Source organism: Equus przewalskii, chromosome X, assembly GCF_037783145.1.
Source record: "Equus przewalskii isolate Varuska chromosome X, EquPr2, whole genome shotgun sequence".
Classification (NCBI taxonomy): domain Eukaryota; kingdom Metazoa; phylum Chordata; class Mammalia; order Perissodactyla; family Equidae; genus Equus; species Equus przewalskii.
In genome coordinates this window covers 80,680,088-80,824,266 of record NC_091863.1, presented here as the reverse complement: position 1 = coordinate 80,824,266, position 144,179 = coordinate 80,680,088, and the positions used below count along the sequence as shown (strand labels likewise).

The 144,179-nt window shown below is 41.2% G+C and overlaps 1 protein-coding gene across 1 annotated transcript; it reads left to right on the top strand.

Moving 5' to 3' along the window:
• The first annotated feature begins 31,527 nt into the window (after positions 1–31,527).
• Positions 31,528–132,008, top strand: PCDH19 (protocadherin 19). Its single transcript, XM_008529548.2, has 6 exons — positions 31,528–34,559; positions 37,337–37,477; positions 38,181–38,508; positions 85,818–85,876; positions 93,146–93,318; positions 126,199–132,008. Exons 1-6 carry the CDS (start codon positions 32,413–32,415, stop codon positions 126,795–126,797), a joined length of 3,447 nt encoding a protein of 1,148 aa, XP_008527770.2. The 5' UTR covers positions 31,528–32,412; the 3' UTR covers positions 126,798–132,008.
• Positions 132,009–144,179: the final 12,171 nt, after the last annotated feature.

Genomic DNA, 144,179 nt, shown 5'->3' with positions numbered 1-144,179 from the left:
ATTGGAAACTGGTTAAATAAGTTATGGTATAGGCATAGTATAGAAAATTATGCAGCCATTAAAAATCATGTTTTTGAAATGAGAAAGTGCTCGTAATATCATAAAATTAAAATAAGAAAGCAAGATATGAAGCTGTGTATACAGAATGTGATTCCAATTTCATAAACAAAAAGTATATTAAAAGACTAGAAGAAAATACACTTAAATGTTAACAATGATTATCTCTGGGTGGTAGGATGACAGATTATCTTTACTTTCTTCTTTTTAGGCTTTTATGTCTTTTCCAAATCTCATACAGTGAGTATGTGCTACTTTTATAATTAGAAAAAACAACAACAACACGGAAACAGTATTAAAAAAAGACATTTAAGCTTGTCTCTGAAAGCTAATCTTTGATTTAATTTTTTTCTCTTCAAATTTAAACACAGTCATTTCCTTTAGGAAATGAGGAAAACTATTTTAACTGTCTGGTGGGAGAAACTATATAAAGGCAAATTTTTTTCTGGGGTATGTGGGGAATATTCCAAAATAAAGTATTCCAGTGGAGTGTATATATTCCAGACTGACCCTTTTTTGAAAGGCTTTATGTTACTTTTTAAAACCACTTTATTGAGACATAATTCATGTACCATAAAATTCACCCATTTAAAGTGTACAACTCAATTTTTTTTTAGTATATTGACAGGATCGTATGGCCATTACCCTCTAGTTCCAAAACATTTCTATCATGCTAAAAAGAAAATTCATATTTATTAGCAGTCACTCCTCATTCTCCCTTCTCCCCACCAACTGGCAACCACTAATCTACTTTCTGTCTTAATGGATTTGCCTATTGTGGATATTTTTTATAAATGGAATCACACAATATGTGAGCTTTTGTGAGCTCCCACTTAGTATAATGTTTTCAAGGTTCATCCATGTTTTAGCATGAATCAGTACTTCGTTCCTTTTATGCTTGAATAATATTTAATTGTATGGATATATCACATTTTGTTTATCCACTCATCAGTTGATGGACATTTGAGTTGTTTCAAGTTTTTGGCTATTATGAATAATGCTGCTGTGTACATTTGTGTAAAAAAGTTTGCATAAAAATACGTGTTCATTTCTCCTGCGTATATAACTCAGAATGGAATTGCTAGGTCATATGGTAACTCTACCATTAACCTTTTGAGGAACTACCAAACTATTTTCCAAAGCAGCTGCAACATTTTACATTTGCACATTACCTTTCATCCAATAATTCTTACATGTGCCCTAAGGAATATGTACATGGATGATCATGCGTAACAGCAAAACCTAGAAACAACCAAATATCCATAAACAGGGGACCGATTAACTCAGTCAATTATGGTACATTTAGTTTTGAACCTTTTTTTTTTTGAGGAAGATTAACCCTGAGCTAACATCTGGCACCAATCCTCCTCTTTTTGCTGAAGAAGATTGGCCCTGAGCTAACATCTGTGCCCATCTTCCTCTATTTTATATGTGCGACACCTGCCACAGCATGGCTTGATAAGCAGTGCATAGGTCCATGCCCAGGCTCTGAACTGGAAAACCCCAGGCCACTGAAGCAGAGAGCCCGGACTTAACCGATACACATCCAGTCTGGCCCCATAGGGTATATTTAGATTGTGGAATACCATGCAGCTTATAAAAAGGATGAGGTACTGTAAATGTTCTTATTGGGAAAGATAGCCAAGATACATTAAGTTGACAAAGCAAGTTGTGAGCCAGCCCTGGTGGCTTAGTGGTTAAGTTCGGCACACTCTGCTTCGGCAGCCCAGGTTTGGTTTCCGGATATAGACCTACACTGCTCATCTGTCAGTGGTCAGGCTGTGGCAGCGGATCACATACAAAAAGAGGAAGATTGGCAATGGATGTTAGCTCAGGGAAAATCTTCCTCAGAAAAAAAAAAGCAAGTTGTAAATCAATATGTATGGTATTATTTATTTGTGTAAAATTCAACTGTTACACATATGTTTGTATTTGCATAGAAAATTTTCTGGAAGTGTACCTAAGAGATTTTTAAGAGTAGTTATTGTTGGAGAGTGGGACGTGTTTCTAGGCAAAATTTATGGCTTGTAAACATTTCAGTAAAAGCAGAGCCCTCAAGATTAAAGTAGGAAAGATTGGGGAGACAACATTGGATATATTTGTTGGTAATCAATTTTTGATAAATTGTATTTTTTTAAAAAAGCAGTTCAGCAGAACAGTTTGTTGTTGTATGACAGAAATTTCTAATGCCATTTCTGGGTTAGAAAAAATTACTTGAACAATGTTAGACCACGTGACTACACACAGAATTTGATCATTTAAAATGAGTCAGTTGTTGACAGAAAACACAGATTTCTGCTTTCTAAAGGATCTTGCATTAAAAGCCTTTTGATGAACTCCTGTGATGGGAAGAGGGTAGGCAACAAGGCTTGGAGTAGTTAACCTTTCCATCAATGGGAAAATGTAGGTGGCCTTAGTTCTCAAATTAAGAGAGCCACATGAGATCAACAGCTTGGTGCCGTAGGTAAATCGGGATGTAACTTGCTTGGTTAAATATCTTTACAAAGGATTGCCTCCATTAATTCCTTTCAACCTGGTTTACACATCGTTTTCAATTGGCTTATAAGAAACTCAATCAAGTGCCTACTATGTGCAAGGCAGTATGTTAATCTCTGTGGTGGATAAAATTATTAATTAAACTAGGTTTCCATCCCAAAGGAACTCATTTTTGGTCTACTTACAGCTAATTTATTAAAGTTTGCCCTTTCTATTTTAATGCATATCTTATATGACAGTACTAGTTATGTTGTTGTTGAGCTTTTAAAGGCTTAAGATGCAACTAGAACACTAATTAAGTGGTCTAATTCATCTCAGGGAAGCTGGAGAAGTCACCTGGGGGATGGTCCAATGTGAAGCTTAAGCACGTTCTGTTATACTGTAGGCAAGAGAATTTCAGGCTGCCTTCCTCTGCCTCTGGCCTTCCTTTCATAAGACATGGAATCCCCTACACTTTAGAAGAAATGTGTTTCAGCGAAGTTTTCTAAAAGTAAAGTTTTATGAAAGGAATCATATGTTGCATTGACATCTTGTAGCAAAAAAAAATGAAATAGATGCACTTTGACTGAAAAAAATTGGCCCTCATCTCTAATATAAGACTGAAATAAACCTATGCCCAGAATTAGCACTCTTCTCACACCATGTTAATGCTTCTACTAGCTTTACCTAAACTCAATTTCATTTTATAAACAGCAACAACAGCAAACCCACTGGTAGAGGTAATTCACAACCCAGAAGGACTTTAGTGCTCCTCTACCCTCCTCTGCTTCACACACTGTTCCTGCTGTGGAAGTATCAATCCCCAAAACGTTAACACATATGCTGTTTCTCACCAGCCTTGAACATCCTCAGCATTTCTAAATATATATCCAAGATGATTCCATTATTATTTCTGGTATCTTTCATATCACTTGAATTTACAGGTCTCTTTTCAGACATTTTCTGGTGACGCCTATACAGTTATTACAGTATTGTTGATGGAGAGAAACTAACAGCATCCACGGGGAAGGACTACAATGTCCCTTCCTTATTTGGCAGTGGTTACTCAGTTGCAGTTTCTGCTGAGAGAGGGTTCCACATTCTGTAACTAGTAATGTTAACTAGCTGCCATAAGAGGAGCTGCAAATGCAGCACCTCCAGGCTGTGGTTTGTTAAATGGCACAGTTCAAGAGAATAAAAGACAGATTTAGCCGTTGTACTAGGAACTTGGTTTGCTGGGGGCACATAGCCAGCCTACGTCAAAATGGAAGAATTATTCCAGGTGAGCACATTTGACTTGTAACTCTGAGAAAGTAACAGTGGCCACAATTCTTTGGATCTTGCGCATGTTACAGAGGTTATTTTGGGTTAGGAGTCTTGGCCAAAGACAACATGATCTTTGGTAATCACATCTGAATAAAGGGAAGCTGGGGTAGGGAATGGTGAATGGGAGAACAATTTTCCTGCCAAGAATTGCTTTCTCGGGCCAGTGCAGTGGCATAGTAGTCAAGTTCCTGCACTCCACTTCGGTGGCCTGGGATTTGCGGGTTTGGATCCCCGGGGCAGACCTACACACCACTCATCAAGCCATGGTGTGGCAGCATCCCACATACAAAATAGAGGAAGATTGGCACAGATATTAGCTCAGCAACAATCTTTCTCAAGCGGAAAGAAGAAGATTGGCAACAGATGTTAGCTCAGGGCCAACCTTCCTTACAAAAAAAAAGAACAACAAAAAAAAGGATTGCTTTCTCTAGGCGTGGCCCTTCCTAGGTGTGTAAACTTGGGTAAGATAGCTATCCTCTCTAAGCCTCAGTTTCCTCTTTTGTGCAGTAAGTATAATAATCCCTATCTTATAGGGTTGTTTTGAGGGCAGTATGTAAAGAAGTCTGTTATATAGTAAAGCAATTAGAGATAGAGCTTGGGGTGCAAGATGTTTATTAGGGATCAGAACCTGTGAAAAGAAGGGGTATGGAGTGGAATTAGGCAGGGGAAGTCAAATTAGATGTCATCAAATTACAATGCAGGGCAGACAAAGCTTCAGCCAACCCTGCAGGGAAATGAGGAGACAGCATTGCCCATCTGCGGGCCCCGGGATCCCCTCTTAGTCCAGATTGGTCGGGCCTTTATAACCCTGCCTTTCTCAGTCACTGGATACAGCCTGCCCCAGGAAGGGGATGATGTCAGACTAGATGTCTCTCTGAAGCTGAGATAGACCCTGAGGAAGCTGACAACTGGAGGCCGTGTGCTGACCGCACTCTCTGTAGCTGATCAGTAAGGCCTTCCCTGGAGGGGGATTTTGTTGGCACATCTTTGTGTCTACTGCAGAAAAGTAGCTGTCATTATAAACTCTCACCTGCATAAGTATTATAATTTACAGTATCACTTTCATTGATACCTGGCCAGCCTTCTCTGTGTATTTTCCCTTATAAACACTTTGTAGTAAGACACCATATTCTAACCAAGAAAAAGAGGTTTGGGGCCTTCACATTTGCTGTTCCCTTTGCCTGGAATGCCCTTCCTTCGAGCCTTCATGCCTGTGATAATAACCACGAAGAAAATAAAACATAGTGTGTTTCCCTTCTGATCCCTATTTCACATTTTAAAAAATCATTTTCATTGCTTTTCCTAGGAAAAGTCTCTTTAAATGCCAACTTCTTAACCTGCCACTCAAGGATCTCTAAGATCTGCCCACAACTTACTTCTGTACATTTCCTACTTTGGTAGCCCACTAACCTCTAGCATACTGAGCTCGCCACTGTTCCGGGGACAAGGCATATTCAGTCCTACATTCACCGTTTCCTGATGCATCCATGCTACCCTCCTGGCTGCCCTTCACTCATTCAGATGCTCCCCATTCCTCAAGGAGGAACTCAAGTACATGCCCACTTGCTGTTTTACTGATACTCGGTTCTGATACTCAGTTCTGATACTCAGACCTACTCGTATTATAAAGCCTTGTAATACCTCTTGTTTCATTGCCATGCATTGTTATTATTTTTATTATGCAGATACTTATTGAACCTCTCCTATGTTCCTGGCCCTGTTCAAGGAACTGAGGATACAAGAATGAACAAAGATAGACAAGTTGCTGCTCTCAAGGGGAGTATATTCCAGTGGGTGGAGATCGACAGATAATAAAGAAAGGGATAAATGAGATAATTTCAGGTAGTGATAAGTACCATGAAAAATAAATCAGTGAAGTAAGGGGTCTCCATGGATATTATTGCAGGCATGGGAGGCTATAGGGAAAGAGCATTTCAGGCAGACGGAACAGCAAATGCTAAGACCTCAAGCCTCTTGTTTTTGGTTAGAGTATGGGGTCTTACTACTGAAGAGTTTATAAGAAAAAACACACAGACAAGGCCGCCTAGGCACCTGGCTGTTGGAATAGCTGAACTTCACAGTGATTACTGCATATGGTTCTTCTTGTATTTGCTTTGCAAATTGCAAAATGCTATACAAACAGACTTCCAGAATATTTCACTTGATTATCACATTCACCCTTCAAGTTTGGTACGTCAGGTTTTATTATCCCCATTTTTTATGAGGAAACCGAGTGGTTAGATGTCTTGTCCACAATCGTGTACTTAACATGTGTGTTGGATGTGTCTCATTTTCCCCACCAAAATGAAAACTCCTCAATTCAAGGACCTTGAAGGGAGGGTCATGGATAGTACTCTAGAGGCAGCCAGATGAGAGTTCCAGTCCTGATTGCCTCTTACTAGCTGTGGAGTCTTGGGCAAGTTATTTTACCCCTTGTGCCTCAGTTTCCTTCTTTGTAAAATAAGAACAATAATACTTCATGGGGTTGTTGTGCAGAATGAAAAAGATAATGCATGGAAAGCCACTGGTACAGCATTTGGCACATTAATAAATGGTCCCACCTGTTATTATCATTACAATGAATATAACAACACAATATCATAAACACTGGTAAAATAATAGTGTTTCCTAAGATCACACTTCTCAGGGAGCCGTTTACCCACTGATGTTACAAGTATGGCACCAATAGTTTTGGATGGTCTTCTTCTTTGTATCTAAAACAACCTCCATACATTATTACACACGAGATCATTTGAGTTGCAGTGATTTTGTGAGAGTGATGGAAAAGAACCTATAAAAGCATTTATCACAGAGCCTGGTATATAGTAGATATTTCATTAGTGGTTGCTGTTATTATATAAGCCATTATCTCTATATTCTTAGGTTCCCAGCATTGTGCTGAATGCACAGATGTTCAGATAATAGCAAGTGAGTGAATGAATAAATGAATTTAAAACACAAAATATCCTTGTTCGGTTGCAGCTAAAACAGAGCCAAATGAATTAATACTGGATTTTGTCTCTGATTGTTTCCTTGTATCCCACTGCCATTCTAACCAACCTGAGAGGAGAAACCATGACTTACCCTTCCTTTGTGTCCCGCCCCACCCCCATTCCTATTGATCACTGTGTTTAGTTCAATTCTTTGTACAAAGTGAGCAATCAATAAATACATGTTGAATGAATTACCAGTTCACATTGTCTGGAGGCTCATTTCTAATAGATCAAATTCCACACACCTCAGTGACTCAACCTGAATTACTGTCATTGTTGGAAGGGGAAACTGAGTCTGAAGGCTCTGGAAATTTGATGATGAGACTTCATGATTCTGGTTTAAATTCAATACCTGGCATATAACAGGCACTCAATACAGAGTTGTTGAAAAAAATGAATGAATATTGAATTAACGCATCCTTCACCCTTGCCACTAGATGCTTCTCCTTGTCACCACATGTCATAGCAGGGAAGTCAACGATATTCATTTCTTTGTTTTTCAAGTGCTTAGAGCCACAGGCATTGCTTAGAGGCTCCCTTGGGCAATGGCATCCTAGTTGAATGCTATTAGGCATGTCTCTCAACAGAAGCAATTTGGCCTTTGGGTCATCTGATGCCTCATTTTCCGATGACTGTTCTGCCCAAGGCAGCAAGAAACAGAATCTGCTCAGACTTGGCTACATGGGCTTTTGTGCCTGTGAGTGCAGGCTACTAGAGATCCAGCAGGCTGGGCCACGCTTCCACCCCAAGAGACAGTAGGCCCTGTGCTGTGATTGAAATTGAGATCTTTCTTGAACTAACAGTGGAACCTGGTTAACCCCATTAGGTCTGTGGCTTGAGAACTATAAATAGAATTTGGGTCCCTTCATCTAAAAAAATAAATCCATTTGTTTTCAGCGTAACTATGTGTTAGTGGCCTGGGTGAGGAGGAGGCAATTCTGTTTAAGGATGTTAGGCATGATTTAAAGGGTTTTCTATTGCTTATAATAAGTTTTCATTTTTTGCTGATTGAATTTATTTACTTCTGTGGTTGGTGTGCAAGCTCCTGGTTGGGAGGGGGATTGTGTGTGTGACCTTTTTAACTTTGTAGCACTTTAATGCAAACGAAATTTAAGGGGTGGGGGAGCAAGCAAAACCAACGTAACGACAATGAAATCATTTTCTAAATATGTTTACAATCAAATATGTCTCTCAATAATTTGATTTGTAGGAAATGGCAGAGTGCAGCATTTTATAGAGAAGCTTTTCAATAATTCATCCTCATCTCATTGATGTGCAAGCCTTTGGCTAAGTTGGTGAGTGCAATAGGTGCTCTGGCACGGGGGAGAAATTCATTTGAACCCTGAAATCAATGTACCCTCTGTCTGACCCACCTGTCTAATGCTACTCTGTCCTTGTAAGTAGAGGCTTTTCAACTTTAACAGGCTTCTTTAGTTCCCCTTTCCAGGGTACTGGGGGCATTTGGAGATTGTGCTTTCTTCTCATTTAATTTTTGGGGGGGTTTATATTTGTACAATCCTTATTAAGCTGCCCAAGCGACTAAACTCCTCTGTAGAAACTTTTGGACAACTGACACTCCCAAATGTTAGCTTTTGGGGGAATGAGGAAGTGGAAAAGAGTGGGAAGTGGCAATTCAGGGAGGGTCTTCTACTAGTTGAAGAGATAAGCCTCTCACAGGGTCACAAGATCAAGTGAACTTGAATATACAGGGAGTAAAGAGACCAAGACGCATTTGAAACCCTCCAAGCTTGAGCCAGCTTCAAAAGTAGTCTTTTCCCTGGGAACTTACACTCTTGTGGCGGCTCCTTACAGAGCATCTGTAAGATGAGCTCTCTCTGGTTCTTGTGGGGGGTGGGGGAAATCCTTGTCAAGTTAGTTCTTATTTTTTCGTGGAGAATGGAGAAGGAGGAGGTGGGTGAGGAGAAAATGGCATAGCATACCTAGTCATCTCAATTGGAGGCCCAGAGTCTTCAGACAGTAGAGTGCTGAGGCTTTGGCACTGAGAGAAGCCAGACAGTGATTACCACCTTTGTAATAATAGACAGGAGACATGAAGTTTGCTATTGTGCTGCTGCGGCTGCTCTGAAACTTTGTGAAACCATCGATCTGACTTCAATGAACCATAATACTATTGATTTGGTGTCAGATCACCGGTAGGCACTTGAGTGACAGCCTGAGTGGATGTGATGTTACATTTAAATTGTCCTTTTGTTTGCTTTCTAGTTGTCAAAACTACTTGATAGAATGTGTGCTGCCAAGTGCCTGTATAGTCCTTATCAGAGTTCAAGTGTCAAGAGCATGTACTGCATCATTAAACAGAACGGGTTGCTCTTGGCCAAATTCTATTGGTCAAAAATGTATAATATTAAGTTAGCCTGATTTTCTCTGACTAACTCAGAGGGGCACAAGACTTTTCCCTCTTAAGCTGGAGAGGGGAGAAGCAAATCATTCTTCACATCTCTCCCATCCCCAATCTTATTGGTAGCTGGGATTCATGCCATCTCAGCCATATTCCTGGCTGTGCCAGAACTGAGAAAAGGTTTTACTAGGTATGAAAACCCAGCAGGTTAAAAAGTATCCTGGGCCATCACAAAGGAAGTGGGGAAAGAATCAGTGGAATTAGTCTAACACATTCTCCCCAGGCTGTAGTTTCAAACTAGACCTCATATGGGCACAATATGTGAAGTAGTGCTCCAGTGAGGACATGAGGTGGGAAAAATTGAGATGTGTGGACTTATGGAGAGCGTTCCTTGGTAGATTTCAATCAGCCATTATCTTTATTGAGTGATTATATATTGAGCACCTGCCAGATGCCAGGCTTGGTGCTTAGTGCTAGGGATACATTAGTGAACCAGGATGACATGGTGCCTACTCTCAAAACACAGTTTAGGAGGGGCTGGCCCCATGGCCGAGTGGTTAAGTTCGTGCACTCTGCTGCAGGCGGCCCGGTGTTTCGTCAGTTCGAATCCTGGGTGCGGACATGGCACTGCTCATCAAGCCACGCTGAGGCAGCGTCCCACATACCACAACTAGAAGGACCCACAATGAAGAATATACAACTATGTACCGAGGGGCTTTGGGGAGAAAAAGGAAAAAAATAAATCTTTAAAAAAAACAAAAAAACCCCCACAGTTTAGGAGGGAGAGAAGGACCAAACAAGTTCAATGAAGAATCTCAGATGTAATGATAGAAAAAGGAAGGCAGTGCAGTGTGGTGGAAAAGACATGGGCTTTGGAGTCTGGTAGATCTGTAATTGAATTTAAATGAGCTGTTTGTTCTGAAATAAATTACTTTTTTTCTTTGCGCCTTAGTTTCCTTGTCTGTAAAATGGTGACAATAATAATGCATATCTCAAAGGGTTGTTGCCAGAATGAAATGGGAGTATGCATATAGAGGTTTGGCCCAGGGCTTGACACTAGTAAGTACTTAATTGCAGTGGGAGGGAGGAGTGGAATATTGGTGTTGGAGGAAAGTGACAAGTATATGAAGGATCATGAACAAAGGTGAGGGTTCATGGCCAGTTAGGATACTGTTGCAGTAATGAAAAGTGAGAAATGATGATGTCCAAGACCAGAGTGGTGGCAATGGAGATGGAGAGGAAGGGACAAGTGTTTACATTACAGAGGTAGAATGGATGGAGATGGGAGTGAGGGAGATGCTAACCTCCATGTTTCTGACTGTGATAATTGGCTGGATAATGGTTTTCTTTAGGGATTAGGGAATAAGAGAAGATGAGATTTGGGGTAAATTACATATGAAATGTCTGTGGTACATCCAAGTGTGTATGAGATGTCCAGTGAGTATGTAATTGGATATATAAGTGCAGAGCTCAGTGGAGAAGTCATGCCCAGACAACCAGATTTGGAAATTATCAGCACAGAGATTGAAATTTTAGCTATCAGATATTTCATGAAGAGAGAATAGAGTGAGAAGGGAAGAGAGGTAAGGACAGATTCATGGGGCACAATTTGGCAGTCTCCTCCTCCTATACTCAATACTCTTCCCAGTTTTCCAGAGAGGGATTCATGGGATTCTTTGTGACTTTCATAAAAGTTTTGTTTTGTGTAACCGACTTATGAGTCTCCCAAGAAATGAACAGGTAGCTGGCATTTCAATTATGTCTGTATTTTTTTATTTTTAGCAGTTTGGAACACAGGAGTGTAGGAAACTATCATGAAATTGTCAAGGTCACCCAGCCAGTACCAAACTCAGGACTCCTTGTTGCCAACTTGCCCATGTCAATACCTTCTTTACAATCCTTTTTGAAATAGAGCTGTCCAGTCCTTTGAGGCTGGATATGGCATTGTAAATCACTCATGCCTTGATTTCCTCATCTATAATGACATGAATTGTTATGTAGTGTTGTTTGTGTTGGGAGGGGAGAGCAAAAGGTAGGGAATAGGAGAGCTCTATTTTTAAGCATGAATTGTCACTGTCGACAGAGGAAACAAAAAGAAATCCATGGGAGATGATGACATCGTGCAGTTGAGAAGCAAAGAAAGAGGAGTTGAAGAGAGTAGAGCTAAAAGAAGCGGACATGTTATTGGAGTAAAAAGACACTGAGGAAAATACCGTTCAAAGAACCCAGCGTGAAGTGGGAATCCCAGGAGGCAAGAGACGAAAGTAAAGGAGGTTGTGAGTACATGTGTGCACAGCAGAAGGCTTGTTTATTCCCCCTTCAGTTTATTCGGAGTTTATTAACGAAGGCCCAGCAGCAGGAGATGTGCAGTCCATTTAGGAATGACAAGGACCGCTAATCTAGGATTTACCTATGCTTGCTGGAGGTGAAAACTCCTGCTACTAAATTATTTCAAGTGAATGCACCAGCTCAAGCAGAGATCTAGTTGTCTGACTGGGCCAAGCTTTTGAGTTAATGCTTCAGTGCATGAGAGTGGAAGTAAAATCCTGAACTGGATTTCCATATTTGTCTAATATAGACTCAGGCAAGAGCCCAGGATGAGGACTGAAGCCTCTGTTTAAAAAGGCATGCAGAATTTCGAGGAGCTTTATTTTCATGATCAAGCAGGTGAAACGCGACCCCTAATCACACTGTGAGGTTGAGTGTGCTTTGTACTGGCTAGTTTCAGAGGCGGGACTTTAACCTCTTTGGCATTAGCCTATATAGAACTCATGCCTTACTGCTCCAGTACTTTTTTCTGTTATCCTCAGTGAATCAAGAAATCTCAGCTCCCAGCAACAGGAGGTTAAATACTGGTTGATGGGACTGTTTGTTTGCTTGGTTTCTCTCCTAATGTCAATGCTGGGAGCAGGTGTGTGCTTGGCAGCTCTGTAGCCCTGGACCATCTCAGAACAACCACAGTCATGAGTCTCCAACCCACAGCCTCTCCAGAGGGTCTTTCTCCTTGGCAGACCTGCTATGGCCTGGTAAACAGGGCTTACCAGCTGGCATCTGCTCTCTGGAAGCTAGTCTGAGAGTCTCCCTTCAGTCTCCCAACTAACCTGCTGCAGATAGACAGGAGGCTTCTGGTAGAATCTATGGGTAAGGGTCTTTGTTTCTAGAAAGAATCATTCAATTCCAGAAACTCCAGATTCTGGGGCTCATACCAAATTCCTCAAACGTCCTTTAACAATGCTCCTATTGTTCACATGGGAAACAATTTCTTTACCATGTCCTTCAGTCCTGGCCAGATTAACACCTAGCAGCTCTAAGTGCTAAAAAGCTTACAATTCTCCCCATATGTAATTCAAAAGTGAAAATATACTAAACTGTAAAATAAATATAGGAAGTCCTAAAATCTTCTGATTTTTGCATAATGACTATCTTACGCTCTAAATATAATATGATTTAAATTTTTGGGTAAATTTAAATAATCTGACAATGGGTCCAGGCTGACCCTAACAGAATCAGGGGAGAGGGGCTACTTCTGCAGAGAGACCACTTGAACTCTATATGCGGAGATCTCATGTTACAAAGCCCACAACCTCCTTCCCCAACTCATTTTAGAGACTGTTTTAAACAAATATCTCCCTGCAAGGCATTCCAGACTGATCCCAGTGAGCCTGTGCTATCGTTCATATTGGCTGTATTTCTCTTCTGGAAAGTACCAAAGAAACCCTAATTGCATAGACTGGTTCAAATCATCTGAGCTACCTGGTTTTCTCTTGATGCTTGATTAGAAAAATCAACCTGGTTAATCAAAGAAGAGGATCATTCTGGCAGCCTTTAAATCTTCAAATTCACATATTTCCTTGAAGGCATGGCTTGACACTCAGCTGTTGTTTGGGGGGAACTTCTCCCAGAACTTTTACTAGGCTGCCTAATTTTCATAGGAAACAATTCTCTCCTTCTTTTGAGCAAAGCTATTACTGAAGTGTAGGTGGTTTGGGCTGAAAGAGAGTATGGATTTTCTTAGTCCTGTAGTGTGGCAGAACAATCCATCATTAAGTACACAGATGGCCCAAGGGAAACTACTCAAGGATTAGCCCAAAGGGGTATTCCTTGATTTGTTCTCTGTGTCACTTTTTTTCATTTTAGTGGAGGCAAAAGTATTGCTAATGGGACGTACACCTTTTCCCACATGAGCACATGGAACACCAACAACGAGCAGAAGGAAGCTATAACCAAGAACATTTTATTTGTTCAACTTAACCTTAAAGCTCATTATTGATTAGCCCTAAATAATGATAAACTTATTGATATACTTCCACCTATGTAGGATTCAGAGAAATTGAACAGGGCTCACTCTACTGTGTATTCAGTTGCTAAACGAGTCTTGAATACACAGGGAGCTACTTCAAGTAGCCAGAGACTGATCTCTTTACCTTGGTCTTGGGTTTACGTCTATGCTACAGGGACCAAGGGAGAGTGTTTGGATGAATTTTCATTCTGGAAAAAACACTTCAGATTCTCTCTTTTACTGATTGTGGCTCAGCAGGGTTATTTCTATTTAAAGAATAGCGCATTTTATTTTTCAAAAGTGATTACCTCTGAAACATCTATTATTTATATTAAATAATGCAATGTATATGTTGGATTGGTTCACAGAATCCCAGACTGTAGTTTTGTAGCATGTAATGTTTGCTTCCTTATAACTGTCCCTCCTGTAGCAAGCAACTAACCACAAATATTATTAGTGAATTTGACTTGTATTTTGGAAGGGGTAACCAATGACTTCTCCACCTTCCAAACTGGTTCTTGAGTCACAAATGTGGATGCCTAATTCCACAGGTAGACACTGTTTCCCCAAAGGGAATATTTTATAATTGTGTGATAGACATGGCCAGAGAAATGATCGTTAATTTACTGATAAGGAAACTGAGGCACGGACAGATTAAGAGACATTCCCAGGTGTAGGGGGTTGAGTTGCGCCCCCCATCCTCTATTAATTTCCTCCTGGAAGCTGTGAATGTGACTTTATTTGGAAATAGGGTCTTTTCAGAAGTCGAGTTAATGAATTTAAGATGATGTCACGCTGGATTAGGGTGGCCCTAAATCCAATGACTGGTGTCCTTATAAGGAGAGGGAGGTTTGGAGACACAGAGACATAGAGACCAGAGGGAGGAAGGCCCTCTAATGGTTGAGGCAGAGATTGGAGTGATGCAGCTACAAGTCAAAGAACTCAGAGGATTGCCAGCAGCCACTGGAAGCTAGAAGAGAAGCATGGAACAGATTCTTCCCTAGAGCCTTCAGAGGGAGCACGGCTCTGCCAACACCTTGACTGCACACTTCTAGCCTCCTAAACTGAGAGAGAACAAATTTCTGTTGATTTAAGCCCCCAGCCTGTGGTAATTTATTACAGCAGCACTAGGAAACTAATATATCAGGGTTACATAGTGAGTAGTAGGTCCATGGGTGGGGTTTGGCTTTTCTGAAGTCTAGCGCAGGGTTTGTTTTTCCAAGACTCCTCAATGCCTCCCTGTGAGCGCCCCTTCTCCACCTACTCTCACGCTCCTCAGTAAAAATAAGTTAGGGAAATCATTATCTTTGGAATTTATGGCACTTTGTGTTTCAGGGTGTTGTAATTATGAGGAGATAGGTGACAGATTTGAGTTTTAAGAAGACAGCAGTGTAAAAATCCCATAGATGCTATCCAGAGGCAAAACTTGCTATATTGGGCGATCCATGTCGTGTGGAGAACATATTCCTCCTCTCTGGTTTCCCCCACTGAGACTATCTCCAAACACAGCTGTAATGAGCACTATCTATCTCTGCTGGTAACCTATGATACAATTATGATAATGATGATGATAAACATTTATTAAGCACCTACAGTGCAAGGTGTTACTTGTTCAAAATGCATAAAAGACCTGGTCCCCGCTGTCATAATGTTTACGATAGTATTGGCACAGTGTGAGAGTTAGCTCTTCGTGGTCAGTTAATGCTTTGAGCTGATCTATTTGGACAACAGACCACAATCCTTCACACTTCTGAATTTCTTTTGTGAGTTCTTCTGCTGTCTCAGGCCCCCACAAGTACACTGTGCTTGGAGACCATAAAAATTATGGACTCCGGAAAATTTGGAATTGCCGTAATCATCAAAATACTTTGAGCCCACTTTTCTTGTCAATTTACTGATCACCAGTTTACTGACGAGGAAATTGAGGTGTAGGCAGATTAAGCGACATTCCCAGGAGCAGCGGATTGGATAGTGCCCCTTCCCTCAAATTCGTATCTACTTCAAACCTGTGAACGTGACCTTATTTGGAAATAAAGTCTTTGCAAATGTACTCAAGTTAAGAAGAGGTCATACTAGATTAGGTGTGTTTCCATGGTGGTTGTTGTGAATTATTTCAGTTTTCATAGATTTCTCTGCTTCTAGATTTCCTTGCTATCGCTCCTTTCAGCTAGCAGCAGTCTTGTTATGGGGAAGAGCTAGTGGTGGTCTCAGAACCATATATCTTAGAGTTGGAAGGGGCCTCAAGATATCATGGTGAGCCACCTGCTTTAGGGCAACTAAGCTATCATGTTTTTCATTTTACAGATGAAATGATCGAAGAGAATTTCAGTGACCTGATAAAGATAATATATTTGGTTAGTAGCAGATAATATCCAACATTTTTGAGACTTTCTATGTGTCAGGCATTGTGCTAAGTATTCTATGTGCATAATCTCATATAATTTCCACAACAAATTTAGGAGGTAGGTACCATTATTATCTCACTTTAAAAAAGAAAAGACTGTTGGGGCTGGCCCCGTGGCCGAGTGGTTAAGTTCGCACGCTCCGCTGCAGGCGGCCCAGTGTTTCGTTGGTTTGAATCCTGGGCGCGGACATGGCACTGCTCATCAGACCACGCTGAGGCAGCGTCCCACATGCCACAACTAGAAGAACCCACAACGAAGAATACACAACTATGTACCGGGGGGGCTTTGGGGAGAAAAAGGAAAAAATAAAATCTTTAAAAAAAAAAAAAAAAGAAAAGAAAAGACTGAGACACAGAAAGATTAAGGAATTTGCCCAAGGCAGTACTGCTAGTAAGTATCAGAATCAGGTATCTGCATCTACATAGTGAAGACATCACTGCGACCCTAGAAAATCTTATTCCAGCCTAAGTATTTAATCACCACATTATATTGTTTAATGGTCAGAGTAAGAATCAAGTTCTCTTGCCTTGGTGGTTTAGTGAAGTGGTTCCCAACCATGGTGCAGGGTCTATGAATTTCTATATACTCCAAGAATTCTCTGCACACTAAAAAAAAAATAATGTGATCAACTAACATTTTAAATGAATATTGATTTTCTTCAGATAAGCTATAAATTCATTTAAAAGCATTATTGAATTGAGTGGCTTCTCGTCATGATTCATTTTATTAAATCAGTGACTACTAAAAGAACAACCCCTTTTTGTGGAAGTCTGAAATATTTTAATCTCGAAAGGATTCCTTATGTTCATGAAGAAGATTGTGAACCACAGGTATAGTAGAAAGAGAGCTCAATTTGGAGTCAGACAGACCCGAGTTTGAGTCTTGGCTTCTGTTTACTTCTTAGCCGAGTGACCTTGGGCAAATCTCTTAATTATCTTAGCTTCAGTTTCCTTATCTGTAAAATAATATTCTACAACTTATCTTACAAAGTTGATGGGTGTCTCAGATGCAACAGTGCATGTGAAAGTGTTTTATAAAAAATAGAGTTCTTTAGGAATATAGGAACATAAAGAGATCATTATTATTCCTCTGTGATACACAAGGAATAAGGTTTGGTCCTGAATACTTCCTTATGTCAATTTTGTGGTCTTTGTGTATACTTTTTTCCCCCACCTTTATCACTATTGTGATGTTAAACTGAGGAACAGGTCAATTTCCAAGAAAATAATATCCACGCCTGGCATGAGCTGTCTCCACTTTCTAGTCATGCCTGGAATAGCACATCCTTCGTAAGATGAGGATTTGGGTGGTAGAGAGGAAAAGAAGATGGCAGTCCAGCTCTTTTGTGGGTTCAACTTCACCCTACCACCTTGAGTAGGTCAAAGCCAATTCTGGAAGACCCTACACTATTTTTTCCTAGGCTGAGAATTAGGGATAGAAGAATGGAGCCCAGCCAAAGAGAGGGGGAACTTTTCCTGTCTCTCTCTCTCCCATGTCTTTCCTTTCTCAGCTTTCTAATCTCCTCTGGAGGCACCATTTATTGAAGTAGAAGTCCAAAAGAACAGACCAGATCCATCTCTGACCTTTCTGAGTGACATGAAAACATTGTTGGGCCTACTTAGTGTGGATATCATTGTGAAGTGACCAGCCAAGGTACTACTGTCAGTGAATCCAAGTGCCTTGGTGGAATTGTGTCTGGACAGGAGCAGGGACAAGCTTGAAGGAACCTCAGTTACAGCCCCACAACTGTTTTAGTCTGACTTGGTCACTGCTGTGACTTTCCTTCTCCCCTTAGATCCTAGTCATTTGTAACTGCTGAGCGACTCCAAGGCTTAGCATGGAAAGGTTAGCCTCAGCTTCTGGAGCTAGAGCTGCGCTGCCACCATCTGGACTTGAGGGGGATTTCAGCAGCAGTAGTCTCACCTCACTCCTAGCTGCTGGTCATCCACAGAACAGAATGTTGAATTTACTCTCTTGTCTGAGAAAAATCCTTTTCTCTGGAAGCCTCCTGATTCTTTGGGAGGTGCTTGATTATGGAACGGGGTTTGGTTTCTGGACTGTTGAATGAAATTTACAAGGTTGACAGGAATGAATCTTTAAGCAGGCTTCTTATACTCTTTATCAGCCACAATTATCCATTATGATTAATAAAACAGTGCATTAATAACCTAGGTCTAACCAGTGCTAGATCTTGCCTGAGGACAAATATGTATCAAGAGAGACTGAGGGCCTCCTTGTCAATTACACTAGGATCCTATAGTAAGTGCTTTATAAGACCTGGAAAGTATGGAAAAGCTGGTTGGCTGCTCTATCTTCCTTTCGTCAACCTACGCTGAGAGTCTTGCCACTTATCTCCTTGATACTATCTACACTGCTGTTTGGATGCCACCATAGTCACTCCTCATGGCAGACTTCAGTTGTGAGTCTTGGCAGAAGATAAAGATTAACTTAAGTGCTTGATCTGCTACATTCTTTGTGGTCAAGGAGAGAGTAGGGGTTACCTTTTTATAGACAAGTGAAATCTAGTACAAGGTGAGTAGGTCTTATAGAAAGGAATAGTCCTCTGAACTTTGGAGTTGGTCCACATGTCAGCCCTAAAGCAATTGTGTGAGTAGCACCAAGATAGCTGTCATTTGCTGGATCCGCTCTCAAAGTCAGGCTTGCTTTATGTTCATATGGAAGAGGTTGGTTGCTAGTGTTGGTCATCTGGCTGCTCTTAGACACATTTAATTTTTATTTTGCCAAGGCAGGGCCTAAAGAGGGATGTCACAGGCTTGGAACACACCACATTTCTGGTGCATTCATGAGATCTGACAGAGGTGAAAATTGTGGGAGTACATAGAAGATTTACAGGACCTTCCATCCACAAGAGTGTGCAAACCATAGCAATACATGGTTTTATGGATACAGTAGTCCCCCTTATTCTCAGGGGATGTGTTCCAAGACCCCCAGTGGATGCCTGAAACCACAGATAGTACTGAACTCTATATGTACTATGTTCTTTTATATACATCCATACCTATGATAAAGCTTAATTTATAAATTAGGCACAGTAAGAGATCAAAACAATAACTAATAATGAAATAGAACAATTATAACAATATACTATAATAAAAGTTATTGTAGATCATAACAACTTCAGCATAGTATTTCTTTCTCTCCTTATCAAGTTGAGAACTTTCACCTAAAGGAAACAATTTACGGCTTCCCTTTGGCAATCCAAATTGCCAGCATCACTACTCTTGCTCTTTGAGACCATTACTAAGTAAAATAAAGGTTACTTGAACACAAGCACTGCCACACTGTGATAGTCGATCTGATAACCAAGATGGGTACTAAGTGACTAACAGGCCAGTAGCGTACACAGCGTGGATACACTGGAGAAAGGGATGGTTCACATTCTGGGCAGGATGGAGCAGGTCAGTGTGAGATTTCATCATGCTGCTCAGAACTGCACAGTTTAAAACTTATGAATTGTTTATTTCTGAAATTTTCTATTTAATATTTTTGAGTTGTGGTTGACCACAGGTAATTGAAACCTCAGAAAGTGAAACCAAAGATAAGGGGGGACTACTGTTTACTGTCAGGGTTCCCAGAATTAATCATTTTCATTTATACCGCTGAGACTTATACTAACTTCTGCCTTCTGGTCTTTTCCTTACACTGTAACCTTTTGACAAAGCTCTTAGTGCTTTCACTGAAACTTTCTTGGCCTAATCGCTAGCAAATATCTTGAAGAAAATCAAGTTTGCTCAACAGGCCGTCTCTTGGCATTTAGTGAATTCTTATCAATGTAGACTGCCTTAGTTGGTCTTTAGATCTCATATTAAATGTTACTTCCTCAGAGAGTCCTTTCCTGACCATATGCTCTAAAGTTGGTTTCTCCATCCTCCTCTTTGGTACAGTAAAGAAAACATGCTTTAGAGCAAGATAAATCCATTCCCTGGCTCCGTCCACCTCTAGCTGTGTTACCCAAGGCAAGTTACTTGGCCTCTCTGCATTTCAGTTTCTTAGTAAAATAGGCATAATAATAGTACATACTTCAGAGGGTCTTTAGGAGGATTAGTTACAGTGCATAAAGCACTTAGAACTGTGCCTGGCTATATCATCATCATCTTCAACACTATGTCAGCCCATCTTTGTGTCTTTCATATCACTTATTATAACTTGAAATTGTTGTGAATGTCAGTTTGTTTGTTTGTTCAGTCTCTCCCCCACTGTCCTGAAAGTTTCATGAGGGCAGAAACCATATTTGTGTTTGTCTTGTTCATTCCCCTTTCCCCAGTGCCTAGCATGCAGTAGGAGCTCAATAAATACTTGCCAAGTGAATGAATGATAATTTAAGAAAAATTTCCTAAACAACTCAAGTATTATCTCTTTCCTCCAAGGTCCTATTACCATAAAATCTCTTTATAACAAAAATTCTCCCAGATCTCAATCCATAGAACATTTTATTTCAAGGAACATTTGCTACAAACAAAATCCCAGGGCAACACATTCCAGTCTTCCATGTTAGTCTCTTCCTTTTTACTATTGCCTTTGCTCTATCCAGCTACTTACAACTAGATCTACTCATAGGACCCACCTCTAGGTCCAGGCCCAGAGCCCAAGTCAATCATCCAAGCCATAACTAAGGCAGAGTAATTGAGGATTTAGTTTAGGGTATAAAAATTATGAAAGTGCAAACACAGTAAATAATTTAAATGTGTTATGCAAACTGTAAAGACCCCTTACCCTAGCATGAATTGTGTTAGAGATGTACCCTGGATGTCTGTGTAGCCTCCAAGTATAGATCCTACTCACTGTACTCTCTGTCACAAACAGCTAGATCTCCTGGAACCAGCACAAGACTCCATCTGTGCTTACTACCTGAATCTTCTGCTAACATAATCTGTCCTCTTCTTCCCTGAAACATTTTGGGACTTCATGAATTCCTTGGACACAATGCCTCGGATATCCAGTTCCCGTTGCTTATACCAACCTCCTCCAACTTGCAATACCTCAGGTCTCAGTGTTGCTACCCATTCTCAGCATCCCTGGCTCCTGAGCTTGCTCTAGTTATACTGCCTTGGTATATGTTATACTAAAATTTGACTTGTGTAAGACCTAATGAGTTAACCTAAAATGTGGGCAAGCTTGAGGAAGGTAGAGGAAGCCAACGTGATTTGTTATTTCCAAGTAAATCACAAATCATAAAAAAGATATTTAGTTACTACCCTATTCTAAAGCCTTTGATGACTTCACTGGCCTCCAATATAAGGTTCTGATTCTTCATCTTAGCAATCAAGGCTCTGAACAATAGCCTCTATCTACCTTTCCAACCTCAACCCCCATTACTCTTATACAAAGCTTCTGTGAGATCCTTGAGGGCAGAGACTTCTTCTTCTTTAGTAGTTGCCTGGCACTTGGAATTGTATCTGGCACATTGTGGTGCTTAGTACATATAACAGCTAAAAATCAGTGAGTTCTTTACTCTGTGTTAGGCAGGTAAAACATGAAGTGCTTTACAGATATCGCTTCACTTTACAGGCATCATCTCATATAATCCCCCAACTTTATGAAATAGATACTAGTTAATTTGCCCAAGGTCATTCAACTACAGAAATGGTAGAACCAGGACTTGAACCCAGATCTGTTTAACCCCGGAGCTTGTGCTATTAATAGCTACCCCACATCACTTCAATGGTGTTTGTAAAATAAATACTTAAGCCGAACTGTACTCTTCACTGTTTCCCTAGCACAACTAACTTACTGCAGCTTATTGTGCCTTTGCAAACACCCTTTCCCTCACCTGAAAGACTTTCCCACAGCTTCTAGGTCATCAATCACTCCTTTGGACTTAGGTTATATCAATGCTGAGTGCTGCTGCTGTGACACCTAATAAATACTTCCTTGCATTCATAGTTCTTCTTTTAAGATGCCCACAACTAGACTCTTAGCTCTTGGAGGGCAGGATCCATGTCTCACACTGCTATGTATTCTCAGTCTGAAGCATCAAGTGTAGGCACTTAGGTCCACTAAGTAATATTTCCTGATGGTGATGGCTTAAATGGGGACAAAAAATAAACTGAAGTGAGGTTCGTGATTAATTACAATCAGAAAGAGACCTATATTACATAAGGATGTATCAAAACATGAAAGTTCTTTCATGTGCAAATATTATTTACTGGGATGAGAAATTGAAGGAACAGGGAAGAAATAGATATCATCATCATAACCACCATCCTTACAAGTAAATCTGCTTCAGAGGTTGAATTATCTTGTTATGTCTGCCATCTATTTTAGACCAATCTATAGGAACTTCCCAAAATCAGAAATTAGTTGCCAAAGCTGGACATAATTATTTTGCATTTATGAGTAATTTACATTTATAAAACTGCTTTACAATAATTATAATGTTCACTGGAGATCAAACAAGGCCAAACAGGAAACCTGGGAGGGTCTTCAAAGGTTTCCTGATGACCAGGGTGTGCCTATGGTAGGAAATCTTTGGTTAAACTCTACGTAGATCTCTTTTTCTCAAGAGAGGATCAGATTTCATTGATCTCCATGTTGCAAAGCTGTTCATGAACCCTGCTGTTCTGGATGTGTGACAGCTATTTATTTCTCAGGGAAAACAGAACTAAATTAAGCATCTTTATTTTACTCTCCTTGGCTGGAAAAATCTAATGCTATATTGGAACAGGTTAATGGTCCACTAAGTAATATTCAGAGCCCGAGTTATAAAGGAATGGAGGTCCATGCGTGAATCTCCTGCAACGTATACGAAAAGATGTGAAATTCAAAGTTGTGAATTTTCTTCTCACTCTTGTAGGTGATTACCTCTGCAGGGATTTTAATCTGGTGGTTTCACAGACTGTGAGATCAAGTATGGTGCTCCATTTAAAATATATATATATAAAATGGCATTCTATTCTCTTTACATTAGGAGGAGGGGTCTGTGAAAGATGTCTTCATGTACAATGGCATTAAAGAGACACTCTCTATCTGATTTTTTTCCACATAACCCTGATCTCTGCTATGGAGCATGCAATTTGATTACCTTGCTAGTGTTCACTTATATTGCATGACTAACAAAATTATTAATAGCTGTAAAACTATTCAGGTCCTTAAAGATGCAGTCACTATGCTTCTTTCAATGGTCTCTCACAGCAGTGAATTCTACACTGATTATAAGTTGCACATTCATTTTAATTTTAAATGTATTTTCCATTAATTTAATTAAGCCTACTCTTGCTCTCCTGCGATGGCACCAAGAATCAGAAGGGCTCTGCCGTCTCTCCCACCACATCCTCCATGGATGGAAGAAATCAGACTGGGCCTTTCGCACTTCTCATCTTGAGGCTGAGTCTGTCTTTTTCACTTTACAGTTTCTTTCCGAATGACCCTGCTCTTGACCCTGGGCATGCAATCTGAGAGCTGGATAGGGGTGGAGCGTGGGGAGGATGTTCTGGAACTCAGCAGATGGATCCCAAGAGCACAATGGCTTACCAGCCCTCCTGTGATTGTTGCCAAAACGCCTTCCTGTTTTGAAAAGTGTCTCACCCCCTGCTCCTTTGTTTTGCTCTGCTGGGAGACTGCAGTTCTGATTTTGCTAGGAACCAAATCTGCTGTTTCTAGGAAATGCAGCTGCTTGCTTTGGTGGGTGGTTTGAAAGAGGGAATTTTTCTACCCTCCTTCCCCAACCTCCTTCCTACCCCACCCCCACATGAATCCACTGGCTTGTTCATCATCTCACAAAGCATTGATTTTAGAAGCTGACTATTTGCTTTTTGATTGTTTGGCTGGCGCTGCAACGAAGTCATTGATGGATCTCATTTTGAGCTATCATCCTGTCCACTCTTTTCGGTCAGCCTTCCAGAACTGATTGCCTATTCCCCCAAATGAAACTGCACAGCCAGACGGTGAAGCTTTCTCAAGTTCCACCATTTCCCAGAGCAGAGAACACACAGAGTTGCACAGGCCTCAAGCTGGGCCCGCTACCCTCTAAGACTGTTAGTTCCCTTACCAACCCATCATTAGGCTCGAGACTTAATTTGATCACTGCTGCCTAGGCTGCTATTCCTGAGTGGATATTGCCTGGTACTGATGTTGCTGCATTTTTGATCTTTGCTGAAAGAGACCAGCCACACTCAGCCCAGCTGGTGTCTCCTGTGATACAGGACACTCTCTTTCCCTACCCCTCCCAACTCTCAGCTTTTGGAAGAAAGGTCATTGGTTCTCTATGGCTATTCTGGCTCCAGCTGCAGGCAACAGATGTAAATCAATATATTTTCCCTCCTCCAGCCCAGTGTCCCAATATGCAAACTCTTGGACCCCAAACTGGGATGCTTTCCCAGCTGGCAAGCCAATGTTTTCTTCTCATTCAAGAAAGGTGCATAAATTCTCTGCTGCTAAAAGGATTTTTCTGTCATTTCTGCTCTATCTGTCCCCTTTATGGTGCTCTCTCTGCCTCCTTCTGGGATCTCCCTCTTTCAGTTTACTCTCCACTGCCCCAGGGCTTGTCAACCTGAACAGATATTGTGCGTTGTGCTGTTAGCGGCATACGTGACATGCCTTTGGTACTTACATTGCTAGCCCAGGTAATGTAACTGCAGCTGTCAAACTGGCAGTTCTTCATGTTTATTAGTTTTCTTTCCTTCCTTCTTAAGTTGACATTAACCAAATTGAAGTTTCCTAGTTCAGTGAAAAATCAGTCAGTGGAGCAGCTGGAACTCCCAGGAAGCTACATAAAGTCTCTCCTGAGTTCTGGGAGAAGATTTGGGGGGACCAGGAGCAAACCTAGGCCCAGCCTGATTACCTAGAACTAAAGGATATACAATAGGTCCATTGTCCTCACTGAGATCATCTTTTGCCCAGGATAAGTAGAGAAGCCCAGGAAATTGGCTAATCAGATTGACTTTTGTGTTCCTCTTCTCATCACTTCCCTGGCTATTATTGTCTATTTGGACTTAATGTAAAAGAGGGCTGTAGCCTGGAGTTCACATACTCATCCTAACTCCATCATCATATATCTTGAAATTTTGAAAGATCTGGTTTGATTTTTCCAGTCCTATGGACATTTTAAAAAAGAACTCAGCCTCCTATAAGACCAGGTAACAAGATAGATTTTTTTTTTTAATTTGGAAAGCTGATCTTCAAAGCCCATCCTTTGTGGCTAATATTTTGGTCAGGGGTCTTTTCAGCACCCTCAACCATTCCTTTCAGTGATATTTCTGTCTCTTTTCCTGTTCCACTTGAACCACTCCAGAAATAGCAGAGGAGACTGTGAGAAAAGTCGGGGCTGGGAGTCAAAAGCCAAGCCTCTGTCTGGAGCTCTAATCTGAGGGAGTTACACATGGTATAGGGGTCCCTAGGATCCACCTACTAGGTTACAGCACTAGAGTTTGTGCGTAGCAGTTCAGAAGAAAAATGGCTTGACCTAAAAGAAGACATCGCTAGTCTGTACATTTTTGAGTATCTCCTCTTTTTAGCATTCAGGTCGTATTTCAATTGATTTTTGAGGTCTCCTATTTGGTGATAGTTTTCTTTTTCCAAGTTGTCACAAAGGCATTTCCTCTGGGGGGGGCTGTGGAATGTCACTTTTACCCTGCTCTTTGGGATGAGAGAGGCAACAGTGGGAAGGCTGAGCATTATCTGATCAGAGTGCCTTTGAAGGGAGAGCTTTCTGTTTTCATAAGCGGTGGTGGTTGGGAACAATAACAGTTGGCGTGAGTTTGCACCTAGGAAAATAGCATTTGGGATCTGCTTGGAGAGAATTCACATGAAAAGGTTGAGGCAATAACGCTGCGAGCCCAAATGGTGCTGTCAAAACATCACAGGTAGTCACTGCAGGGTAGTACAGAGGGTGTTAGAGAGCAGTGTCATTTATTGAAATGTATCTGCTGATTTAGCCTTTGCTAATTAAATGGTCCCCATGATGTGTGTTTATTTAAGGATAGTTATGAGTTTTACAGCAGCAGGGATTTGGCCCTGTGGGAAGTGCCATTCCTAAAGAGAGGGGTAAGCATGGAGGGGGCTTAGGCATAGCTTCTTCGGGGACACTGGCCTTGTCAAAATGAGAAGACTTGGAGTGATTAATATATTTCTGTCTCTTTTTCACCACTGTCCCCTACTTCTCTTGTGTTTCTTGGAAAAGGCAGGCATCAGGGCCGTAGTGAATAGTTTTAGCACATAAGGAACATTTTCTCTACTCTTTGTTTTCCTGCTACAGCTCCCTAGCTGTCACTGTTATCCTCTGTCACAGGGTGACAACTGGGGTGGGGTTTGGGAGGAAAAAGTACAGAGGACCTCAAAGGCTTTTTCTTATTACCCTTCTCTAGTCTTCTTGGTATTTCAGAAGGGTCAGAAACAGCATCCAGGATGGTGGAAACTGCACCCCATCCCTGCCCAGCAGGTTTACATGCTTGGCTGCTGCTCTTAATGCCTTTCCTTGTGATACTTGGGACAGTGTGTGTATGTATGTGGGGGGGCACTAACTAGAAATTGGGCAATCACTTTGGGCAGAAGAGAACGGTATTTCAGGAAGCTGTTAACATGATATACCTCACCCTAGTTCCCCCTCTAGCAAAATCTATAGTACGTAGAATTACATGCGCTCTTAAATTAATCAACTGAATTTAAAACTTCACAAGGTCAAGGACTATCTTTAAAAAAATTCTCAGTCCCTAACACAATGCTGGGCACACAGCCAGCACTTGTTGATTTCACAAGGGAAGTGGCTGAGTTTTGTGTAATGAGGTCATCTTGGCATATCATTGAACTGCTCTGCGACTCCGCTTCCACATCTGCAGAGTCTCTTTACCTCCCAGGGATATCGTAAAGATTAAATAAGATGATGACTTTAATAATGACACTTTGCAGTTTTGTGCTGTTTCCTCCATTTTCATTCCTTGATTCTCTGTACTCTAGGCATTGTAACTTAAGTAAGGAGATCAGATATGCAGGCTGGAAAGGTTAGACTTTGGCTGGTTCTTTTGCATTTTATATTCTCTTTAATGAGTAAAGGATATCATACAATGATGTTGTACACAGCCTGGCTTCAGAGTGTAGTCCTCCTCCATAAGCCCTCACTGGTCTAACAGTCAGGAGACCAAAATCCAGTCACAGGGTGTTACAAGCATCTCTATCTTCGACTTCGGCTGTTTTTTAAATCAAGCTTTTCTTTCTAAGAGAACCTCATCAGGCAGCCAGTCAAATTGGTTGGGAAGAATGGGATGTCCATGAGATGCAACAAAAGCCAAGCTAGAAGATGATCCACTTTTTGCAGCAAGGGCAGAGGGATGGGATGGGAGGAGGAAGGGAGAGAAAGAGAATGGAGTTATTTGAGAGCTAATCTCTTCAAAGCTTGAAGCAAACATTTTAAAAAACACATTTCAGAAAGCTCCCTTAAACTTGCCAGTGCTACAGTTCTCATATCCTGTTTTCTTAGTTCCTAACATCAATTTTAACCTTTTTGAATAAAACCTACTACCCTATCCTTATCAATATCGGTACTGCAAGAATTATCCTCACGCACTGGATTGATTCAAATGTAAAGATTTCCCCATTTTGGTCTTCTTCTTCCATTGCCCTTCAGCATTATTTCAGTGGCGTGGCTGAAATTTTATAGATAACAAATATCTCTTTACTAATTTTTATTCTGCCCCCAGTGACCCAAATTGCTGTCTTGGCCCAGAAAGTTGGCCAGGCAGCATAGCACTGTAGTTGGTACCTAGGGCCTAATGTTTAGCAGCAAAAGTTGGATGAAAAATACTGATGATGGTCACTAGATGTCCCTCTTGTGTCTCTAAAGAGGCTGAGGAGGCGGGGCTCTCTTCAGGATTGAAGTAAAGGGAAGCTAAGTCTGAACTTTTTGTTTTTATTTCCTACACGCAGAATGGTTTTATTCAGTTAATTAATAAATTTCTGATCATAAAGGTGTTTCAGCCACTCATTTAGTCAATAGCATTGTTGGAGTATCATGATAGAGTGTGCCTATGCCTATTAGAAAAAAATACATTCTGAGAGCAAACAGTGTTAGGATTATCTGTAGAAACCGGCTGGGGGGATGGAAGAGCTCTTTTGGAGGGGAGGTGTAACTATCACTTTGAGCTTGGGGGTGATGGGAAAGAGGGAAATCAGAGGCACATGACTCTGTCTCCCTCAGCACCTGGATTGGTAAAAGCTGTTGGGTGTAGCTGCAAGTACTCGGGGTGCTCTGCTTGGAAAGGAGGGGCAGCTTCAATGTGAACAGCAAGGGAGTAGGAAGCAGGGAACCCAGTGCCATCTCCTTAGCGAAGAGCGCGTTTGTCTTTGCAAATGCAGACCATGTCTTTACAATGTGATTGCAATTACAAGGGTAACGACATTGTACATGAATTGAATTCTCCTATTTATCTTTAAAAGACAGCAGAATATAGACATTCTATTAACACTCCCCAAGGTAAGAGGTCCGCAGCCTTCTTATCTTGTTGTGTGCATCTTTTCAGATGCCACGGCAATGTTAATCATTTTACCTGAGTAATTCTTCCATTTCTCGTTACCTGGGGGATTGTTAATGGCCAAGACTACTTCTCAGACTCTTTGCTCCCGCTCAATCAAGCCGTGGAGGCGCCAGTTTACTTTTATTGATCAGTGGGTTCCTGACAGCCTTCGCCACAAGGAAGCAGCATCATCCTTTTTTAACTTAAAGGGAACAGATCGCCTTAAAGTTTACAGCTAAAAGCTTCTAAGCATAGCATACAAACATTTTAGCATGCTGCTAATTGTTCTGTTTAAATAGTCCAAGCAATATTTTAGAAAGCTGCCAAACGCCGGACTCACATCCCGTGATCAGATAGCAAACCCATTTCAAATGCCTTTTTAGGCCTTTTTAATTAGACCAAGATGCACTTCATTCCCACTCGCTGACATCAAAGGTAAATAACTGTGATAAATCAAATGGAGCCCTTCTCTTTGCGCAGCCCGCGAGGTGCGCCCGCGCTGCCTGCCATGTTGTCACTCTCCTCCACTACTTGCCCATTTCTCCAACAGGGTCTGCAGAAAACAGGGCAGGCCACGGGGCTCCCTGGAGCCACAACTCTGCTGTCCACCCGCCCCTCTAAATGACCGAAATTAAATGATACTCATTGCAGATGCTTCGATTTTCTCCCTGATGTTCTGGGCTGAATTGCATCCTAATGTGAAAGAATGAAACGACCTCCACGCGGAAAGCGGATCACGCTCCCCACACCCTCCCCCTTGGTCTCCGATGCACGTTCAGGAGGTCGCAACCTCACTCCCGAAATAATTTCTTTCTGTAGGAGGAAGCTGTCTTCTCCTTCCTCCCGCCAAGGTAAAGGCTGCTAAACTAGCTCGTCTTGGAAGGAGAAATATATTTTAAGTGCAGCTGGGTTCCTCTCTGCAAGAAGATGGCAGTTTTGAAAAAGCTATTTTGTGTCCAAATGCCTTTTTTCCTTTTCTTGTTTAATGTTTTTTTAAAGGGTAAAAGTGAGTCTCATTTTTAAGCCCATAGGCTCGGGCCAACATCGCTGGGCTAATTAATGAGTTTGCTCACCCAAGACTCCCAAATATCCCAGACGACTCCCTCAGAAGGGAGGTTTACTCTTCCAAGAATTGCGAAATCAGGAGCCGGTCCCCTCCACCCACAATCTATGATGAAAAGACCCAACTTGTTCAGCGGGGTGCTTTTGATTCTTCCCGCCGGTGACCTTAATTAAGAGCCTCAGAACGGGGCAGGGAGGAGTCCCCCTTTGTCCCCAGGGCGCCTTCAGTCCGGAAGGTAAGCCGAGTTTGATGTCAGCCCCAGCCACGCCGGCCTCCCGCTTCCCAGCACTGGCACACGCCGCCGCCGCCGCCACCACCGCCCGAGAGGTGCTGGCAGCCCACTGGGAGCGAGGCTTCGCCGGAAGGCTGGGGCGCCCCGCACACCGGCGCCGGCTCCAGCTGCCGGAGACCTACGCGGACTGCGCGCCAGCCTTGCAGATCCCGCCGGGCTCCGGGCTCTCCCAGTGTGGCTCGGCGCGGCGGCGTCCGATCCACTGGCTCTTCTCAAACGTACAGTTTATTTATAGGAAGCTAAATTCTCCAACAGGGTAGGGTGAGGGGCAACAAAATGTGTCCAGCCCTCTCCGCGGCTCAGTCCCTGCACCGCAGATTCCATTTGATTAACAAGCCACAGACAAGAGTGAACCGAACCAGGCCAGGGGCCCTGCTCCGGGGGGCGGGGGCGAGGGGGGAGTGCCGCGTCTGCCCGGGAAGGAGGAATTGGGGTGACGGTCCGGGAGGATGGCTGCTGCGGTTCTCAATTGAAGTGAAGACTCACCGGCCAAGAGCCGGATGAATGATCACCTCGGGGGCGCTTTCTCCTTCCCTTTTTTCCTTCCACTACCAGAGAAGGAGAGGAGAGGAAGACAGAAACAGACAGAGGACTCTAGGGCGAAGAGACAAAGGAGGGGAGAGAATATGAAGATTATATTCAAGATATGAATATATGTGAGGGAGACAATCACTCTAAGAGAATCAAATCCTCATCTTTCCTGCAATCTCTACAAACACGATCGGCGCGCAGTTCCCGGGGAAGCTCAGCCGCAGCACCAGCACGCACCCCTCCCCGCTCCAACTTGCCCTCTTGTCCCCGCTTGGCCTGCCCCCCTGCCCTCCCCTAACTCCCGCCCCGGCTCTGCCGGCCAGGGTATCACTTGGTCCCGCCAGTGTGTAAGTTTCCGGCTCGCCCCGCCCCACCCCGCCCCCCGAGCCTTGGCCCCGCCCCAAGCCCTAAGCCCGCTGGGCGGCGCGCTGATTGGCTAGCGCCTGGCGTAGCCGGGCTCGGCAGCTCAGGCTCTTTCCGGCTTTCTCCAGACTCCACCGCCAGTAGTTTGCGGCATCGGGAGGAGCAGCAGCAGCAGTAGCGGCGGCGGCGGCGGCGGGCGCAGGGCGCAGGGGGGAGACGGACGAGCGGGCGCAGAAGGCAGCACAGCTCCCGCGCACCATGCCGGGTTTGCCCGGAGGGCACTGGCACCCGCGTCCCTAGCCCGGCGCGGGCCCTTGGCAGGTTGCGCTCCGCGGCATTCCGGCTGAGCGGATTCATCGGAGATCCAAAACCTCCCACTCCTGCTCGCTTACACTCCACACTCACACTCCCCCACCACACACTCACACACAGCCCGAGACAGAAAGAGAGAGCGACACAGACCTCCCGAGTGCGAGAGTGCCCGGGAGGGAGTGGAGCCCAGCGCGGCGCTGCCAGCGCCTCTCCGGGAGGATGGAATCAAGACGCTCCCGCAAGTAAACTTTGGCGGCGACGTAACCGTCAACCGTGGCAGCTGCTGAGGCGGACCCCAGCGACATGCGACTGAGCTAGGAGGGTTTCCTCCCGCGGCTGCGGCGGCGGAGGCGGCGGCGGCGGCGGCCCTCGGAGCGACACCCCAGCCCAGACCGGGGGAGGAGGAGAAGCCCCCGGTACGCGCGGCGGCGGCCCCGCCTCTCCTGGCCGGTACTGTTGTCGCTTCCCCTCCCCTCCTCCCCATTCCCCGCCCCCCCCCCCCCCCCCGGGCCATTGGAAAGACCAGGACTTTGATTTTCTTGGACAAATTGCCATCGCCCCGTTTTCACAACTTGACCAGGAGGCTTGGGCTGCATTGGTAACTTTGATTTCCGACACGCAAACGCCCGCAGTCTAACTGTGCTGTTGGAAGGGGGGGACTTCGCGCCCACCTCGGATCCTGGACAGACGCGCCCGACAAGCTTTCCGAAGCCAGTCTCAGAGCGAGGGAGCGCGCTCTCTTCTCGGCAGCCTCTCTCCCCTCCCCCTTCCTCTGCCAGCCCCGGGACCGCTGTCCGGCTCAGCCAGATACTCGGGCGTTGCGGCGTTTGACAGGAACTCGAACTCCCGCCTGCGATTCCCCCTTCTCCCCAACAGGCCTCGAAAAGGTCAGCGTGGCCCCCCCGGACCCCGGAGGGAGCGTTCCAGGCGGGTCCTCTCTCCGCAGTGAGCCAGGAGTGCTGGGGGGAGGTCCTTGCGCATGCCAGGTGCACAGACAACGCGCTCGCCAGCCCCAGTGCCGGTGCGCCGCGGCGGACCGGGCAGTGCCTGAGAGGCTGCGCCCCCACTGCCCTCCCCTCTTTCGCCCCAAGTGCGGTCGGGACTCAGCCGCGTGTGGATCCGGCCGCTCAGACGCCTTCCGATCCGCAGCCCTGCGCCGCTGCGGCCAGTCGCGCCCGGCTAACTTTGAAGGGGGAAAACTGAGTAGCCGGGCTGGAGGGAGGGGGCTCGGGGCCGCGCGGCGCTCCCTTGGCCCCCCGGAGCCCCCGGGCCCCCCGCGAGCCCTCGCTGAGTCCGCCGCAACCTCAGCATTGGAGCCGGCGCGGGTGTCTCCCCCGCGCCGCCGGGCCGCCCTGGGCGGGACTCCTCCCGCGGCCTCCGGGGCCCCGGGGCGCGCGCAACAGGCGGCCCGAGCCAGCGGGAAGCTGGAGCGCCGGCGGCGTCGGCCTCGGAGGGGTGTGGAGAGGCGAGGCCAGGCAGAGCCCCGCGCAGCCATGGAGTCGCTCCTGCTGCCGGTGCTGCTGCTGTTGGCCGTACTGTGGACGCAGGCGGCCGCCCTCATTAACCTCAAGTACTCGGTGGAAGAGGAGCAGCGCGCCGGGACGGTGATCGCCAACGTGGCCAAGGACGCGCGCGAGGCGGGCTTCGCACTGGACCCACGGCAGGCCTCTGCCTTCCGTGTGGTGTCCAACTCAGCTCCGCACCTGGTGGACATCAACCCCAGCTCGGGCTTGCTGGTCACCAAGCAGAAGATTGACCGCGACCTGCTGTGCCGCCAGAGCCCCAAGTGCATCATCTCGCTCGAGGTCATGTCCAGCTCAATGGAGATCTGCGTGATTAAAGTGGAGATCAAGGATCTGAACGACAACGCGCCCAGCTTCCCGGCGGCACAGATCGAGCTGGAGATCTCGGAGGCAGCCAGCCCAGGCACGCGCATCCCGCTGGACAGCGCCTACGACCCGGACTCGGGCAGCTTTGGCGTGCAGACGTATGAGCTCACGCCGAATGAGCTGTTCGGTCTGGAGATCAAGACGCGCGGAGACGGCTCACGCTTTGCCGAACTCGTGGTGGAAAAGAGCCTGGACCGCGAGACGCAGTCGCACTACAGCTTTCGAATCACTGCACTCGACGGCGGCGATCCGCCGCACCTGGGCACTGTTGGCCTTAGCATCAAGGTGACTGACTCCAATGACAACAACCCGGTGTTTGGCGAGTCCACCTATGCGGTGAGCGTACCAGAGAACTCACCTCCCAACACGCCCGTCATCCGCCTCAACGCCAGTGACCCAGACGAGGGCACCAATGGCCAGGTGGTGTACTCATTCTACGGCTACGTCAACGACCGCACGCGTGAGCTCTTCCAAATTGACCCGCACAGCGGCCTGGTCACGGTCACCGGTGCCCTAGACTATGAAGAGGGCCACGTGTATGAATTGGACGTGCAGGCCAAGGACCTGGGGCCCAACTCCATCCCGGCACACTGCAAGGTCACAGTCAGCGTTCTGGACACCAATGACAACCCGCCGGTCATCAACCTGCTGTCGGTCAACAGCGAGCTGGTGGAGGTGAGCGAGAGCGCCCCCCCGGGCTACGTGATTGCACTGGTGCGGGTGTCTGATCGTGACTCCGGCCTCAATGGGCGCGTGCAGTGCCGTTTGCTGGGTAACGTGCCCTTTCGGCTGCAGGAGTATGAGAGCTTCTCCACTATCCTGGTGGACGGACGGCTGGACCGGGAGCAACACGACCAGTACAACCTCACGATCCAAGCGCGTGACGGCGGCGTGCCCATGCTGCAGAGTGCCAAGTCCTTTACTGTGCGCATCACCGATGAGAATGACAACCACCCGCACTTCTCTAAGCCCTACTACCAGGTCATTGTGCAGGAGAACAACACACCCGGCGCCTATTTGCTTTCTGTGTCTGCCCGAGACCCCGACCTGGGTCTCAATGGCAGTGTCTCCTACCAGATCGTGCCGTCGCAGGTGCGAGACATGCCTGTCTTCACCTATGTCTCCATCAACCCCAACTCGGGTGACATCTACGCGCTGCGATCTTTCAACCACGAGCAGACCAAGGCATTCGAATTTAAGGTGCTGGCCAAGGATGGCGGCCTGCCCTCGCTGCAGAGCAACGCCACGGTTCGAGTCATCATCCTCGACGTCAATGACAATACCCCGGTCATCACGGCCCCACCCTTGATCAACGGCACCGCCGAGGTCTACATCCCCCGCAACTCCGGCATAGGCTACCTGGTGACCGTTGTCAAAGCAGACGACTACGACGAGGGCGAGAACGGCCGGGTCACCTACGACATGACCGAGGGCGACCGCGGCTTCTTTGAAATAGACCAGGTCAATGGCGAAGTCAGAACCACTCGCACCTTCGGCGAGAGCTCCAAGGCTTCCTATGAGCTTATTGTAGTGGCCCACGACCACGGCAAGACGTCTCTCTCCGCCTCTGCGCTCGTCCTAATCTACCTGTCCCCTGCTCTGGACGCCCAAGAGTCAATGGGCTCGGTGAACTTGTCCCTGATTTTCATTATTGCCCTGGGCTCCATTGCCGGCATCCTCTTTGTCACTATGATCTTCGTGGCAATTAAGTGCAAGCGAGACAACAAAGAGATCCGGACCTACAACTGCAGGTAGAGCCAACTTTTCTTTCTTTCTTTGTCTTGGATGAATAAGGTGTTATCTGTCTCTCTGTGTGAAAATCCCAGTGCTTTCGTTTCCTACTTAAATGCATGCACCATACCTACAGCGCTTCTTTTTGGAGGGAGGAAAAGTTTGTGGCAGTACAAGTTGATCAATTCTTTTGATCTGACAATTTGCTGGAAGACAATCACTTACTGTTAGAATGGATTCTGTCACATAATGATGATGAGAAGAAAAGCAATTATCGTTTTAAAATTTGCACAGCTGTCTCTGTGAAGTTATGGCAGAAAAAAATGAGAGAGAGAGAGAGAGAGAGAGGGAGAGAGAGAGAGAGACAGAGAGAGGGAGAGAAAGGGAGGGAGATTGATTGATTTTCAGCAGAACCAGCAAGTACCACAACTTGATTTTGGGGGACAGTGTTTTGGGGGCAGGTGCTGAAAGGAGAGGGAGGGCTGGCAGCTGCCCCATCCTGTTGTAGAGAGAAACTCTGAAGATAGCCTGTGAGTGGGAATCTAAGGTAGAAAACAGAGAGTTTAGGGAAGAGAGAACAGGAATGTGTGGGGAAGCAGGTAATTAGTGTTTTTTAGTGTGTTCTTGGCTTGTTTTGTATCCAGTTCCCAAAGATCTGGCTATGTAAAGTGAAATTCTACCAGTCATCTGTGTTTTCAAATATCTGGTTGGTTGGTGGAGTGGAGACCAAACATCCCAATGAGGGACAAGACTTTGCATCCAGGTGTTTCAGTAAAAATAGCAATCTTCTGGAGTTGATAGTGCTTTCCTCTAATGTGGGTATCTGCTGTGGCATTAAGATCTAGTCCCTACCAGTGGATGTCACTATGAGCTATTGTGTTAGAATTTCCTTCTTTGAACTGTGTGCAAGATGTGTGTTTGTGTGTGTGTGTGGGGGGGGGGAATAGAAATGTGTAAACTGGAATGATGTGTAGTATTTTTTTTAAAAGATTTCCTGATAAGAACATTAGAGGGTCTTGCTGAAGCCCTTCCTTACAATTGGATAGAACAACTAATTCTAAGTATTTCTAAAATCTAATTTAGGATGATACATGTAATTTTTTTCCAGCAGTGTCTTATCGAAACGGTTGAAAAAAAGTTGTTTCTTTAGTTTGCTGAAAATGAATGATGCTGCTATTTCCAACCAAGGTGTGTGTGCTTCCAACACACCTACACATCCAGTGTGTCTTTTGAGCCATCTGTGCTTGCATGTTAATCAGTCAAAATATGTTTCTGTAGGTCCGATTTGTATTTGACACCATTTGAAATGCACACTTCTGTGAATCAGAGTCCCCTGAATATGTAACAGCCATGCAATTATTGTTTCCCTTTTACTATTCTCTGCGTTACACAAGTTAGTAGACAAATGCTAACCACACATGAATATCAATCAGGTGCCATAAAAGAGCAGCTGCAATGCCTCATAAATGCTTTAATCCTGTTACTAGTGAAATGGCCGTGACTTTTCTTTCCTTCAGCTCCGAGTCATTTCAGATGGGAGAAATGGAAATTAATATTGCTCTTACCTTTGAAACCTGTGACTGCCAGTGGCGATTTTTATAGGAGAAAAATGCGGGGTCTATAAAATTTTATTTATATGGAGATAATGATAGAGGGGACTCTTCTAAAGCATTTCCTCAGCATAAAGTAAAGGCACAAGACCCTTTCCTTGGTGAAGAAGAAATCAGTTTGAAATAAAGATATTGAAGGCTTTGCCACCTCTTGGTGATGTATGACTAGAAGCGAGAGCTCTTTCCATGAGCTTGCCAGAGAGATCATTAAAACAGGGAGCAGAGCATTTGAATTGGAAAAAAAAAAGAGGCAAATCTCAATGTTCTCTAACTTCACTCACATGTGTATTTGAAAAGAGCCCTGTTCCCTGTGATGGTTTGAGATTAATGAAGTACAGTTTAATTAAATAATTGGTCAATACAGAAAGGGTTGCGATGAATGCCTCAGCTGAATAATTGGACGGGGCATTGCCAAACTTACCCATCAAGGGTAAACAAAATGATTAGAACTTCCCATTGATTCCGTAAACAGATTAGAAAAGAAAATCAACCCTAGTCCTGGGGTCTTTGGGATTTTATCTGCTCCCAAGCCCCAGTAACATCAGCTTGCCATCGCTGCAAGTCTGCCTGAGCACAGAGAGAAAGGGTGAGGGGAACTCAACTGCTCAGCTCAGGAAGATCCCTGGGACAGAGCAAGAATTTGCCTCTGGAGATATGCAATCTCCCCGTCTGCTCAGACTTCTTAGAAACCTAAAGTTCAAGAGCTTGTCTTTCCATGTATTAGGCAGAGGTTTCTTGTTCTCAGCTTCTGCAGAGCCTCTTCCTCAAATGCATTCATTTATGAGACTTGCGAGATGATCTGCAATTGCTGCTTGAATTGGACTTCCTTTTTGTATTCAGACAATTAGCCTTGTCGAGTGAAAATACAGGCACAGTCTTTCCCTTGTAAAGATCAACCTGTATTACTTATTAACCCTGTTTTGCTGATTATTGCCTAGAAATTGAATTTCCAAACAATAAGCTGATTCATTATGTGCAAAGTAATAAATGACTGAGAATCTGGCTACATTTTAATGTATTTCTTTTGACAAGTCTCTTAATGCTTGGTGTCTTTGGTGCACGTTGCTGGGCCTGTGTCAGTGTTAATTAAATTGAGCTCTTTATGTTCCAGTTGCAGCACAGCTGCTTGTAGGTACACCTGAATGGAGAAGGATGCTGAATGCACTAACCTTTAAATTCCTTTGCAGTAATTGTTTAACCATCACTTGTCTCCTCGGCTGTTTTATAAAAGGACAAAACAGCAAGTGTCTGCATTGCATCTCGGTTTCTCCCATTAGCGAGGAGCAAGACAAAAAGGCAGAGGAGAAAGTGAGCCTAAGGGGAAAGAGGTAAAAAGGCATTTCCCCTCATTCAAATGGGTTTGGCTATCAGATTTCTCTAGGAGAGGAGGGGATGGGGTGGGGAGTAGAAGGGAGCAGGGCTAAGGCGGGGGGAAGGAGGGTGTGGAGGAGAGGACTTGAGGATATGTTGAAGGACGGGGTCTGATCTCCTACCCTAGTCCAAAACTGATCAGGTCAATCATAGAGGAAGTGATTGAGGGTGTTTGCCACATGGCAAATGCCTGGAGTAACTGGAAAGGGTTTTTTTTTTTTTTTTTTTTTTTTTAATTTCCTTCCATCTCCTCTTCTGTTAAATTAGGACTTGCTTCTTATTTCACCCAGGAGTTCCTCTGGGTTCCAGGGAAGCTCCAGATTTGAGCATTTTCATGCTTTCTCTCCCATAGGCTCAACTTTCCCTGTCCCCCCACCCTTGCTAAATGGCCACTTAGAATGAGAAATTCCAAATCCAAAGTATAGAAACTTTTTGGGGGGGGGTGGGAGTGGGAGGTTACTATGTTTAATATGAAAACTGTATGGCCCTCAGCTTGTTTTCGCATGTAAAAAGCACAGGGAGAAACCCGATGATGTAATGCGCCAGAATAAGAAGCTGGAGCAGAGATGGGGTACAACCCTTTGAGGTGCTTAATGTTTGTTAATCAATGCGTGGTTTGGGAGGGCGTTAGCGATACATGCTGCCTTTTCTGTCACATAGAATCGCTGAGTACTCCTATGGGCATCAAAAGAAATCAAGCAAGAAGAAAAAAATCAGTAAGAATGACATCCGCCTGGTACCCCGGGATGTGGAGGAGACAGACAAGATGAATGTTGTCAGTTGCTCCTCCCTGACCTCATCCCTCAACTATTTCGACTACCACCAGCAAACACTGCCCCTGGGCTGCCGCCGCTCTGAGAGCACTTTTCTGAATGTGGAGAATCAGAACACCCGCAATACCAGCGCCAACCACATCTATCATCACTCTTTCAACAGCCAGGGCCCCCAGCAGCCAGACCTGATCATCAACGGTGTGCCTCTGCCTGAGGTGAGTACAGCTAAGCGGCTCTGTGAGGTCCACCTAGACCTCTTACCCCTGCTGCTCCCTGGACCCCATAGGCCTCTATGCTGGCATGTCCCCTGGCAGGGGTGGGGAGAACTCTGCCTAAGCCTCTTTCCGTAGTCAGGGTTTGCTACCCGTGCTTCTTGGGTCAAAGGGTAACCCAACGTACGGGACCTTTGTAGGGGTGAATGTTGGGAGTGGGAGCTCAAGGGATCTAAGCCTTTGGAATCCCTGTATGGTATTCTGGCACAATATGAATTGGCTCCACCTGTGGCAGATACACGGCATGCTTGCCAGACAGTGAGACCCGTAGTACAGTTAAAGTGGCTGAGAAAGAGTCAACAAGTAGTGTTAAAGATGGATGAACCCTAGAATGTTCAGGGGCCAATGTCCCAGTGTGTGAGTGATTTAGCCTCCTGAAGCTCCCGTATGCTTTTTCTTTGGCCATATACATGCTTTGCCAAGAATATAGATGGACTGGTCAAGGGGAGGCAAACAAAACAATAAAAGAGGCACTTTGCCATTTCTTGGTAGCCCTTATGGTGACATTTGGCAAATGAAGAGGTTGAAATTGTCACTAATAATGAAAATTTCAAGAATTAACTATGTATTTGAGTTAGCTCTGTTTCCATTTACTGGAAATGAATATTTTCAAATAGAAGTATTTTTTCTTTAACACTATGTGGTCCATTGTTTTCTGGCTATTGAAATATTTCAGGGTAGTAGGATGATAATGTGGATGATGGTCATTGGGCGACTGGGTGGAAGACTATAAATGACAGTTCTTAAGTTGATTTCATTTTTCTATGAATAGCTTAAGTCCCTCTTTGGTTGGAAATTTGATGCACTGGGAGGCATATGCCCTCTTCCGGGCCACTAATGAAAGGAAGACTGCATACTTGGAGAGCACTTCCATATTTTTCGAAGCACCGTTGCAACCATTGTCTCTTTTGAGCCTCACAGTCAGGTATCTTAGTAGATTGCCCTTCAGTAGATGATGAAATGAAGGTCCAGAGATGCTAAGGGACTTGTTCAGACTCATGGAACAGGACACCGAGAGAGAGGACTAGATCTCAGGGCTCTGTAACTCTCTGGCAAGTGCTGTTTCAGTGACACCTTCCTAGCTCAGAAATAATTCAGCCTGACATACTTGGGCTGATGGATATAAAATAGTCTCGTAGTATTTGTATCAATTTCATAGGGCAAAGAGTTTTAGGACCACTTGCATTGACTGTTTCTCCTAGTTCCTGAAAAATAATTCTCATTAGAATTAATGGCACCAAACAGCAGTGCTTTTAATGAGAAACTGATGATAATCTGCCAGCAACAAAACCACCAATATTTTCAATCTATAAACCTATAAATAAGGATTTATTGAAAATCCAGTATTATGCTAGGTAGGCTCAGTTATAATTATGAATGTCAGTGAATACTACTAGGGACTAGACCATAGAATTTTTGGAGGACTACTTGTGGACCACCAAGAGTTCAGCAATGGAGAGGGAGAGGTAGAGCTATGTAGTGGAATCAGATAGGCCATGATTTTGACTCTGGGGGACACCTCTTGCTATGGAATCCCTTTGAGTCTCTGTTTCCTCATCTACAAAATGGGCACATCTACCATGCAAGGTTGGTCCAAGGAGTAATATGATATTGTGAAATGTAAAGGGTCTGACACATAGGTGCCCCCTAAATCACAGATCTCTTCACTAGACAGTAATTGGAGAATCACGGTTGTAACGACCTGCACACCTAAGTGTGACTCCCTAGACACTTATGACCAAAGAGGAATTTAGCCTGGTTCTATATAGATAAGACCTACAGAGTGGTGTGGTTAGAGTATTCATGTTGGACATTTAAACAATTGGGGTAAAAGATGCCAAGGTTGTGGGTTCAGGTGCTGACCGCTGTTGCTTGTGGACATGGACAGAAGGATTGAATCCTGAGGGCTTGATGATTATTTATGCAATCAATTCAAGGCACTAGAAAAACATGAGCCCCAGTGTCTATGAGATACTTGGAAAGAGCAGGAGACATATGAGTATGTCTGCATGGTTTACCTAAGATCTTGGTGTTCTTTCTGAGATTCTTCCTTGGGTAGAATGAAACAAAGTAATGCTTTAATTATTTAGAAAAGCCATTTGAAGTCTGAATTCTGATCCTATACCTGACTCACAAAGCCAGATGCTTTCCTTATTTAAGAAAATCACACAGATCTAGTGTCTAGGGCTAGTCAGATCCAAGACAGCATGGACTAGACACAGTGAGGTTAAGTGTGTGTTTCTAATATGCAGTCCTGGAGAGTTCAACTGACAAATCCATTCAGAAAGGGGAGAGACCTACTCACAGCCAAGCATCTGTCACAAAGTCCTTCATGGGGAAGATGACACTTCTCCTTTTCTTTTTCTCATACCAGAGGTCCCTGAACATGGACTAGGTAAAATACCTAGGTACGGTGAAACCTATGAGAGAGCAAAAATGATTGATTCATACATTCAACTAGTATTTGTTGAGTGTCTACTCTTTGTAAGGTTCTGCTCTAGGCTCTGGTGTTAGAGAAATGAAAAAGATGGTCTCCGATATCACAGAATGCACATTCTAATGGGGAAGACAGGCATACAAATAGGTTATTTGCAGTACAGAGTGATAAATGCTGCTATGGGGTACAATCGGATATTTTTCATTCCTACGATAGTAATATCTTGATATCTTTCCTATTTTTTCTTTTCATTTTCCTCATTAATTAATTAATCCATCCAAGAAACTAACATTTATTAAGCAATTATAGCACAGAGTGATACGTACTATAGTGTGATAAAGATAAGAGTCTATGGAAATTTCTGTATTAAATCTTATGATGTCACTTACATTTTTCTTTATATTATTTCATTAAACCATTCTTTATTTGTTCATTTATTCAACCCAGTAGCGTTTACTGCACACTTAGAATGTGCCAGACACTGTACTACTTGCCATGGATACAAAAATAAAACACTTGCTCCTTGACCCCAGGGAGCTTACAGAGAGACAGGCAAGTAAACAGGTCATTTCAATTCAGGGTAACATCTCTTTCCTGAGCATACGTTACATTCTTACTCTTCAGATTGGGACCAAAAGTTGCTACACATTAGGTTCCTCTGCTGGACTACCTTGTGACGAACCCACTTCATTCCTTAGCTGCGGAGTCAGATACAGGACTTACTCACAATGGTGTTATAGAGGAGTCAGAACTGCTTCCCTCCCAGCACTCCATCACACAGTGAAGTTTATCACCATGGCATTAGATCAAATCAGTAAGCATTGTTTGAGTATCCACTATGTGCTGAGCTGTGTGGGAGGTCCCCTGGGGATCCCAAATAAATATAAGCAATAGCTTCTGCCCTCAGAGAGTTCACAGTCTAGTTGAGGAGCTAAGATCACCCCTGTGATTTCCCTGCAAGCAATACAAGAGTGTTTCCAACCAGTATTAATTTGTAGGCTCCTCAGTACCCCCCTTCTCCTCCTTCCATGGCAGCCTGGCCATCGTTTATATGGAGATTTACTGTTGAGCTCTCAAGGTTTTGTGCTGATTTGAGGGTAACTTTTGCATCATTGTACAAACCTAGCCACATCTGAACACTGCTGGCTCTAGAAACCAAAGGGAAGTGACTTTAAATGTAGTTAGGCAGGCAAGGTAAAAGGAATGGAGCACTAGTCTAGAGAATTGCAACTCGGCCTTTAGTATTACAGAGATCATCGTGCCTAGAGTTGTATAGTATTCACCTGCCCTCTGATGTTGGGCAGGAAATCAGCTATGTGGATTTTGTGGTTTTGTACACAAATTTGAAGAAGGAAAGTGGATGATGACTTTCGTAGAATTTTGTAGAATTAGAGGAAGACTTTTGTAGAATTAGTGATGTCAAGTATCTCTTAACTATTTTAAATTGAAGGGTGGGATTTGCAGTCCTTGGCATCCTGGTTCACTTAGTCCATAGACTTAGTGTATGTGTAAGTGAATGTGTGTGTGTGTGTGTGTGTGTGTGTGTGTGTATGAGTGTGTCGGGGGGGAGAGTGAAGAGAGAGGAAATGAGGTTGAAAGACAAAGAATGGAGAAGAGAGAAAGTAGGTTGTCAGTTTGCTAACGTTTTAAAAAAATATTTCAATTATTTTAGGGGCTCCTTAGTATAGCAAATAATTTTTCTTCCTATCTTATGGAATGGAGGCATGCCTACTGGGTACCTCTGGATGCTGGAAAGTGTTACTTCTTTGTACATTAGCACTCCTGCATTACCTTTTCTGTCACCCAGGCAGTGGTCATTGTTGGAGGAAAACAATACAGTTCATTTCCTTTACTGGGAATGGAGACTTGGGTGGGACCTCTTCCTGCCTTCAGGAGGGGTGAAATAGCCCAAACACCCAGTCTCTTTGGTGAGGTATTTTTTAATTTTAGTTTTCTAATGTCAGATATTTCTGAGCTGACAACTCTAAGAGTGACAGATGGCAAGCGCTTCCAGAATTCTAGTCATATAGGTGCATAGGAGTTTAGGGTTCCAACTCAATCTTGAGTTCTCTCTTTCTGTTTTTCTACTTTTCACTAGCAAACTGTAATGTCTTTGATATGAGACATCCTAAGCGTATGTGTGCACTCTGCTGTGGTCACACACAGAGCAGTTGCATAAGTAGCAGTGTAGTAGCTGTGGAAGAGTTTGCAGAACAAGGATGTATGGAGCAGACCAAAATGAATGCTTCTAATTATCCTACAGAAAGTCTCAATGCGTGTTATCTTAGTGCAAATTATGAAATTAAAACATCAGTTAGGCTTTGAAGAAAAAGAAGAAGTGAGAAATAGCTCAGCATGCTTTAATCCCTAAAACAGAGTTTTAAAGTTAGGGATTTGGAGTGGTTTGAGTGAAACTCTGGGCTAAGGAACTAGAAAAGCAGCCACAAACCTATCAGATGTCACATTCAGAAATCACTCGTAAATTAATAGGTGTGATGGGGCTGGTTTGTATAGCAAGGAAATGACACAAAGCACAACCTGCAATTGAAACAAACCTACAAATCCTTCAGTGAGCATTTTTTATTTTACTTTCCTTGTTATGACAGGGTCTTGGAACCATCCAAGTCTTATCCCTAAGGGTCCAAATTAACCCTCAGGCTGCAGAAGGAAGAAATGGAAAACAGTGCAGCCCACATCTTTTCAAGCGTGCTCACTCCAGTTTTCTTAAAAAATCAAAGGCTCCACTTCTACTAGTAGACATTCTAGGGCCACCTTTGCCTATATTGTGTCTTTACTGGCCCGTTTCACATCTAGCCCAGGCAGCGAGTTTCCCAGCGGGGATCTGCTTGCAAGATGTGTTCCAGAATAAACTGTTCCTCTGTCGTCTCCATGCAACTGCCGCAGAACTGAGCTAGTTTACATTAGTATTTGCTAATTTATTATTATCATTCCTTATTGGCAATTAACTGGTTACCTTAGAGATCACCTCTCTCCCTATACACCTTCACTAAAGTTGAGCTCAGCTAGAGCGCTTGCTAATGATCCTGAGATTTCTCTCCCTAGGGGACTGGAGCCAGGATATTTTCCATAGAAGGCTCTGAGGCTTTGGAATTCTTCTTATCTGAGGACCACTTGCTTTGGGTCCCAGTAGCCCCACCTGGTTTTTCTCTGATTGTCAGTCAGTCTTATAACGCAGGAGGAGCTGCAGACTTCTCCCCCCCTAACCTTGCCCTACTCTTGCCATGGCTTTGGTATACTACGCCCAGAGGCTGAAGTTAGAGGCTTGGGGGATTGCTTGCTGGGAGTTAGAGGACTAAAAAAGGATGAAGTCACCTCCTGGCAAAGCTGAAGTCTTTCAGTTATGGCGCTGCAGTGGATTTGAGGCGTCTGCTTGGAGTTTCAGATGTTGACCCCTCTGCATGTGTATCTCAGCTTCCAGGGCTTAGGGGAGGCCAAGCTTGGCTGGATCGAGTGTCTCAGATGTGGGTAAATGAAGCCATTTGTACAAGAGGCCTGTGTGTGAGAGGTGGGAGGCTGGCTCTGGAGCGGCCATTTTCCCCCCACTGAGAGGAGGCTTGATTTCTTGATGTGTGACTGGCTGGCCTTTAATGTCAGCCTCATTTACTTCGAACAATTGAGAGGCTTGAAGTGAAAGTCCCAGAGGATCAGTTGTTTGTAGAGGGAAATGCTCTTCAAGTTACATTTCCTCTTTGGCTGTTGTGTAGTTACGAGTGGTTTTTGTGTGGGCTGCATGGTGAGGGTCACTCTGCTTCCAGTGGGTTTACCTAGGCTGCTAGCGCCTCCCTGTGTCCCCCCAAGGAATGGTGAGGAGAGTCCTGCAGCTGCGGGAACAGCTCTGCCAGCTCCAAGAACTTGGGTTCCCATGTGGAAATCTCATTTGCTGTCATTCAGCATTTTGCTTTAAAATGTTGGCTAGAACCACACGGCTCCACAGCATTCCTGGAAGACGTCTCAGAAGAGACCAGTATTTCCACTCTATAATCATGAAAATGGAGTTACAGAGAAGGCAAATGACTCGCCCAGGCACACAACATTTGGGGCCAAACTGAACTCCATTTTGCTTGACAGCAGTTCCTCTGGTGCAGCTGCGAAGTGCTTTCTTTCACATAACAGAAAACCTGCTTGGGTTCCACAGGAAGACCTGTGGAAATGCCTTTGAACGGTAGTTTTGTTCCTGAAAAGCTGTGCTGCAAGCGAGTGTTTGTTTTGTAAATTGGACCCCATATTAACCACATTAAATATGGCATTCCATATTTATAGAAACGCTGTGGTGAATTCTTTCATAAAGGAAAGAACCCTTGTATAATGTGAATAACCAATTCTTGACCAATCTCCTTTGTAAGTCTGGATTTTTCATGTCTCTCGTTTGCTTAAAGTGAGATTCCTCAGGATGGCAAGATTTATAAAACCTTTGGAAGGTGGACTAATTCATTATTCCCTTAAATTCTCACTGTTTAGTCTTCCTGGTTGAATTTCACTTAATTAAAAAATGTAATTATGCAACATTTAAAACACCTGGAGTCCAGAGGAGATAGATACATATCACCCACATTTAACAAATGTTAGCATTTCATATTTGCTCCAGATTTTAAAAAATTAAATAAAAGGTTACAGCTATTCTCTTCCCATCCTTTTCCTCTCCCTCCACTTTTCATAAGTCTATGGCTGGAAGGACAAGAAGCCCATCCAGAAGGTTTTTGGTGCTTTTTCTCTTAGCCTCTTGACCTCACTCCTAAGAGAGATGGCTCTCACTTTGCTGCCCCAGGTTCTGAAAGCTCCCCAAATCAATAAGGGTTTCCTGGATTGAGCAGAGCCTGGGAACTACTTTGGAAAATGAAAGGGCTCTCTTAGGTTTTCCTTTGAATTCAGCCTTTGGGGAGGGAGAAAATTACTTTTCAGAAAGAAAAAAACGAGAGTGAGAGCTAGACAGATTGACAGACAGACGGGTGTTAGGGGCAGCTATCTTGAGTTTCAAGCAGATTATTTGGGATTGAAGCAGGCAAGAAGCTTGGGGTAAAGTCTGTGTTCTCCTTGAGCTCAGTGTTCATGGACTAGCACCAGGGCTTCCTCATGTCAGATGCTTAAGCACTGCCTTGATGTGCGTAGTCTTCGGATGCTCCATTAAGTCTCTGAGTGCCAGGGTGGCCAGTTTTCAGCTTCCCCCACCGGGCCCCATCTGGCCGCTGTTCTGTGGCAAGCTGCTCTCTCTCACTGCCACCAGCACTGGCCTTGGCCGTCTTTGCTTTCTGGATTATTTTCACTCCTAAATTTGATTTCCAGAGCATGAAGGGCACCTCTTCTCAGATTGTGTAGTTTGCTCTTCCGAACAAAATGGATTCCCTGTGTAAGTTGGCAGGAAGATAAGTTCAATCCAAAGGCCAGACTCTCCCTTTAGGGGAATATGTGTGTGTGTGTGTGTGTGTGTGTGTGTGTGAGGAGAGAAAGAGCATTATATGCTTCTCTCAACCACTATTCTGCTGCTGTGGTGATGGAGCCTTTACGGGCTGGCCTGATTGTATACATGTCTATGAGCTTAGGTCCTCAGAGCCTCTGTCCCCACCCTTTGACACTCTGCTGGTTGCTTCCCTGAGGAAATGCTTATGAGCTTAGTCACAACAGGGTGTGATCCCCTCAAATGTGAGGCCACGGCACCCCAATTTGATATAACCCAGGGACAGATGTCCCGGGGACTATTTTTAATTGAGAGCTCTGAGTAGGAAGTAGCCACATAATCATTGCTGTGTATGCAACCCAGCTTAAGAAAACCTTATAGGGAATTTCAATTCCTTGGAAATTATTTTCTGAGGCTCAGTCTCTCTTTTTGTCTCTTTTGGGCTTAGGTCTGTTTCAAGCTTTCTTCTTCCTCTTTAATTCACTTGGCTTGAGGGAATTTGGTTTGGGCTGCCTACGTGAACAAGTACTTTGCTATAAAACCATATCTTTTCTAAGTGAGACGTATGAGTAGGGAGACTAGATCAGACTGCATTCAGAGGGACTGGCTTAACCTTTGAGCAACTTTTTTTTTTTTTTACAACCGAAGATATCTACAATCTAGCATTCATGTTTGAAACTTGACATACTTGAGGGATCCAGGGCTCTGGAAATGCAGGGCTGAGCAGAGGCATCTGGCTGTAGCTAATGGTGAATGGCTTATTGGAAGGCTGATTTCCTCCTCTGTGCTGCCAGGCACACAGGCCATGGTGAGGACACAGGCACGCCGCACTCAGAAGACTGGCATTGACTTTGATCTTGCTGTACTGGTCATTTCTTTAATTAGTGCATTTCCATTTTCTCAAGTACAGACTTTCGAGTGATGGAGTATGCTAATGGCAACATTTGTTCCTAAGAGCTTAGGGGAGAGAACATGATGGTATTAGTATTAAATAATGGCTTTTTCATAGTGGGATTTTGTCTGATTTTTTAATTGCAAAACAATTTATGATAGTTATGGTTCTTTAGAAACAAGTCTGAAATGCTACATATGAAACATCAATTTTCTATGTGGCTTGTGAGCTTGCTAATGGGATGTGTGTCCTTACACCTCTAGGTCACTCTTTCTAATTTTGCCTCTACTGGTAATTCTTTAGAAGTGGAAAAAGGCCTGTGCTTTGTTGCAGTAATAAATACAATAAGGAAATTCCTGAAATGGAAAGAAAGCTAAACTGCTTTTGCAGAAACTATACGTCGTATAGTGACCTGACAGAGCAAAACTTTATAAAACTGGTAAGCCATCAATACTATGGCACTGGGCATTGTTAGAATGACATCAAGGGGCTCAGTATTTGTACACCTGATCATCTGGCACCCTCAAGAAGAGATCATGGAAGGTGGAGAAAAATCTGGAACTGCAAAGGTTTGTGGCTGTACATGGTATCATATTTGGAGGCATGGGATCAAATAATGTGTGTGACACTTGCAATACCTTGCTCTCCTCACCCTTTGAGCCTAGCAAACTCCATCAGGACAGTTATCTTTAATGTGTGTCCCCTTGAGTCACTGTGTTCTCAAAGATGACAATCTAAAAATCTATGATTCTAGGATAGGGGAGAAGGTCACCAGCAAAACAGATGAAACAGAATTAAAAACCTCATAAAAGAGGAGCTTTAGTTCATTGAAATCTATTATTCCTAAGGAAACCAGACTCCAAGATGTTGAGAATTCTCAAAAATCCAAACAGATGCCAAACTGCATCAATTTTGAAACAATTCTGTGAGGAGATTGGGTTAGGGGCTCTCCAGGTTCTTTTGCAGCGCTGAGTGTAATTTTGTGAATTTTGCGGCTTTGGTTTGAAGGGCTTCATATGGCTGACTGCATTAAGGTTTGAGTCCATGTGATGACAATGGCTACTCTGTGGGTGGTATTGAGGGTAAGGGACTTAGCTGTGACAGGTGACACAATAGGTGCAGCCCTTTAGCTTTTAAATGAGGAGGACATATTCTGTGTCTAACGTGAGATGTGAGTGTGTATGTCAAAACTCCAAGGCCTCCCCATTCAAATAGGTTTCCCTGTCCAATGTGAGTTCTGTCTGAAGGCAGCAGTGACTATATAACCTTGCTTCTGTGCTTGTTAGGGGTGAGTAGGAGATACACTTCTCTTGTCTGGCAAACTAGACCTTTCAGAAGAACACAAATTCACTTAAATATAAATTATGTTGATTATCATGCTACCTAAAAATTCACAGAGCTGGAAGTCACCGAGATCTCCTTTTTAAGTTAGATATTCTTGGGAACTGTTTTGTATATCATGATAAATTATCTAACCTTTCATACTGTTGAAGGCCAACATTATGGAAATAAGCAGCTTTTTATTCTATTCTAAGGTCAGTCTAACCAAATTATTCAACTTCTAATGCAATTGCTTGAAGCTTCCACTTTGAAAGTTTTCTCATTTTAATACCTTGCAACAGAGATAAATATTTTAGCTACTATTCGTGCTTAACAATATATTTCACTGATTGTCATTCTCTTTGTGGCATTTGTTGGCACGAGAGGCAGTTCACCATGGCTTTGCTCATTTTGCTGTTTGCTATAGATAATCATCAAAGAACCAGAATTCAATAAAAACATGTGTTTTTGTTGTTGTTATTTTTAATTTCAGGCCATAGGCAGTTAACTGAGCCCTACAGGATCCATATATACGGGACTCTTGGGGTTTTGCTTGAGAGCCAAAAATGAGGTAGATTTTCTTTTAAAGTAGATTTGATTCCAGAATTATTAAACTCAATGCATGTTGGAGGCTAGCGGATTGCATTCAGCAGGATTTGGGGGACTGTCTGTCACAAAGCAATCTATTTCTTTCAGGGAGTAAACTGCTATTTCAGGGGAGGGGGAAGTCACTTGGGGAGCCCTTGGGAAGCTCTCTTTTACTTTTCAGCCCCCTAAAGAAGATTTTTCAAGGGCTCTTTGAAAGCAGGGCCAATTCTATGCAATTCTTTTTGTAGCGTGTCAGGTGTTATTAATTATGTTTTGTTACTGATGAGTTTATGCAGTTTCTACAGTGGTTATTGTGCCCTGACCTTAAAGAGTATTCATTTATTCTAGGTAAAGCCTGGCCCTCCAGGATGATTTGCCTCCAGACTTTAGTGAATGGACTTACTGTTTAGTAGTTGGGTTCTTTTCAAAAAATATTTGGCTTGAAAATATTCACCCATTCATCCATCCACCAGATATTTTTAGATTTTATTGACCAGCTTATATCATAGCTTATATTGTCACTGAGGAGACAAGATAAGTTAAACATAGTTTTAAAAAAAACATCAGTGGGGAAAGTAAAGATTATTCACTAAGTGGTGCCTTTTAATTGATTAGCAATTGGAAAAGATATGTTTTTATTTTCCAGTATATGACAAAATAAATTCCACATGGATTAAAGAGTTAAAACTTTAAGATGAAAACTAAAATGATAAAATTATTAGAAGAAAACATAGATAAATCTCCATCTAATCTTGAAATTGAAAAGGACTTCAGAAGCATAAAGCAATGAAAACGAACACAAAGAAAAATACAAGCAGTTCTGATTACATAAAATTTAGAAATATCTGTATATCCCAAAATATCATAAGCTAAACAACAACCACAAAATAAGCTGGGAAAATATTTTAAATTCGTAAAGTGGACAAAGAACCTATATTTATTAATTTAGGAGTGCTTACTATGTGCTAGTCACATAGTAAGAGTGTTTATAGAGTTCTTAAATGTTTATAGAGTGCTTACTATGTGCTAGTCACTATTTAAGGTGCTAGGGATACAATAGTGAACAAAACAAAGTCCCTGTCCCCATTGAGTTTATATTTCTATGGGCACAAATAAACAAATAAATATATAATATGTTGGGTGGTGATATGGAGGAAAATAAAGAAGGGTAAAGGATACATGTTCTGCTAGGAATAAGGGTTCTCCAAGAAAGTCATGGAAGATATCTTGGGTAAGGGGACATTTAAGTAATACCCTTGATATATAAAGAGCTCTTACAAATCAATAATAATATAAAAATTATGCAAATATAAATATTGTAGTATAAAAATTAGGCAAAGGACACAAATAGGTAATTCATAAAGAAGCCGTGCAAGTGGCCAGTAGATATGAAAATATTTTAATCTTGGCAACCAAATAATAGCAATGGAATGCCATTATTAACTTTTAACTACAAACACTATATATACTTATTAAAAAGTCAAGCAATACAGGAGTGTATAAAATAGAAGTTAAAGTCTCCACAGCTCTTTCCTCACCAATCCATGACCTTAAGTGAACCACGGACAATAGTTTGATGTGCAAGATGTCATTTTTTACTTATCAAATTAGGAAAGATTAAAAAAAATATATTCAACATTGACAAGTGTGTGGTTATCATACACTGCTACATGGAATATAATTGATAGAATTGAAATTGATGTAATGCTTCTTGAGGGCAATTTGTCAATACACATTAAAAGCCCTAAAATATCTAATATTTCTTCTTCTGGAAGTTATCCTAAGGAAATAATTTTAAATTTGCTTAGAAATTCATGTTTAAGGGTGTTAATCTCAGCATAATTTATAGAAATAAAATATTGGAAATATCCTAAATATCAATATGTGAATGACTACATATATTATGGTAAATACATTACTAGAATACTGTGAAGCCACTAAAATAATATTTTGAGGAATATTTAATGACACAGAAAAATGGTCATGGTATAACATACCTTAACTGAAAAAAAATCAGTAAATAAAACAGCATATATAGATTGATTTCTATTGTTTAAAAATATATATCCATATTAAAAAACTGAAGGGAAAATTACCAAAACATTGAGTTATCTGAGGTTGCGGGAAATCAGATGATTTCTAATTTTTAAATATACTTTTCTAATTTCCCAAATTTTCTACATTGAACATGTATTATTATTATTTTTTTTTTTGGTGAGGAAGATTGGCCCTGAGCTTACATGTGTTGCCAATCTTCCTCTTTTTCTTTGAGGAAGATTGTAGCTGAGCTAATATCTGTGCCAATCTTCCTCTATTTTCTATATGTGAAACCCTACCACAGCATGGCTTGATGACCAGTGCTAGGTCCGTGACTGAGATGTGAACCCGCAAACCTTAGGCTGCTGAAGCAGACGGAGCACCGAACTTAACCACTATGCCACCAGGCCGGCCCCTGAACATGTACTATTTTCCAGATCAGAAAAACAATTATGTAAAATGGTTAACCACTATACTACAGAGTAAATATTAAGGACCAAAGAGGTGTCATAGATGGGATTATGTTATCCTAAGGAGGGGCAGATCAATTATGTTCTTTATTTTCATTTTTCAATCAGATCATACCTTCTAAATTTTCCTCCTTTTTTTCCTTTTTTGGCGGTCTCTCTCAGATGATAACAGGTATGAAGGTTTATGTTTAAAAATAACCCTTTTCTTTACACTTTACCTTTTAAATGTGAGAAATAATGTTGTGAAAAATATTTTTTCCTTCGTCATTCTTCTTTCCCATATGTATACTCTTGTAAAAGTAGATTTATCTCACCAGTGTTAGACATCTGGTTCATAAATTTTATTTTTAGAATGAGAGATTTTAAAATAGTAATATTTAACTGTGATCTGTACAGATTTTTAATTCTTTACAAATGATATAGGCTTTGTCTAAGGGCCACTTTTGGCAAAATATATTTTTTCAGTGCCCTTTTCAGGACCAAATAGCCAGTTTGAGGGAGGGTCTTTTTATTTTTTATTATTTCTTAATATTTGATTTCATGTTTGGGCTTCTTGGCTCTGAGGCATACGATAGCCCCGGCAGTTTGGAACAAACAAAGGAGGGAATTAATGAATTGGCAGTTATTAAGATGCTCAAAATTTCAAATTCAGCCTTGACTAAATGCACTATTTTTTTCTTTTTTTCAATAAAGTGGAATGCATTCAATCCCTTTTAGGAAAGTCACGTTTATTTGATTGCCTCCCCGTCTAGTAGCCTAACTTGCAACAGCATAAATACAAAAACTAGCATACTTTGGGACACTTCCTTAATTGATGGCTGTATAAACTTCTCACATACTAGGTACAGCACTTAAATGCGAAATGTTTATTCAGTGACCCTGTGTAGATATCAGAACTATTTAGATATTGTAAAGAAAATTCTCATTTAAAAAAACAAACAAACAGATGCTTTACCCCCCACTCCATAGCTAATAGATGAGAATGTCATCTGTACAATGTCACCCTGATTGTAGATGAAGTGTTTGCCTGCTACGGGAAACATCTGCGGCCTAATTCTGTAGTCTGTCCCTTGGATAAATGGAGACGATGGCCTTCGGTAGAACTGTATTTCTTATATGTGCAATCAGTTAACTAGATGAATTTCAATTCGAATTATATGTTTTTCACGTTATGAGTGGAGTATTTGATAGAAATAAATATCTGTTGCTTTTGCGTGTGTGTGTATGAGCACAGGATGAGGGACTAGACATTAAGGAAAACCCCACTACCTTCTCCCCAGCCCCTCTCTTTTCTATCTCAGTTCTTTAATGTAAAAGTCCTCTTTTAAAGAAACGTTGAGAATACTTGGAACTTGATTATGAAGCAACTAAAGGAAAAATTCACGTTTTCTTTTTGCATGGCTTAAAGATGAGATTGTTCGGATTAGAAAAGAATTTCCAGGAAATTAAAATATTTAATTGAATTTAAGCCAGGATTTGAAAGAAGTTAATGTGATAGAGCAGAGTATTCTAGCTGAAAAAGTAAAATGTAATACTATGCAAATTCACATCACCACTAAAGTGAGTGTAAAACTCCAAAAAGTGATGAGAAGATTGAAAGCAAGTTCTTTTGTTTATTGAATTCTGATCCTATGGGCAGTTGCCAGTCCGTGGGGGTTTGGTATTGGCTCTGAGGAAGGCCCCGTGAAACGTGCTGCTGCATAGGATGGGTGTGAAGGTCTGATTCTGAACTTGCTTGTGGGCCCTGGATAGGCCTAAAGACCTTGGAGCTCTCCCCAACCTCCACTCTCCATGGCTGCTGTTGCCTAGGACCTAAGAACAGAATTGATTAGATGTGTGTCTAAGGTGTTCTGTTTACCAGTGCCATTATGAGTGAGATTGAGCCACCTAGGGAGATATAGATACACAAAAGCCCCCTGCGACAAATGGCAATCACAATGGGTTGGTATCTTTGAAGACACATCTGTTAGTGTCCTGACTGAGTGGTTGTAGTATACTATCTGATCTTTACTTGACAATTATTAAGAAATCTCTTGCTCTCTGGGGGAAAGGTAGGCTGGGTCCTAGTGTCTTTTGTTATTGGTTTTATTGGTTACTCATTATAAAATCAATTCATTTCTATTGTGAAAAAAATGGAAGAGTACAGAAATACTTGAAGAAGTTGGAGAATCATCCATAATCCTACCACTCAGGGGCAACCACCATTAACTTTCTGTTCCGTGCCTGGCAAAAAAATAAATGCCCAATATAAGTTATTGAATTAATTAAAAAATCTTCCACGTCTTTACTGTTTTCAAATTAGGATCATTTTAGTTGAAATCATTCTGTTTCTTTTCCCATCTTTACATTATATCATGAGTTTTTTTCTATATCATTAGAAAATATTTATAAGCAAGATACTTTTTAGTGGTTGAATTGTATTCTGTTCTATAGGTAGGATTTATTTTACTCAAACAATCTCTAATTTTGACCTTTTAAGTTATTTAAATTTTTGTCTTATTATAAGTAACACTATGATGGATGTCCTTATACATAAATCGCATTATGATCTCTGATTGTTTCCTTAGAATAAATTCCCTAGAAGTGAAATTGTTTTACCTGAAGGTTTATGTGTTTTAAGACTTCTGATATTTCCCCCAGAAAAGTACCAATGTACAGTCCAACCAACAGTGTATAAGAGCCCATTTCACTGTACTCACAGAGCATTATTATAATTTTAAATATCACCACCAATCTGATGAAGCCATAGGGAAACAGGCCATCTCCTACAATGTTGGAGGGTGTATAAATTGGTACCAGTCGAATGGAGGGTAATTTGATAGTGTCCTTCAAAATCGCAAATGCATATACCCTCTGACCCAGCAATTCCGTTTTTAGGGTATTCATCCTATAGATGTGCTTGGACATGTGCATAATGATGTAAACTCAAGGTTATTCACTGATGTATTATTTAGTATAGCAAAAATGGAAACAATATGTATGTCCAGCAATATCATGTTTTAAAAATGAATGTTTTATATATTGATGTGAAAAGATCTCTAAATTTATTGTTAGCCAAACAAAAGAGAGATTCAGAAAAATAGATAGGTACACTATCATTTGTGTGAAAAAGGAGAGAAAAAGAAAATATGTATTTTATTGGTTTATATGTGCATGAAATTGTATGAAAGGATAAACAGGAAATTAACTAGAGTGGGTACCTTTTGGGAAAATGGCAAAGGAGAGGATAGGGCGCAGGGGTGGGAGGGAGAATTATTAGTTCCATAGATGAAAATGGGTATCTAACTTTAGTTGAAATTTGTATTTCTTTGAAAAAATATATATCTCCCTTATTTCATTTGTTGCAAAGACTTTTGATTCTGTTTATGCTTATTTTTTACTTACAGTGTTTGGGGATCATTATATAGACAAATGTAGCAGTCTTTAATTTGTGGTATCTTTTGTTGCTGTTAAGCATTGAAACTTTCTCTCAGCCCCAAGATTTTTATGTTTATCACATTTTTTCCAGTATACTTATGAATTCACTTTTTCATTACATTTTTAATTCATTAGGAATTTATTTTGGCATATGGTTGGAGGTGACAATGTGAAAAATATTTTTCTAGATGGTTAACTGGTTGACTTTGTACCATTTATTGTTTATTTCTTTCCCTTCCCCACTGCTTTCTGGTGCTTCTTAAAAACATCATATATTAAATTTTTATATAGACTAGGAATTTTTCTGAGCTATTAATTTTACCACTGATCTGTTTGTGTACTCTTGTACCAATAGCACACTGATTTAATCATTGATGTTTTAGAATAGATTTTAATACATGGTAGGGTTAGTTTCTCCTTATTCTTTGTCTTTTCAAAAAAAATTTAGTTTTTCTGTATTCTTTGAGATAAACTTTGGAATCATGTTAAGTTTAAAAATTGATTATGTTGGGATTTTGACTAGAAATGTGCCAAACTGATAAATAAATTTAGGAAGAATTGAGTTGCATATAACATTTAGTCTTTTTACCTAGGAACATGACATCTTTCCATTTAGTCATGTTTCATTCTAATGTCGTCAGTAAATTTATATTATTCTCCTTACATTCCTTGTTAACTTTATTTCCAGCTATTTTATAGTTTTGCTGTTATTTTGAGTGGGCTCTTTTTTCCATTACAGTTTCTAACTGGGTAAAGCTGGTAGAGTATGTAGGAGAGCTCTTGACATTTGCAGCTATATTTTATATCTAGTCCTTCTTGTTTTCTTTCTTTTTTTTTTTTGAGGAAGATTAGCCCTGAACTAACTGCTGTCAATCCTCCTCTTTTCGCTGAGGAAGACTGGCCCTGAGCTAACATCCATGCCCATCTTCCTCTACTTTATATGTGGGATGCCTACCACAGCATGGCTTGCCATGCAGTGCCATGTCTGCACCCAGGATCCGAACCGGCGAACCCCCGGCCGCCGAAGTGGGACATGTGAACTTAACTGCTGCGCCACCAGGCTGGCCCCCCTTCTTGTTCCCTTAGACATCGTTTTCACTTGGGTGGTTAGGGGAAGAAAAGGCAGGACTTGGACTTATACATCTGGGCATAGAAAGGGCAGGATAGTGGTAAGAGCTTGGATACGGGATGCAGACCCTCTTTTAGAATTCTAACTACGCTAGTCTTTTAGCCAAGGACTTTAGAGAAGTTACTCTCTGTGCCTCGGCGTCTTCATTTGAAATGAGAATAATACTACCCACCTCATAGGTTCTTGGGAGGATTCAATGTGAGTATTCAAGCACCTGGCACATAGTAAGCCTTCAATAAATATTAAGTAACTATTAGTATTTCGTCTCTTTATGCCTGAGAAGACTTCTAATTTCTACCTTTTGATCTGGAAAGAGGCAATCAGATTCTCATCTCCCCTAACAATGTACTGTAGAGGGCAACACAATCCAATTTTGAAATTAAGGAAAACTTTCATTTGCCTCTATTTAATTATTGCAAATAAATTCCATCCCAGCATACTTTTTTTTTTGCTTTTAGTTACATGAAGTCCCTTTTACATGACAATATTTATTCTTTTCATTAGTGACTCCTTCAAGATTTCTCCTTGTTCTTTACTATGATTCTCATCTCTAGTTCAACTATGAAGTTCGGGGAGGTCCTACATGAATCAGAGTTAGCTAGATGTGCTGGCAGGAAAGCCAAAAGCCCTTCTCTGATGTTATCCCCTTGTATTTTCTTTCCAGAGTCAGTGGCTATCAATTTAGGCCTTAATCTGGCATTTTCAACCTTTCTTCGGCGTGACTGTGCTGGGCATCTCCATTAGCCAGGAAACTCTAGAGATGGCAATTTCATGGGCCACTGGCTTGGGGTTGTGACCTGCACTTTAATAAACACTGCCCGAAGCCTTTCTTCTCCTGTGACCTGCTGCTTCCGAAGACCTGGGCTCTGTTTCAGGGCCACTGCCTTTTCTTCTTTTTTTCATGCAAGTGACTTACAAATGAATTTTAAACAGCTAGTTTATGATGAGGAACTTTTGAGCTCACGTTCCCAGGACCGTGCTCTGTCCCTGACATGCCTTTTTTCCGCCCAGGAAACCAGCTCCTGGTGTCTTTTATCTAAGGATATTTTACAGTCTTTTCTCAATTTGGGGATGGAAGGGATATAGTGGCCTGGGGCAGGGGCTCCAATTCCACTTTGGCCACTTGGGGACCAGTTTATACTTTTGAGGGTTTTAAGGAAATGCCAGGAGGCTGGTGGGGAGGGGGAAGGAAGTACAAGAGTTTGATTCTCTATTATGATATTTAACCTGAATGAAATGCATGAACCCTGGCAAAGATGGTGTCACTGTAAGTGAACCATTGCCACCAACAAAATAATAGGTAGCTGGGTACCACTATTTCTGAATCAGGTTGTACATAGCCCTGATACACCAGTTTGCTTTTTTTAAAGGACCAGATATTGTTCCCCATAGAGTCAGCAGTTGAGTACCAATCACTTTCTGTTCATTTAAGTACACGCTGATGTTTTGTTTTTTTCCCTTTCTAGCTTATGGAGTTGTAATCCATGCACGTACAATTAAAATGATATCCAAATACAGCTCAGGGTTTCCTTTGAATTTGTAGTGGCTTTTGTGCATAGGGAAGGTTGTTGCTTTGCTGTAAACCACAGACCCAGAGTAAACCTCAGCTGTGCTGTAGCTATTTTGGACGACAAGTTTCTAGTTGCTTGTGTGTAATTGCCCATATTACATCATCCTAACCATTGTGAAATCTGCAAAATACAAAGCTTATCTAATGATTCATTTCAGGTGGACTGTTCCTTTTATTTTGGAAGCTGTTCCCTGAACGAACAGATTCCCCTCTTTGTTCTTGCTTTCTTGTTCAGGCTGAAGGTAATTCAGTGATTGATAACGATGTAGCAGAGAAAAGTGTATCATATACCTTGTGCCCCATAACCTTGACAGTCTACCTAAAATGTTCCTTAGGATGTAGTTTCCTTTGGTGCAAATAAAGAACCAAGGGGAGAAAAATTCCCTCCGCATCAAATCAAGTAAGTGTTAACGTGAAAGGAAATTTCATTTCCCTATCACTGAGCAGAAGAGAAAAAAACCTGTTTTCAATGACCACAAGAAGCTTGGATACAAAATCGCTCACTGGTCTTACTGGGGTTTCAGTTTGTCAGATTATGCTGTCTTTTGTGATGGTGATGTACGCCATGCGGAAAACTTTAAACTGTCTCTATTGGTGGATTGCATAAACCCATCTTTAAGTCAAATATGTGAAGTTTCACTAAGCTAAGACCTTCTGGCATTTTCTTACCAACGTTAAACATTTGCAAATTAGGTAATAGGTCATATTTACTCATCTATTAGTAGGAAGAAGAGTTTTAAAATAATAACATTTATCTTTGGCCATGGGCCAAAATATTGCACACAGAGTACACTTTGGTAAAAGGCCTTATAGATAATATTTTAAAATGGGGAAAAAAATTTCCTAGAACCCGAAAGCTCAGAAATAGATCAAATAATTCTGGGCCTTTTTATTGCTGAATAATGGACTTCGTAAATACTGTATGTGACTATGAGATCAAATGAGAATACATAGAGTTCAATATTAATTGGTTCAGTATCAGCTGACGGCCTACTTGCGGGATACAATGAAATTATGTTATCAATATAATGTTTTATCGATTCCTTGGTTTGCAAAATTAAATAAACATAGCATAAGCACTTGCAGTGGTAAGTTGTAGCAGGGAATAGGGTTTTGATTTGGAATTTGAAAACAGAATTAAAGGTGACTGAAGCAGAAAGCAGGCTGCAGCATAAGATTTCTGCCAGCGTTTCTCAAAGTAACTAAGTATATCTGGGTGTTTGGGAGGAATAAGAACCAAAGAACAGAGACTTTGGGGGAAGTGTTCCAAAATGCTTTCTTAAGGTTTCTGTCAATATTAGCAAATCCTTTTGTTGAATCACTTAGCTTGCTTTGGTATGGATATTCATTTATTTCATTCTATAATTTTTTTAAACTGTCTTCTTGGTATTGTTCTAGATATTGGTTAAATGGTGGTGAATGACACTGACATAGTCCCTGCCTTCATGGAATGGGGAGACAAAACTCCAATATAAAATTATAGTGCTGTGGAAGAAAAGATCATATTAGTCTGAAAGAGAAAAATCAGGGAACCTGACCTAGTCTAGGTGATTAGGGAAATCACATTTGAGTTGACACTTGAAAGGTGAGCAGGAGTTAGTAATGCAAAAAGGTGTGGGGACAGGGTGACTGTTGAAAGCTGAGAAGGAGCAGCATGTGTGAAGACCCTGAGGTGGGAAGGAGCTTGATGGAGGCGGAGCAAGGGTGCCAGTGGAATCAGAGCAGGTGGGTGAGTGGGAAAACATCGCATGCTGTGGCTGGTGAGGTATGGATCTGGAGATAAACCGTTGGCCTATCAAAGGGAGCCGTTCTTTCCCCCAAGGTGGTTTGAATCTGAGTGCGGAAGTCTTGAATCCTGCACATAGCCATGTTTAAAAAGGTGGAAAGGGGATGAGGCAGGACGGTGGTGGTGGCGCACAGAGTCTACTGTGAATTCTGCAGAAAGCAAATTCATTTCAGAAAAGCAGCCGTGAAAGAATCAATTTCAAAGTACAGAAAGAAGCAGCTTGCAGCCAGCTTCAGATGGATGGGTTGTGATTCAAGTCCATTCTCCCAGTCTCGGCTCGATGGCCTTTTGTGTCCATGCCGTGCCCACACACGGTAGTGGGTGGCGTGTAGATGAGCTCTGTAAGATGGTGTTTCTGGTGCACACAGGGCTTATCTAGTCACATTCACGTCGTGGAATCAGAGTAGCATCAAGGCAATACTTAGGATTTTGTTTTCTTTCTCGACTTCTCTTGATAGAGAAGAAGACAAGGAATTCCTCCTCTTCATCTTCCCTCTGGATAAACAGACAGCAGGCCCAGAGAAGAAAGCAGTCTTTCCTTCCCTATTCCCCGCTTCCAGTCTGCTGTTTTTTCCCTCTTCATCTTCTGTTCCAACTTTTTTTTTGTCTGTGAAGTTCTGCTTCATAGTCAGCAGAGGGCGCACAGATGCACTAAAATCCAGCCGTTATTCCTCTGGCCACTGTAATTTCATTGGCTTTCTTTCTTCATCTTTACTTTCCTCAGAGACAGGGATGCATCTTGGCCTTTTCTCTTTGTAATATTTCCATCAAGGGCAACCATTCCCCACCTATTTGGTAAAGGTGGGCAAAAGCTACTCTCTAGATAAAAGAGAGAACAGGATTGTGTTTCTGATCGGGAGGAAATTGTGTGTGTATGTGTGTGTGTGTGTGTTACTGTGATAGATCTCAGAGTTGCTGGTACTCTGCATGACTCATTTGGGAAGGACTCCTTTTGCCAATAGCAAGGCAGACAGTCTGGGCTCCTCTTATTCTTTGCTTTCCCTGGGCTGTTGTCCTCATGGCAGCTGCCCTGCTTCCTGACGTGTCCTAATAATGAGGATGACATGGCCAGGGGGAGATTCATCTTCTTCCCCAATCTGACTTCTTCATTGAATTTGCTCCTCGCTGAAGTCCGAAGAGGATTGTCTCCTCTTAGCTGTGTGCTCCGTTCACTCTGCCCAAGGTCAGAGAGTCCAGCTGTGGCCTGTCTGCCTCCAACATCACTGGCCGTAAAGAGCGATCCGCATATGTCTGTGACAGTTCTCTGCATGATGTGTGAGAGGCAGAAGAAAGCTAGTTTAAACTCCTCCAAAGATGTCTTGGCGTGGCAGTGCTGACGAAAGTGGAGACTTGTTTGTGTCAATGACATAATAGGAAGAGACATCCAGGGCCCAGCTGCAGGGAGTGAGGAGGTGTGCAGCTTCTGACAAAAGCCCACGCACTTCACATTCGTCTGCCCCTAATGCCAATCTCCTTCTGATGTCTTAACTTGGCTTTTGTTCTGGTTTGCTCAAACAATTTTGGTGCCACAAAGAATTGCTTGGCTGGTGGTAGTCATACTGGCTAGCACATTAGTACAAGTGCAGAGCACTTTATAACCAACTAATCTCATAATGATAACTACACATGAGGAACAGGCAAGGTCTAGTTTAGCATATTCTGCCTATTGTAAAGCATCAGGCACAGTTATAGCTCCTCATAAATAATAATGATGACTCCGAAAGGCCATTTTTCATGTAAATTTCTTTACCGTTATTGAGTTTGGAAAAGAGCTGTATTGAAGAACAGGTTATTTTAAAAGCAAAATGATTTCCCAATAAACTGCTTTTCAGCTTTTCCCTTTGGGGCTCTGGGATCCCCCCCTTGTCTTGGAGATCCACGTGGGCAGATTGCATGTTAGCTTGTGAACCCAGTAGAAGCATTTTTACTTTCCATGCCAGCAAAACACTAATACTCTAAACACAAAGGACATTTAACACAGTAACTGTTTCTGATGGAGCGAGTGGCACTGCCAGCTTGCTCGCTCTTGGATGGCTTCTGTACGATGGAAGCAAGATTGGGAGTCGGGCCCAGCCTACTCCTTGGTTTGTGTGGTATAAATGAACAACTTAAAAGAAGTGTTTGTATAGTCAGGGTCATTCCTGCCCTTTTTCAATAGAGTTGCAATCCTGGGCTGAATACTTATCCAGCTTGGTTTTGTATCTTTGGAACAAGGGAAACTTCCAGTGACCAGTCTGGTTAATCACCAGTGCTTATTCCTTCTTCCCTATATTCCGTATAGGGTTTCCTTCTACACAGTTCTTTGCATTTCCAATCAAACCCTATTAGGCTGCCTTCCATTCATAGCAGATTAGATTCCCTTAGACCGCATCGCCTAGCAGGATTTTCCTCTCCTCAATGTGTAGAGTGTTAGGTTCTCTTACATGGGTTGCTGCTTGTTAAGTTGTGTTCGGTGCTGCGTAGTATCGAATTCTCTTTCTCATCAGCAGTCACTGAGTTGTTAATTGCACACTTACAGATTCACTTCTCTTGCACATTCTCTAATGCACAGCTCTCCACAAGCTCTGACTGCACACTTTAGTGCCTCAGGCAGCCTATCTGCTCACAGGTTGAGTTCAACTCAGCTGTGTGATATGGAGCACCTGTGCATCAGAGTCTGCGCTGGGTATTGCAGGATTTACAAAAGCGAGCAGGGGAATAATCCTTGCCCTCAAGGAGTTTACAATCTACTAGGGTGGGGACTGGGCAGGGCAGTGCAGAAAATGAAATATGTGCTTGAAGGATAAGTGTTGGTTTTACTACTCTCCTAGTAATAGTTTATTATTTGGCATATTTAAAGCACCTTAGAAGGCAACTTGTTATTTATAATGCCATTATTGCCGCCACTCTGTTCCATAATGAAAAAAACATTATGAAACACAATTGTGTGAAAAGTGGACATTTTACCAGGTTTCACTGCAGATATTGGCAGAATTGTGATAAAACTCTTGGGTCTCTTAACACACTCAGTCCTGCTTTCATATGTACCTAACATGATAGTAGGAATCATATGATCCTAAGAGATACCCATCAGGCGTAGAGAGAGTAATAAAAGTTCACATATAGACTACTCTTAACATGCCTTGACATTACATTCAGACTGGGGAGTCTATCTCTATTTTTTCTTTTGACACCAAGATATTGTGCAATTTTATTCGTCCCTGGAAGAGAGGGAACCAAAAGTAATGCAAAGTGGAGTGAGTCATGGTTTCCCACAAACAACAGAAAGTGTATGTGTGTGGGGGGGAGGGTGTTACCGATTGTGATCTTAATGCTCAAGAGTCTCAACTTGGCAGCAAAATTACAATCTTGTGTCTCACATTAGTGTAAATATTGCCTAATTCCTTCTTCATATAAGTTCTCATTCCTTGAACACTCACCACGTGCCAGGCACTGTTCCAGGTGCTTTATTGTAGCATCACAGTAATTGCTCACCATAAATGAACCTCCTTTGCATTTGCTGTTGATAAAAAAAAATTAAGTTTACTGGCAACAAAGGGATGTGTTTTGTATTTCTTTCTGCCAACTCAACCAGAGTGCTTCATTAATGCCAAATTTCTAATTTGACGCGAACAGTACTTGGAGCATCGTCTGAAGCTTGAAATGACACATAGTCATCTCAAAAGAAATGTAGTTTAGAAAAAGACCTAGCTAGTAAATAAAATTATTTGATATAGGAATGAAATAAAAACCAAAAATTTGGTTTAAGTATTTTTTCTTTGACACAAAAGTATTGTGTCATGTTTTTTAAATCCCTGGAAGGAAGGGAACCTAAAGTAAGGCAAAGTAGAAAGAGGTGGCAGGACCAACACTTTTGCAGTTTACCCTATTTTTTCTGACTAGTCAAAGGTATGATGTTTTTAAAACCCCGAGTGTGACATCTGTATTTCCCATTCTAATTGTGTAGTGTAAAGAGATTTTACTAGTATGGAAAAATGATGGAAACATTCAGAACTCATTTTCCAAAGGTGCGTTACTTTTCAAAGCATTTGGACCATAGCACTGTTTCATGAGAATAATTAAACATTGATCTTTCAACTGAAATGCCTTACCTACTTACTTGACCAAGGTCTTCACCAGTTGTCAGGGGGCTTTTTCTTTTCTTGGGCGTATCCTTACTGCATAGGGCTTAACATGCACATCTGGACACGGACTTTATTATTCCCTAACACTGTCCCCAAACCTTTACTGAGCTCCTACTATGAGTAATGCAGCATCCTCCTAGTCTCTCAAATACTCCTACTAGGGTATGCACTTCCGTAACCCAACTCTTCCGTACTTCATCCTGTTTTGAATCCAAAACTCGTGACCGTAACTTACGGATTATGGCTTCAGAGAAACAGTCAGTTACAATGTAGCCTACCATTCCATGGACATGCCTTATTTCATAGTACAGTTTCCACTTTGACCATGTTGCTCGTTTTTAGCTATAAAGACCATAGAATGAATCACTGCCTCAAATCTAGCCACTCCCTTTCACATTAATAGCATAATGGTGAACATTCTGTACATTGCCTGTGACTCAGAGAATCACCATGCAAAATGCATCATTCATAAATTGTTTAGTGCGACCTTTTGCATAGTAGCACTAATTATTATTATCACAGAAGCCCAGTAAACTAGACTGGTAATTATCAGGGATTTATTTGAATGGACAGCTCAGCTATTCTTGGCAAGTTAGTCAAAGCAGTTGTCATGACAGCCATACAAATATATCTTATGAATTGGGTTAATTAGGGTAATTAATAACTGTTATTTGGCCCCCTTTTCCCAAGGTATTGCCTAAGCATTATCAAAAAGGGAGAGGTAAAGTTTAAAAAAAGGTTTGCATCCCTCTTCTAAGAAAGCTACTTTTTAAATCAGTGAAAGCTCCCCAGCCTCCAGAGGTGGCTCACCTAGAGAAACCCTTATTTTTATGGGCTCTTCTCCTACTTTTGGATGTTTCAGAGTCAGTAAGCATAAGTCACATCGAAAAAGAGGAGCTGAATAGTCCGTTCCCCGAGGCTGCTGCTTTCCTTTCAGTCACCTGTGAGAGTTCCTGAGGGACTGTCCCTCTGGCTTCTACTTTTGGCGGAGCTCTGCTTTGTTTTTTGTTCTTCTAGAACTTTCTTGCCTTGCTCTCTAGCCTGTTCATTGTATCGGTTTTCTTTTCTTCTTTTTCCCTCTCAAGGAAGTTGTGAATTTTCCTCAGCCGGTTTTCTGCCCCTGTGAGGTTTTCCAAGTTTTAATTCTATTGGAGGCCTTTTTTTATTTAATGCCTTGGGGACCATCTAACATTGCCTTGTGGTGGTTTTGCTCTTTTTTCAAAGAAAGGAAAAGGGGCTAGCTTTGAAGAGCTTTCTCTTTCTCTTCCCTAAAAAAAGTAAAGGGTAAAAGTTCAAGTTTCTTCTCTGTGCATCTCAGCATATTAAGTTGTTTTCCTTATTATAGTGCAAAGAAAAGAGAAAGGGAGAGGTTAAAAATAAAATGGTTTTTCCCAATGAGATCATCCTTTCACAGGATACTGTTGTTCACAAAAGGAATTTGAGACTTTTCATAATGGTTTTGAATAGCAAATCAATTTCCCCCTGTTTCTTCTGTAAAACAAGGAGAAGGAGTACAAGGAGAGAAGGGAACTGTGGACATTAATTGGACGCCGAATCTATGTCAGTTCCTGGGCTTGATGCTTTTCATATACTAACTTAATACTCAAAACAGCCCTATGAGAGTGGAAACAGTATTATCCCAGTTCTATAGATGAAGAAACTAAAGTATATGAGGGTTAAGTAATTTTCCCGAGGTCACACGTAATCAGGACTTGAACCCAAGTGTCTCTCTGATCCAGAGTCCTTTCCTCTATACCAGCTTAGCACAGTTTCCCCCAAAAGTGAGAGGCTTCTGGGACTTTCCAGATTTCAGATACCTTGTTCACACCCCAAACTCCCATTGACTAGAAATGCCCATTCTTTCTTGCTTCTCTGACTCTTTGGCAATTGATAATTCTAGGTTAGGGTGCAACATTCTGACTCACCCGTTAAATTCAAGCTTGAGGACAATTCTAGTAAAAAGCTTTTAGTAGAGGGCATTAGGTTAATATCTTAGAAATGGCCACAGCACTTTCTTCCCATGTCACAGTGGAGTCTGATGATCAGGAAAAGGCAGGTCCCTTCTTTATTCTACATGCAGTTGCCCTGTTAGGGAATAAAGGCTTTGTGTTGCCTGAAGTGACTTGCTGATGCCTAGAGACTACACAGGATACGTGGGAGATGGAGGTGGTTGGGGTCCTCTGCGCATCCCTGTCCTAGTAAAACAGGACCACGTTCTGACATCTTAGGAGGCTGAAAACTGGTCAAAGGAGGCTATTCTAGGCCCATTTTTCTGGTGTGCTCTTATGAAATTTAGAATGAGTATTGTACATTTAGTATTAAATTTTATGTGTGTGTGTAGCCATTTGCCTAGTCCATAAACAACTTTCATTCATTTAACAAATAGTTACTGAATACCTACTTCATGCCAGGCACTGTTTTCAGGGTTCCAGGAAGAGCAATGAACAAAACAGACAAAAATTTCTAATATCATGGAGTTAACATTCTAGTAGGGGGAGAGAGATAATAAAAAAGTAGTGAAATATATGGTATTTTAGATGACAGGTGCTGTGGAGAAAAATAAGGCAGAAAAGGGGGATTGTCAATATTGGAGAAATTCTGCAAATTTAAATAGGATGCTTAGGTAAGGCTTCAATGAGACCTAATTTTATTCCTTATCACTTCACACACAGACTCTTCTCCAGCCAGGCTGACAGTTCATTCATTCATTAGTGCCTCCCCTACCTCCTACTCTTGTATCCTACCAGGCATGGGATACACATTTAAGAACAAAACAGACATTGCTCTTATCCTTATGGAGCCCAGTGTAGAGTGCCGGAGACAGTAAAAAATGATTATACAGATAATGACTTGCAATCATGATAAATGTGATGGAAAGTAGTATAAGGTACTAACATGTACTACACATGGAGGCCAGTACACAGCTACTGATTCTCTTAGGTTAAAGGCCACAGACAGACCACTGAACGTTTGATCTCACTGGATTATGGTAGGAAGGACCACGGTGACATGATTACAAAACAGAACTTCTCACTTGGTTTAGGTTGTGTCTAGGGATCCATGAATTTGTGATTTCAAATGTCTGATTGCCATAATTGCGTATAGAGACCTTCAGCCTTTGACCCAGCTGATTACTGCCATTTGATTTTAAACACATACACATATATGGCTGTATTTTTCTGGAGAAAAAAATAATGATTTTTTGATGGTGAATTGCAGGGCTGCTAGAAAACTGATTTAAAAGGAGGCAAAGCATGAATGAAAGTAATGGTTGATTTTCAGAGCAGAGTGCCTATTTGTTTGTTCTTCTCCTTTCCTTGTGCCTCCAAAGCTTCACAACCCCCTAAAATGAAAGATTGTAGGATAAAATGCATCCTTTTTATTTTTAAACCATGGAGAGCAAAGTATTTTAATGAGGAAATATATTATATTATTTTCCTACAAACCAAGGGCTAATAGCCTGGAACTGGTACTTTGGCTCCCTGAAAAGTCCAACAAGACAAGCCAATTACGGACTCTGAAACATTTTTATTTTTAGTTCTTTGTAATAGCGATTCATTCTGTGCTATGGTACATTAACTGGGAAACAAGTTGAAATGAGAGTTTCGGCACCTTTAGAATAATTGACTATATTTACCAAATTCTTAATAGCGCAGAGAGGTTGGGGAGTGGGGAGGGATAGAAGAGCAGAAGAGTAGGAAAGGGGAGAGTGTGTCCCAGAGAGCATGACTGCAGTAAAGTCATGATTTTCAGATTGACATCTGTGGAATACAGTTTAGCTAACTTCTTTTTCCTTTCAGTTTATTCTTCGAGTAGACGGCAGTTTGGTTATTTATGCTGATTTCTGCCTTGATGTGTGATGTCCTGTTACTTTGGTGAGGAGGAGAAATTAGTTGTTTACAAATGAAGAGTGCAATAGGCACAGCTGTGATATTCTCCACACCACTATCTCTGGCGGTCTCCAATTGTCATCGGTATCTGGGTGCATCGGTAACACTGGTAACACCATTAGATAGCCCATTTCCTTTCCTTGTCAGTAGAATTTCTTTTGCTTTGGAGGCTGTTACTTTCCTTTTTGGTCTACTCTTCCTTCAGTGCCTCTGCCTGCCTATCTGGTTGTCTTTTTGGAAGTTCCAACCCGATGCCAATCTAGAGTGGAGCTGTTAATGCCAAAATGGAAGGAGTCTTTGGGAAGGATAGAAATGTTATGAGGGAAGCAAGTCAAGGTTAAATGAACTGCTAAAACAAATATAATCTTAGGCCTCATTAAGGAAGTATAGTTTTCTGATTATGGGAGGTGTTCACTTCTCTGAACTCTTTGCTGCTCAGATTTCATCTGGAGTATTATGTTCAGTTCTGGATGCCTTATTTCGAGTAGAGCACTGACAGACTAGAGCAAAAAGTGAGTTGCATGAAGCCAACATTGTCATTGGTCTCCACTAGGCAAATGGGTTGAAATGAAGAGACTAAAACTGAAAGGTCACAAAAGCACAAAACATTCTTCTTTTTAATGTTTGGATTGTGAATTAGTTACTTTGGGTGAAAATATATACTGTTGGAACCCAGGACCAGCTAATTGCGTGAACACCACAACAGCTTTCACATACTTAGCATGGAAAATCAGTTCTCAGGTGCAAGGCCAAAATCTGATAGATCATCAGGTGATCAGGGGGATTTCCCTTCTCCTTGTAGCGTGCTCTGTATTTCTGTATTTAATCTCCTCCTTAAAGAACAGGTGATCGCTATTGCCAGAGGCAGGGTCCTAGAAAGGATAGACTGATGGCTAGTATGCAGTCTTCCACCTTCTTGACACCCTCTGCAGCTTTGTAGTAGTGTGCTTTTAGTGGGGTTAGGAAGGAGTTAATATCTTGGAAAAACCTTGGATATGGCTTGTTTTCTTCTTGGGAATATTGAGAAGATGAACACGTAGTGGGCAATTTTGAGATTTTCTGGTGTTATAGGTTCTTGGTCTAAAAGGCACTTCTAGTAATAATAACAAGCCCAAATGACAGAAGATTCAAAAGGCAAATTTTATGAAATGGTTGGCTGCCATAGTATCCTCATTATTTTTAGAATACATAGGGAGAGGTCATTCATGCCTTTATTTATTCATTCTCTATCTTCTCCTGCCTTATTCATTTATTTTTTAAAGCACGGGGGAGAAAACTTTGTGAGGGAAGAGATAAAAGTAATCTCTGTTTGTACAGAAACACAGTGTGTACATTGTTGGCTTAAGGCCTGTAGTAGATAGACTGAGTCTGGCTTCAGAGTCATCCAAGCCCTGTTATCCAGGAAGAGAAGACACAGAAATATTGTTCTCAGAGCAGAGACGGTGTTTCTCAGCAAGTCAAGATTTCTCTTGTTTCTTCTTGTGACCTTCTCTCAGTTTGGGGCAGTGGATGGGATCAGGCCTCCAGGGATGGCACATAGTCAGCTGGTGAGTGATAGGGAGGGACTAGGGCTCCAGCAGCACCTGGAAGGCAAGAAGGTGACTCAAGAACTTTCACCTTCTTCTGGAGAAAAGGCATAGTGTCAGGTGATCAGAAGAGGAAGGGAATAAGTAGAAAATCCACATCCTTAGACTCTATCAAAAGAGAAAAGAAAACTGCTTGCTCTGCTCTCCACCAAGCTTGTAAAGTTTATGGTCAGCTCTTATTTGTAGGGCTGAGAGCAAGTGGGTCTGACATACTGAGGAAAGTGAAGGTCTCCCCCTACAGGCTGCTGCAGGAATGAGCTCCATCTTCCTTGCCTACCTGACAAGCAGACTGGGGGAAGTTTTAAGAGGCTGTCCATTCTAGGGTCAACTTGTCTCAGGATTCATCTTTATGCAAAGGCCACAAAAAGATTTTGAAAGTCATGAACATCTGACCGCTGGGAAAAACCTTTACAAGCTCAAAAATAAGTCTCTGTGGTTTAATTAGCTACCCCTTCGGACGTTGATTTTTCTAGCACTTGCGCTGAAGGTAACTTGTCTTCCAAACTTTACAGAAGAGTCAACCCAAATCCAGCTAGATTTGTGACTGCCGGGAAGTTGCTTGATTTTATTAAGCACTGTTTATGTTCTCTCTCTCTCTTCCCTGACACTCCTACTAACTTGCAAAATCAAGAATTGGAGCTAGAGAGAAGCAAACTCTTCTCTCCAAATGTTTTCCCTAGTTCCATCCCCCTTAGATCACGTGTGGCTGAAGGCAGTTCTGATGGCAAGTGTTACCTGGGGGTCCTTCTTCTCGGTTTCTCTCTTCTGTGCCTCCTAGCCCCCCCATATATATATATATATATAACAACGCTGCATTATAATTGTCTCTTCACTTACCTGTCCCCAACACTGAAAATGTGAGCTCCTTGAATACAGGAGTGGAATCTGATTCATCTCTGTATACCTAGCATCCACCATGGGGCCTGGCACATAGTCTTAACAGTATTTGTTGAATTGAATTAAATTATTTTGGCCCTGAGCTGTATTAGCCGCCATTTGTTCTGCAATAGGCAGTCAAGGACAGCCAGAAAGCATGAGGCAAATCTTTTCAATTGTAGGGAGGGCTCTGAATGATCTCTTTTTGCTTTTCCTTCTACCCCCACTCATTGCTCCTATCTACCATTTTTCACTGCTGGTTGCCTAAAGTTTGTGCAAAGAAAGATCTTAAACATAGTGCAGAATTTTCTGTGACTTTTATGTCTTTTGACCCAGGGCTGATGGCTTTGTCATTTTACTCAGCCTTTATGTAGTACAGTCGAATCTGATTAATTGAGACTAACTTGGGGGAAGGCCAGTTGGAATTATAGATAGAAAAGAAATGCAATTTTATTACTTTCAAGTTCATAGAGTAATAAGAAGTAGACTAACAAAGCCCATGCCAGGAAGTTTTGCCAAGTAGAAGTCCTTGGACCTGCTTTAATGAATAAATAAGAATGATGTGCAATTAACATATTTATTGTTTGTAAATTGCTTCTAAAGTGCTTAAAAACAATTTATTCTCTTAAGTAGTTTAAGCACTTCCTTTGTAATCATGTTTACACCATAATTTGCCCAGCAAACCTTTTAAAAAATAGATACAGCAGCCTAGCTCTATCTGAGTGATCACCTAATATGAATTAGTGATGTCTTAACTACAAAGGTGTGACTCCAGCACAATGAAGCAAGTAAACCTGAGAAGGATGCTTTGAGGAAGTGGGCCGAGCAGAGTCCTCCTTTCCTGTTTAGTTGTAGTTGGTCACAGAGGCAGGGGCTTAGACTTAGTTGCTCAGTCCTGTTTGGAGAAGAGAAAGCTCCATCACCAGGAAGTAATACTTGCCATCATTCTAGCCCCCTCAGTGGTCTAATGCCAGTTTCCACTGAGGCAGTAAAAATGAGCAAATTTACCTTTTGGATAATTTCACCATGATCAAACAATCCCCATTGGGCAAAACTAATAGAAGATACTGTATTTTGATTGCAGTTTATCTCTAGCAATTATAACTGAGCAATTTAAGTGGCAACAAAGCAAGTCATTTGCTAGAATGAGGCCATATTTCACAGAGCTTTATCATTCGACTTTCTCCTGATCACTCGGCTAAAGACAGTCTGTTTACTTGGGTGGATCATACATCCTCTTTCTACAGTATACTGAGGAACAATTACTTTTCTTAATGATAGGGTATTGACAAGAAATGATTTACAAACATCATTTGCACTAAATTTCGCTTTCTCCTCCTGTGAGAAATTTAGTCGACAGAACTTAGAGCATTCAGTTTTACTCTCTGGGGACTTCATAGAAGAAATAACAGGAAGGAGCTAGGCAAGTCGAGAGGGATGAGCTCTGGCCTAGGTGTCAGAAGAGCTGAATTCTAAACCCATGCCTGTGTTTCTAATAACCAGCTGTGTTGCTTTGGGGTAGTTGTGAGTTTCCCTAGGCCTATATCCTCATCTTGAAAATACTGCGTTTATGTGTATGTGTGTGTGTGTGTGTGTGTGAGAGAGAGAGAGAGAGAGAGACAGACAGACAGACAGATTAGATACTCTCCAAGGTCTTTTTGAGTTTTCATGCTCTATGGGTATATGATTCTGTGATGGTCATGAGCCCAAAAGGGAGTTTTTCAAAGCCTGCAGTGGACAGCATGGCATTGTCAGATTGCGCTAATGATTTCAAGAACTTTTGTAAATGACCACATTTGGCAGTAAAGCAACTGAAGGCTCTATCATGACCTGAAGAAATAATTAATATTGCATAAAAGGATTTTTTTTTTAATTTATGAAGGATAGATCTCAGAAGGGACTACAGATTGAAAGCAAAAGCAGTAAGTCAGCCAATTGGGCTTCTAATTTCCTATGTCTGTAAAGTTAGACTGCGTGGAAGTTCTCCTGGTCCGGGAAGCAAGAGTCTTTGGTTCTTGCTCTGACTCTGCCAATACTTGGCTATTTGATCTTGGATTCAAAAACTCTCTGGGCCTCAGTTTTTCTATCTGTTAAGAAGGGAAAGTAATACCTTGCCTGTGTACTTCTTAAGTGGTTATTAGAACAGAGCATAGGTCAAGGTTCTGTGAAAAACAATTGACATACCAATGAGGTACTGTTTAAGAAAATAATTTTTAAAATTGGGCCATTAAGATACACAGCTCTACAGGTGTTTGTCACTGTGTTAGACTGTAAACACCCTCTTTAAAGAATTTAAAGGATTGCATCATGTCCAATATAAAATGTGTATTACACACTGGCATCTTAATGTTAATAAACATGAGATTCTAACTTTTTTAGGGTTATTGGTGATACTTTGGATGAATGAAAGAGATGGGAATAGAGGGATGGGGAGACAGAAAGTTAGTTTATTTTTGACTTAAGCCAGTCCTCCCTACTATCTAAATTCTCGAGAAGCATTGAGACAAATACAAGTCTCAGAAGCGCAGCAGCCTTTCTCTTTTTTTTCCCCCCTTTTAAATATCTTATTTTGCCTTTTTCTCCCCAAAGCCCCCTGGTACATAGTTGTATATTCTTCATTGTGGGTCCTTCTAGTTGTGGCATGAGGGATGCTGCCTCAGCGTGGTTTGATGAGCAGTGCCACGTCTGCGCCCAGGATTGGAACCAACGAAACACTGGGCCGCCTGCAGCGGAGCGCGTGAACTTAACCACTCGGCCACGGGGCCAGCCCCTCAGCAGCCTTTCTTAAAAGAGCTTTGCAAATCTTGTTTCAGATTCAATCTATGAAAGACAGGTGAGCTCTTCCTATCTCATAGACAGCTCTAACATCAGCTGTTATTCAATTAACAAACAGTCGGTGAGCACCTGCTCTGTGCCAGGAACAGTGACAGGTGCTGAAGATACAGACACGGAAGATGTGGTCCTTGCCCTCAAGGAGTTTCCAGCCTAGTAGGGGTGACAAATAGGCAATACAATGTGTTGTGTGATGTGATGGAGGTAAGTATACTCCTTATGTTTCCTTAGATCCCCAAGTGTGTCACATTTCAGAACTGGAGGGTCGAGTCACAGGCCACCAGTCTTGCTCTAAAGCAGCACTGTCCAGTAGAACTTTATGTGAGGATGGAAATGTTCTGTATCTTTGCTGTCTAATATGGTAGCCACTAGCCTCATTTGTCTATTGAACACTTGAAGTGTGACTACTCTGATAGAGGAACTAAATTTAATTTGATGTTTGTTAATTTAAATTTAAATAGCTAGATGTGTCTGTGCTATTGGATCCACAGCTCTAAGGAATGGTGGATTAGGCTCACAGTCAGGCTCCAAGGCCGTCATGAGTTGAAATCTCTCTCGTCGCTTTGGATCTTAGAAGGCCCTAGTCCAGCTGCCCCAGTCCTCCAACCCTGTTTTTCTATCCACACACTACACTAGCCTTTGAATGGCTCATTTCCAGCTGATGGCTCTGAATTATGCATGCTAATGTGCTTTACTTAACCCTAGGATGAGGTTTTCTTTCTTTCTTTCTTTCTTTCTTTCTTTCTTTCTTTCTTTCTTTCTTTCGTTCTTTTTTAAGAAAAGAAATTCTGTGACAGTTCAATCATAGCAGAGGAAGGAAATGGGGCGAAGGAAAACTAGTTTATAAAGGCTTTTAAAATGTCCCAAATCTTGCCTTTCACATAATTTGAGATGGTGTGAGGTCATTTCAACTCTCTTTAAGCTGAGTTTTCTCAGTGTCTCTCTCTTACACACACACACACACACACACACACACTAGGTAAGAGTCTGCTGTAGGAGGCTGGGCTCCTTCTATTCCTATTGAATCAGCAATTAGAGAAGTTGGGTCCATATATAATTTTTATCTCTCACGCCAAAAACAAGACTGTTCACCACATTATTTCTTTTTCTGGTAAGACAGATAGGGGGAGAACGAGATAAAATATCCTAGTAGGGAGTCTCAGAAAGAAAACTATTCATAATGTCCAATGGGAATTTAGTTGGAAATAGAAATAAGTATTCAGGATAAATCAAGTTTATGACCTGATAATCAGGAGACCTGTCATTTGAGTAGTAATACACAGCTTTAGAAAGCACCTGCTCATATAGTACTTTACTTGATCCTAATAATAATTCTGTAAGAGAGGTAGAACAGATATTATTTCCACTTTATAGATTAGGACTTTGAGGGTCAGAGAGGCTCAGTGATTTCTGCAAGGTTACACAGCTAGTAAGAACTTTTTCTATTTTCACCTTAAAGGCTCTGTATTTCGAGGCTTTCCAGGACTTTTCTTTGAATATTCTGTGATCTTTTCTAAGCTTATAACCATCTGTAGAAACAATCGCCAGGGTGACTTCTGGCCCTAACCGAAGCTGTGTCTCTCAGGAACAAGCATTTTTAAATATTGAGACACAAAGATACAACAGTGTTTCCTTCACAGAAATTAAATATAATGTGTGTGCATCTGTGTGTACGTATGCGTGAATTAAGACATGACTGCTCACACCTGTTTATACTGGTTTAGCCCCAAACAAAATGTTTCTTTGTTATCAAGTAGACACAAGTATTGGGCAGACCAGGATGAGGAGTGAGTATGCCAGCTTCCTTTGAGAGAAGGTGTGTGTATATGTAAGAGTGAATGGAGAAAGAGGTGTGTAAGAGTATTTGAAATACTGAAAGGACAAAGCTGGGGAGGAGGCAACTGAGAAGAGTGTGGGGAAAGGAAGGCAGAAATCAACTGCACAGGCTGAAGGGGGTATGCCTGCCTGACATAATATGGTGCTATGTGTCTGACAGCATTCTTCTTCTTTTTTTTTTCCTGACAGTTAAGTTTGGAATGGTTCCTGGTTTTTGCTGCTAGGAGTCTGATGGTAGAGGGAGAGTGAGGTGTTTCCCCTCATTATTTCTTAATCTTCCTGCAGGAGGAAATTGCTCTCGTTGTGTTCATTGCCCTTGAACCTGTCATGTGTAAGCAGGCTAGGGTATTTTTTTTCTCCCAAGCAGTACACCCAGTCCTAATTACTTCTATTTCATTGCATTTTCCAGAATCCTAATGAAGTGTGGCCTAGTGGTGTGAGCGCAGGACCCAGAGTGAGAAATTTTGAATTCTAGTTGCAGATACGACACTGCTTCTCTCTGGTAGAGGGCAAGTCTCTTAACGTGTTCTTTGTTTCCGTGAATGGGGTTAATAATATTTATTTAGCTCATAATGGTAGCAGGAGGACTAACTAGTTAATGTTGGTTAGAAGGCAAAAAAAGAAAAAAAATGGCAAGTTTTTGTGTATTGTGTTTATTTCCAAACGCTAATTCTTCTTTCAGGATGCTATTAACAGGAGGCACCTGCTCTATCGCTGTCGTTAAGCACCTCATGGAAGTCTTGCTGGCTGGATGAGAAGCAAAATTCTTCCGTTCTGTGCCATGAGCTCTGTAGAAAATGTAGCTACCTTCAGCCCCAGTTTCCAAGTTGGGTGTCTGTTTTCTGCCTGTCTAAAAATACTCCTCTCCCTTATGGTTTCTCTAAGGTTCAGAAATTTTTCTCTCTCTTAAAACCCTTTTTATTTATGGTTACTGGTGCAAAATGACTATTGTGTTTCAGCGGTGGGGGGAAATGATCCCGTTTTGTAACAGCCTGTTAAACATTCTGGAATTCTTTCTGATAAAAGGTTCTATATAAATCCAGGGTGCTTTAGTAATTGTTGTTCTGTTGGTGCATTGCATAACTGCGTTACAGATTTCTAATACTCTGACAATTTCAAGCTGCTGATAATATTAGCCACTTTAGAAGGTGTAATTATGGCTTTACTGTGCATGGTTGCCAGCACTCTTATGTCAGATAGTAGCCGTGTGATGAATCTCTGTTTTCAAATCAGATCAAATTCTAACCTGCCCTCACCACCACCCCCCCTGCAGAAAATGAGAAGGAATGTTCGGATTTAGGAGGATAGGTAGGGGTTTTTAGAGAATGAGTAAACATTTCCATTATTTCCTTGAATCCTCTTCTTCTTGCTTCTCATTTATGGTTCACGAAGTGATGCTAGAGTGTAAGCTCTGTCTTGCTTCCAACACTGACTTGCTACAGTGCTTGTTTAAGTTGCTACAGACTGAAGGTTACTGTGGATTTCCTTCAGTGCCTAATAATTTCAACAGAACCAAATGCCCTTGATTTAAACTGCAGTCATAATTAGAGCCTTGCCAATGTAAAGCAACCATGGAGTCCGATTTGGAGAAATGTTTATTGTGCCTCATTAAATTTGAAATTAGTACTTAAAAGATCAGAAATAAATAACGCGTTTATATTTTTGTGACAGTAAATCTAAGTGGATGCTGTGTGTGCACATACTTGACTCTATACATTCTGGTGAACAGAGACACCCTTCTGTTTGCCATGGCGATAATCAAAATAGCTGCACCAAAAGAGAACTGTGGAGGGTTTCATTGACCACCAATGAGAGAATGATCTATTCCATTATATCTCATTAGGAAGCATCAATATTAGAGGCTAACACATCCACTATTTCTAAGATGGTATATTACTCGATTGTTTTTTGTTGGCATGATCACATATTAGGCTTGAGCAACAAGCTGGTACAAGCGAAGTGAATTTACAGTGATATGCCAAAGGCTGTTACTCTTTCACTCTTAAATAAGCTTGTAGAGGCAACTGGGTTTTAAGCAATGTATAATATAAATAATTAGATTGGAGTTGGAACTGGATTTGGGGGTGTTGTTTTGGTCCACAGGCACAGGGCCACCTGCTGCTTTCCCTGCAAATATTTTGAAAGTCTTTTCAGCTGGCAAGCCTCACTCAATAGAAATTGTACTATGCAGGCTGTCAGGGCTCAATGGCTACTAAGTAGCAGAGAATTGAGGCACCAATAAAATAGAATTTAGCAGAAAGGAATGGACCAGCTCAGGTTCTGAGAGTACTGGGTCTTCTCTGAGCCAGAAGGGGTCAAAGATAGGCTGGATTCAGGAGAGCTCAAACTGTGGATCCCTGGGCTCTTCTTTGTGGAAGGTCTTATACTGGTTTCTTATTGTCAGTTGGACTAGCTTCACCAAATCATAGCTTCTGAAATTGGAGCTACCCCATAAGTCATCACTAATCGCCTTAGGTCACTTTGTACAGATAGTTGCCACTGCCTCTAAAGGACAATTGAAATGATCACCAAGGTTCCAGGGAAGAAAGTGGCTTATTCTTGGATCCTTTGGGCTATGTGACTGGGCCATCCAGCTAGGTCTGGAGAACCATCTCCAGTTAATGCATGCCAAATTTTTCCTTTGTCTGACAGCTAGACTGTACTCTCCTGACCCATTCACTGAAAGTAGCCAAGAAAGTCATTCTGAGAAAAATAGGTATAAAGCAGGCTAATCACTTCCCTCACGTTACCATCTTGAGTTTGGTTTCCATCTCACTAGTATGTAATGCCAAGAACAGTGCTCCTGGGGAGTTTTCTTGTTGTCCTTGTTTTTGTGGCATGTTCTAGATGAGTCAGTATTTAACGTGGCTGTAGCATTTAACCTGTGTGTTTGTTCTTTTGGCTGTTTAAGGAGAGGAAACACAGTTGGCATCTGCTTGTAAAGTACTTTGATATTTGGGGATGAAAGGACTCTGTGCCTGCAAAATAGCTTTAATGTGTTGTAGTTACATATTTGGTGATGGTGATTGGACCTCAGGGTTTGTTCCTCTGACGAATGTGGTTGATAGCTATTTACTTCTTAGGTTGAATTTTGTTTATGTAGGATGAGATAGTGTGACTCACATGATTGGATTCGTCATCTTATTTACTTTTAAGCTACTTTTACCCACGCTGAGGTCTTGTTGATTTTGCATTTGTCTGTAGAATAGGCATTAACTGGTTCCTGAGAGCTTTTTATAAGCAGACACTGTTTTAGAGTATGCTATGCCCCATAAAGGACTTAGAACAGGGTCCCAGAGCCTTCTGCAGAAGCCTGTGCTTATCTGTTTAATGGGATGGTGCGTGGCCTGGTCTTTCAGCAGGCTCTGCCTCTGAATTGCATGGATTCCTGCAGAAAGCTGCTATGTTTCTCAAGGAGGCCTTTGTAGTAAAATTTGCAACTAGGTTGCTCTTCTAAAGGCACAACTTTGACCCAATCAAAGATGAGGGCAGAGAAAAGCGCTTTCCCTAGGCTGCCTCTGTCACCTCTAGGTAGTCTGATCATATCAATGGCATCAGTGAAATTTTAGGAGTAATGATGAAAGGCCACCAAGAGGGGGACTCTTTCAACTTGACTTGTTGGATGTTAACCACGTGGCCTGTGTTTCCCATTGATAGCCCTGTCCTGAAAGCCACTGGAATCCTAGAGTTCTCTTCCATATTAGAAAAGTAGCTGCCACACTGTCAGTCTGTGACTCAGAGGTCTACAATCTGGTGAAGCCTTATCTTCTCACAGAGATTTTATCTACTCTGGTTTGGAAATACTTTCTTGTGTCACTACTGTCATTCCCAGAGATGTGGCAGGACTGATAGATTTAGATGGGCAGAAAGCACCTAACTGTGTCATCTTATCCCAGGCAGCTATATCCAGACTACTGTGTATTTATAGTGTCATAGTTGGGAGTGAGGACAGAGAACAAATTGTAACTACAGAAGACAGTGTGCAGAATGGATGCTTTCTGAAGAAACAAAACTGCTTTGGCCTAATAGAATTGGTCATCTGCTTTAATTGTGATAAGTAGCCTCATTATTAACCTCTTTCACTCTTCTCTGGCTATTCGTTGATGCGTTACATGACTACTTGCTAAGTCTCCAGCATTGTGACAGTGAGACCTCAAAAGAGAGCTTCCAGTCCAGTTGGAGGATGAACTGACACACTACACATGAAATAATCATACAACCAGAAAAAAATGCATAATTACATTGCACAATCTGTACACAAAGTACTGAGAAAATACTGAGCAATGTGGGATGATCAGTGATGTAGATATATTAGAAATGAGGGAAATTAGATATGGGGGAAGTAGAGGACTTGTATTGGATGACTGCTCAGCTAAAGATTTAATTTAGATTTAAGGCTAAATGCAACAAGGAACCACTGTAAGGGTTCTTTGAACCCTTAAAAAGAGAAGTGCTGGGGCTGGCCGGGTTGCATAGTGGTTAAGTTTGTGCGCTCCACTCCAGTGGCCTGGGGTTCACCGGTTCGAATCACGGGCATGGACCTAACGCAGCTCGTCAATCCGTGGCAGCATCCCACATAAAATAGAGGAACAGATGTTAGCTCAGCAACAATCTTCCTCAAGCAAAAAGAGGAGGATTGGCAACAGATGTTAGCTCAGGACCAGTCTTCCTCACACAAAAAAAGAGAGAAGTTCTGTGATGAAAATAGTGGGTGATGAAGATTATCCACATAGCATTTTGCAGAAGGAGCTGGAGCAAAAGGCAAATGGAGATGAGGAAACAGAGGCACAAGGCGATAAAGGCTGTGGAAATGGAGTGGAAGGGACATATGGATGAGCTATTTCTAAGAACTTTAAGAATTTTATAACCCATTTGATAGGAGAGAGAAGCTCCCTGCATTTATGGTTCGGGTTTGTACATGTAACAAATATAAGGGCCAAATCCTCCTATGTGACTCACATACCCTCATCAAGCCATTAGGGTGCCACTGAGTTCTGTAAAGTAGCAGTGTAATCCTCAAAGTTGCGCTCCAGTAGCCTGTGTACAAGTCTATGTATTATCTGCAGGTAAGTGTGTGCTAGTCTGTGTGTGTGTGTGTGTGTGTATTTCATGTTTTTCTGAATGGCTGACATTTTAACCATCCCTGGTCAGAGGTCCATTAGTTTGTGACCTACCTGCGGGTGCAGCCTATGTCTTTTTTTTTCTTTCTATCCTCAGATTTTGTGCATATTTATTGAATGGATGAATGAATGAATGAATGAATGAATAAGAGCCATTTGTTTTAGAATTCTAGAAGTTTTAGGGCTTGAAGGGAACATTGACATCATTTGGATTATTCTCTTCGTTTTATAGATGGATAAATTAAGACCTCAGAGGGTTAAAGTGATTGATTCAAGGCTGTCAGTGAGTCAGTGACAAACATGGGGAGGAAATCCAGGTGGCCCATTACACTGCATTGTTCACTGTAGTCCAACTGTGCGTGTGTGAGTGTGTGTGTGTTTGTGTGTGTGTGTATGTCTGTATGAGAGTTAGGGCTGGGTTGCGTGTAGGCATGGTTAGTGGGAGGCTACCTTGTTTTCCAGTTCAGGGTAAATATGAGCTTTCTAGTGATGGCAGCTCTGAGGATGGTGCCTTTCATTCCATCTTCACTAATTCCTGCTTCAGCTGCTGCTGTCTGGATGGATGAGTCTTTGAATATACATTCTGGCTGGAGGCATGCTAGCTTTGTTTTTATATAGAATTTACATTTTCATTTTCACGTGTTAGGGATAGGAAGTAGGAAAATGCCATTTGTCAATTCATTTCCTAAAAACGCCTTTGTGAGGAGATGCCATTTGAACATCTAAAACAACAATCACTTTTAGAAAAGGTTATGGGTCTTTTCATCATTGATCAGTAGGCACAATTATCATTATTAGATGTCAGTAGTTAAAAAGAGGACCAGCCTTTTAAAATCACTTTGCTGTACATCTGATTCGTGATTCCAGTTTTCCTGTTTGTATTGTTAAAATGACTAAGAGTTAAAAATTTTTTAAAAAGTAGCAGATTGCAGTTATAATGCTTTTCAATTTATTGAGACTTTTAAAGTATAAATTTAAAATGGCTGCTCATTTTGAAATGAAAACCTTAAGTTTTGAGGAATCTCTGTTTTAATCTCAGCATCTGTAACATTTTTAGCTTTGTGTAGTGACGTGGGGATTTGTGCCACTGGGCAAAGGTTCTAGTCCTGGATATCTGCGTTTATTGGGCTTCTTTCTTCTTAGAGTTGAAGTCTCTCCTGGTGATAAATGTGGTGCTGAGAGAGTCACAGTCACTCTTCCAGAGACTAGGGCACAATTCAGTGAACTGTAAAAGTAATGCAAAATGACAATTAAAGTAGGGCATTCTGGTACCTTGGGGGCCTGACAAAGTGGAACTATTTGACTTCTGATGTGCCAGACTTATTAACATAGAGACATAACAACATACAGCTCACTCCAAAGTCTCACTAGAAACCTCACATATCCAGAAGTGAGCTGAGAAAAGGAAGTAGTAAGCAAAGAAAGCTCCTGAGCAGGTTAAAAAAAAAAACAACTGACAACAAAACCCAAAATGTTACACAAAAGTCCCTATATTAAAGATCATGTAATTTCTCTCTTAGAACAACAACGTCTCAACTCTCTACTCAGAAGGTAACTCTTATTTCTAGACTATTGTAACAACTATAATTACATAGTTTCCAAGAACACAGTGGAGTAGAAGTATCACACTCGGAATGGAAGAGGACCAGGTTTTGATCTACTGATAGCACTGAGAAGTAACAATACTGAGCGTTTGATAGTAAATTGGCGTGGAACTTTATGTTAAAAATTAAAGGCAAAAACTCAAAAAGCAGAGCACTTTGGGGTCAGTGAGTCTACAGGCAATACCTGCATGGGACAGCGATTTAAGTTCCGAAAAGTGCTCCTAAGTAACCAATAAGCAACTGGGTGTCAGCCCCTTCAGAAACAAAGCAGAATAGTTAGGATTTTAAATCAAAGTTTTAGCCTTTAAAGGGAAAGCCCTAAGCTATCTAAAACCCTCGGCTATCCAGAAGAGTTTATTCTGTCTTCAGAAAGTCAAGATTTTATTAAACCTAAGCCAAGTGAGAAGTCTGCTCTCAGTGAATTCCTAGAATAGAGACTTCTAATTAGAGAAAGGATTTGGGTGAAATATATTAAATGATAGGAAAATGACTCTTATTTGCCATTGAGATTGGAAATAAAAGTTTGCTCTAGACCCATTTTTTTTCCCTGTCAAAATTAGATTTTTCAGAAACAAATGTTGTTCTTGTCTCTTTGCTGTGTTCCTGTGTTAACTTGGCTGTCTCATTAGAGATGGGGACATTTCCTAGTGAAATTAATGTGACATTTAGAGAAAATTTCCCCTCTCAAATGTTTCATGTTATTTGCCATTTAGAATACTTAGAAAGGGGATTGGAATAATGTCAAGCAAATTTTGATTAAATAAGGCTAACCAGGAGCCAATACATTCATGCAAATAAAAGCTCTTTTATTATTTCTCAAAAAATATATTTCTGCTGTGGTTCTTTATCCTATATTGAAATGATCTTGGCAGATAATCTGACAGAAGAGGTGACATTTTCTAAACAGCTGGGTTTGCCTTAGAAAACACAGCACATCAGGTCAAAGCCTGTCGCCGGTCCTCTGTCAGGACAGTTCTCCACTCTGGATGAACATTAGAATTACCTGAGAAGCTTTTTAAAAAAATACCATTGCCTGGGTCCTACGCCAGGCCAATTACCTCAGAATCTCTTGGAGTGGGGCCTTGGCAACAGTATTAAAAAAAACAACAACAAAGTCCCCTAGTTGATTCTAATGTGCAGTGAAGGGCTGAGAACCACTGGCTTAAGACATGCAAACTATTCATTAAGAAAAGATTATTTCCTTCTTCAGGGTGGTCTGAGTCTCATTCTTTGCTCCACCTGAAGTGTGAAAAAAATTTACTTTTTCAATGCACAGGAGTTGAATTAGAGCACACACCTTGGCTCAGTATGAGCAAGAACACTTGATGTTTAAGTATATGTAGACCCATCATAGGCCATCTATGGCCAATGACCGCCGTTGTTTGGAATGTAGGACTACTGAAGCCAGAATAGTGTATCTTATCCAATTAGAATAATTCTGGTGCATAGGTTGTTCCCATAACTCCAACCAAGCTGCCTTACAGAGAGAACTGAGACTGATCACAAAGGCAAAAGACAATGGATGACTCAGCATAGTCCCATCTACTATGGGAAAATCAGTTCTAGGAACCTGCCTCATGACTAGTATTTCTAATTGCATGAGGATGCAGCATGGGATAGCTACCCATTTATGGTTTGTACTGGTTTTGGGAAGGGAATATTTACATTTGAAGGCCAGGATCCAAAAGAATGGGTGGTTTACTCTTTTAGAGTAAAAAAAGGAGAAAGAAAGATAGGAAGGTGATAAGCTTCAATGGTACTCTCCTACCTACAGTGGCTGATCATGCCTGGCATATCTGCCCAGATTAACCAATCTATAGACCAGAGAAAGGGAAAGAGAATTGTGAAGGTCTCCACAAGCAAGCCTTCTAGACCTGTTTGTTTTAACTCAGTGCCTGCGAGTGGGAATCCTCATGGTGAGACAGATTATTCCATTAGGCCTAAGAAGTAGTGTAGTCACCAGGGATAAAATTTGTATGGTTTTGCTTATGTGCCAAAACATATAGTTTTTGGCACCATGCGTTGAGGTCAGGCCTTCATAGAGCTCCATATTTGATGCACAGTGCACACAGGCTGGACGCTCTCATATGCAAAGCTATGCAAAATATTCTACTTGAAAACTGGCTTCTTTAATCTGACAATATCTTGGGATGTTGCTCATACTTTCCTTGCAAAGCCAGTATCTTCTTGATTTCCTCTTTTGCATCTGTGTATCTTATCTATTAACTTTATTTAAAAAATGACTTAATAAGTTAGGAGGCTGAGAAGGAACATGTGCACACTACTCTTTTAGTGCCTGAATGAGGTCAAATTCCCGATCCTACTCGGGGTTTCAGGTTCTGTAGAAAGCGGGGGATAAGGATTCCCACCGTTACCACCACGAGTCATGATAAATGCAGTTGAAATTCCTCTTTGGATCCGTGCTCTATTATTGCTATTTTATAGAGGAGGAAAGTGAGGAACACAGAAATTGTCATTTGCCCAAGGTTGCACAGTGAGACTAATAATTGAACTCCTGAGTACTTAATCAATTCCTTGTTTTAATTGGATAGCATGCTTTTTTGGGATGGGGGACTTGTTAAATTCTATAGTGTACTGAATATCACAGAAGAGCACATTTACCCAACACCATTTTTGACTATTATGTTAGTGTAATAAATTAATTCAAGAAATGCTTGTTGGTTGGCTGATTGGTGGATAACCTTTTCCAGCAATACTTCCAGAATTGTATTCCCAATGCAGCTTCAAGTTTGTCTCCTCCTCCCGTAATTATGTTTGCAAGAATTTCACCATTCATTTTCTTATGAACAAATTAGAAATGAACTGACCTTTTTGATTTTTACTCTCCCAATGCATTCCTTCCAACAGCACTAAAAATTACTTGTGGTTTGCACTAAAGGGGATTTTATCCTCTACATAAAAGCAGTGTGAATGGATATAACACAGCTCATCTTCAAGGGAGGGGCATGTGAAGGCCATGATGGGCATGCCTGAGTAAGTACAGGACAAAAGTGGGATTTAGTTTCCTTCTCAATACTCTTTCCTCCTTTCTCCCACCTACTCACCACCCCCATGCCTACCTACTCTAGATACTTAGCATCCCTGCCCTGACTGTTGGCTGTTGGGTGCTCAAGTGGTAGTTGGATCTGCTGTCACCTGTCCTGTTTTCTCCTCTACCAAACTCTTGTGCTCCTTGAAACCAAAAGCTACATCTAAGAGCGCTGCACAGTTAATGTCTGACAGGTAGTCACCTGAAAGGAATCTGCTATTGTGTCAGCTAGCCAGCTATTGTGTTCCCTTTTCCAGGCATTTTCAGTTGAAGTGACTTCAGAAAGCCCTCAGGAATGGTGAGAATGGTGGCGATTTCTGGCAGAATGGCAGGAGGGTGGAGGAGATGTGCTTGGGCATTTTTCAGGTTGTACAATGGCTCCGCGAGAGTAGCACTTTAGTGTTGGGGGTAAGATCCACTTTATTAGGACTTTCACTTACTTCGGTATCAACTTTGCCCTACGTTCCCACCTTCTAAGGTTACCCCCTTCAATCCCCCAACCTCTGGGTGCTCGTAAGCCATCTCTCATCTCTTTCATCTGGCAGGTATTCTGCATTTGCTTTTGTAAAGCCATTGCTCAGGCAGTCTACTGTAACTAGATTAGACAGTGGTGTTTTAATGATAGGAGCTGAGACAGGGGTTTGCTTGCAAACTTCACGTTTCACATGAAAGGCTTTGGCACCCCCTGTGGACTGCCCTTCCCCCCGTTTTAGGTATAAGACTTGTTTTCCTTTATATCTGTGATAACACAAAGGCCTTCCTGAATAACCAGTGCCCAGCAAAATGTCTTCAAACAAAGGGAAGTGCAGAGCTTAAATCCACAGTGAGGGATTACCTTGCCTGTATTTCCATATCTGTGGAATAAATATTTTAAATTGTTAATTATCTACTACTAATAAAAATACCTTTGAACTTCCAGTCAATTTGATGGACACAGAATTGTGTCCACTGGGAAACAGGAAGCAATTAGTTTCTGTAAAGATTGTGGGTCATGTTGTATCTTCCCGTAAATGGTTGCATGGTCAGTAGCCGGCCATATTCTAGGGGATATTTGTGTCAAGTTCATCCTAGTCTGCGGGTGAGAGCTGCCTCCACAGAGCCCCAGTGCCCCAAAGAGGTGGCAGACATTCCTCAGGGTGTTGCCTCTCTATGGCCCCAGTTTCTGATTCATTCATTGCTTCTTGCCCGGTAGAAAAATTCCTCTGAAGTAGGACAGTTTGGCTCTTTTCACGAATCATCTCTGTAACCTTTTTAATCTTTTTTTTTCCTATTGCAGACTGAAAACTATTCTTTTGACTCCAACTATGTGAACAGCCGAGCCCATTTAATCAAAAGGTATGTTGGTTTGCTTGCCTGTTTCTACAGCTAAGCTTGTTTTAATATAACGAGCAAAATAGGTTTTTTTTTTTTTTTTTTGGTGAGGAAGATTGGCCCTGAGCTAACATCTGTTGCCAATTTTCCTCTTTTTGCTTGAGGAAGATTGTTGCTGAGCTAACATCTGTGCCAATCTTCCTCTATTTTATGTGGCATGCTGCCTCAGTGTGGCTTGACGAGCAGTGCTAGGTCCACGACTGGGATGCGAACCTGCCAACCCCCAGCCGCTGAAGTGGAGCGTGTGGACTTAACCACTATGCCACCGAACCAGCACCCAGATTAAATTGTTTTTAATGATGCCCTTTTTGGATTTTAAAATAAATACCTATCTGCTTGTTGTAGAAAATTCAGAAAACTCAGAAAAGCATTAAAAAACTAAATAAAAATCACTGGTAATTCTACCACCCAAAGACAATCACTGTTGGCCTTTTATCATGTTTGTTTACATAAATGTATGCATAAACACAATGAAAAAAATAAAATTGGGATCATATTAAAATATAGTTTTATGTTATGATTTAGAAATCTAATATTAGAAAACAGATACTTTCAAATTCATGTTGATATCAAAGTTCTGGTTGCCCTTCACTTCAAATAGAGAGGCCTTAAAAACTTTCTCATGTGAAACTTTTAGTAAATTTCAAGATTGCCATTATTTTGACAAGTTCAAAATCATTTTAAGGGCAGATAAACTCATTTCTTTTCTTTAAAAACTTTGCAGATGAGAGGGGGAAAGAAAAGATATTTGCCTGATTCAGTATTTCTTAAAATATTTAGAAGTGTTTCAGATGAAGCATTCAAAATTGAGATTTGTATGCTTGGTTAGTCATAACTCTTGTCCATGGAACCGCGATGTATGTGAATACAGAGCTGAATCCTGACAAGGGAGATTCTACCTGGTGCAGTGGGCACCAAGATCCCCAGTGGGAGCAAGACAAGGGGTTCAGGGAGCCCTCTAAGTAGGGAGAACTAAACAAAGCAGAGAACTTCTCTGAAAGTACTGAAAAACTCGTACTGACCATTCAGATGATGCCCTTATTACTGCTTCATGCAAATAGCCTCTCAAAGGGTCCAGCGGTTATTCTGCAGCTAAAATTGAGGTCTAAGTGTGTTTGTTAAAATAAGAGAAATGAAACAGAGAGGCAAGTAGGGTATGTTAGAGCTACCATAGAGAAGACCTGAAAATTCCATTATTGTGCTGGCTCTAATCTCATAAATTTACATCAGCAGAAGAGTAGGATTCAAGGAATAAACTAGCTTGTTGTACAAGCAACTTTAATTCATACCTAACTTAATTCACCATGCTGCAGTAACCCCTGAAAAAGTACTAGGTTTATTCGTATTGGTCTGGAATTGCTTGAAGCCGTAAGTGATCGTTAATTTTCTGAAAATGGATAGCCTAGTATTACTGGTCATATAGTTTGAATTTTTTGAGGGGTTTGGAGGAATCCATTTTGAATATTTGCATGGCTCACGGAATAGAAACAAAAGGTGAGGGATTCAAAATTATCCAACTGATTTGTTTCAGGAGGAAAAAACCCCTCTTTTTGTGCACTGGTTAGAGTAACTTTGCAGCAGGAGTCTGCTTTGTTTTCTGCTTCGGGACTGTTATTTCAAAACCTTTTTTTTTTTTTTACTTATGGTAAAAACAGTGACTCGCCTTAACCTCACAGTTCCCTTGGGCTAGCTCTGGGTGCCTGGGAATTCTACGGTCAGGTTAAACTGATATGGTGAGCCTGATTTTCATAGCAGAAAGCTAAGACTCCTGGGGACCCTCACCGTCTTACATCAGGCCTGAATATCCAATGCACAAGGCAGACCGATGAGATGAAAACTAATGTTTAAACATTCAGCTTTTGGGATACTTGTATTTCCACAGCAGCTCTGGGACTCACTAGAAACCTCTAATTTTGATTAATTACATCCTATGTTTTTGTTTACACACACTTACAAAAAGCACAACCTGAACTTACTGGGCTTTCAGTGAGAGGTCCGCCGATGTTGCCTGAAATCAAAGATAGTGGCTTCTTACCAGGGACCACCTTGATGAAGAGGAAACATCTGAAAGCTCAGGGACACACGCATTTTTGCCAGGTTCTGTTTTTGGAACCTCGAGGGCTTTGGAAAGCCCCAAAGTCTTTGGAATTTATGGAATCAATTGAGTTTAGACAAAGCACAATACCTGGAAAGATACAGGGAATCATGTGTGCTATGCTTTTCTGGGGACTAACCATTTTAAATGTAAAAATGTGTGGAAAATGTTAAAACATAGTAGACTAACACCAGGTGATAAAACCATGCAAACCATGTTCACATAGCTCACAGCCATGTTTGAAAGAGGTTTCGCCATATCTGGTTTCTTGGGGATCCATTTACCCGCATGGAAAAAGCTCCCAGGTAGAAAATTCTGAATCTGATGATCAGTTTTAATTTTACTGTCAAGTCCCTTTTGCTTTGAATGCCAATCCAATTTCAGGCCAACTATAAGAACTTCGTTTCCTATGCATTTTCTCTTCCTCTGTTCACTTTATACTCATCTGAGGTTGCTTCTTGGATTCCCCTTTTTGGCATTCTTCAGCAGTTGTTAACTGTCTTGGCCAGACTGTTTACATGCAGGCTTCTTTTTCTCTCTCATATTTATCTACCTCGGGTCAACCAACGGAGAGACAGAGGGCAAGGGGGTCCTCCTAGCACAAATCACAGTTGAGAATGGTGACGAGTGGGTCCTTCTGCACTGAGGAATCCAGCATTGTATTTCTATATATTTTTTTTCTAGAACGCCACCTGCAACCTGCGGGTATACCCAAGGTTTATGTCAGAGTCTCAGGTTAACAAGCCAAGACAGTTCAGAATTTTTTTCTGGATGGACTTCCTTCCTGCTATGTTTGTTTCCTTGCTATCTTCTCAGAGCAAGGAAAGCCAGCAGTGGTACTTTGCCCCTGCTGCAGCACTCTTTCCTCATGCCTGGTTTCTGTGCTGCTGTCTGATATCCATCCCTGCGGTGCTTTTGGAGCAATATCAAGCAGGGCATGAGGCTGTAGCTCAAAGAAAAGAAAACAGGAAATGAACAAGGGACTGAAGCAGTGTGGAAAGGAAAAATGAATATCGGCTCCTAAACCATGCATAGTACTTTCCTTTTCCACCCAAAGTATCCTGTGGTTTTGCAGTACCTGGTATGGTACCTTGTCTGTAACAAGTGCTGTACATGTTTATTGAATGAATGGATGAAAGAAGTTGAAGAAAACCTCAGCATTTTTCTATTGAAAACTAGCACTAAACTCCCCTTTAAGCCAGCAATGTCTGACCTTTCATGTGCATTAGAATCACCTGGGAGGCTTGTTAAACATAGAGGCTCCAGCTCCATCCCTGGGGAATCTCCAGTTTTCACAGGTTCCCAAGGTGATTGTGATACAGGTGGTCCAGGAACCACTCTGGGATCTCCCTTGTATTCCTGAAATATAATTACAATACTATGTTGACTTTCATTCCTTTCTCATTCTTACTCTCAGATGTCATTCCCTGGGTATGTGTGTCACCTACGCGGAAGACATGACCTGTTTCCTTTCAGATTATTCTTTTTTGGGGGAAAGATTTCTAATATTTTAAAGGATAAATATGAGTCAAAATTTGAATAATGTTCATTCATCAAGCATTTGATGAATAACTATTATGTGCAGTGTCTTGTTCTAGGTGTTTTCAAAAAAATTCGTCCCTCTGTTGGCCAGCAGAGCAGTAATAGAAACATTTGCATTTACAGTACCGTTGCAAACAGGTACCCCTAATTTATTGTCCCACAAAAGTTGGTTTACAAGTCTTTCATCTCCCAAGAGGTACACAGGTAATAAAGCAAGTGAAATCAGCATTTTTTATGCCTGGCATAAATCGCTATTTGTTTTGGGTGAGTAGCCATTTACCAGGCTGTTTTACAATTTGTAGCATCTTGCTCACTGGTTCTGAAACTGCTTTACACAAATCCGTTCATTAAGACACTAAATGTCCTTACAAGATCGGAGCAAGTGGTGTTTAGTTTGTCAGTTGGGCAAACTGATCTTTAAAAGAATTAACTATTCCAAGATTTGTGGGAGGGGAGTTATACTCCTTGCTTTTCTTCAAAGAACACATGACTTCTCATGTACCAGTCTTCTAGATTCTAGTAGCCAACCCTTTACTATTTTGTTATTTCTCTCCTTTCTACCTAAAAAATAAAAGCTCTGATGTAGTTTATAATATTCAGATGCATATAAAAAAGATGATCAAATTTTAAAAAGGCAGATCCAAAACCAATCAGGAGAAGCTAAATAGAGACCCTGGCATCCAACTCACTGCAATTGAACATTATATTTACCTTGAAGCTTTCGAGAGGCCAAGACAAAATGGTAAGTATACCAGGGCATATAGTTCTCATTTGTCGATAAAGGAAGCATACACATTTGACAGGAGAAATTTTTTTTTCATTTTCCTGAACTTTAGAAGAAATTAACACAGTGGAAAAACTCTGACTGTAGTTTACATAAGATATAGAAACATTCTTTAAATATACATCCCCTATATCAATCCTATAAAAGGAGCCAGGAAATAACATTTTGTTATAACTCAATGAAGACATTACCATATGAAGTAATTATCATATTAAACAATAACCATTTATTGAACGTTTTGTGTACCTGGTACTTCATATATAGTATCTCATTGAGTCCTCAAAATGGCCTCGTGAAGTATGTTTTAGCAAATGGGCTTTATAGACAAGGAGATTGAGGTTCAAAGACATTAGATGTCAGGTCCAGGGTCCCATAGATGAAGTGGCAGATTACGGATTATCACTTGTTCTAATGACTCCAAGTTCAGTGCTCTTTCCACTACAGTCTGGAAATGTAATATGTGATAGGAATAGAATTTAAAGAGCCTAGAGCAGTGGTTCTCAACTGGGGGTGATTTGACAATGTCTGGAGACATTTTTGATAGTATCTTCTGGGAGGGGCACTACTGGCATCTAGTGGGTAGAGGTCAGGGATGCTGCTAAACATCCTACAATGCACAGGTCAGCTTCTGACAACAAAGAATTATCTAGCCAAAGATGCCAATGATGCCAAGGTTGAGAAACCTTGCTCTAAGGGATGGTTAATTGCATTGTCCTTAACTATATCCTTCACGGTCATATATCTCAAGCAGGTTTGGGCAACTGCTAAAATGCAGTCAATTCAGGATTGACTTCTCTGGCTTAAAGTAATAATTTTGTGTTGTGGATTAAAGAAATTTTCATATGCTTCAGATATCAGAGATGCAGGTCTGAAAATTAATGCTTGTTATTAAAATGTAGGAGCCAGTAATATCATCCAGGCAGGTCATTTCCTTTCTGCTGAGGTACCAGAGTGCATGTGGGCAGGACCAAATTGTTTTCTAAGAAACAAACTTTGAATCTGTTCAAGCTGTGGAATTAGTATTTACAGGAAGCCCCAAAATCTGTGCCATAAAGCTAGAAATAGTGACACACTTTAAAGCATGTGTTTCCAATTGATCTTGACCATAAAAGAATTATAAGCTCATTGGTTTTTGAAAAGAACTGCATCCTGGTGGGTCCACAGGACTGAGTAGCTGCATGATATAATTTGGAGGAGCTGAGTAAGTTAGCCTATTGAGTGATTTTAGTTTTAATACAGTTGATGCTCAGTTATCTTTTCTGAAAATCATTTGCAAACAGGTCAATGCGTCATTCTCCCCTGCTCTTCGTTTCCTTATAATTATGGCTTTCTAGTTACTGCCCTTTTGATCTTTTCCTTTTCATATTCAAGGCAGCAAGCATTCTACATCTAGGTTGGTCATATGTTAAAAATCTGCTGTGATTCCTTTCAACCGAGTGTGGAGAATGACAATGCATCCATTGTGGCCATGGCATAGCTCTTCATCATATGTGCTGAGTGTTCTTATCAAAGCCTCTGAGAGCCAGGCCTGTGGATAGTCAAGGTTGAGCAGATCAAGCGAGTTTGCAGTGTCATCTCCACAGGGCTCCCTTTTCAGAGGTATAGTAGGTCTGTTGGGACTTGTCCTAATTCACAAACGTGCCACTCTTTCTTGTTGAGACAACAACACATTTTCTTGAGTATGCCTTTGCTGTTTCCTCGCTGACTAGGGAATGGATTCACCATTCACTAGGTATTCATATGCATAATTTATGGTCCATGGTGTAGCACAGCTGTGGATTCTGTCAGGATATACCAAATATTAGAAATAGCAGGTGGGGCCTCTGTGGATGTACCTCATGTATTATTCTCTATTTTATGAGAAATGGTGTGGGGTTCTTGGATAGTATGCTTAATGTATTGTATGGTGGATTGATTTAACAAGTGCAAGAAAAATTTACCCACAAACTCTTGAGCTGAAAGTTTCTATGTTCACCCACAGTTTTATTAGTGCTCACTCTCTTGTTCTCATTTTTAGCTTACCTTCCATGTACCAAGGCTCTCGTCTTCACAGCTCTTGCCTCTCCTCTTTCTCATTGAATCTATCCCTCTGCCTTTCTCAGTTAAAATAAACCTGAGTTCTCTGATCCTGATAAACCTTTCTATTTTGATTGCATTACCTCAATTTCTGCCACTTTCATTTTTACAGTTGATTAGTAGACACCTTTGGAGAGGGAGTATGCATAGTGGTTAATGGTCCAGGCACTGGAGCCAGGCTACCTGGGTTTGGTCTTAGATCTGCTACATTTTTACCAGCTGTGTGACCTTGGGCAAGTTATTTAACTTCCATGTGCCTCTGTTTTTTTATTTGTAAATGGGAATGTTAATTTCACCTTTCTCTTATAGAGTTGTGATGATTAAAAAAGTTAATTCGTGTCAAGCACTTAGAACAGTGCCTCATGCATAGTAATCCTTCAGTAGACATTAGCTATTATTATTTTACTTTGGTTACACAAGGAGAGAAAAAACCCTTTTAAAATGATGATATTCTTTTCAGGTGATTATTTCAGATTTGTAACTTCTTCTGCCTTGCCAGTAGTAACGCAGTGAAGAAAAGTGAATGAAAGTGTTAGCTGCATCCGCATCCACTAGTGGGAACCTCTCTGCAATGTGACATTCCATTACCTTTACACAGAAATTTCTCTTCTTCCTACCCTGTTGGGCAATCCAGTCACTGTTGGCCTCACCACAGTGTTGACATCATCCTGGCTCTGAACGATTTTAAAAATCAGATCTATCACAGTTTTAAATTATCATTCTTTCTTCAACCCAGCAGCTCCACCTTCAAGGACTTAGAGGGCAACAGCCTGAAGGATAGTGGGCATGAGGAGAGCGACCAGACTGACAGTGAGCATGATGTCCAGCGGAGCCTGTATTGTGATACTGCTGTCAATGATGTGCTGAACACCAGTGTGACCTCCATGGGATCTCAGATGCCTGACCATGGTAAGGGCTGGTTGGATGTAAGTTGCAACCATAGATTCCAAAGAGCCTAGAGTGTTTGTTGGCACATTGTGCTACTGTACTATAATGAGTGTGTTATCAGGGTGTGCACTCTGCTCATGCCTCAGCAGCATCTGTAGGGTATTGAGGTGTTCTGATACCTGACAAGATTCTTCCTCACTCTCCCTGAGTGGATCTCCTGGGATTGTATAATGCTCAGGCATTTTAAAAGCTGACTACATATATGTATTGCAATACATTCTCTTCAATAATAGCTGCACTGAGCACATAGGAAATGAACAGATGCCTTCTCACCAGGACTAAATGCCTCTTTTTGCTTTAGTACATGAATTCAACTGATCAATCAAGTTGCATAGAACACAGCACTAATGAGACCAAAGGGATGGATTTTATTTCCATATCAGGCTGGTTAACCTTACCCAGGGAGAGACTCTCTTCTCTGAGGGCAGATTGCGTACTCTTTACTGAGGAGAGAAAGTACCAAATTTCCCATTTTGCCTGTGGGGCTGCTATGCCAAATCCCCCCAGCTACCACACAAATGCATGCCATTGGTCATAGGAGAGACCAGCATTAGAAAACATGGCTGACTCAATGTAACATTCTGTGCGTGTGAAAAGACCTCAAAGTACATGTCAGGAGCAGCATCCTCATGTCGGAAGAAGAGTCTATTTTTGTGAACTCAGCCACACATGCTTTAGCAAGAGGAGCTATTTAAAACTGTGCTAGGCATAAACCAGGGTATAAAAGCACTAGCAGAGTTCAGCTACAGCAGAATGTTCAGATGGACTTGGGCACAAATGTCGTTTTCAATGTTTTACTGATGCAAGCGTGCTAGGCAAACAGCCTGTCTTTTTCAATTAAGAACTATGAATTCAGCTTGGTGTTTAGGCTCAGTGAAGCTTCAGAATGCTTGGCTATGTCTTGAGAGAAGCTAGACGCAAGCTCAGCTGGAAGCCCTACTGCTAAAAGACTTAAAGATGAGAAAACAAAATATGGTGATTATGTGCTGGTCTTCAGCTGTTTCATTTCACTGTAAACATCATTAAATGCTTTCGTTTGGGTCTTGTAAATGAATCTGAAGGAATAAAATGTATAATCCACAAAAGAAAATGTTTTCCATGGGAAAAAAAGGTTAGTCACTGTAGAGTCTATTAAATTGTCTAATCCATCCCCTCCCTAGCAGACCCAAGTGTCGAAGTCTATAATATATAGAGGTCACTCCTGATTGTGCACTGCTGCCTTCCCTAATTGGTGAGTGGTGACATCCACAGAGATAATAGACTTTCTGGGCAACCTTACTAAGACTAAAGGTGAAAAAATTAAGCATTTCTATAACTGAAACAGAGACTGTTTAATTCTCAGAGGATTAGCAGTGTGTCACAGGATACAGACTGATATGTATCATTTACTAGTCTTGTGTCTCAAAGAAATGCTTTTTCATTTATATCAGAAAGGGTTTTAGTTAGATGCTCTTTAAATGAAATGACTCCAAGAAAGGAAATAGTCATAATTGATTCTCACTTTATGCCTGGCTAGAAAACTATTATAATTTTTTTGTCATGTTTCTCTAGGAAAACAGTATCAGTGGATCGCAGCTAGTCTTTTTGAGGGAGTGCTTCTTACAAATGGGATATATTGTGTATATATGCTGTATAGATTGTATAATAATGAGTGTATTCTAAAGCAAATGTGTGGCGTTATCCCAAGACTCTCCTATATAAAAGATGATGATCACACACACATAGACACAAACTTTTTGCTATTCTATTTTCACATCTTATTTCTCAATGTGCTATTTGCGTGTATGTATCTTCATTTTTTCCATTATTCCAGCAGTAGCTAAACCTTGAACAACCCTTGGGTTTGGTCTTTTCAATTTGGTTGAGTCATTAAAGTTTAGGTACAAAGGGAACTCAGATCTTGCTTACATCTCAGGCTCTACCTTATGCTATCCCAGTACCTCTGAGCTTTCCATAATGATGCTTAATTGTTGTATCCTAAATCAACTCTAGGCTAGCCACACAACTCTTGTGTCACCAGTTCACTTGGGTTGATTATTGCCACCTCAAAAAACAGCAACCGTTTTAACAATTAACATTTTATAGCATTTTACTATCTTAAACCTGGATTCACATAGTGAATGTTTCTCATTTTATCCTAAGGTACAGTGGTTGAAAGGCAATCAGCGACTGAATTTACCATGCATACCTGATCTTGTAACCATTCTAACGAGAATGGTTCTAGTTAGATTCATTCCAGGGCAATTATGGTATTGTTCCTTCTGAGGACTACCAATTTAGAAAGGTAAGGAGGGAAAATGGAATCTCCTGTGGACTCATGCCTGCACTGGCAGTCTCAAAGATTTCTTGAGGAAAAAGATTGATATTGTGATAGGTATCTCAAACCCAAGTGCCCTGAAATCCTGGGGGTTTCAGATATGAACTATTCTTGAGGCTTGAGTGGATGTCTCTGGAGAAGAGCAAGAGTTATAACAACCTTGTCAGACTAACTTTGATCCTGATAATATTTCTTCTGGTCCTACCAGAACCACTTCAAAGTTGGGCCAAGTATACCAAATAGAGTGTGTCTTATACCTTTGTTTTGAGGAGTTTGGCTTACCTTCGATTTCATGTCTGTAGCTTTCTCTGAGATGTTTCTAATCAGGATATTAGCACAGCGTCTCTCTTTGCACATATGTGGACACATGATTGATGGGGAATCTCAAGATTTCCAAAGTAAAGATAATTTTATGCATCTCTTAATTTTTCCTTTGAGCACGAATGGGTTGTTCAATGAGCTAATATCGGATTGTCAGTGAGAAAAAGGTACGAACTATATTTGCTCCTTGCTTTCTGAGACACCTGGGTCCTGTGCTTCTTCCCACTGCCAAAAGTTTCTTTGGGCTTTGTTCTTATAACTTTACTACAGCACAAGAATGCTCAGTGTGAATGTCAAGGGTGCTTCATTACTCTCAGAGGAAAGAAGATCCCTTAATTTTCAGTAACGCTTAATTTTCACTAACCCTTCTCTGAGAACATTCCTTGAGGTGGGAACCCAGAATCACTATATTCAACCAAGGAAGGAGAATGTCTAGAAGACTTTCACACTCAAAGGGCAGAAGTCAGGGCTTTAGCCACTTGACTTCGGATTGTGTTTTGATTGCCCCAACCAAAGACATCCGTGAGCTGGGTCAGGGTGGAGATAAGCGAAAATGAGAGGAATCTCTGCTTTCTGGATTATTATCAATCCTAGTATCACTCTCTACATGCCTAAGACCAGGTCAGTGGGTTGATGAACTGGCTGAGCTGAATTTCCTGATTGCCAGGTGACTGAATTACAAATTCATTTATCATCGGCAGTGCTGTTGAATTAGTATGTCTCAGCTTGTCCCAAGCACTGCAGTTCTTGTTGTTATGGCTTCTCAGAAAAGAAAGTGATGGACAATTCTTTATCCCATACTTTCTACTGGCATATAGCACTTTTTGGAATTCTATCTCTCTGTAGCTCTCAGATGCCTTGAGAATAAGTAAGTGTTGTCACTCAGCAGATTTTACCCCTGATTTGTTAAATCACCTTAGGTGATTTGGTGCTAAGCTTGGGAGTCACACTCAAATCTTTTAACCAATGCCTTCTCTCCCTGAATTTGAGTTATTTGGTAAAATTACCACCTTCTGGCAGGGACAAGACTTTTGCTTTATGCAGTTTCTGCAGACAGTCTCTAAGAAGAGTAACAGACAAATAGGGTGGTCAGAGGTGCCAGAGGCTAATGGGTTTGTTGCACAATTGGGGGTATCACTGGGTTTGAATCTCTTCCTATCAGGGTTATTTCTGGGTTGAGTAGTGCTGGAGTTAATAGGCTTCTGTCTCCTCCTTGCTTCTTTGCATGACTATTTGCTATGACTTGGATATCCCATTTTTCTTACTTAAGTATGTAATCCTGATATCAAATTGGGGTTTATAGGGATCATGTCCTGGAACTGTACATACTAGTTCCAAGCCCAACTAATTTGTTTCAAATCACACTCAGTCTCTCCTACCTATGATTTTAATTATTGATTATAAATTCACCAACTGAAAAGATGACTTTAATTGCTCTAATATGCACCTAATTTGAAGTTCACTACAACACTGAATTGGTTTCCCTCCCATGCTAATTGATACCAAATGGAAGCAACATACAGAAATTTGCAATAACATCTATCTGCTTTTCACATCCAAATGCACCCAAATGCAATATAATAATGGCTTTATTTCTGGAAGTGTAGGTTCTTCTGCGTTTTACTAAACTTGTTTATTTGCTAGTTTTATCACCTGAATATCATTTAACATGTTTGTTGTGTGAAACATGGATTTGAAGAACTTGATCTGTGCCTAATGCAACTGCTGTTATAAATTAGCCATGAAAATCTTCTGTAGGCTGCATACTATGCACGTTCTAATTTCAACCACAGGTGTATTAAGATGTTTACACTTTCAACACTCTACCAACAATGTGTAATTTCATTTCCACTAGCCTTTTAATGAAATTATGATTCAGTGACTGAACATCCCTTCTTTATCCTCTTACCTATCCCCCTGACTCACCTCTCACCTCACTAAATTTTCAAACACTCATTTCAATTAGTCTCTTGGCAAAATAGGGAATTTTCAGTGGAGAATATTTTGTGACATTGCAAAGCAATGTGATGCTGGGCTCCAGAAATGGTAGCATGGACCAGATGTTCATAGAGTAATTGAAAATTCCATTTTATCAGAATAGCATTTGCTGTCAAGAAGTTTTATCTTTACTTCAACAAAGAGGTTGATTAGATCCCCCTGGACCCGAATTAGCATCTTTGAGGCTAGATATACTGTTTTGCAATTCATGTGGTTATTTTCCCCCTGGTTTTGCTCATATAGAATCTTTTAAAAATGTCTTCAGCCTCTTGTAATTATATCAGGTGAAGTGTTTAATTACTTGAACACAGGAATGCATATGTATACAGTGTATCTATATATGTGACTTTCAGGTTTTCTTCATCTTGCCTCAGGTATCCAGTGTTCTAATACCAGGCAAGGACAATCCATGCACAGATATATATCATTTATTCATTCAACAATATTTTTGAGTGCCCACTATGTGTCTGGCTCTAGGAATCGAATGTGTCAACCACTGCTGTTATTGACTATGAAAGTTATCATTTTTTTTTAACTTTGCGTATCTGGAGTTTACTGAGGTGACCAAAATCAGCTCAATGATGAAATGAATAATTCTGATTTTAGGAATGATTATAAGAATAGAGCCTGGGACTATTAAAAACCTTATTAATATTGTGTCGATAAAGCAATAGAAACAATAAAAGAAAACTGTTACAATCAAGATCTTATTTTCAGTAAGAGCATCATGAAAGATTCTCCTTTGATGTTCTAATTTGAACAATGTCACAATGGCAAACATTTTCTTTGTAAAGCCATCTGCTCTGAGGTTGAACTTCCTGCTTACTTTTTGTTAATGTCACAGTAAGATGGTGACATGACCAGTTACCTTGCTGGTTTAGAGGCACTCAATGGTATTCAATGCCCAGTCTCCCTTTTCATCTGATGTCCAAAAACTTTATCCATTCGTAGTCTCAGCAATGGCTGGGCAGGTGGGAAGACAGGTGACAGGTGGATGTTTTTGTTTATTTCAACTACATTACTGCACCAGATAATTGGACTTCTTCCAAAGCATTATTTACATTTTATTGGCAAGATAGTCACTGGAATAAAAAGTTGTCCTTAACTAATGGAAACATCCATGCTGTTAGCAGTTGTTTGCTAGTATTATTTTGTCGTGAGCCTTTTGGTCAGAGAGTTCTTTTAGGACAGTTCTGTTCATCTTCTTTGAAGTAGAATCACTATTCTTCTAAGAATGTTTTCCTGATCAACTTGGAACTTTTAATTGTCTCATATTCAATATCTATTTTAAAATTTATTATTATAAATAATTACCTGTGGTAAGGGATTCATTATTCATCAAGAGAATAAATGCCAGGGGCTTTCCTGATGGGTTGACACTAAGAATTTCTGCGTTTCTAAGCACTTGGAAAGCACTGGAGAATGATGGCTATATAAAGGGAGCACACTGAACAATTAAGAATTTCATTCTCTAGGAGTTTATGGCCCAATAGCACAAATGGTCCGGTATGGAATAGACTGCATAGGATCCGTGAAGAAATTAATTAAGATTATTTGAGCTGGAAAGCAAAATGCATTTCAAAGGATACTTTGGTGTAATGGGATCCCTTTGGAGGAATAGTGGAAGCCAGGCCCCAATGTAGTATGCTAGATAAAATTGTGCTATATTTAGGTGAGTTGCTAAGTGAATATTTTCCAATTGCTTCATGATGAAGCAAGTTCTGTAGGCCATGGTAAGTAGGGACACTGACAACAGGATAACAGATGAGAATCAAATCAGATTGTTTTATAGAGCTAGATCATACAGGTTGCTTCACATACTCAAAAAGTCCATTGAAATATCAAGATTGTCTTCTTTGAGTCTTTTAATCTATTTAACATTATTTCTGTCCTATCATAAGATGATTAAGAACCATAAATTAATTTTCCATCAGGATGGGAAAACAATCTAAATTTGCCATGTAATATTTATGAAGTATTTTTTTGTCCATTTTCCCTTTAACCCCTTTATTATGAAATAAATATGGGGAATTAGGTCTAGTCATAATTTAAAAAGCGATTTCAAGAATATGAAAATCATGTGTTATTTCTTTTGTACAGGTAAAATACTTGCGAGATGGCTTTCCCCTCTTACCATAGTTGCTTCTTGTCATCCAGGGTCAGGTCTTTGTCCCAGGTATTTTTGGTCTCTGTCGTCAGCAGATGCCTCATTACCTGTTCACTTTGGTCCCCAAGGAAAGCTAATTTGACACATCCACTTTGGAAACGTGGCTTTTTGACAAGAAAGACTTTTCAAATTCTCTTCCTATGAGGCTTACCTCCAATAAAATTCCAGCCATGGAAAGATCACCAAGCACCAGATTGGAAAAGGTTTGAGCTGACCTTTAGACCCCTCAGAAAATTTGCTTTTTAGAGGCTTACACACAGCTCGAGGTGGATACATGAAACAGATTCTTTTGCAACTGGGCAGAATGGAGCCCCATAAACCAATTTTTCTGCCATGTAGAGAGAATCCAAAGCAGTTCCCCGTGGCTTGCGCTAAAGAGAGTTGTTTTGGAGCAAATCCTTTGGGGCTGGACATTTGTGTACAGGTCACAAAGCCAGAAGGGTGTTGTGGGATTTTAAGTTTTATGATGAACACTGAACTTCACTCAAAAATATGCAATTCAAAGATCTACTGTATAGCTTGAGGAATAAGTGAGATGGTGTGTAGTAGAGGTGATTTGAAAGGCACTGAATCCAGAAGGGGCCAAAGGGGTTGATCAGAAAATGAACTCTTTGTGGTTGAATTCATTCAAAGTTTTTTTTCTCACTGAGGTGGCCTCATGAGAGACACTTTGTCTTTGGAGGGTTCCTGGTAATCAGAAATAATAGTTTTACTCCATTATTCTTCATAGCAGTATAGACAACAAACTTGTAAGCTATTAAGTCTGAAATAATAGATGACATCGTCTTATTGTTAGGTAGTTCTTTTTAACTGTTGTAATATCTACTTTAGTGGCAAATGAAACTCTTAAGGTTTCTATCTTAGTTTAATAGGAAGATTTCAATTTGGCGGAAGTTGGAACCCTAAAAACACGTTCATCTTCCCCTACCCCGGGTAGCTAAGGCTTGGGTTCTTAAAACTCACTCTCTAGTACCTGGACTCTAAGTCATGCAGGAGTGCAACTGTAATCTGCTTTCAATAAAAGCATAACTTAATTATGTTGCTTTCTTTTTAAAGAGGTATCTGTAAACAAACACTGCTGTAATCACCTGGAGAAACTTGATAACCTTAGTTGATTGCAGCAGGGCAGCATCCCAGACATGAGTTTGCAAATTCAAATCCAGTGCCAGTGATAATTTTTCAATTTCTGTGTGGCCACTTTCTCTGTGTCTAAGCTCATATAGTCTCCCCTTTCTGTCCTTAACTTAGATAATAATAGATATTTGACCACTGGCTTTCTTCCCCTCCTCTTTCACCCTGTGTGAGTTTCCAACCTGTGTGAACAGTAGAATCTTTCCCTTTTAATACATAGAAAAGAGAGAAAAGAGGAATGGTATAGGTTCCAAGATATATAGACTGGTCAAACTGTTCCAAGACATCACCACCTGCTGTTTTGAATCATTAACGAGAATGTCAGTTGCTCTAATTTGGGAGGTGAACCAAAAGAATGGTTTTGATTTTAATTTAATTTAAAAATCAACTTATTGGAAAAAAAATGCCTCCAGCTTATAAGAGTCAGGCTGCGCACTGTTGATAAACCAAAGCAAATCAGATGCAGAAGCTGAACCATCATTCATAAGCAAACATGAGCTATTTTAAACTTGGGGGAACTATTATTATTATCTTCATTAGCTAGAAAATTTAGCCCTTTTAGTTCAAGGAGCCATTTTATTCCAGAGACATGCTTCATATAAATACCTGTTCCATTTTTTTCTGGAAGAAAAATTGATACACTGAAGGTTTAAAGACTTTATTAATATCAGAACACAAATCGAAGGCAAAATCCAGAGTGAAACCCGAAATGCAAATTCTTTTGCTTGACTCACTGCCCATCAAACTATTTTAGAAGCTGAGTTATTATCTGTGAGTACCCTATCAAGTTTGGATATTCTTACACTGGATGATTTTGTCCAGTGGCAAAATGAGAATTCAGAAATACAGTGTTTATGCACAAAGTGGATTTTAAAGACCTGCAGCCAGACCTTTGTTTGTGCCAAGTGTCAACTTAGAAGATTTCATTTTGCCTCTCGGAGCTTCACCAAACACTTTCAGATTTATAATTGATGTCAACTGAAGTTGAAGGCAAAGAAAACCTTCCTTCTTTGGCTGCAGAAAACATTACCTTACTGTTGGGCCCTAGTTAGCTGTAGGGTAGGTGTATGGAATCCTACTAGCCTTCTGCTAACACAGCAAGTGAGCACTTCCTGAATTCAGCTAATAATCAATCTCTACAGCTAATGAGTCTGCAAACAGACTGAGCTGCTGGAGCTGGCACCAGGAAACCACCATTCCAAACTAACCATCTCTTATTAACCTTTTGGTGTTTCCTTTGTGATGCTAATTAGAGACCCATAAAACTATCTGCTTTGGATCTTTGGTTTAAAACACCATTTTCAAAGAAACCCAATCCACTTTAGGGCTTCCGTTAGTATGGTGTTTCCCCTCATGAAGGAAAATGACTGACTTGCCATTTAAGTAAAGTTTGTGTGATTAATCTGTAATGTTTTGGTAATTAAAATGCCAGAAAAGTTGCTTCTGTAGTTGGTGTAATTTATAATGCTCTCCAGATTCTGGTGGTACTGAAGTGGGCGGCAGATGTTTCTACCAACATTATATGTTGACAGTCTGAAGATACCCATTCCCGGTGTGTAGTCTTGTCTGCCAGACTGCCTGTCTGCCTTCTGCTTTGGACTAAATTCCTCTTGATTGCCCGAGGGGGTTAGAGGTGTGTTTTACTTCCTTTCTGCAGGATGGTGAGCCAAGGAACGAGCATTGTACTGTTGGGAGGAGGGAAGTCTATGTTGAAGAGTTGTTTAGCTCAAAATGATAGGTTATCAAATGGGCCCACCCAACATTCAAACTATTAAATTTGCATGATGAAGATGAAAGAGCAGCATTCTTTGCTGCTGTAGTCTCCCATCCCACTCCCTCTTTGACAGTTTCCACACCCAGAAGTAAGTGTGTCATTGAGCAAAGAGCATTGTGAGATGTGTTCAAAGCATGTTGGACCCATGTCTTCATCCTGTGCTTTTGTTTATCCATTTACAGCACCTTTATGTGCCATATTTCTCTCTCATTTGTCCTAAATAAAAATTACCTAAAATGAATGACTGACATAAGCCTAGGGGATAGAATCTCTAGAGGAGAAATTGGCTGTCTATTAAATAAGTGAGATTTGCAAAGTTAGACATTGTTTTATTTGATTTAGAAAAGTGGTACTTCTTCCGGAAGCCTAATATTAATCATCTAGGATCCTTTAGAGATTAAAATACTTATACCAAAAATGTAGGCACTGAACCTAATATTCTACTTGCAGCATTACTTGGAGTCCCTTTGGTATTTTAAGTTTCCACTGTCATCAGTATAGAATGTTTAAAGTCCTGAGAAGTCCCTGAAATCCTCATGATAGGGAGTTCATGTTATAATACATCATTTATCCCTTACAGCAACCCTGAGAGGGAGATAAGCATAGAATTCCAAAAAGTTAACAGAGGAGTGATAGCCATTTACACTGAGACTCAGAGTCAGAATCTCAGCTGATTAAGAAAGGTAGAGAAAGTTAGAATGAGGAGTTAAGAGAGAAATGAAGTAAGATACAAATGTCTGTGGTTGAAACTAAGGTTGGCAGGGACATGAGAGGCATAATCTAGACTCCCTTTAATATGTACAATCTAGCTAATCTTCACAGGTAAACCTGAGAATTCTAATTGTCATTAGAGTCTTCTAGATAGACAGCGTCCCATCAATTCAGGCTATGACTAACATGAGCAAGTCCTATTGAGTCAGTAAACTGCTTCTTCCCTACTCCATTCTCCTCAAGATTGACATCACTAGTCTGCTTGTAAATCCAAAGGCAAGCATAGCATCATAGTGACTAAGAGTAGAGATCTTGGAATAAGACAAATCTAGGTTCCATGCTTATCTTTGCCACTTAATAGCTATTGACCTTAGTCAAATTACTTATTTTTTTGAACCCACAATATTCTCATCTGCAAAATGGGAGTAAAAATAGAAATTACTTATCAGGGTGGTCGTGAGATGATCCAGGTAAAGCACTTAGTGAACTTCCTGGCATATGGTAAGTGCTCGAAAAATAGAAAGTGCTGTTACTATTACAGAGATTCAGTCAGTGAAATATCCTCTTTGCATGATTTCAGAGAAACCACTGTCCAAAGTCTTTCATCTGCTTGCTAGTCTGTAATCCTTTAACAGAGGGTCAGGCATTTCATTTTACAATTATAGTTCAAACTTCAAGCCACCCTTGGGAAGAGGGAATCATTTATTCAAATTCACACTAATTTGTAAATGGCTGCTATTAGATTGTTTCTAAGTTTGGAATTTGGTGTGTGTGTGGTGGGGTATGGTTTCTAGAATACTGAACACTAAGAGTCTCAGAGTGAGGAAAAGCACAGAAAAGGGATGCCAAAGGTGACAGCCTCAGGAGTTTGCCCAGAGTTATCAATGTCCAAAGGAACATTAGATAATTGTCATTTGATTTACTCACTGTGAAATGTCTGGATGCTCAAAAGCTGCCTTCACTGTCAAATTGTTTTTCTGAATTAGCCCAGGCTCTGGTTTGAGAAGTTAAAGGATGTCCACCAAAGGTTCTTATGGAACTTGGATGAGAGGCCCACGTTAATCTACATTACAAAATGCACATATTCCTGAGCACCTGTGGTGAGGCAAGCAAAGCTCTGGTTCTTTTCTGGTGACATTGACTCTGCTTTGCTTTTCCTGTGTAAAAATGTGCTTGCCCCAATCCCCAGGGCCCCAATCCTTCTTCCTTGCTCTCCCTCTTTTGCCTCACTGCTCTTAGACGGCTAACGTGTGGCAGACATCATTTTGATTCTTTTCTTTTTTTTTGGTTCCTATCTCATGTCCAGACTTCCATGAAAAAATAAATGAGGGGATACATTTTTCATTTCTAGTTTTCTTCTAAAAAAGTCACCCTGCAAAGGATCCTTTCTATTCTTTTTTTCTGCCAATGAAGTGAAAAATACCCAGCTCCTACCTGAAAGGTCATGTCTCCTTGTCATATGAATGAGCTCACTCCAGGTCCATGGGGACAGTGTCATCTGAGTAATGATGGGAATTTATGTGCTTTTGGATTCCTGCCTCTTTTTGTAGCGGAAAAAAAGAATTTGTTAATGATAGAAAAAAACCCTAACCAAAGCCCCTTATAAAATCCTCTCTGTATAAATACCAGGAGAGAGCCACTCAAATGCACAGTTGATAAATGAATACTTTTTTACTCTTGCCTTGCTTAGAGCTGTCTTATCTTAATGTAACTCAGGTGGCTCACCTTCACTAGTTATAGTGTGTTGAATTTACCTGACAGGCTGTGGTTTTGTGGCATAAAATGCCTTGGCTTGTAAGGGACCTTATGACATGTTTGTGTTTGCCAGCAAATGGAGATGGAGAGAGAGATCGAGAGAGAGAGAGAGAGAGAGAACTCATACAGAGAACTGTCTGGAATTAGTGATATACAAAAATAACTTACAACACAGGGACAGGCACTGTGTTTTTGAAAAAGGCAGATTCTGAAAAAAACTTTCATAGCTTGCACGTGACATTCCATGATCAATGTAACTGCAAGTTACTTGTCCTGTTTAGTCTTTGGGTTTCTCATCTGTAGAATGGAGGATACTGGTAATATCTACCTTCTAGGGTGGTTGTAAGGATTAAATGAGATAATGCATATAAAACAGGTAGAAAAGTGCCTGTTCTATAGCGGATGCTCAAACAATGATAGTGGTAAGATGAGGCTGATGAAGTCCTTTTCATTGGTTTATTTTCCCTCTTCTTCACTTATCCACATCTCTCTCACTTTAAAATCTTGGGCAAAATTTAAGTCCTATAAGAAGCTTTTCTTGGCAAATACTTAGTTTGCTCTGATCTCTCCTTTATTTGGCACCTTTTCAATACCTATATACAGTTTATATCACATTAATTTACTTTTTGTCTATTTTTTTAATGTAAAATGAGGGGTTTGATAATTGTTAGGACCCTTCAACTTCTAAGCTCTTTTATTCTGTATTTTGCGTTCTGGGCACAGTCTTTTCAGATTCCTGAGCATACAGCCATTTGCCATGGATCTGTAATGAGCGCCATACTCAAGTTAACAGATGGTATGGTGTCCTTGCTTTGAGGGGTAATTGCTCTTTCATCTTAATTTCCTCCCTTTGGCATTCCTTTCTTGGAAGCTGCTCAATGGCAATGTCATGAAGCATGGGATGAAAATGAAACTGAAGTAGTGGGTCACTTGTCTATTGAAAAAAATTACAGGTAAAAACTAATGACCAATGAGGTTCTACCAAGGGAGGGGCTTTTCACCCTAGTATTAAGGGCTGAATAAGTTTAAGGGTGCAGTAGACTTAGATTGTCTGTTTATTCCTCTTTTTCTAAGCAAGGCGGCTATTCTCAGTTGATAACTGTCTTCATTTTCCTTAAACAAAGTTTAAGACTCCTCCTTCTCCTTGGCTAACATGTCACACCTCTTATAGTCAGTCTGTTCTTAAAATCTAACACTCTAAACCAAATCTCGTATTCTTTCTCTATGGGGTGAGTTGTAAACTGCTAACTTTTTTTTTTTTTTTTTTTTTAAAGATTTTATTTTTTCCTTTTTCTCCCCAAAGCCCCCCGGTACATAGTTGTATATTCTTCGTTGTGGGTCCTTCTAGTTGTGGCATGTGGGACGCTGCCTCAGCGTGGTTTGATGAGCAGTGCCATGTCCGCGCCCAGGATTCGAACCAACGAAACACTGGGCCGCCTGCAGCGGAGCGCGCGAACTTAACCACTCGGCCACGGGGCCAGCCCCGTAAACTGCTAACTTTACTACAGACTTTCCTTCCCCCTTCTTCTCCCTGTCCCCCTCTCTCCACACACTTGTTTCCTTGGTGTTTCTTATTTAGTTCTTCCTCCAACCCTCCCCCTTTTAAGCTCAGCCTGATTCTATCCTCTTTCCTTTTAGGGACAACTCTTTCATCATTACATTTTTACAAAACATAAAGACATTTTCAAAGACATTGAGTAAGAACTTTTTTGATTGTAGTGGTTCAGTGTTCCCTTATGGAAGATTTTTGTGGCTTCATTTCATTTGGTACAGTTCCCTCCTTTATTACTCCCCCCACCTACACACACAGCTCATAGCACACTCCTATGAATGGAGAAGGCCCTCAGTGAACAAATGGTGATGAGCTCATTGCTCTGAACACTACCAAAAAACAGATGCCATCCACCACTGTTTGATCCCCAGGGCAGTTCCTATCCACCCCATTTTACAGATGCCGGAGGGGAAATGATTTACTCTAAGACAGGGCGAGGATTAGAAGAGAGTTTGTGTTTCCTGGATTTGTTATGTGACTCCAGGGCATTGTTCTGCTTTTCCGTTTGAAATCTCAAAGGCTACGGGACTGGCAGGAAGTTTTCATTCCTGTTATGAAGGGGCTACCTCCTCCAGTTTAGGAGAGATATTGCTTAGGGAAACTGCAGCAGCATAGAGCAGTGAAGCCAGAAAGATCAGGGCATCAGAAGCATTACTATAAGATGGAAGGAAATAACCGGTCTGCCTACTAGCCCAGGGGGCATGTTTGATAGTACCCAGGTGTGTCTACAGCATTGGCATCTGGATAGATACTGGCCTTTCACTTTGTTTCTTACATTTTACTCTTTGAGTTGGCCTGCTGTGTTATCTGTGTCACTGGCAATTCCGTTGACCACAACACTTCAATTGAATCACAGCTTGAGTCTTCTTGAAGTTTCCTTCCCTCTAACTTTGCTGGTTTCTTGCTCAGGTTAGGGTTTCAAACTTTTTCTTCCAAAAAATACCTGATGAAATTCAAGTCTTTAGCCTCTGTTCCTCTCATCATTTCCTCTGATCTGGGCTATTTTGGATCAGATATTTTCCTTAAGGTGAATGTCATAAATTTTATCAGATGGCTCCATTCTTTTTGGCTTATTGGACTGCAAGTTTGCTGAGGCCCAGTCATTCTAGGTTGTTCTTTGTGGTACTGTATGGGCATTGTGGTGATGGTCATTTCTCACTGTTAAAACACCCTATGATCACTCTTCACCTTCAAATAGTTACTGAGCTGTTTCCTATTTTGCCTTTTATTGGGCTTTTTGTTGTATAGGGGGAAAAGCCCTGATTCAGGTGTCTGCATTCCAGTCCTGGATCTGTTACTAACTTCATTTGTGATCTCAAGCAACTTACTTCCTCTCTTGGGGCCCCAGTTTCCTCATCTGTAAATGAAAAGTTTGGACTGAAATGATTTGTAGGGGCTCATTATTGCTGCTATTCTTTATGACTCTTCAGTTTTCATTTAGTATGAAAAGATTCTTGGGGAAATAGAAGGCATTTTGGCTGGATTTTTCTCCGTATTTCTAAGACCAAAGCAGGATGGAAAATCTGACTCTTAGTCATGGGGCTTTGGGTTGTAAAAACCCTTACATCATGGCAAGGGAAATTAGGATGAAACATTGGTGAAGCTAGCTTGTGCTAAACGTTCTGAGTTTCTTCCTCCTCTTTGACTTTTGTTTGCATGTGTTTAGCTTAACTCTGCTTTTAAGTATGTGTATTTTCGTGGAAATGATCCTCCTTTCCTTTTTACACCCAATTCTTGTTCTCATCTTCCTTCTCCCTTACTGAATCATCTATTTCTGAATAGTTCGCAATTTTCAACTTAATTAGGTCTTTCCCCTAAGTGAAGAACACAGCTGTTCCCTCTCTGATGCTTTGGCAGCTGCCTCTGCCTTTCCCAAAATGGAATGATTAGCTGTAGCCTTTGATTTCTTAGCTGGTCATTAGTTCAGGACTACTAGCCCATCTCCTGGTGATGGAACTCCTAACATGGCTAGAGTTATTCCCATTGCCTTTGGTGCCTTTCAGTCTTTTTGGGCCCGATTCATATGAAATGGGGGATGTAGCAATCTTTCAGAGCTCCATTTGCTTTATTATCTCCAGTGATTCTACCGTTCAGCCTTTTGAGATGCTGATTCATCTATGAGGAGAACCTAGCCTAATGTCCCTGATGTGGTTTTGATGGAGAAATAGAGGATAAGAAGATCTCAAATGTACTTTGTCAGTGAGTTAAATGGCCCTCATTTGTCCACTTCACAGATTCTCTACTTTAATTCTTAAGAAGCCCTCTTGCCCGTTTGTCTTTTCGTTTTACTTTTATGTGCCTGTGTTTCAGAAGGCAATTGCTGCTTTTCCCCAGGTGCTTTGACTTTATCTGCCCCCCAGCCTTTAATTTTATGATTACTCACTTCCATTGTTAATTGTTGGGATTTGTGCTTATCATACCTTTCCCTTACGTCTAAGATAACAAGTTAGCTTCTCCATTCCACTCCAACTCCCCCCATCACGTTCCACTCCCTGTTAATCAACCAAAAGCCTTTTACATTGTCGGTTTAGTACTGTCATTCCAAATGTGTGTGGTGCAGCCTGTTTTTGCCTCCCCGCCCCAAGTGCCTCATTCAATTTAATTCCTCATACTTAGCATATTAGGCGTCTTGTCAATATTTCCTTTCTGAGGTCTGGTTTTTAAATTTGAATGCATTCTGCGTGTGTGTGTGTTTTTTTTAAGTGATGCGATCTACCACAGCAGAAAGTCAGAATTAGCTCTGTGCCTAGGAGGAAAGAAAGCACAGAGGGAAAGAGCATTGCGCTTACGTTCTCAGAAGGAGTATGCATAGGTGAGCCCTTGGCAAAATTGTGTCTACGCTGCCACTATGTCTATCTGCCTGCACCTTCCCCTCCATTTGGGTGCACAGGCATCTAATATCTTCTTGGGTTTTCATAGTTTCTGTCACCATTAGCTCTTCTACTCAGGGCCCTGCACTCTCAGGCTTTCTTTGCTTGTTTCTTTCTTCCCACATATAAACTCACCTGTTCCATGTTTCATTTCCCCAAGATCCTAATTATTCCAAGGGACCCGGAATAAAACTCACTGGTCTGCTTTTCCAAATAGGATTTGATATCTTAAAGTGATGATAATACAAAGGAATAATTAATGGTGGCATTTGGGTCACCAAGGGAGCCTGGTGAGGATGATGTCTTCAACATGGGTCTTTCCCAGCATCCTTGCCTTCATACCTACTAGTAGTTGGCTATACAGTCTAAGGATCAGGCCAGCTTGGACTCCCATTTATCCCAAAGAGTTAGAGCTTCCTGACGGATAACAATATCTAACATACATTGAATTCTTCCTTTGTACCAGGCACTCTTTAGTTTGGTTTACATGTATTTCCACTTTTAACCATCCCAACAACCCCAGGAGGTCAGTGCTATTATTCCTATTTTATAGATGGAAGAAAAACCCCAAGGCACAGAGAACAACTTTAAGTAACTTCCATAGGGTAGGGCTATTAAGTGGTAAAGCTGGGTCTTGAACCAGGCAGTCTTGCTCCAGAGCCCACAGTCTTAGACCCTATGCTATATGTACTACCTCTGGGAGAGGGATGGTGCCTTTTTCAAATGCACACCTCACTGAGAAGAGCCGGCTTCAGATGTGCTGCAGGGTAGTAAGCTGCCCTTTGGCAAGGAGCAGATTAAGTCTTGAGTTGCGCCAGTAGATCTGACTTACGTATGCCTCATTCCTTCTAGAGAGAAGCTTGCCTTTGGATGCGCTGCTGAAACAGGTTTGCCTTTGCTTTTTTGGACTCCAAAAATTAGCAATGTTAAAAATTTTCTTCATCAGTCCCTATGGCTTTAGGTCCTCAGCAGGAATGGTTACCAAATGCCTAGGACCAAGCTTACACTATCTTTTCCCAACTTTTGGAGCTGATGGAGCTGCAGGGAGGGCTCTCCTTGATATTGGTGAGCAGGAACATGACAAACTCAGGGCAGGGGTTCGGTGAAGGGGAGAACAGACTCACCCATACTCTCCAGGGCCAGAATAGCTGAAACTCTGCGGCACTGAGGTGGTGCCAGTCTTGTCACTATAAGTAGTTTTTCAATGTAGTCGTACAATGAATTGTTTTCTGAGGTGGATGGTTGTGTTTCCTGTTATTATTACTATTTCCATCTGGACTGAGCTTTTATTGGCTGCTGCTTACTTACTAGTGGACAGAAAGCTTCACACCTGTGGGCTGCTGCAATCGTGGTAGTGAACACTCCACTCCAGAAGGGGAGCTTTGTCTGTCTTTCCCAGTAGCCGTTACCCCAACACTGAGAATTTAAGACATTCATTTAGTCTTTAGATAAACAGGATTAAATCCAGAATGAAGCAGGGAGCAGTCTTACCCGGCCTGTGCTTTGCATGATTTTCAGGGTCTGCACAGTTCCAGCTGTGTAAACATGATTGAAGAACTTAGGTATTGTCTAATGGAGGAGGATTGCAGTTTGGGAGAGGCCCACCATGGCTGGGCCAGAGCCAGACATTCTTCCACCCACTCCAGTCCACACCCTGCAAGGTCAGCTTGTTCAGCTCCTAGAGTCAGAAGCGAAGATGGGGCAGCTGGTGTTAATTATACTGTCTTAATAGCTTCTTATCAGTAGGGGATGAGAACTAGGCAAGGGTTAGGAAAATCTGAAGCCATATCCTCAAAGATGCTCCAGTTAGGGTGCTAGGAAATAAAGAAATGGAAGACAATGGACAAAATAAGGAAGCCAAAATATTAAATATGACAATAAAAATAAAATATCTATTAAAATTGTAGCCACATTTATATTCAGTTTGATTCTCTCTGTGGTCAGTGGAAGCAAGGGCAGAGAAATATTGCGTTTGGAAAGGACTCAGCTTTGTCCTTAAGATTTGTTTAAATAATGACTAGCTCAATAATGCTAAAGACTTTTAATATATGAGCACTGTTATCGTGGAAGGAAATGTGGTTTCTCCATAACAAATACAAATATTATGGATCATCCAATTCCTCCATCCCCACCCTCCACCCACGATTATGTACAAAGTTGGTTCTGCTCAGTTCAGTAGAGTCTGGGATCTAGTAATTGTTCTGTCCCTCTAAAGAGGCACATGGCCGTGCATAGTCCTGAGCTCCAGGGTATGGGCTTTCTGATGAGATGGCAGGTTTCTATGCCTTGGATTCTCCAGGTTATTCTTGGGGGAGAGTCAATGATAGTTAACACAAAGGCAGTTGGCTTTCCACCGGATGTGAATGTCAGGACATGGTCCTCATCAAGGAAGAAAATAAAGCATTACTTTTTAAGTGCACTGGAATGCTATTGCATTTAGGGATAACCCAGTCAGTTATATTCACTCCTGACACAACTGGCTATTGAAAAGCTATTTTCCTGAGCAGCTCACTTCAAAGCAGTGTCTCTGAGACAGAATATTCTTTTGTAGGATGAGAAACCTCTGGTTTGAGAAGAAAAGCTAGTTTGGTAGAGCACTGAGTTTGAATCATATGGGAAGTACTCAGGAATAGAAAGGGGAGGAAAATTCAATAAATTGCCATTTGATGCAGTATTGGCTTGTCAGGGAAATAAGAGACTCACTAGAGAGTTGTAGGTCATGATGTGTACACGTGCATTCCTTTGTTCAGTAGCTGTGGGAGTCTGAAGGGGCAGAAACAGGCCTCCAGACTAGCAGCAGGGCATATGGGAACCCCTACATCTTCCATCGTATTTAACCTGGGAGGGGGCAATCCTGTCAGTACTGTGCATGTGGTGCCACTGGAACTGGAGACAGGGATGCCTATCAGTGCAACGCTGAGTGCTGTAATTGTAGTGGTGCGGAGCATCCCGAAACATTTAGCTCCTCGATGCTTGTCTGAATCATTAGGTATGAGCATTATGGGTGCCATAATAGCACTGGAATTCCTACAACTAAAAAGGAAACACATTTGGCTTGTACTTCATCTACAATCACTTACACTTAAGCTATAGATAGTTGATTGGGATCTGCAGACTGCTGGGTTTGTGCCCTGGGACTTCTAAGCATATTTGATGGGTGGAACAGACAGGGAGGCTGTAGATTTTGGCAAGCTGTAGTTCCCATTAGTCAGGCTGACTGTATTTGACACTAGAGATTCCAATTCACCAAGATGAAGCTTACTTCCCCAGGCTTTGGCTGATGGCCTAATGATATTAACGTGAAGGACAGGAGAGGACCAGTGTTAGATAGACTGTGAGTTTCCAATGAGCAAGTAGTTGAGTAGTTTACTGAATACTCTTGACTTTTTGGGCACACATAAAATTCATGTCAACTTTTTTAGAATTTGAGGGAATTGTAAGTTTCAATTTTATTTTACAATAAATGTTAACCATTCACTCTCCTAATAGGGAGATGTGGGCTCTTCTGTAGGGTACGTGGACTGTGTTTGTAGTTGTACAATTAATATTCCTCTCCTCAAGATTTTCTTGTAAGGGGTGCTGGAATATACCCTGCTGAGGAAATTCCAGACACAGCTGTTTCTAATATTCAGAGGGGCCCCCACAGAACAAGCAGGCTTACTCTGAAGTTTCCTTGGTGGGAAGGAGGAAGTGTCCCAGAGAACAGGCCTTTTCCACATTGGCAGATTTTCTGTCAGAGACTTGGCCAATGCTATTGTTTCTGATTGCCTCCCTGTAGCTTCCTTGGAGGTGTAAGTTTCTAGGCAGAAAAGATTTGATGGGATGGGAAAAGGCTACAAAGCTGAAGGAAGAAAGACAAAGTCTGAACAGAATGGTAAGACAAGAGGTTGTTTTCAGCAAGGCAGAGGTGTTGAATACTGCGGAATGGAGACAGGGAGATAAGAAAAGAGGAATGAGAATTAATTCATGAGAGCACTTATTATTTATAGGTGGGAATAAAAGGTCCATTGAACTCCAGGGGAACCTTCTCTTACGCGCTGCCTGTGAATGTGTTGAAATTTTGTAAAGGCAATTCCATCTTAAATGCACTAGGGGAGCTGACAACCTGCAGTTCATGGATTATTCTATCTAGAGCATCTGCTATTCTGTCTAGTGCAATCTACTATTCCCATGCTCTGGACAATCTTCGGGGTGCAATGAGGAGAAAGTAAATAGAACAGATGAAAATTTCCTCTCAGGAGAGTTCAAGAGCTTCCTTAAACAAAAGCGAGATGTGAGTGTCCCCTTTTACTCTCCAAACAATCTTTCTGAGAACTACCTTGGAAATTCTCTGGCTTCCTCACAGTTCCTAAGTAATTTCTGAAACATTTAGGTACTCTGATTAGTTTTACTTTTTAAAATAAAAGTTGGTTTGTGCAAAAAAAAAAATCATCGGGACAGTCTGTGTCTAGTTGGGTGGTGCAGAAGAAAGGCGAGCTCTTGTATCAATCTTTATTCCCTCTGTAAACACAGATGACCAGAAAGGAAGGCTGTTATTAATGGTAATGCAGACCAGAAAAAAGGCTATTATTTTCAGTCTGTTGAACAGTACAAAAATGCTTCTCAAGCACTGTGTTCAGATGTTTCTTTTTATTAGCCGTCACACAAGGAATTAGACTCATTTCAAACAGTTCATTTTCCCACTCTTGTCTCCGTAAAATCATTACTCATGAGTGGTTTCTTTGTTGAAATCCTGCTGACCTCCCATATTGGAATGGATAACAGGGTGTTAAACATATAAACTTTTCAGTCTGCATAAACTCTGGAAGAAGGGGACAAAGATTACCCAGGAGAATAAAACTATTTGTCAATGTCCTTGTTTGTTACTGTCCTATAAGCATCTTATCCAGGAAGCTATGTGAGCATTATAATTCTGTGGGGTGTGTGTGTGTGTGTGTGTGTGAGAGAGAGAGAGAGAGAGAGAGAGAGAGATTAATAATAGCAGAGAGCTCTTTGAAACCAGAAGGAGGTTGTAAAATATAACTCTGCATCTGCCCCACTCTTTTCTCCTTTCCAACCCTTTTCTACCCCCTGCCCCCAATCCAGGACCATTAGGAGAGATAAAAGAGTTGTGCTATGTCTTAATATATGAGCAGATGATGATCCTTAGCTCTTCAGCTAGGTACCATTTGAATTTTGCCAAAGCTGATTATTTTATCTGCAGTTTTCATAACAAGCCAGATTATTTGCTGTTCACTAACTGATAGAAGCAAATAAAAAAAGATTGCGAAGTGGAATTAAAGGGAGAAGAAAGCTCCAGGGCCAAAGAAGCCTTTTTCTTTAATTAATAATTTCAGTTTACTCTTAGAATATTTTTGTACTAGAGTCCAACATCTTATATTAAACAAGTCTGCACCCTCCCTCTCTGTAACTGCCAAATTGGAATCTCAGAGAATAGAAATCATGCAGGCTTCAATGAAGCTTCAAATTCTCTGCTCCCAGTGCTGTCTTGTTTTCTGAACATAGAACTAGACTCCTCAGGGCTTCTCCAGCCACAGCATGGCATTCCTTCATTAACCTCATGTTTCACAGACCCGGTCATGAAAGATTGGCATTTTAGTCAACAAGGGGCAAATGCAATAAAATTGGAGTTCAGGAGATGAAATGTTTTGGAAAAACAGATTATTCTAAGGGTATAAAGATACATGATCTGTGCTAAATGGACAGAGCATTTAAATTTGCCAGACTGGTTTTTAGTAATCTTTTTATTTGTTCCATTAATTTTTTCCCAGCTTTATTGAGATATAATTGACATATAATTCTCCGTTGTTTTAACTTGTGAATGGAAATGAATATTCAGGATGATGAGGACTGGTGGTGGTGGGGGGTGAGTGTGTGTATGTGTGCACGTGTGTGTCTGTGATATTTTTGTGACTATAATCCAGGCTTACTATATATCAGCTTTACATAGATTTTTCTAGAGCTATGTCAGAGTATCTTAAATCAGGTCATCTCAACCAAAAAGCCTTCTGCTGTTCCTATGTTCAAAGTTTGAGCCAGCTTAGAAAAAGCCCTCACAGCTGTGGCCCAAAGAGATTCTAAGACTTCCTTGATGCTTCTGGGGGAACAGCTATTCTTTTCTTTCAGAGAGGAGTTGGACAAGCTGAAGGCTAGGGAGTCATACTGGAACCACCATGTGCTAAAGGTACAAAGGACTGTTTCTTCCTAATAAGAGCAGCAAGAGAAACACAAGGTGCTTTCAAATAATCAAGCTTCCTCAAAGAATAGATTAATCAGCTTCACTTCTGAATTTTATAATTGCTTTTGAGGCAACATCCTGAAAAATACAGCTTGCTTTCTCCTACTGCTATGATTAAGTGGACAACTGGAAGAAGAGTAATTCTAAGGAAAAGAGCAAAAGTATAAAACTGAGCATTGACCACGAAAGATGGCTAATGACAAGTAAACATAGAATGTGATGTTTGATTCCTTCAATTTTGGTATTCATTATTCATAGTTATCATTCATAAATTCCAGCACAAATGTTAGGCCTGCACCCCAGTGACACATTTGCATTTTATTTTAAGTTGCTTTCTACCTGGTTTTGCAAACGAGGATTTAATGGTTTGGGTTGTCTCTCCCTCTCCCTCTGTTGCCTTAGCTTCTCTTTTTCATATACTGGCTTCTATCCCTTTCACACTCTTTATCTCCATCATCCATCTCACTCCCCCGTCCAAGCTTCATTTTCTCTCTCTCTCTCTCTCTGTCTCTCCTCTCTTTCTCTCTCTCTTTAATGTTTTAGGAAAAAAGATTTTTAACATGGAAAAGTGATATTTGAATAGATTCCCCTAAGGCAATCAATTTACTTTTAATTTGTCTGGAACTAAGCTTTTCTTTGTTGCAATGAGGAAGGATTGAAACTGCTGTAAAATTTATTAGCTTCCAGGAAGATATTTGAAATGAATTTTTTTAAACGATTGTGCTGTTTGCTATACCCAGAAGCAGTGTCATCGCAATTACAGTATTCCAGATGGTTGCCGAAGTTACACTGAAACATCAAGATAATGCTAGACTTTTCCATGAGGCTTTTGTTAGTAAGAAATAGTCCAACCTAGGGAGTTAATAGATATTAATCCGTCTGACACTCTTATTTGCTTCTGGTGACCATTTCTGTGATTCCTGCCTAGCTGATGACATGACACACATGGTCTTTTGGAATCATTACAAGAGGCAGTGATTGGTTCCCTGAGCATTTTCTTTTTCAAATGTGAAGAAATGATTGGAGAATTGCTAATGTTGTTTCTTAGCCTCTCCACCCAGTAACATGAACATTTTGGCAGTTGAGAATCTTTAAAGAATTTAGAAGTTACAGTTGCAACATTATTCATTGACTGTTCTACAAACTGAATGTCCTGGGACTTAACTGAAGGAAGTGTCAGTTCCTGTTAAGAGGAACACCAGCTGCTGGGTGCCTTTTTTTCCTCCAACATTAAATTTTCATTAAAAAAGGGAAGATTTTTCTCCTGGCTAACATGCCCTGTCCCTCTTGCCTTCTGTACCAGCCTTATTTGTGCCATCCTCACTACATATTCTGTCCAATACCCAGAAGCTCCTGACCAGCATTAAAGTGGCTTTTCTCTCAAGCTAATGATGTGTTAGCAATTTCTTTATTTTCCAGGAAAGAGTGAAACCAAGTTGGTGATAACTTTAGGTTCAGTGCTACTTGTAAGCATCACCCGAAGGCCTTGTCTTCCCAGCAGCATAACTACCTGTAGAACGTGTGAAACAGTCTCACTGTTTTTAATCTACACAAAGTAAAACAACTGGTTTGAACTCTTTGCTGAAGTGCCTAGGCGTTGTAGGTGTCCAGCAGATATAGGCTAAGGGCTTTAATTCTGTGGACATCTTAGAATGAAACTTTCAAAAATAGTCCCACTTTGCTCAGAGTTGCAGTATCTCAGTGTTCCTCCTTTTGGGGAATAGTTCAATGGCCTTCTGTGACAACTCATATTTTCCTTGTGAAGATGCTTTTTCAAATGGTTTCTAAGCACCTAGATGAAGTTCAGCCCTTTTTCAGATAATTTTCTCCACCATAGAAGCCAAAATACAAAGATTCCAGTCTAGTCAATCTCTGCTTATCTCAGTCACTGTCAGCACCTCTTATTTCTCAGTCTCAATTTCCAGGCAGCCTTCTGCTTCATTTCCTTGCTCCCCATGCATCAGCACAAGTGATTTATACTTATACACATCTTGAAATCTCTTCTTTATGGATTGAGTTGAATCGAGCCCCAGTATAAAAATGAAAACTCCAGGAACTATTGTGATTGCCCAAATTGCAAGTTAGATTGTATGACTGTACATGCCACACTATCATCTATCATAAATATTAAATTCTCAAGCACTTACACTTCAATATGTTTTAACTTTCTCTCTTCGACCAGCTCAGCAGTGAAGATTCCGTTGAAGATAATTCAATTGCTTTGAATTCTGAAAGGGGCATCTTTTTAATCTATTTTAATGTTGCACTAAGAGTCAGTGAATTTCAGGTGTATAGACTGTGTATAAGGGGAGAGGCTTATGTATGTGCCATTTGGCGTCACGGAGGCCAAATATTGGGTGGCACTTGCTAACTGATGCCGATCTGTCAAATGGTCTAGGACAAGGTTGGGGTTCATCAGTCTTTTCAGCCGGTGTCTCTATCCCAAGTTAAAACTAAACTTTACAGAATTCCTGCTCACTACTTAGCCATCTTGAAAATGCCAAGCCAATGCTAATCAGGGATGGCTTTTCTCTCTGCCTATCTTCTCTCTTTTGGCAACATCCCTTTGCCAGTCTTGGGAACTTTGTTCCCATACCCTATTCCTCACCTTGCCCTTCCTGAGCTATCTCCACCTCCAGACATTTCTAGCCTTTCTTACCCCATCAAAACTCTCCTATCCTTGGTCCCCTTCACTCAGGGCTTTTGTAAATGACCAAAGAAAATCTGATAATCTCAATTTTATAGTGGCTCTTGTTTTAACAGGGACCTTTAATACCTGTGCCCAGATGAATGAAAAATGTGGGAATTTCTCTCCATGCCACAAGGGCTGGTATTTGGATAGCTCTTCTTTGACATCTGTCAAATAATACCACATAGGTGTTTTGAATGCCAATCGTAGATCTGGCATCCTACTCCTTCTGCCTGTTGTTTGCCAGGCCATAGTGCTGTAGGAAGGGCTGCTCACAAGCAGGAGGCTGAGGAACAGGAGAACAAAAAGAAAGCATTAGTAAGGAACCAAAATGGCAGCAAATGCTGAAAGAAAGAGAAGAAGGGAGTGAGAAAGAGACAAGTCGCTGTTTGTAGTGTGATTTGTGAGTTACTTCTTGTCACACTGGAGCAGCTACAGGGTAGCTTGGTGTCATCAGTTCACAAGTCTCTAGAAATGTCTCCTTCACTGGTGTGCCCTTGAATATTTTACAGATGGAGCTCCATCTTTTCTTGCCAAGACTATGGATCCTTTAGGAAGTAAGTGTAAACTCCTCCCAGAATTACAGCCTGGGAAGGCTCTGGGAAGTTGTCATTTTACAGTCTTAAGCCTTTATTGAATTTTCGCTAGATGATCAAATGGTATCTAAACACCCAAAAGGAGCCTAGTTCTTAAGATGCCAATCAGATCAAATCCAAGATGGAATGTCTAAAGCCTAGATAGTGTTTCCTGCTCTCCTTCCTTCCTCCTTCCCTCACTTTCTCCCTCCCTCCTTTTTCCTTTTTACTTTCTTCCTTTCTCCCTTTTCCACTGAGCTCATTGCTACTCTGCTTGCCTTGTTAATTTACAGATAGAGGATGGATGTTCTTTCTCCTGACTCTTTGCAGGCCTCAAAATGCTTTTAAGAACTCTTTCCAGGATCATGCTTTCCTTTGGCAATTCTTTGGCATATTGGACTGGAGCATGAGTTTTGCTGTATTTTAATTAATTATGCCAGAAAGAGTCAGCATCTGCAGTCGGTCTAAAAGTCTCGCCATAGGTCCCATTTTTGGCTTATATTCCATAGGAATTAACAACAATCATACTTGATGCCAAGAAACAATTCTTGCTATTTGAACAACTCATTCATTTCCTAAAATAGACACTTCTGCTTATTGCGTTGTTAACTTATCATAGTACAGGCCCCATTAACTATTGTTAGAAGTGAAAACTCCAAGGTACATGGCAAAGGTATTTTCAACTGGACATAAAACCATAATGGATCTCTTCAAGATCTGCATATAGTGTTCAGGAAACCATTCAGAGGCTAAGATGACACTTGACTGTAATGTTTCTCAAGTGCTATGTTTGCTATATTGCCTCTAACAAACCTACATAGTTTTCTTTGTAGGTTTCCATGGTGTTTCTACTAAATAGAATAGTTATTTCCACTTTTAGGAGTTGTGTCAGTGGCACAGTATCTGATGTGTTGACCAAGATGTTTTGTTCTGTTGCTGTCACTCTTTCTTGTACCTTTTTCATTCAATTAAATTAAACTGTTATTGAGCACCTGCTCTGTGCTGGATGCTTTGCTAAGTTCTGTGGATATGGGAGGGAACAAAACAGATATAATCTTTGCTCATTTAGAGTTTACAAGCTAGCACTGAATATAGATATTAAACGAGTAATTACAAGTATGGTGAGTGCTATAAAAGGAGATGGTATGGGACCCACCTTAGTCTAAGGGATCAGGGAAGGATTCCCCCAAGGAAGTTAAATTTAAGTTGGGACTTCAGGGATAATGTATCAGTTATGAATAGTGTTTAACTGTGGGTAATAAAGACTTCCCCTCCCCCATCAAAAAAGGTAAATCAGTGGCTTAAACAAGAAGGAGGCTTACATTTCCTCTTATGTAAAAGAAGTTCAGGTCTAGTGAGGTGCATCTACACTATCTTCAATATCCCAAAGTCCTTGTATCTTTCTGTTCTGCCATCCATAGGTACATGTCTTGCGTTCTCAGGGTTGCCTCATGGTAGTAAGATGGTTGCTGTAGCTCCAGCCATTATGTCTCCATTTTAGACAGGACAAAGCAGGAAGGAATAGGACAAAAGGGTCTCCCTGCTAAATCAGCTCTCCCCTTTTAGGGAGTTTTCTTGACATCCTCCCTTTATAACATTGGCCTAATCTTAGTTACATGGTCACCCCTATCTAGAAGGGAGGCTAGGAAATGTAGTTTTTTAGCTGGCACATTGCCAATGCTAATAGACATGGGGTTCTGTTTCTAAATATGAAAAATAGATGTGAATATTTACTAGGCAGTTTGTTATGTCTACTTCAGATGAATGGGTATTAGGTAGGTAAAGAGGGGACAATTCTCAACAGTTAGGATTTCTTGATTAGGTACATATGACCAATTTTAACAGCACTTAACCTCTTCATAATTATTGTCACAGTCCCTTCCATTATATCTCACAGAAATTGGCCCTGCTTTGCTCATAGATTACTTTGTTCATGGGGTGATAAGGATTAAGCTAAGTGCATGTATATGAGTGCAATCCAGGAAGCTGTTCTGATTTACACATCACTTGGCTTGTAGGTTATGTTACTGCTGCTACTTAGAAGGAGCTAACGACTTGAGCTCTCAGGAACTGGAACTCACTTTAACTTTCCCTTTCTGCCTCATTGATTGCAGATCACTTTTGAGGAGCTAACACATTGCTCTTGTAACTGTTACCTTGAACTATTTTAGTGTTGGAGTTGTGTCTCTGATCATTGGGATCTTTGAGTTCATACACCCAAACTGAATCACAGTAAAGAACTGCCAGCATTATTGAACACATCCATTGTGGCTGGACATTTATACAAACCCAACAGAGCCTCTCAGCTCTTCTATTCCACCAAAACTTTGAAAGTCTAGAGAAGCCCGCAATGGTGTTTTCATCATGTTCTTTTTTTACTTTGGTTGGGACCTTGGGTAGGCTCTTTCTAGTGTGGAAGCACGTTGTTTGCCCACATCTGAAGAGACAGCAGTTTTGTGTCCTGAGGAAGGGAGTAATTGCTGCAAAAGGTTTTGCTATTATCTGCACAAATAACATATTCTGCTCTTTTTCTATTTGAATTACTTCCTCATCCATCATGACTTAGTCATTGCTGCCTCTTATGCCTCCCATGCTCTCGCAAGGCTGATGCTTTTATTTAAGATTTAATATTTTTTTTTGCCAGAGGTTTTGCAATTCTGTCACCAAGATCCCTAATGACAAATTGTGACCCCCAAAATACTTATTACTACCTAGATTGAAGAAGCTTTATTTTTTCTCTGTATTTTTTATTTGTTGTCTAAAATAATCTGATCTGTTTTAAACTAAGGGGTTCTATGGCCTTGAGATTTGTGTCCCTCTTCTGAACCTGTGCACTCTCTTCATTCTTTACTTTTTTGCAAATCCTAGAGACAAGTTCAGAAGTAGGGAAGACCAATTTGCAAATTCATCATTCACCCCAATCATGTGTACATTTGAATTAAAGACACCTGCTTTCATTCATCTGTACATGGTAATGTGTTTGAATTTCTACAACTATGTGTGGATTTTAGAGTCTTACATTTTGCTTTGCCTAGGCTCAGGACAATAATTTCAGAGAAAGATGTAGCAACATATAGAGTCACAAACAGGCTCATAAGAGGACTCTTAGCAGGGAATTAGTGAATTGTTAGCCTACCTCTGTTTCAGCTGGAGCCAGCGTCTTGACAGTTAATTTGTGATGATACAAAATGATTCCTCTCTAGTCTCGTACCTCCGTCCCCAGCCACAATACTACATGAAGGTAGGCACATAATATCTTCCAGTCCTTTGCAATTCCAGAAGTAGTCTGTTTGCTTTTTTACATCTGGTCTGTCTTCATTGCTATTCTTAAGAGGCTTTGTGTTGTGACTTTCTCGCATTTAATATACACTTAATTTTCTTGCTAAACTGAAGTTTTGGTTTTTGAGAGGTGATTCATCTGCAGTACATTTATGAATGTAGGTGACCTTCGTCTGGGAAGACATTCTTCCTGCCTATCCATATTCACCATGTTCTCTTTCATATTTCATATGGCTATAAACACTACAGCTAGGTTAGATTTGGTTTTAATTGTGTTGACACAAATGTCACCAAGTGTTGTCTGATACCAAAAGTGATAAGCAACAAGTCACTGCGCTTGGTAGGGATTTGAGGAAATAAACATATCAGATCTAAGATAGGGGTGAGATATTGTGAGTAAATGAGTCTCTTAGATTCAAGTCTTTACTTGCATGAGGTAAGAGCAGTGCACATAATAAGTTCACATAATTAATCCAAGAAAATTGTGTATTATTCTGTCTCATATAGGGCTGAGGTAGGCTTAGTGATGTTGGTGGGTAGGCTTAGACTGATTGCATTCCTGGGGGCGCTGACTGAGTTTACTTTTTCCTCTTCCCAGGGAGTGACTTATTCTCTTAGGCAGGGGGTAAACTGAAAGCAAATACTTCCTTTGCAGAGAAGCTTCTGAGAAGACTGAGTTTCTTGCTCTGGTCTTCCTAGATTTATAAGATCTTAGAGGTGTCTGTCTCTGGGGTCTCTGCTCTCCCTCTGTGTATGCTGATGATCCAGGTCTCCTCATGTGGTTCATTTGAAGCAGCCTGCTATAGGGAAGGAGCACTGTACTTGGATTCAGGGTAATTCATGGATGGCATTCTCCTACTTAACTGTATTGAAAAAAAAAACTGTCTCCAAATTTGAAGACAGCCACTTGATACTAAAAACTTAAAAGAAATGAGAGCTTTATGTTGAGCCCATTGGGAAGATTCTACTAGATTGTAGTTCACTACTGTTCTGCTTTAGGAATGTGAACAAGTGGCCTGTAATATCAGTCTGAAGGTCAGCTGGGATTTCCTCTTCATAGCTGGTCACATGTCCATGGTTCCAGGGCTCAAAGGCCTCTATGCCTTTGTGCCCTAAGTTAGGGACAAAAAGGACAGGGATCCCACAGCCTCCTGGACATTTTTTTTTTTTTTGGCTGACTTCTAGGGGACTCAGATTTGTAGAAATAGAAGTTAAGTATTGGACTGTTTCCCCACTTCCACCTCCTTACTCTCCACCCCTAAACCAACACACGAATTCTTTAGAGCTATTACTTGGAAGGTTGCCAGATGGGTCTCAGAGGAGATGGAGAGGAAGAAATATCTTTTTGGGAAACTCTGAATATGTGAATTCTGTCCCACTGGAGGAATCCTGGGGTCTCCAGGGGAAAACCCTAGATTTGGATGAAATGATTATGGGTGGATCAGCTGTAGACTTTTCCACTCATAATCTTTGGGTCTTAACAAAGTAAGTGTTTCCAGAGTATGTCCCAACATGTTGCCCTTACTTTCATACTTCCTGCTTCCCAGGAACATAGGCATTTTGAATGATGATAGGCTATCAGATGACAGCATTGAGTATTTGCAGGGAAGAGGCAGAGAAAGGACTTTGACAAACCCTTCATTTTGCAGAGGTGACCATGAAACAATGACGTGGAACTGTGCTGGAGTTTGCAGAAGCATTGTCCTATCTACATGGAAGGCACTTATCTTGTGTGTGATAATGCTCATTTGTTACTTGGTTTCAACTCTTCAGTGTTCTGAGTATTTCATTCTTCAGCACTGAAAGGGAGCTCAAAATGGCCATCTTAAAGATAAATTGGCAAATTGTGTCCAGGTACACTGAAGGAGGTCTTACCTTTGGTTGGCTTTTCGGTAGTTTAAACAAGGTCAAAGGCCGTTCCCAGAGGTGTGTGGAAATCTGGACTCAGCCTGGATTAGGTCTTGACATTTGGCTGCTTCCAACGCCTTTGCTCCAAATGATGAAGTATATATCCAATTCAACCATTATTTCTTGAGCCCCCTCCCATGTGCCCCTTTATCAAAATAACCTTTGATGAATGAGGCAGAGCAGTACCTCTTTGCTATGCCATTCACTCTTTAAAAACAATCAAGAAACAAACAAAAAAAATAGGAATACAAGTGTATAAGGAAGGTGTGTTATATATAGACAAATATCAGGCAAGATCCTGAATTACAGACTTCTTTCCCCTGCAAAAAAGCAGTCATAGCATGTATTTCCAACTTTTTTTGGCGTGTATTTTTTTTGTCTTTGCAATCTCTCCTTATCTCCCCACCTCTTCCAATCCTGCCCCAAGGTTTTCTATAAATGTTGGGCTGCTCATATTTTGGTGTACTGTGCAACGTGATAAAATTTTCCTTAGGTCATCCTCATGCGAGAATGTAACATAAATATAACTGGATCTGGAAAAGTAGGGCTATAAACCAAACATTGAGATTAACAGTTTTTCATGGAGAGGAAGAGAAGTTAACCCTGGTCCATGCTTTGGTGAAGCCCGTTTAGAAAGCCTCTCTGAGAGCCAAATTAAAGCCTTAACCCTAAGTGAACCTGATGCGAAAAGAGAAAAACATATCTCACCAATAATCATGAATCTTAACTGCTGAGATATTCTATGTCAGGGTTAAAGTAATCCATGGAAGATTTCTTTAAGAAATGTGACCCTAATAAAATTGCAGATAAGGAAGATAAGGAGGGATGGCTAGTTGGGTATAATCAAATGATGCTCAACCTATGGGTGATGTGTGCATAGGGCCAGTTGAAGCTTATGGGTCAGATGGAAGGAAGAGATCTCAGTATATACCCTCTGATGGGAAATCAAGTCACGTAAATGGCTTAGTGAGGAGATTGTCTGGTGGGACTGGCGGTCAAAAAGAAGTGATGTGATTAGGTTTTCAAACAGCATGATATCAACCTAAAATTAAGTACTGTATATCATTGACAGGTAGAGTGGAAATGTGGTTGGCAGTGCTGTTGCTCAAAAATATGGCCAAGGTTTCTCAGATATAGTGACTGTTGGATTCCCTGCTCTGCCTCCACTTCCTCTTCTGCTGGAACCAATTTCAAATACTGATTTTTAGCAGGAGTTGTTGATAAAGATGCTGACTCTCAGCACCTTAAAACTCAGGATAAACTTTTTTTTAAATATATGTTTTCATCATAATGTGTTTCCCTTTAGGTTTTTAGTTTTGTCAGCAGTAGGAACAGCAATAAAAATAATAATAATAAAGGGGAAGAGTATACAGGGGAAGATTTACAGCCTTTTAAAAATCCAATTCTTCACACTTGTCCCAAAAGACAGTAAAGGACTATCGAAAAGTGCCATTTCCCAGGAGGGCCTGTGAGTACCTAAGAAACCAGAACACTGGGGAGTAGCAATGATTCCTGGGAAAAGCTGATGAAATTGACATTTTCTTTTCTCCAAACAGATCAGAATGAAGGATTTCATTGCAGGGAAGAATGCCGGATTCTTGGCCACTCTGACAGGTGCTGGATGCCCCGGAACCCCATGCCCACCCGCTCCAAGTCCCCCGAGCACGTGAGGAACGTCATCGCCCTGTCCATTGAAGCTACTGCTGCTGATGTTGAGGCTTATGACGACTGCGGCCCTACCAAGCGGACTTTCGCAACCTTTGGAAAAGATGTCAGCGACCACCCGGCTGAGGAGAGGCCCACCCTGAAAGGCAGGAGGACTGTTGATGTGACCATCTGCAGCCCCAAGGTCAACGGCGCTATCCGGGAGGCAGGTAATGGCTGTGAGGCTATCAGCCCTGTCACCTCCCCCCTGCACCTCAAGAGCCCTCTGCCCACCAAGCCTTCCGTGTCTTACACTGTTGCCCTGGCGCCCCCAGCCCGCGACCTGGAGCAGTATGTCAACAACGTCAACAATGGCCCTTCTCGTCCCTCTGAAGCTGAGCCCCGTGGAGCTGACAGCGAGAAAGTCATGCATGAGGTCAACCCCATTCTGAAGGAGGGTCGCGACAAAGAGTCTCCTGGCGTGAAGCGTCTGAAGGATATCGTTCTCTAAACCAGTCTCGAGGAAGAAGAGAGAGAAACCATGCTGGCTAGCGAAGAAGCAGGAGCTGATCGTTTTAATTGCTCACCAATGGTTGGTTCTTGAGTGGCTGTATTTCAGAGCTTTCCCTAAATGTATTGTTTATAAATGACTATCATTCTGTGACAATCCCTCTCGTTTCATCAGGCAGGGGTGTTCAGTTGGAGCAAATTGGCTTTGGCTTGAGTTGTTCATGGGGCCTTGATGTTGAGGAAACAGAGACAAATTCAGTTGTGAAAAGTATTATGTATTAAGTGTTTGAATTTATATATTTTTCTATGTCAAAATGATAATATAAATTACCATGGTTTGTGGAGGATTACATTAAAAAAACCAAAAAAGACGAAAAAAAAAAAAGCTCTGGACACCTTTAATAAGCTCGCCACTGTTTTGTAGTGTAGACAAGTTAATGGTCATTTATTGTGTACTATTCATTAATTCAGTGACGTGAAATCAAGCCCCCAAAAGATTGTTTCTGAAGCTCAAGTACTTTCCAATGCCGCTACTTTGCTGTGGACACCCCTGCTTTAAGAACCCTTTTGCTAGCTGTGCTATTGTTGTATTTGATATTGCAAATTGCTATTTGTGTGGTGATGGCCAAAGGCTTTTAGAGGTTGGTGTTTTTTTCTTAAAAAAAAAAATAAAACTACAGACAAAAATAAAACGCAAACAACTGAGACGGCAAGTGAATGAGCAACACCACACATGTAGACTGAGTACTTGGAGGATACTCACTCATGGAGGATACCCAGGTAGTGATTACTCACCATCTTGCAGAGTATTTTTCCTGCTGTTCAGTCTTCTGCCCAGATCCGTGATAGATCATTGCAGAAAGTCATTTTTGGATATTCTGCTATCTAATTTGAAGTTGTCAGAAATACTGTGCTGAAAGTTTTATGAGATTGATTTTTCTAATTTTCAGGCCCTAAACAGGAAAGTTGCTCCTGAAATTATCAGTTTCCAGGCTTAGAAATTCCCTATCTCCAATCATCTAAAGCTCAAAAAGACTGACTCTATTTTGGGATCTAAATTAGCATCTTTTCAGACACACACTTCCTGATGCAGTGTTTCCCAATCACGATTACAATTAGACTGCAAAGCACATCATGGGCTGGAACTGAGAACTCCATGTTGCTCTGTATTGTAGGATTATAAATAGGGATGGAGTAAGCAGTACAAAGTGTACATTTAGGAAAAGACAGGTAACAAGTAACAGCATCACAAATCCAATTTCTGTGCCTTCTAAATGGAGACACTTGGACACTTGAACTCATGTTTTTATGACTAATACTTTTTTAAATTAAGAATGTGAACAGGAAACTATTAAAATAAAAATCCCTTAGATTTAGCTAACTCTTTGCTGTAGGCTAGGAATACACCGTTTTTTATTAACAAGTTCGTTACGCACATTCTTTTTTTGTTTGTTTAACATTGCTCCAACTCCCCCATTTATTAACTGTCTATTAATATTCACTAGCCAACATAGTATTCTTGTGGCCTAAGAGTTCGTTACTTAAAAATAAACAAATATGTCACCTTTGCTCTGCCTTGGTCTTAAAAGACTTGTTTCTAGAGAAACAAGTTTTGTGGTTCTGTTCTCATTTGTTTCATTTTTTGACATTCAAGAGTACCCAGAAAAAAGACTTAGAGGTTAGAGCACTAGAATGCAAAAGAGGATTTATTTTCTTAAGTTTAGGTAGATAAGTCAGCTCTTTTACATGTTTTAGTTATTGTTGCCTGAGTTCCTGGTTTTATACATTACTAGGAATATTTTCTTTTACGGAGGGAGAGGGTTTTGAGGGAGGGGGGTGGGTAAGGCTGTGGGGTTGGGGTTAGGTAGGGGAGAATATTTCTGAAAAAGAACCTATAATGAAGCTACAAATTCATCCTTATTTCTTATTCAGTGCTGAATACTACCTCATGCAAAATATTGGTATGGCTGCAAATTTCCTTCTGAAACTGACACAATTAGAGATCAATTACCATAACACCTTCATTGTGGCTCATTTCATTCTCTCTCATACACTCTTTTTTTCCCCTTTGATTCATTTCATTTTAGTCGTAGATTTTGAATTAGGTATTTATTTCTGTTTGCAAGTGACTATTTGATTAACACATTAAAAATTAAATTTTTTCCCTTTAAGTTATGGCTGCCTGTCGAATTTAGACTGTTCCTCAACTGATCCATCCTGATATTATGTTGTTAGCTACCACCTCAAGGTCACTTTCAAGTAAGATTTGACAGTTTTTGTACAGGTGTATTTCTTACTATGCTCAGTGGGAATGAGGGAGCTGAAAAGATTGTGGCAAGTGGGAACATTATATGTTATGTGGCGGCTGAGCCAGAGAGACCGCTGGCTGCCATGCCTCTTACCAGCCAAGTTTAAAATGGTTCAAGTAGGATTGGCATTGATTTTGCTTTTCTCGGTTTCTTTTGTACTCCAATTTTTTCTCAGAATTCAGTTTCAAACTATGGACCAATCCCTTTTTCCTATCAAAATACTTTGTTCTCAGTGGCAGTCAGAGATTTTTTGGCTTCCAAACCCTTTATTGAGCGTGTTCAGAGAATTACCCTCATTAAGAAAATATCTTCTTTTCTCTACAATTGTCTGATGTATACATCCTCCCAGAAGCACAAGTGCGTCCTAGGAGGGCTTTGTAAACTGGTTTTATAAGCAGGCTGTGTCTGCAAATAGGAATTTTGTGCAAGGATCCTAAATTTCCCCTTGGCTCATGTTTTTCCCCCTTCTTTTCAACATGTTTGATGAAAAGCCACAAAGGTCAGAGGGCCAAGTATTCTTCCTTTTCCCTTTGTAAACATGTTACACATTTAAATATGAGAGAGTAATTTTAGTCCCTAAATCCTAGGGAGTTCTGTTCCACTTGCTCTGATGTCCCTTTTGAGAAGGAGTTGTGTTGGGGCATGACTTTCTTTACTAACAACTGCTTTGGGCACATCCCTGGGCAGGTAAACTTCTTCTTCATGTAATAAAAGGGTTTAGTTTGCATTGATTGATTGCTTTTTCCCAAACATGGGAATATACTATATACAAGGAATAGGAAGAAGGGAACCATATATGTGGAATCTCTTTTTTCTTTTCTCTATGTTGACTAATCTTTGAATCTGTTCAGAATGAAACTTACCATCCCCTTGATCCTCTTAAAGCCAGTAGAGTAAATTATGGCCCACCTTATTGCCCAAATAGGTAATGGGCCAAGGGATCCTGCAGTTCCTGAAGGGCAGTAGTTCTCAAAGTGTAGTGCCTGGACCAGCAGTAACACTACCGCTTGGGAACTTGTTGGAAATGGTATTCTCTGTCCTTGGACCAGCTTAAGGAGAAAATCTGAGAATGGGGCCTAGCAATCCATATGGATCAGATGCCCACTAAAGGTCGAGGGCTTCTTAAAGCACAGGTTGATGTACCCCACAACTTAGGGTTTCTGATTCAGCAGGTCTGAGGTGGGGCCCATTTGCTTTCTTTCCTATTTAAAAATTCCCAGGTGATGCTGATGCAGCTGGTCCAGGGACCACACTTTGAGTATCACTGCTCCTGAGTAAACCTGCCTAATAGAGCTAATTGCACCTAAGGTGCCCATTTAAACTAATTCGTTGATGTGGTAACTCACTGATCACTAATCAAAAATGTTAAAGCGAATACAACTTAGAACTCTGAAAGCTGGAACCACCCAGAGTATCATCCTGATAGTGTTACTTCAGCATACAACTGATTGTATGAAGGGAATTCAGTTCAACTTTTCATATAGCTCTATCATATCATTAACAAGCAAAACAAAAGTGGTCCATTGGAAGCAGCAAGAACAAAGGGTAGTTTTGGGAGAAGCGGAGGTGTAGTGGATAGCTTGATTGGGCATCCAGGGTGGGAAAAGGATTATTATTGTACATAATAGAGGTTCTGGCTGCAATTCCAATTCACTTTATGGGGATCATTTTGATGTTGAATGTTCCCCAAAGCATCCTGACAAGTCTGGTCCACTTGGCTCTTTACCCAGGGTAATAAGACCCTAACTGACTGAAAAACTGGCATAAATGAGCTTAAGTCCATTGTATACAGTTCTAGTGTTTGCCTTCTCGGTAAAATTACATTTAAGGATGTCATTTCATGAGTCAAATTGTATCTGCTGACACTGAAGTGTATTGAGATGTTGTTCTTTAGTTTAAGTATGTAACAAAGTAATATTCAAAGGGGATGTGTGGGGGTGGGGCTGGGACCGGGTGGCTTTATATTGATAATGAATATTCCAGAGCAAAACACATTGTCCTAATGAAGTTGTTGCAGCTCTCTTTGTTTTCTTGTGAGGCTGGAATTGGCCTGTGGGTCACATGTTGTGCAAAAGTGAATTAATTTCAAATAGAACTCATATTGCTTTTGTAAACAAAGAAAATCAACCACCTTGTCTGAAATATATATTGTAAGGCGCTCTTGGTAAGGAACAACCCACAAAAACCTGATCTTGATTGGAAAGCACTGTAGGTCATTAGGGAAAACTGATGATGCTGATTGTTGCTCCAGCTGTGTTGGCAATTAAAGATGACCTTGTTACTAACCGAAAGTTGCTGTCAACCTTAGCAAACAAACCAGCTAACACCATTACGGCACTGGTTAAGTACATTTTTACTGGCACTCGCTGGCGTTCAGCTGAGGAAGGTTAGGATACAGACTTTAATGACCAAGAGCCAGACTAGCTCAAGCTAGAAATTCAGCAACAAATACCTCCTTGTGCTATGTGAATGCTAAGGTATTAGTTGCAAAAGGCTTACGCCTTCGCTCCTCTAGTGAGGGGAATGAGCCTGATGACACTATTACTGTTTACCTGTCAAACCAGGGTGGAAATTTAGAGGGATGCAAGTACAGTATGTCTCATTAAGCAGTCTCTGTTGCTGATTATATGAAGATGAAATTGTTGTATATGCTGATCTGTATGTTATGTACATTTTCACAGTGATTGAATCATTGTAAAAAGAAAAAAGACAAAAAAGAATCACCACTATTTTATGAAGATGATAAAGCAGCTTTATTAAATTATTACAGTTATGTTTTAAATGGTGTTATCTGCCACATTGTTTCCTTTTATCTGGTGGTTCTCTGTTTTCCCCTTAAATGTGTTTTCTCTGCTTCAAAAATTTAATGCATTTTAGTATTAAAGGCTATTATGGAAAAATTATTGAGCGTTTGGTAAAATGTGTCTTGGAGAGTGTTGGTTGGCTTGAGGGTGGGGGTGACTATTAGGCCTAGGAGGTAACCAGCCCTCGGTGGGGTCACTGACGGTCAGGCCCAAAGGGTTCCTCTTGGCTTTTCCATTTCACACAATCACCAGTTCTCCAGCTGAGGGGGGACTCTTCCTTCAGCCAGGCTCCAGTCATTTCCTGACCACCCCCGCTTCCCCCCAGTCAATACCTTTTCCTGAGGAGGGAGACCCATTCATATCCAGGATGGTAAAGACTTTCCTGGGTGGACTTTAAACAAGAGCACTAAAACCATTCTTTAAAATAAACCATTTCAGGCCAACTTCACAGTGGGACTTCTCAGAAGAATTAATTTTAAAAAAGGTGAGAAATAATAGAGGCTGACAGCAGGGGAAAAGAGAATTTAAAACAAAGATGACCTGGCTGCCCCTTTGATGCCTTCAGGTTTGAAAGCGAAGCAACAGGAGAGGCTCTGACTTTGCACGTAACAAGGCTGCAGTGAAAGCCCTGACAAGCTTTCTTTATCCAAACTATTATGCTCTGGGACTTAGCAATTGGGCTGTAAGTATTCATTCTGGCTGCAACTGGCAGAAAAAAAATCAGGGTAGAGGAATAAAAGGAGCATGGCGGAACATTTCCAAATAGTGCTTTTAGTGGTTAAAGGCTAAATTCCTTCAGTATGACCTATTCTTTCTGGACAGTTTAAAAAAAGACCTCAAGGAAATCCACTGTTTCCCTGAATTTCCATCTTCCCGTTGTCTCTACCCACCTGTATTAAATTGAGATTGCATCTTATTCCCCAGAATTAGCCCTAAAGCTACAGCAATAGCCAGCTATTTGGTGCTGCAGTTTAGCAGGTGTTAAATCAGAATGCAAGCACAGACATGCTGGGACACACGAAATCACATACACTGATGTATGTACAGATGTTCACACAGACTCACAGATGTTCATAAAAGTGTATTGGAAGGAGGGTGGTCTGTCACTGGCTTGGCGGCCATTAAGTAATAGCAGGTTATTATGAGTGCTTCTGGGTTAGCCCACACCAAAAGCGCAAAGAAAAGAAGTTTCTTTGACCCTCTTCCATCTCCCGCTTTTTCGGCCCCCTCCTTAAAGGCAACCTCTCCTTAAAATAAGATCATTCAAGGAACAAGCAAGAGAAAATAAATTCTCACATGATGAGGGGCGTTCACATATGCAACATAGGTATATCCAAGGTCATGGACAAGTACTGCACCTCTACCTAAAGTGGGAGAATGACCAGATTAGAGGCATAGCCTCAAAGCTATTCAGATTTACAAAACAAAACAAATTATTAAAATAATCCACTTCATGTTGGTAACAAAGTGCTTGTGACTCACCTCATGTGTGTCACTGATTTACTGTGTTTGGGGTCAAGAAACCATGGTGGGAATTGATGCCTAAGAGAGCAGATTCTGATGGAAGGTGACAGCTGCTCCAGGTCTCCAGATAGAAACCACTTTCATTATTTTGGTTTGGGGGTCTAGGTATGCCTGAGAGAGTTGCATCTTGGATGCACTGCTACTGCTTGTAAGGGAATGGGACCCTTAAGCCCCAAGACGAAATTTTCTAGGATGGGAGCAGAGAGGTGTTCTCTTAGAGTTTTGAGTGTTAACCTTCCTCTATGTTGAAAAATGGCCTACTTGCACATGTCTGACGCTTCTATCCTTGTACTGCTTTGGATGCAGAGAAAGAGGATGGGTGGGAAGTGACACAAGATTCTCTTAGTTACATGCGATTCCTGGCTCACTGGCCGAAACCCCACCCCATCCTCTCATGATCAGTGTGCTGCAGGGAGTTCTCAGAGGCCTGTTGGGAACCCCTACTGTTTTTTTCCAGAAGTGAATAGGGAACCGTGCAAGTGGTCCCAACAGTCCTCTGCTTTCCTTCTCCCTGTGTTTCAGTGTCTTGACTTCCTTCAGATGCCCAAAGCCTTAGTTGCCCTCACCTGTCCATGTTTTTCTTGATGCCCCCTCTCCCCAACCAGAGCTCTCTCCCCTCTTGTGTCTCCTCTACTTCCCTTTCTACTCTAAATTTTCTCTAGAATTTAGCTGTGCCCCATCCCTTCTAGGTTTTTTCTCTGCTAGGGTCTAAAGAAACCAACTTTCATTGAGCACCTACTTTGTGCCAGACACTTTGCCAACATCGTCTCATTTTATCCTCCCAGAAATCTTATGTGGTAGATAATGATATCTCCATTTTAATCACAAATAAATTGAGGCTTAGAGAGCATAGGGGACTTGCCCAAGGTCACACAGTTACTAAGTAGCAGATCTAGGATTCAAAACCATGTCTGTCTACTTAGAAATTATTACTGTATTCAGCTACTCTTAAGGGACAGGTAATCAACCTGATAAGTTCTTCCTGACTAGAATATTAACAATGGATGCTAATGTCTTAAGGCATTTATCCATCTGGAAACATATTGACATTTTAACTGAGATCTTTGAGAACCCAATGTCATGGTCCAAAGAAGTGATTGTAGCAGTGAAATTTTCAAGCCAGGGGGCTTTTGATCAGCCTCATAGGCATCTCTCTACTCCTTTTATACCCAGTGCCTGCCTTTCAAGTTGCATTAGTCATGCATGACAGGACTATGGCTCCTTTTAGAGTCTGCGCACTCTAGCTAGTCAACAGCCCTTAAAATGAAAGTCTGGTAACCCTATATTCATCTGTCCCCCTGGGTTTCTAGCAATCTGTCAAGGATGTATTCACGTGTGTTACAGGTCAGCACAGCTGGAGTCAATCCCAATATATGCTCACAACAGGCCTCGGTGACTTTTTTAGATTCAGAAAGTTGGTTGAGGCTGAGGGAATTTGAGGGCTAAAGCAGGGTGGTAGTGGTGGTGGGGAGAGGAGGCATACTTAAAAAAGAAATTGAAACCCCAGGCTATTGCAAGGAAAGATATCAAGGAGTCAAAAAATTATCTGGGAAAAGTGACTGAATCAGTTGTGAGTACTCGCCCACCAGAGGCCTAGGAATCGGTTCCTAGGCCTGCCTCATAGATCAGGGGGAGTTGGGGGTTTTGATAGGTGCCCCAAAGCCCTTTATCTGGTCCTTCTAAGTCAGCAAGAGCCCTAACATGAAGCTAAACTAGGAAGTGAGGTCAGACAAAGAAAAATGGGAAGGGAGGAGAGGAATGATCCCAATGACATGCATAAAGTCTTTGATAATGAACACAGCTTCCCCAGAGGAGGCCTGGATATAATGAATTTAAAGACCAACTCAGTTTAAAATTCTTGTTGTTGAAGTGGTTTCGTCCACTTTGCCTCAGTGGCCCAGCACTTTCTCAGTCTGGGATGTGGTGCTCAGGGTTTTGGATGTCAGAATTGAGTTACATGCAATGCTAAGCACCGAGGTGCTTTGCCAACGCTATTCTAGCATTCACTTTTTTTCCTTTTAGCAGAAAAATATGGAGTGTCAGAGACCAAGACAGACGTAGTTTATGTCCCCAAATTAACACAGAGAAGCTTTTCCCAAAATGTCTAATAAGCTTTCCTCATTCCCACTGCCACAACTGTGGTCCAGGCTACAGCCATCCCTCACCTGGATAACTGAAATTGTCTGCTAATTTGCCTCTTCCTATGCACCCCGCCTCTCTTTATCACATTTTTCACACTGCAGCCAGAAGGATCTTGCTAAAAAACAATGCTGGTTAAATCACAACTCTGCTTAACATCTGTTGATGGTTTCTCTTAAGATGAAGTCCAAACTCCTCAACGTGGACTACAAGAGTTCTTTTCAATTTCTTTAGATTGCTCCCCTAGTAAGAAATGCATGTTGCATCATGACTCGGCATCAAACCAACATTTCAATACTTACCCTTGTTACCTGCAGTGCATTCTGAGGTTGCCTATTCAACTCTGGATGCCAATGGTCAGCAAACATTTTCTGTAAAGAGCCAGATAGTAAATATTTTAGACTTTGTGGGCTGTACGGTTTCTGTTGCAACTACTAAACTTTACCATTGTATCAGTGTATACAAATACTTCTGTTTACAATTTCTGGGACTTCGTGCATCCCCCAAAGATCCCCCAGTTTTCACATGCAGAGCACCCCACCCCCTGCCCCGAGGAGTAAGTGCTCTAACTAGAGACATTTAGTACCACACAATGCCTTACTCACAAGCCCAGATCTTGAGTGGCTCCACACCAATGTCGCCTTTGTATGTCATACTTATTTTTTATATTTCTTCCCCTCCAAGTACAAATGAAGTATTTATCTAACCTTGATTAGCAGGCAATGAGCTAGAAAATAATTTTCACAATCACTAAAGAGAGAAAAAAATTCAATGAGTCACAAAACAAGCTCTAGCTCTTTATCAATATATAACGCTCACACGTACCTATGTAAATAAGTACTTACACATATATGACAAATAAAGCACAATTTAACATAAATTCAATCTCCATCTCAACTTTGCAAAATGAATCTTTTCAAAGAATGCAACTCAGAGGGAGAAGGAGTTGTTTGTCTCACAGCACACTAGTTTGAGTTTCCAGATTATGTCACCTACACACCTTACAAATTTTGAGGGAGAATGCAGAAGCTCGAATCTTATAGCTAGCCGTATAGTTATTTTTCCTAGATTTTCTTTCCTGACTCTTCTCATTCTAGTGTTTCCCATCATGTCTGAGAAATCAGACCAATTCTTTTTCTCCTCAGTCTGACTTTGTCTTTCTTCTATCTTCAACCATTAATCCATCTCTGAACTTCATAAGAAATCTGGCTGTGGCCACCCTCCTTCTACTCTGAGCCTCATGTACCAAAACTCTGCCTCTACAACCCTGGACCCATTGCATGTGGCATGAGCTTTCAGGGGCCTGGGGAATGTGTTCCTTCTGAGTGCTTGCTGAGTGCTGGACATTTTGAAGAATGAATTGATAGTAGGTTGGACATTGGGGAGAATAAGTAGACAGCTCTTGCTATAATCTAGGCACAAGATATGAGGACCTGAATTAGGACAGTGGCAGCGGTACTAGGAAGAAAACTTGACAGATCTTATTATGTGATTGAAGATGAAAGGGCAAGAATGAGAGAAAAGAGTTGGTAAATGAGAGAATTTATATTGGTGTGATTAGAGGAAGATGATCCTATAATACTATTTCCTACCCTATCCCTCAACCTACAATCCCACCAACACACACACACACACACAGATTTATATACCTATCATGGTTTCTGATTCATTCGTTCATTGAACAAGTATTAATTGAGTACTTAATATTTGTGATAAATAAATGTGATAGGCAGTCTGCTAGGTGCTCGGGATATAGTAGTGAACGAAATAGACAAAAACCCTCGCCCTCATGGAGCTTACACTCTGTGGGGAGGATAGACAATAAATAAGATAAATGAGTACAATATATATTATGTCAGATTGTGGGAAATGCTAAGGAGAAGGAAACAGGCAGGGAAAGGGGATAGTGTGTTTAGGGGATTACTTAAACTTTAGTTAGAGCAGTCTGGGAAGGCCTCCCTCAGAAGGTAAGTTTTGAGTGAAGACCTAAAGAAACTGAATTAGTAGCCACATGGGTATTAGGTCCAGAGAGAGAAGGCATCTCCAGGTTTTGAGTAGAGCAGTAATCTGACTCAGAATTTAACAGTATCTCTCTGACCCATGGACTGCAGAGAGTCAAAGGCAGGGACCAATTACATTCTTCACTGCCTCTTTGTAGCCAAAAATGGGCTATAAATATTAATAGAAGACAAAGACTAGAGAGTGGCAAGAACAATTATAAAATGCTGAGGAGGCATGAGGTCCTGGTGGGTAAAACAGAATAGGCAACAGGGAGGGGAGGAAAGATAATTGTGAGAAATGAAAATACGGCCATGCGGGAGAGAAAAGGCAGGCAATTAGAATGTGCTTGAGATGTTTTCAGACTCAGGTGTTTCTGATTATATAGACTGGAGGATAACCATGCCTTTCACAGTGTCTATTTCCTTGTAAGATAACATCATTTGCAGCATTTTGAAATAACGAACTTGTTCTTTTTTATATGTCTAGATTAGGGCGATACTTGTTCTTCTCCAAGCTAAATGAGGCAAAAGGAAATTCTAATAGGCCCTGGGAAAAGTAATTAATGGGTCAGAACAGCCTCATCCATTTCTTTTGAGCAGTGCTCCCTGCATGAGTGAACTGTAGGCAAAATCCCCTCTCTTGCCTGCTCTCCAATCATCAAGTGTGTGATGCCACTTCTGGGGATCAGGACCTTCTAGACAACTTAGAGTTCCTTCAAGTCGGTAGAAGGCTGGAAGCAGAGTAAGTAGTACCTGGAAATTATTTGAGCCTTGAGTTTTTGAACTTTACTATGAAAATTTTTAAACATACATAGTAGTTGAGAGTAGTGTAATGAATGTGATGTCCCCATCATACAGCTTTAATAATTGTCAATGCACTTGGGTGTTGTATTTCATAGATAATAAAGGGGAATGGGAACCCTGGGTTAGACTCTGCCTCGTGAGGTTCTGACATTTTGATCTCCCTGCAATCAGAAGACTAAGAGTATAGTCTGGTCCTGAAAGAGGAGGCTTCTCCAGGTTTTGCAGGCTGAAAGTGGGAAAATTCTACTAAGGAAAAGTAGAAAACTGAGCCTCTGGTGGAGTACAACCCACCAGAGGTTATGGGTTCGGTGTATGATGGTTAACGTCTTTCTTCTCCACAGTTTTCAGCTCAGTTTATTCATTCTACTTGGGGCTTTTCCTTTTGATGAAATACTAATTCACTGTTACACTTTAGCATTGAAATCCACAGGAAAAGTAATCTACTTTGTCAATAGTTGTTTTTCACTCACTTTTTTTTTTTTTTTTTGCAATGCATCGACTTCTTAAAGTTCAAGCTCTATGCTTCTTGAAAGATGTAAGATCTTTACAGTTTACTACAGTGTTTCCTCACGGAATAAATGTCAAGCTTAACTTTCCACCATCTTCACTACTCTTATCTCTGAACCTTGACTGCACTGGAGACAAAAAAGATGTGTGTGTATATGTGTGTTGACTGCATATATGTGGGGGGGTCTGTAGGGGGAAAAGTGCTTAGGAGGTTCCGGGATGGGGTGAGTGAGAAGGGGGAGTACTTACAAGTGTTTCCACTTTTGGGGTCAGTAATTGTTGCCATTAAATGATCCAAATAGTAAACAGTGGTATAATTTTGCTTAGAAAATGACACGAAGAACTCTATAATAAGGTTGTATCAGGGAGGGTCATGCTCATTTGCCATAGACTGGCCCTGGGGGTAGTGATGTGCAGGACTGGGCTGGGCTCCAGAACCTGCACCTGAGTGGGGCTTGAGTTGAGCCTATGGTAGTTTTTCACTTATTTTCAGATGATGGGTCAAATATTAGGTTTGGACGAATCCCTCCCGAGGTCTCCAAAGGCAGCTGAAGATGTTTAAAATCCCTTCTGACACTTTGTCAGGGAGCTGCACCTGGCTTTGATAGACCAAGGAGTAATGTGATCAAAACAGCAGTCTCAGAAGGCAGTGAGCACAAGAAGGCCTTCCTTTCCAGAACAGTGTAAGAAAGGGACATTTGGAAACCTCAAGGAAATAAACACACATTTCTGGGTGCAGTTCTCAGTGAGGCCTTCCCTGGCTGCCCTAATGAAATTTTCAGTAACCCTCCTAGACGTTTACTATCCCCTTTCCCTGCCCGACTATTCTCCTCTCCTTCACATATATCACAATCTGACACAATACACAGATGCTGTCTAGCAATGTGACACTGAAAGCTTTGCAAGGACCAAGGGCTGTCATTTTTTCATCTGACAACTCAGGCTCAGTCAAAAGGAGATGAAATCCAAAGACATTTCGGAAAAATAGTTCTGATATGCAGATTGGCCCTATTTGATGTCTAGAGACACAGCTGGCCTTATGGGGAGCAACTTCCCACATGGTGCCTTGCAGATTGCACGTCAGAGAATGAAAGCTTGAATAATATGAGCTACCATTTGTTGAGCACCATCAAAGTGAAATATATATATATTCTCAGTTAGTCCACTAGTTACTATAGTCATCATTCCCATTTTGCAGATGAGGAAACCGAGGCTTAGAAAGTCTTGATTCAGGTTCAAGCAGCTAGCAAGCACCAGAAATGGGGTTCAAGAACTACTTGTAGCCTTTTCTGAAAACCCATGCTTTTAAGTTGCATGTTATATTTTATTTCTGAGCTGGAAGGGACCTTAGTGATCATTCAACTCCTTAATTTTACAGATGTGGAAAATGAACCAAAGATGAGGGAAATGACGAGACTGTAAGATCCATAGCTTCAGGAGGGCAGGGATCAAAACTATTTTGCTTACCACTGTAGGCCCTACCACTAATCACAGGATCAAGCCTATAGTAGGTGCTCAATAAAATAACATTGCATGAATATAAAATAAGTCAGCAAAATGGAAGGTTTGAATTATGGATCTATGAGGTCTCTTATATGTCTGATATTCTATTTCATTTGATCCTCAGAAATTTTTCTTCACTACTACATAGCATGTGATATAGGAGAGGGAAGCCATGGGGATGAAAGGTCAAACTTTAATACCTTAACAGTTTTTCATGTGGGAGTGCTGGTCTAGACTAGAGGGAGAACATTTATTCATTCACTCTACAAACATTTCTTGAGGCCCTAATCTGTGCTAAGTGCTGTACCAGGCTCCCATGGTACAGATGTCAATAATAGCTAACCTTCACATATTTGTACAGGATTTGTCTTAAGGGCTTTATCTATAACCTTTCAGCATGTTTGTATTGAGCACTAATTGTGTGCCAGATATGTTCTGGGCACTGGGGTTACACGACTGAACAAAGCAGACAAAAATTCATATCCTCATGGAACTTATACTCTAACCCTCATGACACATTTATGAGGTTGATTCTATCTTTAGGCTCATTTTATAGATGAGGAAGTTGAGACACACAGAGAGAAATAACCTGTTCAAGACCTCTCTGGCAGGAGGTGGCAGAGCCAGGCTTATACACAGGGAGTATGGTTCCCAAGACTGCTTTTAACTATTGCATTCTACCACCTTTCAAAGAGGAATAAGAGTCTTTGTACTCAATGGGTTCATGGACTATTTGGGGAGATAGGCAAGAAAATTAACTACTATAAAACAACAAAAATAGCAGCAGCTGACACTTTTTGAGAGCTTACTCTGTTCTAGTATTTGTGTTGAGTGTGACGTATTTTCTTTCATTTCATCCTCCTAACAACTCTAAAGGATAGACAACCGTATGATTGCCGTTTTAGCAATGAAACAACTGTCAGGCTCCACATCCCATGTCCTTAACTAACTACCATCATGTAGCACTCTCCATGTAAGTATTTAAAATACCTTACCCAAATACATGGACACAGTCCATCTTACAAAATAGCAAAGTTGTAACCTCCCCACCCCCAGCCCTTGTTTTTATTTACTTTCAAACCACTAATATCATTTTTGGATCTTTGGTAGCTTTTTCCAGACTGCAGAAGCTGATGTGCTTTGCTGTGAGGGTCTCTGAAAGGCTACCTCAGTTAGCTGCTCAATTTCTGAGATAGTGCTGGCCTGATGTCTCTAGAAGTTCTGCTGAGTTATGCTGGTGTTGCAGGCTGCTTTCACAGCAGCATTTTGTGGGGCATTTCAAGAATGGTACTGTGTCCCTGGGTAAAGAAGCAGCAGGACACTTGTCATCTTTAGACTCACACAGCCTAGAGTTCAAATCCAGTCTACTGCTTCTTTCCAGCTTGGCAAGGTACTTAACTTTCTGTACCTTAGTTTCCTGGCACTAAAAGTAAATTCTTCTAGAAGCGTTAAGAGGAGGGAAAAGTCTATATTGAAAAAGGAATAGGAGAACTACTTATTTTTTCAGTGCCCCGGGTGTGTGTGTGCACCTGTGAGTGTGAAAGTATAGACTCAGTCTCGCTGCCCCCAATCTCCCCAGCCCAACTGACTACAATATAAAAAAGTATCCTTGCCATTCATTCAGCCATCCTTTATGATTTTCCCTTAAGAAAGTGCTATATAAGAATCCACATAAAACTGTATTTCATACCTGACCTAATAATGAGCTCACTCTTGACCACATTTGTTAAAATGAATATCAAATAATGATTTGCCACTTATTGTCAAATGTTAGCCTACTTTATATCCACCTCTAGCTATCATGTAACAGTTGAGCATTAATATTTATTGCTAGATGTTAGCAATTTTACAGAGCTTCGCTTAAAATGTTTGGTGTCTCACAATCTGTTGGCACAAAAAGTGTAACAAAGCAAATGACAGGAGAGCAGATTATAACGGAGTCTGATGGTTCATCTTTAAAAGGGAAACCTATTCCCAGCGAGAACATCTGCTCTGAATGTGGAGTGCGGGGCCAGAGCTGGGGCTGCTGTACTTTTAGCAGATGGAAGTGGCATGGACTGGAAATTCACAGAGCGTGGGAGACTGAAGTTTGTCACCTCACCAGATTGCTTCCTGGATAGTTCCTTGTCTAGCAGCTTTGAACCTGTAAATGCCAAATGAGTACACATTGTCTTCTGAGTGAAAAGATCTTCCCATGTGTCAATTTCAACAGAACTCTTTTGTTGGGAGACCCAGGGCTCAAATCGTTACATGTTTCCTTGTACTGTATACATGGAAAGATCACAGTCTATTTGTCTGTGGATGCGCTTGTAGGAAAGTCATGACTTTCACATATGGAAAGAACCTATCAGGTCAATTAACTCGCTCCCTCCTAACCATGGTAGCATTGTTCCCTCAGCAATCAGTCTGGCCTTTGTTCAATTTTACTTTAAAGGAAAAGCATTTGTAAAATTACCTTTCACGTAAGGCCATTAGCCTCCTGATTGTAATATGCTTTCTTTCTTCCCTCTCCCCACCATTTTTTGGTCAATTGTTCTCTTAAGATCATGAAATTCATACTGGATTAAATTGCTCAAAGGTCTAAAAGTAAAACCTTATTGTAATATGACAGGACTGTGCTAAAGAATATTGTGTGTTAGTAACTTTCCATTATGTTAATTTCCTGTTGTGTCCAGAAGTGGAAAAAGCAGATCTTTTTAACAATAAACTAGTTTCTTTAACAGCCTCACTTAAAGACAGGTAGTTGCATTCTGAGGGTTAAAGTTAATACAATATATTCCTATTTTGAAAATGACAGTCAAAATGTGATTTGGGGGCTCTTAAACTTTGTGTCAAAGTGTCATTCCTATCTCTAACAGGAAAGGACAATATATTTAATATATTTGGCTTAGTACCTGTGGCTGATGGGCTAATGGACACTAGAAATATGTAGAGGGAGAGATTTAGATAAGAGAGGCTAGTGATTCATGCTCACTTATCAAATGATGTTTTATTCAGAGTTATGAATAAGCCATAATAAACACAGTGCTACGATTTGTAGTTGAGCATCAATAAAAGAAGATGAATATGGGTGGTGAAAAAAATAAGCAATAACCAGAAGAGATCCAAAAATTACTATAAGTAAAAGACTTTTCATCACTCTCCCTTTCGTGTCCCTGGAAAGAAGAGATTTTTAACTCTTTTAGTTTTAAGAAATAAAAATTTAAAAAAGGCTTTGGAAATAACACTACACATTGCACCTTAAATATGTGTAAACCTTCTTGGAGGTGCAGAGCGCTTAATATTATTCAACAGCCACCCAATCTTGATTGACCACCTGCTCTGTGGAGAGCACCTGCCGTGGTGCCAAGGGAAGGACAATGATTAGAGCGTTAGGCTATGTGACTATGGACACCTGAGCAACACAGCAAACAGCATGGTATTCCTTTTTATAATCGTTGGGCCTCCTTTGAAACTGGCTCTGGGCTCTGGGCTTTTCCCTCTCTTCTGTAGATTTTTTAAAATTTTTTGTGAAGCATCTGGGAGTCCATCGAGAATGACTGGGGAAAATCTCAGTGGACAAGAGCAACTTGTAAAAGGATAAATCCTAGCTTTGTTATTGGAGGTTAAGAATGGTGGTGCTCATCTGTAAAGGTCATGGCTAACATTAACAGGCACTTCCTGTGAGTCAGGCTTTGCTTTAATTACTTTACTTGAATTCTCTCACCATAACTCTGTGATTTAGGTAATCTGATGACCCCAATTTTGCATTTGAGGCAACTGAGGCCCAGAGAGATTAAATAACTTGTCCACC

What these genes read in the sequence shown, in the direction of transcription:
- PCDH19 (XM_008529548.2), top strand. Translation starts at nt 32,413, where the DNA reads ATGGAGTCGCTCCTGCTGCCGGTGCTGCTGCTGTTGGCCGTACTGTGG. An exon ending in ACGGTGTGCCTCTGCCTGAG is followed by an intron (nt 38,509 to 85,817) that starts GTGAGTACAGCT and finishes TTCCTATTGCAG; the next exon opens with ACTGAAAACTATTCTTTTGA. An exon ending in CGAGCCCATTTAATCAAAAG is followed by an intron (nt 85,877 to 93,145) that starts GTATGTTGGTTT and finishes TCTTCAACCCAG; the next exon opens with CAGCTCCACCTTCAAGGACT.